This window comes from Bos indicus x Bos taurus, chromosome X, assembly GCF_003369695.1.
Source record: "Bos indicus x Bos taurus breed Angus x Brahman F1 hybrid chromosome X, Bos_hybrid_MaternalHap_v2.0, whole genome shotgun sequence".
Classification (NCBI taxonomy): Eukaryota; Metazoa; Chordata; class Mammalia; order Artiodactyla; family Bovidae; genus Bos; species Bos indicus x Bos taurus.
This window is the reverse complement of record NC_040105.1, coordinates 50,950,678-51,093,551: the sequence shown is the minus strand read 5'-3', so window position 1 is coordinate 51,093,551 and position 142,874 is coordinate 50,950,678. Positions and strand designations below refer to the sequence as shown.

Sequence of the window (142,874 nt, the reverse complement as noted above, 5' to 3'; positions counted from 1 at the left end):
CTAATGAAGAATCAATAGTCTGGTGGATCATTTTTCCTGCTACTCCTTGGAGAAGCTTAAATAGACTTTCAATCAATGGAGTGGATAGTGAATAAAATAAAATAAAATGTAATAGACAAGGTGGTACATAAATCTTGGCAAATTTCCTAAGGTGATTCTTCAGTGGCTGCTGTTTAGGAAACAATGATCTAATGAAATTAATATATAATGGGAGGTGGCCAGATGCCTACACAAATTAATCAGGGCTATGACCACATCTGAAGAAAGAATGGCTCCACTAACAAGTGTGCCCAGCCTTAAGAAGGAGAGATACAGAACTGGAAGAGCATGGCTAGTCCTGTCTAGGGGAGAGAGATTTGGAGATATTGCTTGTTGATTTATGGATGCCTAGACCCACTTCTTCTCTTTCCTTTGTTGTTTTTGGGGAATTCTCTCTGAACATTGTAACAGGCCTTGTCAATTGCCCCCTTCTTACAGGTTGTCAGGGCTCTTCCTTGGTTCCAGGGCCCACTTTTCCCCTATATGATTCAGGACTAAGTCCTGAGTGATTTAAGCCAGTGGTTCTCAAACATGATCTGAGATTCTTAGGGGATCCCCAAGACCCCTTTAGACTGCAAGGTCAAAACTCTTCTTGTGATGTTATTTTCCTTTTTCACCCTCATTATTTCACAGGTACATAATGGAGTTTTCCAGAGATTACGTGACATCATGATGTTATCACTCTGACAGTTAACAGAATGTTTGTGTATTTTTGTATTTTTTAGAATTTTCCAAGGTTTAACATATAAATATCTGTGTTTTTACAGATAAATTCAGGTTGACTTCAATACTTCTACTGTGCTGTTATTATTATCTGCAGTGGTTTCTGTGATAATCTCTTTAACTATATTATTATTAAATATATTATTACTTTCATTTTTTTCAACAGTAAGTATTTATTTGGCTACACAAGGTCTTAGTTGCAGCATGAGAACTCTTAGTTGCAGCGTGTGGGATCCAGTTCCTGACCAGGGATCAAACCCAGGCCCCCTGCATTAGGAGCATGGAGTCTTAGCCACTGGACCACCAAGGAAGTCCCATATTATTACTTTTAAATCACAAAGGTTTCCTTGCACCTATATGGAAATACACAAGAAGTTAGTGTAACACTAACTTTTCATTGTTTGGTCTTGCAATCATGTTTTTAAAATTTCTCAGTCTTAACTTCTGATATTATATGAACTGGTAGCTATCGCTCATATAAACAAAAGCTCTTTGAGATCTTCAATAATTTTTAAGAATATAAAGATGTCCTGAGGCTGAGAAGTTTGAGAACTATTGGCTGAAGCCAGTCACAAGAGGTCCCAATCCTCTTTCCAGAAATTGGTTAAAGGAAAATGTGTCACTGTCCCAACTCATGAAGCAGAAAGGGAGGTCTGCTATGGAGTGGAATTGTGAAAAAGATTTTTTTGACCTGAAAAGAAACACACAAAGAAGCAACCATTCCTTTTATTTATTTATTTATGGTTGCACTGGGTCTTTATTGCTGCCCATAGGCTTCTCTCATTGCTATGGCCTCTCTTGCAGAGCACAGGCTCTAGGTGCGTGGACGCAGTAGTTGCCACACACAGGCTTAGTTACTCCAAGGCAAGTGGAAGCTTCCTGGGCCAGGGACTGAACCTGTGCCCCCTGGATTGACAGGTGGACTACTATCCACTGTACCACAAGGGAAGTCAAGAGCAACCATTCCTTGATTTGTGGGGTTTTTTAAATTAAATTAATTAATTAATTAATTTTTGGCTGTGCTGGGTCTTTTTTGCTACGTTCAGGCTTCTCCTAGTTTCAGAGAGTGGGGGCTACTCTATAGTTGCAAGTTTGCAGGCTTCTGATTGTGGTGGCTTCTCTTGTTGTGGAGCGTGGGCTCTAGGCTAAAGGGCTCAGTAGTTGCAGTGCGGGCTTAGTTACTCCATGGCATGTGAGATCTTCCCAGAGCATGGATCAAACCCGTATCCCCTGCATTGGCAGGCAGGTTCTTAACCATTGGGCTACCAGGGAAGTCCCCTTGGTTTGTCTTTTGATACTGTCCTGTCTGGAAGTGATGCTGAGATCAGCAGCCAGCCAGGCAAGGTAGCCTGAGAACAAAGTCAATGCACTGAGTTTCACAGAATGGCAGGGTAGAATAAACTGAGTCCAGAGGTACTTCTGGGTCCCAAAAGTCCCCCTACCCGAGGGCTTCATTTTTTGTGAAATAATGCATTTTTTGTTGTTTTTTAAGCCAGTCGAGTAGGGTTTGAAGCTACTCACATCTTAATTAATTAATTGATATACCCATTGTATGTAGTCTTCATGAGACAGTAAAACTCATGAAGGGTGAAAACTTCAGTAGGCTAGATATTAATTCTTTGCTCCCTAGTGTGTTGAAGGGAGTTGATTTCTAACCTTAGTCAACTAGATGCTCTTTTTGAATTATAAGCAAAGAATACAAGAATAGGGGCAGGGGAAGAGGATAAAGTTTTTCACTTCTCAGAGCATTCCTATAGCTCTCTTTCTTATTCCTGCCCTGTTCTTAACCTGGTCCTCCAATCATGCATAGATTCTAGAAGCACAGAGTTGATTTTTGTTGTTCATAACCAACAACCTTAATGGAGATGCAGGATCAGAGATAGGAATATACTAATCACTAAGTTGTGCACTCTATTTCCTTTGTTTCATCAGACAAATATAACTCAAGGCTCTTCATCCCTGGGGGAATTTCCTGGCAGTCCAGTGGTTAGAACTCTGCACATCCACTGTAGGGGGTATGAGTTTGATCCCTGGTCAGGGAACTAAGATCTCACATGCCGTGTGGTGCAACCAAAAAAAAAAAAAAAAACCCTCTCCATCTCTGTTGGTACTGGTTCTCTGCTCAACCAAGCAGCCACTCCATAAGTGCCTGGCTGGGTTGCAAAGAGTCAGACACAACTGAGTGACTTTCACACATAACATAAAATTTACCACCTTAACCATTTTTAAGTATACAGTTCAGTAGTATTAAGTATATTCACATTGCTGTGCAACCATCACCACCATCTATTTCCAGAACTCTTTACCTCTTTCAAAACTGAAACCTTGTACCCATTAAACAATCACTCCCCATTATCCTATACCCCAGCCCCTGGCAACCATCATTCTACCTTCTGTCTCTATGGATTTTGCCTATTCTATGTATCTCATATATTTGGAATCTTACAGTATTTGTCTTTTTGTTACAGGCTTATTTCACCCAGCATAATTTCCTCAAGGTTCATGCATGTTGTAGCATGTGACAGTATTTTCTTGGATAAACCCTTCTTAAACCATAATTCTGCTGCTTCTTGGACCCACTTTGATTAGCAAGATAGTAGGCCATACTAAAAATCTCAGGATAAGGTCTTGAAATCTTAATCTTTGTGTTTTACTTTTTTGGCTTACCCTTTTTAACTCTTTCACTGGGAAACAAGAGCATCCATGTTTGTGTTAGTTTGTAATAATTAGTAATTATTGTATAATTAGGACTTCCCTGGTGGTTTAGATGGTTAAGTGTCTGTTTGTATTAGTCTGTAATAATTAGTAATTATTATATAATTACAATACAGTTATTTGTATTCGCTGTTGCAACAAAATACCACAAACTGGATGGCTTCAAACAGCAGGAATTTATCCTCTCACAGTTTTAGAGGCCAGAGATCCAAAATCAAAGCGTCAGCAGGGTTAGTTCTTTTAGAAGGCTCTAAGGGAGAATCTGATATATGACTCTCTCCTAGTTTCTGGTCACTGCTGGCAATCCTTGGTGTTCCTTGACTTATAGATCCATCACTCCAATCTTTGCCTCTGTCTTTATATAGTTTTCTCCCTATGTGTCTGTCTTCTGTGTTTCTGTGTCCTAAATTCCCTCTTCTTATAAGGACATTGGCCAGTGGATTTATGGCCCACCTCAGTCCAGTATGACTGCATCTTAACCTTGCTATATCTGCAAAGACCGTATTTCCAAAGAAGGTCGTATTCATAGATTCTCAGATCAGATGAGATCAATCGCTCAGTCGTGTCCGACTCTTTGTGACCCCATGAATTGCAGCACGCCAGGCCTCCCTGTCCATCACCAACTCCCGGAGTTCACTCAGACTCACATCCATCGAGTCAGTGATGCCATCCAGCCATCTCATCCTCTGTCATCCCCTTCTCCTCCTGCCCCCAATCCCTCCCATCATCAGAGTCTTTTCCAATGAGTCAACTCTTCACATTAGGTGGCCAAAGTACTAGAGTTTCAGCTTTAGCATCATTCCTTCCAAAGAAATCCCAGGGCTGATCTCCTTCAGAATGGACTGGTTGGATCTCCTTGCCATCCAAGGGACTCTCAAGAGTCTTCTCCAACACCACAGTTCAAAAGCATCAATTCTTCGGCGCTCAGCCTTCTTCACAGTCCAACTCTCACATCCATACATGACCACAGGAAAAACCATAGCCTTGACTAGACGAACCTTTGTTGGCAAAGTAATGTCTCTGCCTTTCAATATGCTATCTAGGTTGGTCATAACTTTCCTTCCAAGGAGTAAGCGTCTTTTAATTTCATGGCTGCAGTCACCATCTGTAGTGATTTTGGAGCCCCCCAAAATAAAGTCTGACACTGTTTCCCCATCTATTTCCCATGAAGTGGTGGGACCGGATGCCATGATCTTCATTTTCTGAATGTTGAGCTTTAAGCCAACTTTTTCACTCTCCACTTTCACTTTCATCAAGAGGCTTTTTAGTTCCTCTTCACTTTATGCCATAAGGGTGGTGTCATCTGCATATCTGAGGTTATTGATATTTCTCCCGGCAATCTTGATTCCAGTTTGTGTTTCTTCCAGTCCAGCGTTTCTCATGAGGTACTCTGCATATAAGTTGAATAAGCAGGGTGACAATATACAGCCTTGATGTACTCCTTTTTCTATTTGGAACCAGTCTGTTGTTCCATGTGCAGTTCTAACTGTTGCTTCCTGACCTGCATACAAATTTCTCAAGAGGCAGATCAGGTGGTCTGGTATTTCCATCTCTTTCAGAATTTTCCACAGGTGGTCTGGTATTTCCATCTCTTTCAGAATTTTCCACAGTTTATTGTGATCCACACAGTCAAAGGCTTTGGCATAGTCAATAAAGCAGAGGTAGTTGTTTTTCTGGAACTCTCTTGCTTTTTCTATGATCCAGCGGATGTTGGCAATTTGATCTCTGGTTCCTCTGCCTTTTCTAAAACCAGCTTGAACATCAGGAAGTTCACGGTTCACATACTGCTGAAGCCTGGCTTGGAGAATTTTGAGCATTACTTTACTAGCATGTAAGATGAGTGCAATTGTGTGGTAGTTTGAGCATTCTTTGGAATTGCCTTTCTTTGGAATTGGTATGAAAACTGACCTTTTCCAGTCCTGTGGCCACTGCTGAGTTTTCCAAATTTGCTGGCATATTGAGTGCAGCACTTTCATCATCTTTCAGGATTTGGAATAGTTCAACTGGAATTCCATCACCTCCACTAGCTTTGTTCGTAGTGATGCTTTCTAAGGCCCACTTGACTTCACATTCCAGGATGTCTGGCTCTAGGTCAGTGATCACACCATTGTGATTATCTGGGTCGTGAAGATCTTTTTAGTACAGTTCTTCTGTGTATTCTTGCCATCTCTTCTTAATATCTTCTGCTTCTGTTAGGTCCATACCATTTCTGTCCTTTATCGAGCTCATCTTTGCATGAAATGTTCCTTTGGTATCTCTGATTTTCTTGAAGAGATCCCTAGTCTTTCCCATTCTGTTGTTTTCCTCTATTTCTTTGCATTGATCACTGAAGAAGGCTTTCTTATCTCTTCTTGGTGGATGTAAATTTGGGGAGACAATGCTATTCAATGCAGTACATTGTTGCCTCTAAGGAAATTTGGAATTAAGATCATTAGAGAAGGAACATAAAGAGAAGGAAATAGATAACACTCAGCTTTTTGTTTTGTTTTGCTCCTAACTTAGACCATTGTACAAAGTTAATGCACTTTGTGCAAAAGAAAAAATCCTTGATTGGAACAGAACATAGTATAATAAAGATTAGAAAAAGAGGAGAGGAAAATAGAGACTGCCTTGTGGGGCTCTCCCCCTACCAAATGCTGCCTGAGAGTCTGGTAAGGGGGAGGAAAGAGTAGAGACAGTGGCCTTAGAGGAGGTTAAGGGGGCCTAAGAAGAAAGGATTGAATGGTGGGACCATGAAGAGGAGCAGGAACAGGGTGAAAATAGTGTCAAGCACTGTTGCTGGCAGCTCAGGGAAGCCCCCATCGAAAAGGGCAAGAGTGGCTATGCCACCTACTAGGGCAGTGCAAAGCAGAGGTAGAGCCCAGAATAAGTAGGCAATCTGACCAGAATAAATGAAATTTTGCCAAGAATTTTCAGCAGTTTTAAGGGAAATATTGGGTTTTTCAAGTGGCTAGGATTTGAGTCATTTTTTGAGAATGTTGAAGTAAGAGACCACATTGGGATGTACTTTTCAGATACATTTAGGCAGAAGGCATTTGGATAACTTTTGGATTTGTCCAATATCAATGCTTTTGTCTTGAGACCCCTACAACATTGACATCCCTACCACAGTCATTCATTCAACAAATATTTGTTGAGCATCTACCATGTGCTTGATACTGGAGGTCCAGGGATGAGAGAGTCAGACAATCTCCCTGTCCTTCTTGGTGTCTTCTGGTTGGAAAGAGAGGCAGTGAACTAACAATTTATATAAGAACACATGTAGACTATATGAATAGCTTTATGACTCTTGAAGAGCAAGAAGAGTCACATCTTTCTTATTTCTCCAAATTAGATGAAAACTGACTTGAGCTTTCAGGAGCCAGAAGAGCAAGAAGCTCAATACCATCCTCTTTGGCTCTTCTCTTCCTCTGGTTTATCTATTAGCTTATTTAGATTACAAAGGAGGTTGGTCTGTTTGTCCATGCCTCAGCAGAGAAAAGCCTCTACTGCCATGCCTTCCATTGTACCTCATTGCCACAATATATGACTAGTGAACACAGGTCTGCTTCCTTCCATCTGACACTGCTGGTCCACTCCTGAGCAAAGCTTCCGGTGCAGGTCAGCAAAGTCCTTCAAAGTCTTCCCAAGTGGCAACTCTAGTTTTGACCAGTGTTTCTGGGCATACTTTCAGCTCTTCTCAGAGACCTCACTGCCTCAGAGGCCTTGGATTTCAATTGAATCAGGCATTTGCCCATCACAGACACTTTTACTTTCCATTCTTTAGGGATTCATCCCAGGAGTTGAGAGACTTTCCTTTTTAGGCCTCTGAAATTCCCTTTATTGGGCAAAATAACCTCATTACCTCCAAGGAAGGCCCAGATCTAATCAATACACAATTTTGTTAACACTTCCTAGGAGAAAAACCTTACAAACCTCACTCTCCCAAAGAAGTACAAGAGTGAAATGGATATTTAATTGGTTCTCAACCACCCAGCATTCATTCCTCACTATTTTGATAACAGCACCCTGATTTGGGAGATTTGAATGATTATTCTCCTATTGGATATAGTCTGGTCGGACTGTCAACTATTGGATATAGTAAACTATTGAATATAGTCTGGATATATCCAACTATTGGATACAGTCTGGTAGGACTGGCAAAGCATGACTATCATGCTTTCCTCTAGTCAAGGGAGTGGCACATGACCCAAACCAAACCAGCTGGATCTTGAAGAGGTCAGCGCTTTACTGAACTCTAATGTGCATATGAATCACTTGAGGGTCTTGTTACAGTGCATATTCTGAGCCAGTGGGGCCTGAAATCCTGCATTTCTAAAAAACTCCCAGATGATGCCAGTGCTGCTGTCCCACAGATCACCTTTTGAGTAGAAAGGGAGTAGGGTAAGCAAACAGTACTTTCATCTAAAACTGGATGGAATACCTTCATTCAGATGGAATAGCCTTAAAAGCTCATCAGTCTACAATTGCTCTGGATCCTGTCCTCTCTGACCTGAATGTTCAGCCTTTTCTTCCATTTCTACAAGCTTTCTATATCCTTAGAGTAAATTATATTTCATATTCAAGATGACAGAATTTATTTCTGATATTTGCAACCAAAGTACAGAAGGAGAAGAAGGAATGAAGGAAGAAGGGAGAGAGAGAGCAATTTCCCTCCAGCTTGTAACTAGGTCAAAGTACCATTGTCTCTCTATACAGCTAGCAACTAGTTTTCAGCCTTTATGTGCTGCTGATTTCAACAAAGACATTCTGTTTTGTGAACCTCTTTGGGAGACTATTAAGGATCTTGGGCTTCTTCAAAACAGTAGAAAGCTTCTTCATCTAGCAACAACTGAAGGAAAACATTGGGGAACTATGTGCATAGATGCTTGAATATTTATCTTGTTTTGGTGTTTTGATAAAGGAAAAAATTCTGCACATCACTGTGATTTTTTGGATTGATGTCAAAGTCTCCATTAATAATTGTTCAGGTTCATCAAATTTCTGGAAGGCCATATTTGAAGGAATTGGCATTATAAATGCTATAGCTTATTAAAGGCTTCCTGGCAGGAAGGAGATATGGTTAAGGATGATCTGAGCTTGACGTCCCAAACTCACTGTTCTCACAACTCAGGTACAAAGCTGCGAGACAAAATATGAGTTTCTCAGTGTGTACCTGAGAGATTGTTACTAGTTGATAAGAACAGTTCAGAAAGCTCCTCTTTAAAAATAAAAATAAAACCAGACTTAACATCTCTGCCAGGGTTAATCTTTGAATAAAGCCCTCATATGAAGCCCTGGTTCCCAGAGATGGAATGAATGCCTGAGGACATTGGCATTATTGTGGATGAAGCCCAGCAGCTGGGAATTCCAGGAAATGTTCAGCTCTGGTTTCTCCTAGGCAAGTAATGTAACACTCTTATAGGGTTTCCATCTAGGACCATATTTGGAATGGAGCAGAATCTGTAATGGATAAAGCAAAAATATGGATGAGTTTTGCTTGTCCACACTGTTTTCATAATCAATGGTTCTTGCCTGCCCAACATTTTGCCAAGATGACTCTGTTTCCAAGGCTCCAGAAATTTTCTGACAGCAAATAATATGAGGTATTATGTTCATTTGAAATTTGGTTTGTAATAGGCTTGTTATTCCATATCACATAGTAATTTGAGTTCACTCATAAGTAGCAAAATTTGAATCTATAAGACATCATTCATTACTACTCAGAATGATATATTTAAGGGTCTCCTCTCAAAATCATTCTTGTAAGGTTGGCAGTTCAGCCCAACCTCATCTCCTCTCTTGTAACTGTGAGGGTTTAAAAAAAGTTTATTAATTTATTTGTATTTTTGGCTGTACTGGGCCTTAGTTTTAGCACACAGGATCCCTCGTTTCAGCACAGAGGCTTAGTTGCTCCCTGGCCTGTGGGATCTTAGTTCCCAACCAGGGATGGAACCTGCATCCCCGGCATTGCAAGGCAGATTCTTAACCACTGGACCACCAGGGAAGTCCACAACTGTGAGTTTTGATCATAAGTCTTTGCTTGCAAGTAACAGTAAGTGACCCTGGCTACCTTAAACAAAAAGGGAATTATTTCAAGGCTGGGGTCGAGAACTCACTGGATTGAAAGGAAGGCTAGGTAGACAGAAACCATTTAGCTACCAAGGGAACTTCAGAATAGCAAAAAATTTATTAACAGTTTTCCCTAGATACCGCTCCTAGAGTGAATGAACACCAATCATTTTTTCTATCTTTGCATCACTGTATACAAATCCCTGACATTCCAATAGAAGAATAAGCAAGGAAGATGGTCAAACCAAAATCAGATGGATTATATTCTTTGTAGCTGAGGATGGAGAAGCTCTATACAGTCAGCAAAAACAAGACCAGGATCTGACTGTGGCTCAGATTATGAACTCCTTATTGTAAAATTCAGGCTTAAATTGAATAAAGTAGGGAAAATCAATAGGCCATTTGGGTATGACTTAAATCAAATCCTTTACGATACAGTGGAAGAGACATAGAGATTCAAGGGATTAGATCTGATTGACTGCCTGAAGAACAATGGATGGAGGTTCATAATATTATACAGGAGGTAGTGATCAAAACTATCCCCAAGAAAAAGAAATGCAAAAATGCAAAATGGCTTTCTAAGGAGGCCTTACAAATAGCTGGGAAAAGAAGAGAAGTGAAAGGCAAAGGAGAAAAGGAAAGATATACCCATCTGAATGCAGAGTTCCAAAGAATAACAAGGAGAGATAAGAAAGCCTTCCTCAGTGATCGGTGCAAAGAAATAGAGGAAAACAATAGAATGGGAAAGACTAGAGATCTCTTCAAGAAAATTAGAGATATCAAGGGAACTTTTCATGCAAAGATGGGCACAATAAAGGACAGAAACGGTAAGGACCTAACAGAAGCAGAAGAGATTAAAAAGACGTGGCAAGAATACACAGAAGAACTATACAAAAGTATCTGAATGACCTGGATAACCATGATGTTGTGATCACTCACCTAGAGCCAGACACCCTGAAGCACAAAATCAAGTAGGCCTTAGGAAGCATTCCTACAAACAAAGCTACTATAGGTGATGGAATTCCAGCTGAGCTATTTCAAATCCTAAAACATGATGCTGTGAAAGTGCTGCATTCAATATGCCAGCAAATTTGGAAAACTCAGCAGTGGCCACAGGACTGGAAAAGGTCAGTTTTCATTCATTCCAATCCCAAAGAAGGGTAATACCAAAGAATGTTCACACTACCACACAGTTGCACTCATTTCACCTAACAAGGTAATGCTCAAAATCCTTCAAGCTAGGCTTCAACAGTTTATGAGCGGAGAACTTCCAGATGTACAAGCTGGATTTATAAAAGACAGAGGAACCAGAGACCAAATTGCCAACTTCACCTGGATCACAGAAAAAGCAAAAGAATTCCAGAAAACATCTACTTTTGCTTCATTGACTACACTAAAGTCTTTGACTGTGTGGATCACAACAAACTGGAAAATTCTTAAAGAGATGGGAATACAAGATCACCTTACCTGCCTTCTGAAAAACCTGTATGCAGATCAAGAAGCAACAGTTAGAACCGGATGTGGAACAACAGACTGGTTCCAAATCAGGAAAGGGGTACGTCAAGGCTGTATATTGTCACCCTGCTTATTTAACTTATATTTAGAGTACATCATGTGAAACTCTGGGCTGGATGAAGCAAAATCTGGAATCAGGTTTGCTGGGAGAAATATCAACAACCTCAGATATGCAGATGATATCACTTTTATGGCAGAAAGCAAATAGGAACTAAAGAGCCTCTTGATGAAGGTGAAAGAGGAGAGTGAAAAAGCTGGCTTAAAACTCAACATTTAAAAAATTAAGATCATGGCATCTGGTCCCATCACTTCATGGCAAATAGATGGGGAAACGGTGACAGACTTTATTTTCTTGGGCTCCAAAATCACTGCGGACAATGCCTGCAGCCTTGAAACTAAAAGACACTTGCTCCTTGGAAGAAAAGCAATGACAAACTGAGACAATGTATTGAAAAGCAGAGACATCACTTTGCTGACAAAGGTTCATCTAGTCAAAGCTATGGTTTTTCCAGTAGTCATGTATGGATGTGAGTTGGACCATCAAGAAGGCTGAGCACTGAAAAATTGATGATTTTGAATTGTGGTTCTGGAGAAGACTCTTGAGAGTCCCTTGGATGACAAGGAGATCAGATCAGTCAATCCTAAAGGAAATCAACCCTGAATATTCATTGGAAGGACTGATGCTGAAGCTGAAGCTCCAATACTTTGGCCACCTGATGCAAAGAGCTGAATCATTGGAAAAGACCCTGATGCTAGGAAAAATTGAAAGCAGGAGGAGAAGGGAACAACAGAGGACAAGATGGTTGGATGCATCACCGACTCAACTGACATGAGTTTGCACAAACTCTGAGAGATAGTGAAGGACAGAGAAGCCTGGCACGCTGCAGTCTATGGGATCTCAAAGAGTCGGACATGACTGAGCTACTGAACAACAATGAACAGACCATTTGCAGAAAGTACAGTGGAGGAATGACTATATGAATAGAGATAGTCCCTGCCCACAAAGGGTCACATACACTATCAAGCTGAGTGCTCCCTAGGGCAGGGCCCTGGGCCCAGGGCCCACAGCCTTCTCAAGGACTCCCCATCAGATGCTTTGTTTATATCAGCTCCTTTAATCCTCACAGCAACACTGTAGAATAAGTATGATTATGTCCCATTTGTCCAACAAAGGAACATGCTCAGACAATGAAAATGACTAGCCCTAGATTGTCTAGATATGAGGTGGCAGAGCTGAGGTTGACCTTACACTGATCATTTTTCCTACACATGCTGCCTTGGCTGCCATACATGGTTGTGCAGTTTATGCATTGTACAAAGTGCCCAGTCCAGAGGGCTTCTCAGGTGGTGTTAGTGGTAAGGAACCCGCCTGCTAATGCAGGAGACATAAGAGATGTGGGTCCCATCCCTGGGTTGGAAAGATCCCCTGGAGGAGGGAAATGGCAACCCACTGCTTGCCCGAGAATCCCACCAGGCTCCTCTCCTCTGTCCATGGGATTCTCAAGGCAAAGATAGTGGAGCAGATAGCCATTCCCTTCTCCAGGAGATCTTCCCAACCCAGGGATTGAACCCGAGTCTCTGCAGTCCATAGAGTCGCAAAATGTCAGACATGACTGACGCAATTTAGCATGCATACCCAGCCCAGAGGGCTTCCCCAATAGCTCAGTTGGTAAAGAATCTGCCTGCAATGCAGGAGACCTCAGTTCAATTCCTGGGTCAAGGAGATAGGCTACCCATTCCAGTATTCTTGGAGTTCCTTTGTGGCTCAGCTGGTAAAGAATCTGTCCACAATGTGGGAGACCTGGACTCGATCCCTGGGTTGGGAAGATCCCCTAGAGAAGGGAAAGGTTACCTACTCCAGTATTCTGGCCTGAAGAATTCCATGGACTGTATAGTTCCACGGGGTCGCAAAGAGTCAGATACAACTGAGCAACGTTCACTTTCACTTTCACTTTCCAAGTCCAGAGGACTGGGGCTAAGCTGAAATCTAACCTGTGATTCACTCAAGAAGCCTACTGCCCCTTTGTAAACCTGTGCCTATCTGGAAGAAGGGGCTCATTTTTCTAATTTGTCCATCCAAGGGAGTGTCTTTTTCACTCTATTCAGGGAACAGGGCTAGTAGAAGTTTTACCTGTTGCATCTCTTTGAAGAAGGTGTGCAGAGGGGGTCGTTAGAGGTGGCTGAATAAGGAAGAGATGGCATAGGATGAGTGGCTGTTAGCTTGACAGAGGTGGAGGAAAACATGAAACATTGCATGAGACCCAGGAGGTACTCAGAGCAGGAACTTCTACATAGGGAAAAGGACAAACAAGGGGCATTGCCTCTCCCTGGTAATTTATTCAGGCTTATGTGAGCTTCTCAGTACAATCTTGGGGCTTGATCTGAGGGGCATGCAATCTGTGGTGTTCTACTTTAGGATCTCAGTTTGAAGGCTCCACTTGAGGGGACAGGGCTCAGTTTATAAGGCATAGATGACCCATCCACCATCCTGGCCTCTCAATTTTCTGACCTCTTCAGCTTTACCTTATCCTTCAGCCATCTCAACCTCCTCCTTCCATGGTCACAGCCTAGCCCTTGTCCTCAGTGAAAAAAGGAGACTCCTCCCTGAACCTCAATTTCAAATGTACCACTCTAATCATCATTTCCTGGTCCTCTAGTTGATCTACTCTTGTACCTAGCGTGCATAAGAATTCTTCGATCACATCTCAACCTCTGATTCTTCCACTCCATCACCCTTTCACTGCCCCTCACTCATCTCTTGTCCTCCCTTACTTTCTTAACTAGTGTGACAGGAAGAATTTTGAGATGACCTCTGTGATCTGTACTCACCTGGTATTACTCCTATATAGTCCTCTTCCCTAGAATATAAGCAGGACTTGTGACTTGCTTCTAACTCAAACCTGGGTCTCCTGCATTGCAGGCAGATTCTTTATCATCTGAGCCACCAGGGAAGCCCTTCTAACCAACAGAATATGGCAAATATGATGGGAATTTATATATTATGGCTCCATTTTGTTACCATGTGAGGAATGTAGCTGCAGGCCTTGAAGAGATAAGCTGCTAGACTGTGAACTTCCTATTGATAGGGCCACATGGCAGGAAATTTCAAGAAGACCATAGGATCTGAAGGCCTCAGCTCTATAACCCCCCCCCCCCAAAAAAACGAAATTCTACCAATAATCATGTAAGCCTGGAAGAGAATATGGAATAATACATGGCTTCATATGAGACCACACCCCTGGCCAGTATCTTGATTTCAACTTGTGAGACCCTGAACAAAGAATTCTGATAAGTTGTGTCTGGACTTCCAACACATGGAAACTGTGAGTAATAAACATGTGTTGTTTTAAGTTGCTAAGTTTGTGGCAATATGTTCTGTAGCAATAGAAAACTAATATACCCAGCTTAGGTTTTCATTATCCATCATTGTAATCACTCCCTTGCAAACATCCTTACTATTCTAGCCCTTGTGGCTGACAGACCCTAAAGTAACCCCCAATAATCCCCACCACCTGGTGTTCATGCCCTGTGCAATCCCTTACCCTGAGCAGAACCTCTGAGCTGCTTCTAGCCAAAAGAATATGACAAGAATGATAAGATGTCACTCCCCTAAGACTCCATCTTATCAGACTAGAGTTTAAGAGACTCTTTTTTTCTAGCTTTCAGAAGTAAGCTGCCATATTGTGAGAGGGCCAATGGAAAGGACCACATGGTGAGGAATTTGGATTCTAGCAACTGAGAGCCATCTCTGCCTGAAAGCTAGCAAGAAAATTAGGACCTCAAAGACAAAAAAAAATGAACAAAAAATAATAAAATAGGACCAAAAAAACTTAAAAAAAAAAAGAAATTTAAAAAAAGAACCCCCCCAAAAAGAAAAAGAAAATGTGGACCTCAGTCCTGGAGCTTCGAGGAGATGAATTCTTCCAACAAGCTGAGGGAGCTTGGAATTGGATATTTTACCTAGTCAAGCCTCTGATGTGACTGCAGCCCCAGCTGATATTGGAGCCTGATGAGACCCTGAAAGAGAAGACCCAGCTATTTGTTCCCAGATTCCTGGTGCATAGAAAATGTGAGATGATAAATGCATATAGTTTTAAACCTCTAAGTTATGGTAATGTGATATGCAGTATAGAAAACTAATACAGTCTTCCTCTTCCATCTTTATACTGACTTGACCAAATATAACCCAGGTTGGCAAGAACCTAACAGAAGCAGAAGAGTTGAATAAGAGATGCAAAGAATATACAAAATAATTATACAAAATAAACCCAAAGATTTTAATGACTCAGATAAGAATGATGATGTGGTCACTCATCTAGAGACAGACATCCTGGAGTGTGAAGTCAAGTAGGCCTTAAGGAAGCATTCCTACAAACAAAGCTACTGGAGGTGATGGAATTCCAGCTGAGGCATTTCAAATCCTAAAACATGATGCTGTGAAAGTGCCACACTCAATATGCCAGCAAATCAGGAAAACTCAGCAGTGGCCACAGGACTGGCAAATGCCAGTTTTCATTCCAATCCCAAAGAAAGGCAGTACCAAATGATGTTCAAACTACCATACAATTGCACTCATTTCATATGCTAGCAAGATAATCCTCAAAATCCTTCAACTAGGCTTCAACAGTATGTGAACCAAGAACTTCTAGATATACAAGCTGGATTTAGAAAAGGCAGAGCAACAAGAGATCAAATTGCCAACATCCATTGGACCATAGAAAAAGCAAGGGAATTAAAAAAAAAGAACACCTACTTCTGCTTCATTTATTACATTAAAGCCTTTGACTGTGTGGACCACAAGAAACTGTGGAAAATTCATAAAGGTATGGGAATACCAAGCCACCTTACCTGCCTCCTGAGAAACCTGTTTGCAGGTCAAGTAGCAACAGTTAGAACCAGACATGGAACAGCAGCCTGGTTCCAAATTGGGAAAGGAGTACGTCAAGGCTGTACATTGTCACCTTGGTTATTTAACATATATGCAGAGTACATCACATGAAATTCTGGGCTGGATGAAGCATAAACTGGAATCAAGATGGCTGGGGGTGGGGAGATTGCCGGGAGAAGTATTAACAACCTCAGATATGCAGATGATACCACCCTAATAGCAGAAAACAAAAAGGGGCTAAAGAGCCTCTTGATGAAGATGAAAGAGGAGAGTGAAAAAGCTGGCTTAAAACTCAACATTCAAAAAACTAAGATCATGGCATCTGGTCCCATCGCTTCATGACAAATAGATGGAGAAAAATTAGAAACAGTGACAGACTTTATTTTGCTGGGCTCCACAATCACTATGGATGATGAATGCAGCCACAAAATTAAAAGATGTTTACTCTTTCAAAGAAAAGGTATAACAAATTTATGTTGTTGTTGTTCAGTTGCTTAGTTGTGTCCAACTCTTTATGACCCCATGGACTGCAGCATGCCAGGCTTCCCTTCCTTCACTATTTCTCAGAGTTTGTTCAAACTCACATCCATTGAGTTGATGATGCCATCCAACCATCTCATCCTCTGCCATCCGTTTTTCCATGCCCTCAATCTCTCCCAGCATTGGGGTCTTTTCCAATGAGTTGGCTTTTTGCATCAGGTGGCCAAAGTATTGAAGCCTCAGCTTCAGCATCAGTCCTTCCAATGAATATTCAGGGTTGATTTCCTTTAGGATTGACTGATCTGATCTCCTTGTCATCCAAGGGACTCTCAAGAGTCTTCTCCAGAACCACAATTCAAAATCATCAATTTTTCAGTGCTCAGCCTTCTTGATGGTCCAACTCACATCCATACATGACTACTGGAAAAACCATAGCTTTGACTAGATGAACCTTTGTCAGCAAAGTGATGTCTCTGCTTTTCAATACATTGTCTCAGTTTGTCATTGCTTTTCTTCCAAGGAGCAAGTGTCTTTTAGTTTCAAGGCTGCAGGCATTGTCCGCAGTGATTTTGGAGCCCAAGAAAATAAAGTCTGTCACCGTTTCCCCATCTATTTGCCATGAAGTGATGGGACCAGATGCCATGATCTTAATTTTTTAAATGTTGAGTTTTAAGCCAGCTTTTTCACTCTCCTCTTTCACCTTCATCAAGAGGCTCTTTAGTTCCTCTTTGCTATCTGTCATGAGGGGAGTGTCATCTGCATTTCTGAGGTTGTTGATATTTCTCCCTGCAATCTTGATTCCAGCCTGTGATTAATCCAGGCCAGAATTTCTCATGTACTCTTCATATAAGTTAAATAAGCAGGGTGACAATATACAGCTTTGATGTACTCCTTTCCCAATTTGGAACCAGTTTACTGTTCCATGTCCGGTTGTAACCATTGCTTCTTGTCCTACATATAGGTTTCTCAGGAAGCAGGTAAAGTGATACGGTATTCCCATATCTTTAAGAATTTTCCATAGTTTGTTGTGGTCCACACAGTCAAAGGCTTTAGTATAGTCAATGAAGCAGAAGTAGATTGTTTTTTTGGGAATTCCTTTGCTTTTTCTATGATTCAGTAGATGTTGGAAATTTGTTCTCTAGTTCTTCTGCCCTTTCTAAATCCAGCTTGTACATCTGGAAGTTCTCAGTTCATGTACTGTTGAAGCCTAGCTTGAAGGATTTTGAGCATTATCTTGCTAGCATGTGAAATGAGCATAATTGTCCAGTAGTTTGAACATTCTTTGAATTTGCCCTTCTTTGGGATTGGAATGAAAACTGAACTTTTCCAGTCCTGTGGCCACTGCTGAGTTTTCCAAATTTTTTGGCATACTGAGTGAAGCACCTTCACAGCATCATCTTTTAGGATTTGAATGCCTCAGCTGGAATTCCATCACCTCCACTAGCTTTGTTCTTAGTAATTCTTCCCTAAGGCCCACTTGACTTCACACTCCAGCATGTCTGACTCTAGGTGAGTGACCACACCATTGTGGTTTTCCAAGTCATTAAGACCTTTTTTGTACAGTTCTGTGTATTCTTGTTACCTCTTAATCTCTTCTGCTTCTGTTAGGTCCTTACCATTTCTGTCCTTTATTGTGCCCATTTTTGCATCAAATATTCCCTTGGTATCTCCAATTTTCTTGAAGACATCTCTAGTCTTTCCCATTCTATTGTTTTCCTCTATTTTTTTGCATTGTTCACTTAAGGCTTTCTTATCTCTCCTTGGTATTCTTTGGAACTCTGCGTTCAGTTGGGTATATATTTCCCTTTGAAACAGGACAGAAAGGTGCAGGGCACACCTTTTGAAAGAATGCCGTAGCCCAAGGGCACAACATAAACTGATTAAAATCAAATGGTCCAAGATGGCAGACAACACAACTTTGACTAGATCTTTCTCCTCAACCAGCAAGCTAAATGACACACCCAGAGGTGCCATGAAAGTTCCAAGGCACCATCATAAGACCAAAAAGTGGATGGTGGCCCAATTCCTGGAAATCTCCACCCCTTCCCCAAAATAGTTGGAAAAATCCTCCCACTCATTAGTTTATGAAATTACCCAGCCCATAAAAACTTAGCAGGCCACATTTCATGGCCGTACTCACTCTCTATGGTGACCCATAGTCTGTCTATGGAGTGTGTTTCTCTCTGAATAAATCCACTTCTTACCTATCACTTTGTCTCTCATTGAATTCTTTCTGCCCTGAGACATCAAGAACCTGAGCTTCATTACTGTGGGTTTTGGTTGGGTTCGAGTCCCAACTACATAGGTTCAAGTCCCAATAAGAGGTAAACGGTTTTACCTTTCTCCTTTGCCGTTTGCTTCTCTTCTTTTCTCAGCTGTTTGTAATAACAAACCTAGACAGTGTATTAAAAAGCAGAGAAATCACTTTGCTGACAAAGGTCCATATAGTCAAAGCTTTGAGAATAGTAGTCTTGTGAGAGTTGGACCATAAAGAAGACTGAGCAGCAAAGAAATGATGTTTTTGAAATTCGGTGCTGGAAAAGACTCTTGAGAGTCCTTTGGACAGCAAGGAGATCAAGCCAATCAATCCTAAAGAAATCAACCTTAAATATTGATTGAAAGGACTGGTGCTGAAGTTGAAGCTCCAATACTTTGGCCACCTGATACAATGAGCTAACTCATTGGAAAAGACTGTGATGCTGGGAAAGATTGAGGGCCAGAGGAGAAGGGGATGACAGAGGATGAGATGGTTGAGTGGTACATCCATGTGGTGGACATCCATGTCTACCAACTCAATGGACATGAGTTTGAGCAAACTCTAGGAGATAGCGAAGGACAGGGAAGCCTGGCATACTGCAATCTATGGGTCACAGAGTCAGCCATGACTTATCAACCGAACAACAACAACCCAGGTTAATTGTAATGCCCTACCCATTCTGCATCTGTATCAGACCAGCTGAATGTTATCGGAGGAAACCAAAACCACACAGGTCAATTGATTTCACTCTAAATTATTGGTTGCATACCTCAGATGGGCATTGGTAGCATTGCAATTCTGCTATGCTCACAGAGAGAACTATTTCATACTTTCTCTTCTTCTCCCAAATCTCCCACATCCCAGCTTCTGACCTCACCTTTAGCTGATGACCACACATCACCCTTCATTAAGAAGATAGATGTATTCAAACAGGAATTTCCTTATCTTACCACCAGATCTACTATCCTCTCTATACACAACTTCCTCTTCACAGGGAAAAACTCTCCCTCCTCATATAAGACCAGTCCCTCCACCTTTGCTTTGGACTCCTCCCACCTACTCAAGGACTGCATTCCTTCAGTCAGTCCCATCTCATGTCATCATGCATGCACCTGCTCTATCATCTACCATCTTTAAGAATCCCCCTTGAGACTTCCCTGGTGGTCCAGTGGTTAAGAATCTGCCTTCCAATGTAGGGGTCTCAGGTTTGATCCGTGGTATGATGCTAAAGCTGAAACTCCAGTACTTTGGCCACCTTATGTGAAGAGTTGACTCATTGGAAAAGACTCTGATGCTGGGAGGGATTGGGGGCAGGAGGAGAAGGGGACAACAGAGGATGAGATGGCTGGATGGCATCACTGACTCGATGGACGTGAGTCTGAGTGAACTCCGGGAGTTGGTGATGGACAGGGAGGCCTAGCGTGCTGTGATTCATGGGGTCGCAAAGAGTCAGACACGACTGAGCGACTGAACTGAACTGACTGACTGACTGGGTAACTAGATCCCACAGGTTTCAGGACAACTAAGCACCCACATGCTGCAACTAGAGAAGCCCAAGCAGCACCCCCCTCAAAAAAAAAGAGTTCCCCTTGAATTCCACAAGCTCTTCCTGCTATGCATTATTTCTGTTTCTTTCATGGCAAAACTTCTCAAGATTACACGTTGATTTCTCCACTTCACCTCCCAGTCACTTTTCAACCAACTCCTGTTTAGTTTTGCACCACTCAGTGGAAATTGCTCTTGTCAAAGTCAGGAAAGACTATGTTGTCAAATCCAACAGACAGATACTTTCCTTTTTTCACCTTACTTGTCTCCCAATAGCATCTGACACAGTTAACCAGCCCCTCCTTCTTGAAACATGTCCATTTCTTCTCATTCTCCTTTACACACTTCTAAATGTTGACATTCTCTGAGCTTATAAACCTAATTGCCCCCTTATCACCTGCATTTGAATATCTCACAGGCACCTCAAATTGACCATGTCTAAAACAAAAATCTTGATATTCCCCTGAAATCTGTTCTTCCTGCTTCCTTTCCCTACTTCAGTACAACTGAGACAGGAGATAAGGGGACAGGAAACAACCTTTAGAAGAATGACATAGCCATTGAGGATGTGATATAACCTGGTCAAAACCAACTAGGCTCAAGATGGTGGAAGATCTGACTTCAAATGGACTTTGAGCCTCACTCTACTCTGATACATTAGCATATGCTAAATGACACACCCACAGGTACCATGACAGTTTTGAGGCTGATTGTAAAAGGCAGCAAAGTGGATGATGCCCCAGGTCCTCAAAATCCCTGACTCTTCTCAAAGATAATTAGATTATTCCTCCCACTTGTTATCTTATGAAATTACCCAGCACATAAAAACTAACCACCCCCACACTTTGGGCTGCTCTCCCCTTCTGAAATGGCCCACAGTCTGTCTGTGGAGTGCGTATCTCTCTAATTAAACCTGTTTTCACTTTACTATGGCTTGCTCTTGAATTCTTTCCTGCTCGAAGCCAAGGACCCTCACTTGGCAGCCCATCCAAGGGATTCACCAGAGACCTGGGATATGACTATCCTCTTGTGCCCCATTTTTCCTACAACACAATCACCAGTTATGGAACTAGAAAGCTGAGAATCAGGAACTCCCTGGCGGTCCAGTGGTTAGGACTCTGTGCTTTCACCACTGAGGACATGGGTTCAAAATCCTGCAAGCCATGTGTTAGAGACAAAAAAAAAAAAAAAAGAAACTGAGAATCATCTGTTTCCCTCAACTCCTCCATACTCAGTTCTTATTATGGAGTACTATTGGGTTTATCTCTAAAATTTATCTTGAATTTGTCCACATCTCTCTGTCTCCACTATCACTAACCTATACCAAACCACCATTGTCTCTTGTCTGAACTATTATAATAGCTTCCCAATGGTCTTTCTGTGTCCACTTTTGCTTCTTTATAATTAATTCCTTCTCTGTATAAATAGGTAGAGTGGTCTTTCAAAAAAAGTAAATTACATCATTTTATCCCCCTGCATACAACAGTTTCCACTGCATTTCAAATAAAATTCAAACTTCTTACCATGACTAACAAAGCCATTGCTGGGTGATGAGCCACACCTCATCTCCTGTAGGTCTTTTTTTTTTTTTTTTTCTTTCCTGTAGCTCTTTTCATCTCATACTAAGTTCTGATTCCCTGGCTTTTGCTCTTGTCCCTTTTCTTGGAACCATCTTCCTTGTCCTCTGTCTTCTCCTTAAGGGCACAGCTTAAATGTTATATTCTCAGAGGTGCTTATTCCCAGGTAATGCTAGTGGTAAAGAACCTGCCTGCCAATGCAGGTAGACATAAGAGTTGTGGGTTTGATCCCTGGGCTGGGAAGATCCCTTGGAGGAGGGCATGGCAACCCACTCCAGTATTCTTGCCTGGAGAATGCCACGGACAGAGATCCTGGTGGGCTGCCATCCTTGGGGTCGCAAAGAGTTGGACATGACCTCTGCTTGCACGCAGAGGTGCTTTCCCTGACCACCCTATTAAAAACTGTTCCTCTCTCCACTGTTATCCTCACTCACATTGTAAATCCTGTGAAAGCAGAGCCTTTGTCTGTCTTGTTAGCTCCCCCGTGCTTAGTGCAGTGCCTGGCATTCATTCAGCACTCAATTAATATTTGGTTAATGAATGACTGGATGAATGACTGAGTGAGGCAGTTTCTCTGAGGATCTGGCTACCTCAATGTGGTAGCCATTGTTGTAGCCTACCTCAATGAGATTGGCATAAAAGACAAAATGCACTGGACAATTAAGGAGATGATTTTATTCATGTTGGTGCAATAGAGAAACTGTACAACAGGAGAAATGTTTGAAAGAATAGGGATACTGGGATACTATGGAGGCAAGTAGACAAGGGTAGATGATTTGGGAGCTTCATGAAGTGATGAGGAAGGAAAGAGACAGGTTTTATCTGAGTCATTAAAGAAAGGTGGTGTTGAGCCTTATCTTGGACAACACAGGAGCAGGGAAGTCCTTTGCTGTTAACCCTTTCTTAGAGCCCAAAAGAGAGGGAGAATTTGGGGACCATGTTGCTTTACAGAAACAAAGGGCTCAGATAAGTTTCAATATTGTTGCTGTTTATCTCAGCTTTCCAGATGACACCACCCTAATGGCAGAAAGCAGAGAGGAACTAAAAAGCCTCTTGATGAAGGTGAAAGAAGAGAGTGAAAAAGCTGGCCTAAAACTCAGTATTCTAAAAACTAAGATCATGGTATCCAGTCCCAACACTTCATGGCAAATAGAGAGAGAAAAAGTGGAAACAGTGACAGATTTTATTTTCTTGGGCTCCAAAGTCACTGTGGATGGTGATTGCAGCCATGAAATTAAAAGACACTTGCTCCTTGGAAAAAAAGCTATGACAAACCTAGACAGTGTATTAAAAAGCAAAGACATTACTTTGCCAACAAAGGTCCATCTAGTCAAAGCTATGGTTTTTCCAGTAGTCATGTATGGATGTGAGAGTTGGACTATAAAGCTGAGCACTGAAGCATTGATGTTTTGGAACTGTAGTGTTGGAGAAGACTGTTGAGAGTCCCTTGGACTGCAAGGAGATGAAATCAGTCAATCCTAAAGGAAATCAGTTCTAAATATTCATTGGAAGGACTGATGCTGAAGCTGAATCTCCAATACTTTGGCCAGCTGATGACTCATTGGAAAAGACCCTGATTCTGGGAAAGACTGAGGGCAGGAGAAGAAGAGAGCAACAGAGGATGAGATGGCTGAATGGCATCACTGACTTAATGGACAGGAGTTTTAGCAAAGTCTGGGAGATAGTGAAGGACAGGGAAGCCTGGCGTGCTGCAGTCCATGCAGTTGCAAAGAGTTGGACACGACTGAGTGACTGAACAACAACAACAATCTCGGGTTCAGTATAGGAGCTTAGCCTGAAGATTTCAATGTGAAAAAATAAGTTCAGGGGTCTAATCCATGCAGTCACTCTGTGGACCTTTATTTGGGTTCAATCTGAACAACCCAAGTGGACCACGTAGGGCTATCATCGCATGTAAATTAATATGGAGTCCTAACCCTAGAGACTCAAACTTGGGACCTCAGTTTGGCAGATCAATTTCAGGGAGCTCTATCTGGGAATTATACTCTGAAGAACTCAATTTGGAGGCATCAGCTGGTCTACCCTGTTTACTAGGCATAGTTAAAGGGGGCTTTCCTGGTGGCTCAGTTAGTAAAGAATCTGCCTGCAATCAGGAGACCTGGGTTCCATCCCTGGGATGGGAAGATCCCTTGGAGAAGAGAAAAGGTACCCACTCCAGTATTCTGGCCTGTAGAATCCCCATGGACTGAGCCTAGTGTGCTACAATCCACAGGGTTGCAAAGAGTCAGATACAACTGAGAGACTTTTACTTCACTCACTGGATGTGAGAGACTGGTACTCCATCTGGCAGTTTATTCTGATGTTACTCTGATGTACCCTGAGTTTTGTTTTGGTGGGGGTTCAGTGTGGTCTCAGTATGGGGGTCTGAAACTTTATTCTGAAACCTAAATCTCTAGTACACAGCCTGGGGAACTTCTTCAGGAAGGTTAGGCAAGATATTTGTTCTGGAGACATCATTTTGGTGGTTTGACGTAGAAACTGTTTGAGTCACCTACCTTATGGTTGCCTGTCTAGGGACTCAGGCATTGCTACCTTAGTACCAGGATCAATCTCACAATACTGATCAATCAGGAGTTCTATCTGAATCATTCATTGTTGGGTGCTCAGCATGAGAATTTGGGTTTAGAGTGCTGACTCACTGTGGCTCAGATATCAGCCCATTCTAGAGGGTTCGGCATCTCATCAGAGACGCTAAGGATGGTTTGAGCCATAAATGAATAGTTTGAACCATATGTGAATGGTTTGAACCATATGTGAATGGTTTGAATATGATGAAAGCCTTTATTTATTTCAAGTAAAAACAATCCCAAGGAACTGCCCCTCTCTTCTGTTCAGATCTCATTAGCCAAAGCCTATATATCACATATCAAATAGCTGTACCCAGTTGCAAGGAAGACTTGGAAATGTCTTTTAGTGGGGCTTGCTTATGCCCACTCAGCTAAAAATATGGATTCTGTTCCAAAGAAGGAAAGGGGCAATGTAAGTTGGAGTGTAAAGCTAGCAGTCTCGCTACACAGGTAGCAAGAATCCTGGGATTCCCAGTCTGAATCCCTGGTTCTGTGAATACAATTTTGTGTACTGATTCTGAGGGTATGAACTTAAGGACTAGATGATTGAAAGCTCATTCTGGGGAATCAGTTTCATGATCACAGCTGGGGGACGTTGGTCTACAAACCTACTCTAAAGGATTCAGTTCAATTTCTGAATCTTTGGACAGTATGATAGATTCAGCCCACATAATCCCATTCTTGACGTTCATTTTATAGGGGGTTTGGTCTGGGGGTGCTCGAGATCATAGTAGTATTTCAATATGAGAGTTCAGGGGCTTTCCGGCAGTCCAGTGGTTAAGAATCCACACTTCCACTGCAGGGGAGCTCAAGTTCAATCCCTGGTAAGGGAACTAAGATCCTGCATGCCACACTGCACAGCAAAAAAAGAAAAAAACCATTAGAGTTCAGAGCTCAGTTTAGGAGCTTGATTATTTGGATTCTACCTGAGGGCTCAGTCCAGGGTCTGTCTGATCTGTATCACCAGTCTGGTGCTTCATTCTGGGCTTTGGGTTTGTTTTATGGGCCCAGAGTTTGGAGGTTCAATCTAAGGAAAGTGGCTCAATTTGGAGGATTAACCTTCAGTCATCAATTTCAGGAGTCAGTGTAGGGTTCTCATTCTGGAGTGTTAGGACTCCCTCTCGGGATATTTGTCTAGGAATTCATTTTTGGATTATGTCATGACAGCTCAGACATTGGTAGCTGTCTGGGGGCTCACTGTGGGAGCTTCCTCAGTGGGGGTCTTAAGAGGAGCCCATTCAGTGGCAGTTAGACTGGGGGCTCAGTTTTGGCAGGTAGCCCTGTGAACCTAAGCTTAAAGTTTTCAGAGTGAGAATTTCATCCGGAAGCCTTTGGGGTCCACCAGGCTCACTCCTTCTTTCATACAAGCCTGTGAGAACTCACTCAGACTGGGCTGTTAGTCTGAGACTGAGACCTTGGAAGTTCATCTGGGAGCGTGCTGGCTCCTGATCTCAATCTATAGGCTCACTCTGAAAATGGGAGTTATGGTTCTTAAACATTGACAGCTCAGTCTGGAGCAATTAACTTCACTGTCTCATTCCTTGGAGCTTGTGTTAGTTCTGAGAAGCAGACACTAAGATGGGGTTAGTGTCACAAAAGTGAGGACACGTTTATCAGGGGGGATGCCCATGAGAGAAAAGTCACTGGAACATAATGCAGTCTGATCCAGACTAAGAAGAGGAGGAGGGAAGGTTGAGTGAAAGAGCTCTAGAGTGCTGTGCAATGTATGGGAGATTTGGCAAGACTGTCTGGGATTCCTTGAACCAGTCACCAAAGTATCCCTGCCACACTCAGTCATTGACTGAGAGTAGCTCATGGGAAGTATGGTCTCTGCACAAATGAGAGGATGGATTTAAGAACACATCAGCTGGGGCTCTTGATCAATTATGCTTCCTGAAGTTCAAAGTCTATAAGATGCATCCTCATAGCTTTCATGGGGTGCATACTGGTTGTTCTCTCTGAGGATTCCCTCTAGGGCTCATTCTGGGCATGTTATTTGGGACATTAAGTTTTCAGTCTGAGGGAATCTGTTTCAGAATATGGGATTAGTTTGTACTTTTGGTGGGGGGATATCTGTGGCCTCAGTGTGTGAGGGGTCCTTCTGGGAACTCAGTCTGGGCCCACTTCCAAGGTATCACCCCCATTCTCCTTCAAGGAGCTAAGTTTGAGGTCTTAGTTCTATGGCTCTGCCTAGAGGCTCATTATGGAGAACCTGACTTTGAGGGTTTAAATGTTGACAATTCACTCTTGAGACACCTAAGGATTCAATATGGGAGCCTGATTTGTGGTTTAAGATATGACTGAGCCTCTCACCAAGTGAGTGCCAGGCTCAGGGCTCAGTCTGGGTGGCTGAGTCTGGCTGGCTTTGGGAGGCTCAGATACTGGGGGCTCAGTCTGGGATATTTTAGCCTTAAGGAGTCATGCCTAAGGTATCTCAGTGTGATGACCTTACCTGGGAATTTCTGCCTGGTGGGCTGTCTTGGAATCCTAAGTAGGGTCCTTGACTGAAAATTTTCATCTGGAAATACACTCTGCATTTATACTCTAGCAGTTCAATTTGGCAGTTCAACCTGCATTTCAGTCTTGGAGCTCTGTCTGAGGTCTCATGCTGGGGACTGAATTTTGGTTTAGGTTTTGGGAGTTCAGGTTTTACCATATCAATATGGTCATCTTCATCTGAAGGCCTAAGGTAGCCTGAAATGTTCCCTCTAGAGGGGTCTAGGAGTATTAAACCTGGGATTCATGTATTTATAAAGCATCATGTATATAATTTGGAATGTCTATGTATATGGATGCTAAAAAATTTTATTTTCACCAACTTCCATTTGAAACTTGACATTTTTTCCATAATGAATGTAGGCAACTGAACACAGTAGTATTAGCAGTACATATGACTTGTCTGACAGAATGTGGTCCACTGGAGAAGGGAATGCAAACCACTTCAGTATTCTTGCCCTGAGAATCCCATGAACAGTATGAAAAGGCAAAATGATAGGATACTGAAAGAGGAACTCCCCAGGTCAGTAGGTGCCCAGTATGCTACTGGAGATCAGTGGAGAAATAACTCCAGAAAGAATGAAGGGATGGAGCCAAAGCAAAAAGAATACCCAGCTGTGGATGTGACTGGTGATAGAAGCAAGGTCCGATGCTGTAAACAGCAATATTGCATAGGAACCTGGAATGTCAAGTCCATGAATCAAGGCAAATTGGAAGTGGTCAAACAGGAGATGGCAAGAGTGAATGTCGACATTCTAGGAATCAGCAAACTGAAATGGACTGGAATGGGTGAATTTAACTCAGATGACCATTATATCTACTACTGCGGGCAGGAATCCCTTAGAAGAAATGGAGTAGCCATCATGGTCAACAAGAGTCCGAGATGCAGTACTTGGATGCAATCTCAAAAACAACAGAATGATCTCTGTTTGTTTCCAAGGCAAACCATTCAATATCACAGTAATCCAAGTCTATGCCCCAACCAGTAATGCTGAAGAAGCTGAAGTTGAACGATTCTATGAAGACCTACAAGACCTTTTAGAACTAACACCCAAAAAAGATGTCCTTTTCATTATAGGGGACTGTCATGGCACTGGTGGGTGAGTCATTTAGCATGCTAATGTGTTTCAATGAGCAAATAATGAAGCTCAGGGTCTACTGGATAGTCGACTATTCTGCTCTCTTGGACCTAGTTGGTTCCAACCAGCTTATGTTGTGTCCTCAATGGCTGTCATTCTTTTAAAGGTTGTGCTCTGCTCCTTCCCTCCTGTTTCATTAGTTGTTGTTGTTCAGTCACTAAGTTGTGTCCGACTCTTTTTGACCCCATGGATGGTAGCTCACCAGTCTCCTCTGTTCTCTACTATCTCCCAGAGTTTGCTCAAATGCATATTCATTGAGCTGGTGATGCTATCTAGCCATCTCATCCTCTGCTGCCCCCTTTTCCTTTTGCTTTCAATCTTTATTAGCATCGAGGTCTTTTCCAGTGAGTCAGCTGGTCACATCAGGTGGCCAAAGTATGGGAGCTTCAACTTCAGCTCCAATGAATATTACTTCCAATGAGTATTCAGAGTTGATTTCCTTTAGTATTGACTGATTTGATCTCCCTGGAGTCCAAGAGACTCTCAAGAGTCTTCTTCAGCACCACAATTTGAAAGCATCAATTCTTCAGCACTCAGCCTTCTTCACAGTCCAACTCTCATATCCATACATGACTACTGGAAAAACCATTAGTAGATCATGGTATTTAATGCATTAATAAGGAAATATATATACTGGGAATTCCCTGACGGTCCAGTGCTTAGGACTTGGTGCTTTCACTGCTAGGTCCTAGGTTGTATCCCTGGTTGGGGAACTAAGATACTACAAGGCATGCTCAAAAAGAAAAGTATGTTACAATAAATGCTTATAGTATTTTGGTAACTGTATTTTAATATAATTGGTTTCCTCTGTAACTCTATATTTTAGTTTATGCATTTAAAAACATTATTCTGAGAAAAAGTATACTGTCTACACCAGATTGTTAGATGCTAGATGGGTTCAAAGCACAGAAAAGGTGAAATTTGTCACTTTCAGTCTCACGGCAAAGTCTCAGGGTTCATTCAGAGGCCTTGGTTTGTTGGAGCCTAGAATTGGGCTCCCTATGTGGGAATTTCTAGTGGGTCTATCGTGATATTGTGATTTATAATAAAAATATATATTGGAGAGTCCCTTGGACAGCAAGAAGATTAAGCAAATCAATCCTAAAGGAAATCAACCCTGAATATTCATTGGAAGGACTGATGCTGAAGTTGAAGTTTGGCCACCTGGTGGGAAAAGCTGACTCATTGCAAAAGACTGTGATGCTGGAAAAGATTGAGGGCAGCAGGTGGAGGCGACAGAGGATGAAATGGTTGGATGGTGTCACTGACTCAACGGACAGGAGTTTGAACAAATTCCAGGAGATGGTGAAGGACAGAGAAGCCTGGTGTACTGCAGTCCATGGCATCCCAAAGAGTTGGACACGACTGAAGGACTAAGCAACAACATTGAGTCTTCAGTTCAGTTGCTCTTTGAGACCCCCTGACTGCAGCACACCAGGCTTCCTTGTCCATCACCAACTCCTGGAGATTGCTCAAACCATTCCTAACACAGAATTCCTAAAACCTTTGGAATTTCCTCTGAGAAGAGAGTGATGAAAGGTGTGTTTTGTTATGTTAATGAAGTGACTTTTTTGTGGAGCCAACCACACGATTAGGGTTGGCACTTTCAGTCCCTCCCCTCTACCTCTAGGAGGGGAGAGAGGCTGGAGTTTGAGTTCAGTTACCAATGACCAACCATCTAATCAATTGTACTCTGTGCTGGAACCTCCATAAAACTCCAAAGGAACAGGTTCTGAGAGCTTCTGGGTTGATGAACAAGTGAAGATTCCAGCAGAGTTTCATGCTCAGAGAGCTTGGAATCTCCTTGTTCTCTTCCATGTGGCTGTTCCTGAGTTATATCCTTTTATAATAAACCAATAATCTAGTAAGTAAAATGTTTCTTTGAGTTATGTGAGCCAGTCTAGTGAGGTGAGGGTCACTGGGACTCTGATCTGTGGGCCTGGGCCTGTGGGTCAGAAGCACAGGTGACAACCTTGAACTTGGGGATCAATGTCTGTAGTGCGTGGTGGGGGGGTGGTCGGTGGAGAGAGTGCAGAGAGAGGCAGTCTGGTGACTGAGCCCTTAACCTGTGGGATCTTCTATGATCTAGCACTATCTCCAGGCTTCCCTGGTGGCTCAGACAGTAAAGAATCTGCCTGCTGGGTTTGACCCCTGAGTCAGGAAGATACCCGGGAGAAGGGAATGGCTACCCACTCTAGTATTTTTGCCTGGGAAATCCCATGCACAGAGGAGCCTGGCTAGCTAAAGTCCATGGGATCACAAAGAATCGGACACAACTGAGGTATTTTCACTTTCTTTCTTTCCAGGTAGATAGTATTGTTGCAGAAACCAGTAATCAAGAAACCAAGCACCACATTTGGAGAGTTGGAGAACTCAGGTTTGTTATGCCAATGGGCCCAGAGGAGTTAACACTCTAAGCTCTGAGCCCCAAACAAAGGGGTTACAGAGTTTTATAGACCTACTATAGTGGGCAACACTAGCTGGTAATAGGCTGGTTTAAACTAAGGAGTTTCACACAAATAGGAACAGCAGTCAAGATGGGGAGGGGGATGCCTGACCTTTACACGGACAGGCATGATTAAGCAGGTTGGCAGGGGCTGGGCAATTGCAAAGAGCAGGACCAGGGTGAGTGAGATAAGCTCCAGTTCCTAGTACTGTAAGTCCCCACTTTCTGAGACTTTGTGACTTAAGTGATCCAGACTTTGCAAGGAGCAAGCTGAGTTACAGAGGCAGAATGAGCAGAAGGTTATGTAAAATTTTAACTTTTCCTCTTCAGTATCAGAATTGAGTTGAATTGTAGGACACCCAGCTGATGTTGAAGAATTGCTTGGTGATGTGGGAAAACCCAAGACACATACACTGCAACTGGTGACTAGAATCTTACCTACTCTCTCTATGTACGTTTGAGGCTTTGGGAAGTCACTCGAAAGTGGGAAGTCACTGGGAAGTGCTTAATCTCAGTTTTTCTGTTTGGGCCTCTTTGAACTCAATTTAAGTTGGTGAGTCTGCAGGAATGAGTCTCTAGAGCCCCGTAGGAGTTGACGCCTCCTGAGATGATCAGTCTGGGAGTGCTCATGATTATCATCATACACCACATTATTTTCTGCTTCTGTTTTTTGGTATAGTTTTCTCAGCATTAAAGGCTGTTTCTTTTAGAAACACACTCCTATCCTCATCTATACAAACTTTATCACCTGGCAAAATTCCACTCAAACTTTGAGGTATTATCTCTCATAGGCTTACCATAATCCCCAAAGCTGGATCAGGAACCCCCTCTGCCGGACTCACATAGGCCCCCGTGCTCCTTTCTCCTCTAGCACTGCACAGAGATGGACTTATCATAGAACTAGTAAAATTTAGCTTCCCTAGTGGCTTAGATGGTAAAGCGTCTGTCTGCAACGCAGGAGACCTGGGTTCGATCCCTGGGTTGGGAAGATCCCCTGGAGAAGGAAATGGCAGCTCACTCCAGTATTCTTGCCTGGAAAATCCCATGGATTGCAGAGCCTGGTAGGCTACCGTCCATGGGGTTGCAAAGAGTCGGACACTACTGAGCGACTTCACTTTCAGACTTTCAGTAAAATTTAAGCCTCATCTCCTCACACTTGCAAAGACCACATTCAAGTCTTTGGTGGTTGAGCATTGTAAATTTGAGAAGTACTTAAGACTTGTCACTGTACAACAACAATCAAAATATCATGGAATTTTACACCTCACATGTAAAAAAAAAACTATATAGAAGTTTTCCCAAATTTAACAACAGTCTCAAATTTTGTATTACTAATAATGAGCTGTGAAGTAGAAATTTTCCTAAACTACCAATAACAAAATATTTTGATCAGTTGAATGGAATTTAATTCAATTGAATTCTTTTTATTCTCTCTTGAAAATGTTATAAAATAATTGTTCTTTGCTTACAGAAGGATATCAAAGTGCACCCAAAAAGAAAAAAGGAAACATTAGTAGAGAGATGAGTTAGGAAATTAATAAAAATATTTTATTTTTCTAGTTTTGAGGATGTTTTGTGGCACTTCTCCATTTTTTAAATTGGAATTTGTAAATTTTAAAATTTGTTTGATAAATCTAAATCACTTTCACTCTAAATTTGTACTATTTTTCTTAAAGACAGCTTTCAAAATTCTGTCAACCTCAGGCCTTTCAAAATCTGCATTCACCATGAGCACTGATCATAGTCTATGGTCCTGACAATCTTGCATGCCAGGCTGTAAGCTCCTTGAGAATCTGACCAAACCCTGTGACCCAGCAGCACTCAGCATAGGACCAGACACAGAAGCATCAGTACTGTTTGTTAACCTAGTCTAGCCCAGAGTTTGCATCCTTTGCTGTGAGAGGGGATCACCTATAACTCTTTTATAAAAACAATTTTATTGAAATATTATATACTATAAACTTCATCCATTTAAAAAGTACAATTAAATGGTTTTTAGTATATTTTCAGAGTTGTGCAACTATATTTGTTTGCTAGGGCTGCCATAAGAAAATACTCCAGACTGGTGGTTTTAACAACAAAACTTTATTTTCTCAAAGTTCTAGAAGCTAGAGGTTCAAGATCAAGGTGTTGCTAGGTTTGCTTTCTTATGGGGCCATTTTCCTTGGCTTGCAGATGTGTGTTCACATGGTCATCTCTCTGTGCATGCATCTGGTGTCTGTCTCTGAATCGCCTCTTTTCTTTTTTTGGCCTCACCACACTTCTTGCAGAGTACATGAAAGAAATGCTGGGTTGGAAGAAGCACAAGCTGGAATCAAGATTGCCAGGAGAAATATCAATAACCTCAGATATGCAGATGACACCACCCGTATGGCAGAAAGTGAAGAGGAACTAAAAAGCCTCTTGATGAAAGTGAAAGAGGAGAGTGAAAAGGTTGGCTTAAAGCTCAACATTCAGAAAACGAAGATCATGGCATCTGGTCCCATCATTTCATGGGAAATAGATGGGGAAACAGTGGAAACAGTGTCAGACTTTATTTTGGGGGGCTCCAAAATCACTGCCAATGGTGACTGCAGCCATGAAATTAAAAGACGCTTACTCCTTGGAAGAAAAGTTATGACCAACCTAGGTAGCATATTCAAAAGCAGAGCCATTACTTTGCCAACAAAGGTCCGTCTAGTCAAGGCTATGGTTTTTCCTGTGGTCGTGTATGGATGTGAGAGTTGGACTGTGAAGAAAGCTGAGCGCCGAAGAATTGATGCTTTTGAACTGTGGTGTTGGAGAAGACTCTTGAGAGTCCCTTGGACTGCAAGGAGATCCAACCAGTCCATTCTAAAGGAGATCAGCCCTGGGATTTCTTTGGAAGGACTGATGCTAAAGCTGAAACTCCAGTATTTTGGCCATCTCATGCGACGAGTTGACTCATTGGAAAAGACTGATGCTGGGAGGGATTGGGGGCCAGAGGAAAAGGGGATGACAGAGGATGAGATGGTTGGATGGCATCACTGACTTGATAGACGTGAGTTTGAGTGGACTCCGGGAGTTGGTGATGGACAGGAAGGCCTGGCGTGCTGCAATTCATGGGGTCACAAAGAGTCGGACACGACTGAGCGACTGAACTGAGCTGAACTGAACTGACACTTCTTGTGGGGTCTTAGTTCCCCGACCACGGATCAAAACCCCCTGTGTCCCCTACAGTGGAAGCTTGGAATCCTAACTGCTGGGCCATAATCTTCTCTTCTTCTAAGGTCACCAATCATGTTGGACTAGGGTTCACTGTATGGCCTCATTTTACCTTAATCATCTCTTTAAAGACTCTGCCTCCAGATACAGTCACATTCTTGGGGGTAGGGCTTGAATATATGAATGGGAGAGGGGTGCAGGGAGGACAAAACTCAGGCCCTAACAGCAGGTGTCACCACATCTAATTTCAAAACATTTTCATTTTCACTAAAAGAAACCCTATACTCCTTAGCAATCAGGCCCCATTTCCTCCCTTCCCCTATTCCTGCTGCTGCTGCTGCCTAGTCACTTCAGTCGTGTCCGACTCTGTGCAACCCCATAGATAGCAGCCCACCAGGCTCCTCCGTCCCTGGGATTCTCCAGGCAAGAACACTGGAGTGGGTTGCCATTTCCTTCTCCAATGCATCAAAGTGAAAAGTGAAAGTGAAGTCACTCAGTCGTGTCCGACTCCTAGCGACCCCGTGGACTGCAGCCCACCAGGCTCCTCCATCCATGGGATTTTCCAGGCTAGAGTACTGGAGTAGGGTGCCATTGCCTTCTCTGTGCCCTATTCCTAGGCAACAATTAATCTATTTTCTGTCTCTATAGATTGGCTTATTCTGTACATTTCAGATAAATGATACCATATAATATATGGGCTTTTTTTGACTAGTTGGGAGTGATGTCACTTTTCATTCCTGATTTCAGTAATTTGAATCTTCTCTTTTTTCACTTAGTCTATCTAGCTAAAATTTTGTCAATTTTGTTGATCTTTCTTAAAAACACTACTTTTGGTTTTATTGATTTTCTCTATTGTTTTTCTACTTTCTGTTACATTTATTTCCTCTCCAATTTTATTTTCTTCCTTCCTTCTGCTTGCTTTGGGATTACTCTATTCTTTTTCTAGTTTCTGAAGGTGGCGTATCAGGTTATTCATTTAAGATTTTTCTTTTTTAATAGGGATGTTTATATCTATAAGATTCCATTTAAGCATTGCTTTAGCTGCACCTCATGAATTTTGGTGTGCTGTGCCTTAGTTTCAAGTTATTTCAAGATGTCTCGTTTTCCGTTGTGATTTTTTTTTTCTTTTACTCATTTGTTATTTAGAAGTGTGTTAAAATACACATATTTGTGAATTCCACAAACGCCTTTCTGTTATTGAATTCTAATTTCACCCCACTGTGGTTGAAAAACCATCTTTATATGGTTTTAATCCTTTTAAACTTATTGAGGGCTGCTTTAGGACATAACATATGGTCTGTCCTGGAACACGTTCCACTTGCACTTCAGAAAAATGTGTATTCTGCTGCCGTTGGGTGGAGTGTTCTGGATACATTATTAAATGCAGATTTGTAGGCATTGCTATCTGAGGTTGCTGTCCAAGGGCCTGAAATCTGCATCCTTAGTAAGTTCCCCACATCTTCTCTACGCAGTACCCTGTGTCCCGAATTCATGGACCTAGGGGTCCTCCACTCCTGGTTTCCTTAGATTTAATTATAGGTGAGCAACAGTGTTGGTGTCATCGATTCCTCGACAGACTTTTCTATTGCTCTTGTCTTGCTACCAGGTCAGCGGAAAGGCGAATCTGCATTCTCAGGCTCGGCTTTCGACTCCTTCTGTCTGGGCGGTACTGCGCAGGTATTGGCCCGCCTGGGCGTCACGTGGTCCGCGGCCGGATGATGGCGGACGCTGCTGAAGATTCGCGAGCGCTCTTCGGGGCGGCAGTCCGTGCGGCGCTGGAGGCCTGGCCCGCCTTGCAGGTGAGCGGAGTCGCGGCTGGGATAAAGGTTAGCGACCGGGAGAGAACAGGAGTTGGTTTAGCGAGCCGCCTGGGGCTTGGTTGGGCGGCATAAACAGCGGAATTCTGCGCCACTGCAGGCGGGCTCCCAGACTGACGTGATGGGCTTGGGTCTGTATTCGCAGATCGCTGTGGAGAACGGCTTCGGAGGTGTGTATAGCCAAGAGAAGGCTGAGTGGCTCGGGGGTGCAGTGGAGGAGTATTTCTTCCGCAATGGTGAGTGAATGTAAGGCTCTGGGACTTGTTTCTGTGGGGGCGTGAGGAGGAGGCGGCTGCCGATTCTAGTGAATCCACACTTCTTGAGCAATTGTCGGTTGGTACCTGAGGGCGAGGTGGAATGAACGCAGGCTTTGAAGTCAGAATCCTGAGTTCGAATGCCTCGTTGGCCGTGCCATTGACTCAGGGTATCATGCTGGACAACTATTGTCGCCCTGCCTCGATACTCAGTTTCCTAATTTGTAAAATGGATGTAAAAGTATCCACCAGCGTGATCCTATATATTAGTCGCATCATGTAATTTAAAATTTTTCAGCCGCCACATTAATAAAGTAAAAAGAAGCAGATGAAATGAACTGCTCACCTCAATAGATCCAAAATATTTCAACATGTAGTCAGTATAAAACGCTGTTAATGAGATGTTTTACATCCTTTTTTAGTATTAAATTTTCAAAATCTGGTGGGTATTTTGCAGTTTTAGCACGTCTCATTGTTTTTTTGCCTAGCCACATTTTAAGTGCTCAGTAACCACATTTGACTATTTGGACAGCAGAGATCTACATCTTTGATGCGTCTTGAGGGTCGTATAAGAACAAAGGGTCCTACAGGGAGTCTTTTACGAAATAAGGTTTTTTACAGTATTCTTCATTTAGTTTTTTAGTCTTGGAGGTGACATTAGGCAGAGTCCTTTCTCTCAAGGAAATTTACCATCTAGTGAGAGATCCAGATAAGTAAATAGGCATTTGCAGACAGGGTGATAGGTGTTCTAATAATGAGGAGCTCAGGATGCTTGGGTAATGTGAGCTGGGGGAGAAGCCGTCTTTCGGAGATCTTTAGGGAGTGGTGGGGATTGGGCTGAATCTTAAGGGATGAGAAGGAGTTAACAAGGAGGGGAGGCAGAGAGAGCAACACTCAGAAATAAGTCCTGTGGTATGAGGAGATTATGTGTTATATTTGGATAGTGGCAGGGAGCTCAGTGTTAGAATAGGGATGTGTGTGTGTGCTTGTGGGTATGTGGAAGGGAGGAATGGTGGAAAATGAAGATGGGAGATGGGGAAGCCCCTGGAAAAAGAGTGAGACATGGAAGGACTTATGTGCCTTTGATTTTTGTCCTTTAGGCCAGCGTTTGCCAGAATGCATGGTTTGGAAGACTAGTTCTATTAGATGTTCTGTGAAGAAAAAGCTTCTCCAGTCAAATTATATAAGGAAAGCTCTTTTCTTCAGCTCTTACTTAAGAGTCACAGTAATCATTAACATATTAAAGGCTTGGATAAGGACAAGAACCACCGAAAAGAAACCTGTTTACCTTTGTTTCCCTTTAGTTTTTTTTTTGAATAACTTCCCTTAAAATCCAGGAGGCCAGTTATTTTTCAAAAGCAGAATATGAAACACTGCAGTTAGGTGATTAAAAATTCATGAGCAGGATCTAATAGGATGGGGTTTTCTGGCTAGAAAGTTCAGAAAGTAGTCAGTATGGAGCATGGACTTTAGAGGGAAAGACTAAGGAGAGGGCTGTGTTTGTCTAGAGAACGACGAGGCCTGAATTAGGGCATTAGTTATGGGAAAGAAGGGATGGCTCTAAGGAAATTGTTTGACTGTAGAGGGGGAGGGAAAATGGGGCAGGTTTCTAGTTTCTAGTCACTGGGTGGCTTAGGTGCCTTTCATGGACTAGAAGAACACTGGAGAATGAAAATTAGGTTTGGAGGGTAAGATGATGAATCTGGCTTTGGATATGGAGGGTCTGAAGCACCTGTGGAACAGGTGGAGTGTAGCCTGGGTTGGAGACTGATTTGGGGGGTATTTGAATGGTAGGGAAAGCGAAGAGGGTGAATGAGCTCTCCCAGAGGGAAGAGAGAGCAAGGAGCTTTGTGGAAGACTTTCTTCTTTTCTAATTCAGAAAAAGCAGAGCATGGGCCCCTAAGGTAACTGAAGCTGAGAGAGGAAGTCTCAGCTAAAGTCATACAATAGGACATTGAGGTCAAGGCTGTGATGATTTCATCATGGCAAGTACTGAACATCTGTTTCTTCTTACCTATCCCATTGGTGTGTGGCCTCCTGTGTCAGTGGAACCACAGTTGTGAAGTCTTTACATTTCAAAAACTTCAGCCCTTGAGTAATGGAAATGAACATGGATTTCCATTGTTCCAAACAAACAATGCCTGTGCTAGGCATTGTTTGGGTGACTTCTCATAACAGACCTTCAAGGAGGTTACCATTAACCTCACTTTGCAGAAGAGAAAACAGTCTTGGAGATGAGTAACTCACATGCTCAAGGTCATGTGGGGAGGAGGCTGGTTAAAATAGGCCAGCTGAAAAGAGGGTGAGTGTGGATGGAATGCTCCAGGAATAGAGGACTTGGTAGAGTGCAGGTTGGAAATTAGGTATTTAATGTTTGTTTTTTTTTCTTTTTAAAAATCATGTTAAAACCTGGAATGTAGAACACTTTAGCAAATAAAAAGCTCATTCAATCTTAATCCACCAATCAAATGTGGATCCACCAAGTAGGTACTTAAGAGTAGTGGGCAAGGGTGATGAAGTTGGCTGGTCTTTGACCAGAGGACTTTATCCTTTCATACTCAGCTGACTTGGAGCTAGATGAGGTGGAGGACTTCCTCGGGGAGCTAATGATGAACGAGTTTGATACAGTTGTGGAGGATGGGAGTCTGCCCCAGGTGAGCATGTCATGGATACAACTACCATCTTCCTGCCTGCAGCCTTTCTTCTCCCTAGCTGTCTGTTTTAGATGAACACTTTTGGCTGTAACCATTCTTTTCTTGAGTCCTGTGCAAGAACTTGCTATGACCCCCGTTGCCTAAAGGAAAATTTAGTCTTCCCAGGCCTTTCAAATCCTGCTTGTGTTATTTCTCTCCATGTATCATTCTCAGTCAGGTCTGTTTGTCACCTCCATCTCAGGGGCACACCATGCAGGTACATTTCCAAATGTTCTGGTTAAATCACTACTCCTGCTAGGATTGCTTTCCCTTTTTACGTCTTCTGTCTTTCAAACCCAGTTCTAGTGCCTTCTGTGGTAGGAGGGCCTCCTTCAACACTTCAGGCCCTTAATGAGCCCTTCATATGTGGTTGCTTCAGTAGTGAACTCCTTGGGGAGGAAAGATCCCCATTCTCTTCTGGAAAATTCCAGACCCCTCCCCACTCTTGTTGCAAACACGAGCTGGTTGTATTGTAGGTTCTCTAGAAAATCGAAGTTGGTTGAATGTTTTCTTGGTAGGTGAGCCAGCAGCTGCAGACCATGTTCCACCACTTCCAGAAGGGTGATAGGGCTGCTCTGAAGGAGATGGCCTCTCTCATCACCCAAAGAAAGTGCAAGGTCAGAGCCACTGCACTGCCGACAGCTGGAGAGACCGATGAGGATGATGATGCAAACAGCGTGGAGGAGATGGAGGTGAAAGGGGTGCAACTCTTGGGTGTGGAGATGTAGATATTTTCAGTCTTATGGGAGATCAGCTAATTTCGCAGGGAAGTGATGGGGGGTGGTGGTTGTATTATCCATAAAGGGCAGGAAATTTTCCCAAGGTCTCATGGCCAGTCCTGGCAAAGCTAGGAGAGCCTGGGTCTCCATTGGCCATAGCTGGGGGTTTATTTAGCTCTCTCTTGTATTTCTCCCCTAGGTTGCAGCTACGAATGATGGGGCAGCTACAGATGGGGTCTGCCCCCAGCCTGAACCCTCTGGTCCAGACTCCCAGACTATTAAGGAAGAGGATATAGTGGAGGATGGCTGGACCATTGTCCGGAGAAAGAAGTGAATGGGGCTGGAAATGGTCTGGGTCCTTGTATGTTAGTTGTTTGGGATTTGTTTGTAGGGTTTTTGTTGGAGGGTTGCAGACCTGTGGACTGGTTATCCCATATCCACCCTCTCCCCATTCCCTTGTCCAGCTCCTTCCAGGGGAAGAAGAGCCCAAGGGTCCTTGGACTTGGGGTGGTCTGAGTGATGAGGCCTGATTTCCTAGCAAAGTGCCTCTTGGGTGCAACCAGTGTGAAGAGGGAGGGATGAGTGGGTGTGGGAATGACTGGAGGAGAAGCTAAATGCTGGTTGATAGTAGGCAGGTGAATGTGTGAAGGGGGAGAGCCAGCAGGAGAACCAATATTCCTGCTGGGTAAGGAGTGGTGAGATGAGCTTGCAAATAGAAGAGAGATCAGTTGAAGATATGAAAGTAGCTGTGGTACCTGCTCTCCCCCAACCCCCACACAGAACAGCTCTGTGCTCCTGAACCTCCCAGGGATATTTCCTTCCTGCAGCCCAGGGTCTGGCCCTAGGTTCCTTCAGGATGTCTAAGACCTTGTCTAGGCAGTGAGTTCAGGGGACCTGGGCTTTGTTTTCTGTCTCCTCCAACCTCTTTCCAAACACCTCATCCCATTGAAGTCACCTCAATAAATAATACCTTATTGTTTAATTTGTGGCTTGACCTGTGAGTAGTTTTGGAAGCATCGTTCTGGGAGCTGAGCTTCGGAGCTCAACAAGGGAGCAGTTTCTGGGCCTACCCCAACAACCTGTTACTTTGGACAAACAAACAGATGGACAAATGGAGCACAGCTGCGCTCTGAAAGTTTCTGTAAGCTTGAAATAAACTGTATTTTTCTTTAAAAAACAAAACAGAGTATTCTTTGTCCTCCCCCGTGTTCCCCTGTCCTGCCCAGTGGCCCTGCCATGGGTCTAGACGATAAAATACTGGGTAGCCCTGGGGGCCAGGTAGAAGCTGTAAGCCATGGGAGAGGCAGGAGGGGTCTGGTCACCACCCCACATAGCATCATACATATGAAGACACTAGTTGAAGGGGCAGGGGTGGGCCAGGGCCATGGGGTCTGTGGCAGAGCTGGCACTTGAATCCAGATCTCCTGCCTCTGGTGCTTTGGAGGGAATTGGGTGGAGGCAGGATCTGTAGGGTATTGAGGGGTTGGGGGAAAATGGCCTAATTCAGGAAGGTCTAGCAACAGCCCCCACCCTCCCTGGGGGGACAGGGTTTAAAAAAAATTAACCACACTGTACGAATATTTTTTTTAAAAGCCCAGGTTTTGTGAAAAGATGAATTAAAAAAACCCGAGACCCAGCATTCAGGATTGAAAGTGCCCATGATGGGAGTTCAAGTATTGACTGAGCTGGGAGGGTGGGGGCTGGGGCCCTTAATTGGACATGGGCAGCTAGAGTGTAGGGCAGGGGGTCCCAGTTACCCACAAACCCCCTAGGTCTTATCTCGGGTCTGGGGGGCTTCGGAGGGTTCAGCAGTGGCTCCTGAAGCTGCCACTGGCACCTCTTCCATCTCCCTGTCCTCAGACAGTGTGGGCCCTGGGCAGAACGTGTCCCCACGGCCTGCCCGGCCAAGCACAGCCATCCAGCGCCGCTGTAGCTCCTCTGTCTCAGGACTGAAGTACCAGCTCAGGTGGCTCTGGGTGATCTTGAAGACATGCCGTCTGTCAGGCCGCTCCCCAGCCTCAGGAGGCCCCACCTCAAAGCCAATGAGGGGCAGGCTGCGCTGCGCTTTCACATCCTGGGGGACAGGGACAGAGCTAGGGTCACCTTGGGGTTGGGCTTCTCACTGGTTTTACATCTTCTAAACCCCTCTTTTTCTTTCCCTGCTCAAGAACCTTAAATGGTTTAACTGAGCAATAGGAAAATGAACTGGGGCTAGAACTGCAGGCTGATTCAAATACCTCTTTCCTTCCACACCCCAAGCCAGCTAGGCTAGTTTAGAGCCTATAATGTTTTCAGGCCTTTGCCCTCTTCTCCATCTTGCTCACTCCAAATTGGATTAAGCAGTATCTCGTCTCCACTCCAGCTTCCTTCCCCCATAACTCACCCGACTTATCCTTACATACGTTGATCCATAATCACTCCTTGTCTCGAGCCTGTCTTTGTCTCATAAGGGTGGGGGCTTCTGATTTCCCCTTAGGTTCACACTATCCTCCAAGGCCAAGGAGAGGTGAAGGACTGAGAGGAAAGGAGAGTAGCCTGGCTTTGCCAGGTGGCTGAAAGGACCAGGAGTAGGATACATACCTGAGGGGCTCCGTAGATGTACAGCACCAAGGGTTCGTTCTCAGGGACCACAAACCATGCCTTGTGCCAGCCTTTTCCACCCTTCTCCATGTAGTGTAGGAAGCTGCAGATGACACTGTTCTCCGCAGCCACTGAGGCCTGTTTCTGTGACCAGAGACATGAGGGGCATCAATATTGATAGGAGGCCTACCTTGGCTCCAGCACCCCCTCAGCATAGGGATTGCTATTCACATGTCTCAGGAGAATATTGAAGCTCAGGTGGCAGGAGTGATTTGCCCACTGTCAACCCAGTGAGGGAGAAGGCAATGGCACCCCACTCCAGTACTCTTGCCTGGAAAATCCCATGGACGGAGGAGCCTGGTAGGCTGCAGTCCATGGGGTTGCTAAGAGTCGGACATGACTGAACGACTTCACTTTCACTTTTCCTTTCATGGAGAAGGAAATGGCAACCCACTCTAGTGTTCTTGCCTGGAGAATCCCTAGGACGGGGGAGCCTGGTGGGCTGCTGTCTATGGGGTCGCACAGAGTCAGACAGGACTGAAGCGACTTAGCAGCAGCAGCAGCAACCCAGTGAGAGTTGAAATTCAAAGCCAGGCTTATCTGCTGGATTCGGGCCATGGCTACTGCCTCTAAGGCTTGGTGGGAGGGGTGTGTAACTCTCAGTGGAAGCCCCTAAATGTCAGTCAGGCATTCTTCCATCAGTCCATTTATTCCTCAAGTCATTTATGCATTTACACTTCATCTTTTTTTCAGTCTTCCATCACATGCATTCCCTATACTCAGTGAGAAGCAACTTAGCACCGTGGTTAAGGGGTTGGGTGGGTGGGTGGGTAAGGTAGTCAGGCTCAGAATCCCAGCCCTAGATGGAAATGTTGACTTGGAAGGAGAGCATATAGGGCTGTTCTGAGGATTAAATTAGTTACTATATGTAAAGTGCTTAGAAGAGTGCCTGGCATGGAGTTAGCTTTCTTTAAGTGTTAAATAAATACCTCAATTTAGTTACAAAGCATAAGTTTATGTATGTGCATGTATCTAGAAAGATAGGAAGCATAAGCATTAATGGTGGTAATCTCTGGGTCGAAGGAATTTGTAGTAGTAGTTTAGTCACTAAGTGATGTCCAACTCTTTTGCGACCCCATGGACTGTAGCCCACCATGCTCCTCTGTCCGTGGGATTTCCCAGGTGAAAATACTGGAGTGGTTTGCCGTTTCCTTCTCCAGGGGATCTTTCCAACTCAGGGATTGAACCTGTGTCTCCTGCATTGGCAGGTAGATTCTTTACCACTGAGTTACCAGGGAAGCCCTGGGTTAAAGGAATATGGTATTTTTATTATTTTTGGTTATGATGTCTAACTTTCTTCAATGCACATATCCATTGTAATAAGAAAAGGTATTTTGTTAGTCAAAAGAAAATCCCAGCTCTGCCACTCACTGTGTAACTTGGGCAAATATACCTCCCTGGGCCTCAGTTTCCTCCTTTGTAAAACAAGAATAGGAAAAGCATTGATAGATAAGTTACTGTGAAGATTAAACATCTAAAGCACTTAAATAAAAATTACTCTTTGATTCACTTTTGTACTCATTTTATTCACTCGAAGCCTGGGGTCACTTGTTCAGCGCATGCACATGGTATTACAATTTCAGAGATGCCCAGGCCTTAGTCACCACTGCGTGAGTGGCTGGTGCCCCTGTGGTCAGTTGAGGGGCCTGGGTCTTACCTCCAGGATGGACCTCCGGCGCTGGGGTGTATGCTGGCTGCAGGCTGGGCTGCTCCCGGGTACCCCATGCAAGGCCACGTAGCAGTCAGTGCACACACGGTTGGAACGGTTGTTGTCATAGACAAGGCGAGCCCGAAACTCGGAGCACTTCCCACAAACCACCTGGGGTGGCAAGTGGGTAAGAACAGCCTGATTCCAGTGGGTCTTCCCCTTCAGTGTACCAACTCCCACAGTGAACTTCACAACCTCCCCCCACTTAGAGGGTGCCCTCTTAGAAGTGGGCCTTTGGGTTGCCAGCCTGTCTGTTCCATAGCTCTGCCCCTGCCTCTCAACACTTACATGTCCACAGGCCTTGCAGTGGTGCCTGCGTTTTGTGATGGAATTGAAGGGCTCCTGGCAGCGCATGCACATGGTGACTTCCTTTTCTCGGATGGGCGTAGGTGCCCGCTTTCCAAGATCCACATTCTGGAGAGAGGGCCAGGTCTCCAGTCAGAGAGTCAAACTCAGACTCCCCAGCCCAGTCCATCCAGCCCTCGCCCAGGCTTGGATCATCATTGGTAGGCAACCGACAGATTCTGAAGACCTGCCTTTGAGTCCTGGCTCTGCTCTACTTCACTGTGCTATTGAAAACCTGTCACTTGTACCAATACTTTTCGGGCATTAGTTTCCCCAATAATTTCTCTATGACCCTACCAACAGAAGCCTGTGCTTCTGCAGTCATCTACTGCCTCTCTGGGAAGAGGAGAGGAGTATCTCAAGGTAAGGTGGGCACCTGGAGGTCTGGAGGGGATCCTGGTGCAGAAGGAGGGGATGTGGACTCTTACCGGAGAGTTGGGGGGTGTGTCTTCATCTTCCCTGTTTGTGGAGTTTAACAGCTTGAAGGTCTCCAGCGTCTGTTCGTGCTTCAGGAGGGTAGAGTTGATGGCCTGGGAGAGGTATAAGAAATAAGAGGTCAAAACCCAACTATCTATTTCCACCCTTACCTCACTGTCCTATAAACTAGCTTGGAGTCAGAAAAGTTGGATTCTAGACCCAGCTCTATACCTTGCTAGATGTATGACCTTGGGTAAGTCCCTTCCCAAAATCCAGGTCTCAGTTCTTATATTTGTGAAATGGGGGAAGGGGATTGATCAGTGGCTGAAAAGCCACAGAAGGCCTTCCTGACAAATGTCTGGGGTTAAATGTTTTACAGGGCTTAACTCACTGAGGTTACACCTTCAGAGGAGCCAGCTTTCTAAAGAACTGGGTAGTTTCTCCTTAACCTCTGGACCTCAGTTTGCTTATCTGTAAAATGGGGATGGTAAAATTTATTGGAAGGCAGATGTCCAGGCCCATTATGGTCAGATGTGAATATTAGGGTTGAGCCCCCCACCCCCAGAAGACCTGTTAATACTCTTCCAGCCCCCTACCACAAAGCCTTCTTAGATGTTACCTGGACCCAGTCTTTCTTCTCTTCCTCAGTCCTTGGGTAGGGAAGGTGGTGGGGGCAGGGGGAAAGAAAGATGTTGGGTTAGGCAGGCCAACCAAAAGCAATTGGAGTGGTAAAGAGCAGATGTTTTGGAGTTGGAAAGATCTGAGTTTGACCTTCTTGCTCCTTCACTTACCACTTATGTGACCTTTAGGCAAGTCATATAACCTGAGTTTACTTATTGAACAGTTATTAATACTTTCCAGACCCTGTGTTAGGAGCCTGGGCCTCAGAGCAGACCCTACATCAAGGAAGGAGCTCACGGGGGCAGACATGGACAATACAGGGGAATCAGTGCTGTGACAAAGGGAAAATGGGGCTGAGGAGCCCAGGAAACCTGTCCCATCCTGGAGTTTGGGTGGGGGCTACTAAAGATGTTTTCCTCAAGGAGGTGCTAGCCCTCAAGTAGAGGGGGTTAGGTTGAAGTGTGTGAATTAGCATATAGAATGTACAGGAAACCATGAACAGTTCCCTGTTTGTGCTAGAATGTCAAGTTTGAGAAAGGAGGGCAGTTTATTTTTCTTCACTTGTAAGAATGGATGATAATTATCGGCCTGGGTTCTGAGCAGTAACTGGAAAGTGAAAGTTGTTCAGTCATGTCTGACTCTTTGTGACCCCATGGACTATACAGTCCATGGAATTCTCCAGGGCAGAATACTGGAGAATTTCCCTTCTCCAGGGGATCTTCCTGATCCAGGAATCGAACTGGGGTCTCCTGCATTGCAGGCAGATTCTTTACCAACTGAGCTATTAAAGCAGTAACTGAGGTGATGTGTAAAGTGCCCAGCACAATCCTTGATACACTAGGTGCTCAGTCAGTGTGTTGCTCCTTCCCTTTGCCTTCCTTCCTCAACTCTCCTGTCTGCCCTGGTGCAGGCCCATTAACAGCTCACTAGGAGTAGGAGCCAGCCTCTTGGCTGACTCCCACCTGGCCTCCTCTAATCTCCTTCCACAGTTACACTCCAGTGAAAGCCACTCAATCATGTCCGACTCTTTGTGACCCCATGGACTATACAGTCCATGGAGTTCTCCAGGCCAGAATACTAGAATGGGTAGCCTTTTCCTTCTCCAGTGGATCTTCCCAACCCAAGGATCGAACCCAGGTCTCCCGCATTGCAGGTGGATTCTTTACCTGCTGAGCCACAAAGGAAGCCTTTGTTGATAGACTCTAGACATCAAAAGTATTTTTCTAATATGAAAATATGACTGTATCCTTAGGATCATTTCATGAAAAATCAAGGATGTGAGTCAATATTTAGCTACAAGAATATCCACTGCAATGCTGTTTTATTGTCATGAAAAATTAGAAGCAGTCTATGTGTCCAACAACAGGGGCTCAGGTTTTAAAAAAAGAAATGATAGTATATATCACTACTTCCACACAACATAAGTGAAAAAGCTGTTTATAATATGTTAACTCAAAGCAACATATATAAAATAAACATAGCATTCCCTTTTTGTTTAAAAACACATGTGCCATGAGTGTTTACATTTGTCAGAACTCATCGGTGGTACACTTAAGACCTGTGCATTTCACTCTGAAAATTTGCCTCAAGAAAAAGGAGGAGACCTTAAACAAATATTGAATGCTAGTTAATGATATGCATGCCAAAGTCTTTAGGGGTGAGGTGTATGATATCTGCAATTTACTTGGTGAAATGCATTAAAAAAATTGGATTGGTAGGTGGATGAAATGATAGATTTATGATCAAGTAAATATACCACAATATTAACACTTGAATCTACATGGTGAGCTTGGGTGTTCACTGTATTTAAACTTTCCTTTATTTTGGAAAATACTCATAATAAAATATGGAAAGGAAACATTGTGTGTTTCTGTGTGTGTATACATATGCAAATAGAGGAGAAGTCAGAAAGACTTTCTGCCAACACATCAGCACTGACTGTCTCTGGGTGGTATGGTTCTAGGGGATTTTACTTTATTCTGATTGTACTCTTTTTTACAAATTCTTTTTTATTTATCTATATTTTCTAACTTCTTTGCACTAAACAATATTGCATTTGATGTTTAAGAGCCACAATAGTGTTTTTGGCAGTTCATACTTAAGTATATAGGGGTGAAGAGTCATGTCTGTAATTTACTTTAAAATGGTTCAGCAAAATATTTATATGGCAAAAATATATACTGATTCCTAAGTCAGTGGTTCTAAACCCTGGTGCCAAGTTGAATCATACGAGCAACATCACCTTCTTTGTTCCTGCTGGCAGAGCAAAGTGAAAGTAAAAGTCACTCAGTGGTATCTAACTCTTTGCAACCCCATGGACTGTAGTCCATGAATTCTCCAGGCCCTGGTGCACATAATATTAAAATCATTTGGGGAGCTTTTGAAACTCCCCATCTTCAGGCTATACCCCAGACAAATTAAACCAAAGTCTCCAGGGGTGGGTCCCAGACATCAGTATTTTTTAAAGCTCCTCAGTTGATTCCTATGTCACCAAAGTTGAGAATCAGTTAAGTGGTGGGCATATGAGTGTTTGTATTTCTACTTTTGTGGTTATTTGAAAATTTTCATTAAAAACAACTTTTTAAAGGGCAAAAAAGCAACTGCAAAGCAAACTCTCCATGCCTTCCCTCTGCTACTAGGAGAAAACCCTACACTGCTCGGTGCACCCTTCTGGGCCCAGTATCCCTCTTCAGCCCTCTCCTTCCCATCCTAGCTGATGACCTGTCCCAGTCACTTAGGCTCTGTTGAGCCCTGACTGGGCCCCACATCTGCCCTCCCCTGGCGGTGCCTGTTGTCACGTTTGTTCTCACTTTTCTGGCTTCAGGCCTCTGAGATGCTTAGTCTCTCAGAGCATCAAACCCAACTCCCTTCTCTCATCTTCCAGGACACCCTCTAGCCCACATTCATCTCCTTCTCCTGCCTCCATGCAGTCCCAGCAATGAGAGTTCTGACTCTGATTTCTTAATTCTTTGCTGCCTCTCAGAAGTAGATCATCTACCCACGTGCATTCACTCTCCAGCCCTGACCATGGCCTCGATACCCTATCACCAATTCCAGCTCTGCTTCTTTCTAGCTGTGGGATCTTGGGAAAGGTGTATAACTCTTCTGTGCCTCAGTTTCCTCATCTGTAAAATGGGGTTGATAGTAACAGAGGCTACTTCAAGGGTTTTGAGAGTTCAACTATTAAATTTAAACTTAAGTTAAAGTTAACTTAAAACTGTGCCTCTGGCACAAGAGCAAGTCTTCATTAAATGTGAACTATTATTATAATCATTCAAGTAGAGAATGGATATGAAGGCCCCTTTGTTAAATGGCTGGAAATTATTCTAAAATTTGTTCTTTAAAGATTTTTTATTATGCAAGATTTCAAGCATACAGAAAAGTAGATAGGATAACACAAATACATTAAATATATATTCACTAAATAGATGCAAATTTAAAAAATATTTTGCTATATCTTATACATATGTGTGTGTGTGTGTGTGTGTGTATATATATATATATATATATAGGCTGATATAAATCATTTAAAAATAAGTTACAGATATCATCATACTAAATCATCATACATCACCAAAAAAAAAAAAAAGGCCATTCCCCTATATCCTCGTATACCATTATCACACCTGAGAAAGTTAGCAATAATGCCCTGGTAGCTAATGCCCAGTTCATGTTTAGGATTTTCCCTACTGTCTTGAAAATGTCTCTTAGGGCTGTTTTTCTCAAACAAGACTCCTATCATGGACCAGGCATTGCATTTGGTTGTTATTTCTCTTAAATCTCTCAATCCACAATAAACTATTTGTGCTCCTGTTACTCATGTTTGGATTACTATCTCATTCTTCCCTCTCCTCTAACAAAACCCATCAGAAGAGCAAGCATCTTTGGGGAAAGGGACCCATCCTTTCTCTGGAATACTCTCTTCTCTAGGGAGGTAGCCAGTGCCCTGGCACTAGGTCTAGAATGCCTCAGCATATCTGAAGGCAACAGGAGGCTGGAGAGAAGATATAGGCAAGGGCAAGTACCTGGCCTGGAGCTCCAGGGAGCGCTGCTTTCCTGACACCAGGAAGGTCCGAGGCAGATTGAGGTTGGAACTTTCCTTCAGCTGGATGGAGAGAGAAAAGGGCTTGGTGAACTACTGAGCTCACCTACTGAGCTCCACAGGGCCCTTGCCCTCTGCACACATGCACACACTTGGGGTCAGAGTCAGAACATCTTTGTTTCTCCCAGCACCAAGGTCCCACGCCAGGTTCCCCTTCCCACCTCCCGGTGCTCACCTCCATGCCATCTACATCAATGCGTGCCCGCACGCTAAACTTCTGGCCAAGGAGCCGCAGCCTGGGCACACAGTAAAGGAGGCGGTCGTTGAACTAGGAAGGAAAAGGTTTTGGATGTATGTGTGGAGGCCCCACAAGGCCTATGGCTCAGCTCCTTTCCCTTATAGGACTCCTGAAGCTTTACTGCTGGGGACTCAAAGCAATAGATGGGGAAAACAGACCAGATTGGGCACAAAGGTTGCAAGGAAAGAGCCTAGGCATGGGAGTCACTTCCTAGTTGGTTGGCCTTGGGCAAGTCAGTTCTCTCTAAGTCTTAGTTACATAATCTGTAAAGTTGAGAAAAAAAATGCCCAGTATAGGTGGTAAAAATACAGTGCATTAGTAGAGGAAGGAATGGAGAGCAGGAAGTACAGCCTTGAGTGAGTACCGGGTCAATGTGGCATGGCAGGGTAGGGGTGGTGTAGCCCACTTGCACCCCTACCCCTGGCACTTACTAGTATGAGGTATCGGTCTTGAGTGGTCCCATTCTTTGCTGACAGCTTAAGGATGTGGCCTTCTTTTATGAGCTCTTTGGTGGGGCTGACAATGTCTTCCTCACCTCCTAGCAACTCGTATACCTTCAGCAGCTTGTGCATTCGCTCCTGGTAGTGAGTAAAGGGCAAGGTTTGAGGTTCCGGCCTCTCCTCAGATGTCCACAAGTTGCAAGCCTCCCACTCCCCAGGATGGAGATAGGTGGCTGGCCAAGGAAAGGCAGGGGCTAGAAGGGCCACTCACCATTTTGCGGATGGCAGCATTAGAGTGCTCTGCTGCTGTGGCTATCAGCTCCAGAGACTCTGCAGACAGAGTGGGAGGTCAGATAGGGGCTAGCAGAAAAAAGGCTTTGGGAGCTTTTCTGCTCCCTGAATACCTCCTCCTGGCCTGACCACACCCTCCCCATTCCAGAAAGTGCCAGCCTCAAAGATGTCCATAGCAACATCACTTAAAATCAGAAAACGACTCGATTAATGCCACAGTAGTAGCAGAACCACAGGACATGAAATAGCTGGCAGCCAATAAAATGCAAGCTTAAGATTATTATTACCACTAACAAAATAACTGTAATAGTTACATCTGTAACTGGAAGGACATATACCCATGTTTAACAAATTATCTCAGGAGCTTCCCTGGTGGCTCAGTGGTAAAGAATCTGCCTGCCAATGCAGGGTTTTATGGGTTTGATCCCTGTTCCGAGAAGATCCCATGTCAGAGGACAACTAGGCCCATGTGCCATAGCTATTGACTTGTGCTCTAGAGCGGTTAGCTGCAACTACTAAAGCCCACGCACCTAGAGCCCATGCTTTGCAACAAGAAAAACCACTGTAACTAGAAGCCTGAGCACTGCAGCTAGAGAGTAGCTCCTGTTCACCACTAGAGAAAGCCCACCTGCAGCAAGGAAGACCCAGTGCAGCAAAAAATAAATAAATAATTAAAAAAAAAAGTTGTCTCTGCAGCAAAAGAGACACAGATATATAGAACAGTCTTTTGGACTCTGTGGGATAAGGCGAGGGTGGGATGATTTGAGAGAATAACATTGAAATATGTATATTATCATATGTGAAACAGATTGCCAGTCCAGGTTCGATGCATGAGACAGGATGCTCAGGGCTGGTGCACTGGGATGACCCAGAGGGATGGGATGGGGAGGGAGGTGGGAGAGGGGTTCAGGATAGGGAACACATGTACACCCATGGCTGATTCATGTCAATGTATGGCACAAACCACTACAATATTGTAAAGTAACTAGCCTCCAATTAAATAAATTAAAAAAAAAGTTGTCTCTGGATGATGGGACTATGGGTGATTTCACTGTCTTCTTTTTCCAAATTTTTGACAAAGAATACGTATTAACTTTTATAATCAGAAAACAAGTCATATAAAGAAACAGAGACAGTTCTATTCTTTGTCTCAATAATTCTGATGATAGGAATCTATACTAAGAAAATACGTGTTCTGTGTACAAATACACTTTGTTGCAGTGGTGTTTACAGTAATGTCAAACCAGAAATAATGCAACTGTAGGGGTTCAGTTAAACAGAGTAATGTGCATTCATATAACACAATACTAAACAACCTTTGCAAATGATGCTTTTGTAGGATTTTTCGTGATCTGTGAAATGCTCAGGGTATTTTAGGAAAAGGAAAGGATACAAACTTGTGTATACCACATGATTTCAATGCCACAAATATATGTATAAAAAATACCAGTAAGGAATTATGTCAAAATGTTCCTCACTCTTATTCTCTTATTTGTATCATAGATGATTTTCTTCCTTGCCTCTTTCAGCTTTCCTGTATTTCCATACTTCCTATTGTGACTAGGTATCAGAAAAAAATACGAAATAAATCCCTATGCATCTCCACACACTAATGAATCTTGTCCATGCTTGAGGCCCAGCTGCACTGTACCCCACTCTTGTTTGCATGGTGCTGGATTTTCCCATTCAGAAAATATGCACAGGTGCTTCTGAAGAGAGTCCACATGGTTGACCAAGCAAGTGTTATTTTCCCAGGAGGCTGTCTCTCAATGACCAAGTCTTGGTGCTCAAGATCTGTGATCCCTAACCCAGTTCAGGCCTTTCAGGTGCCAGTCTCCAAGTTCCCAGCCCTTTTCCACCCTAGCTGTCAGAGGGCGCGTTTTTACACACAGCTTGCTGTCACTCCTCTGTTCAAATCTGTCAGTGGTTCTCCTATGCCTGCAGGGTAAAGACCCAGTCCTTTAGCCTGGCATTCTAAGCCCTTGGTCAACAGAGGCGTCTGTTGACCTCTCCAGCCTTCTCCACTTGCACCTCCCTAAACATGTCCTGTCTTGCTTCATCTGGCCAACTCAGTCTTCTGGATTCAGCTCACCTCCTCCAAAAAGCCTTCCCTCAGTACCCAGGCTGGGTTAGGACACTGTCTGGGTTCCCACCTTCCCCTTTGCTCCCTTCTGTCCTGCCAGTCACACTATGTATTCACCATGTATTTACCTATCTGTATCCCTCAGCAGACGAGGAGCTCCCTAGGATGGGGAAAAGGTTCTACCACCTTTTCCTGGGCTCCTGAATAGATGCTTTGCCTAGCATTCTTCAACCCTCATAACAACCTTATGTGCCTTGTTTGTCCAATGAGGAAACTGAGAATCAGAGAGAAGAGGTGCAACCCTAGGCTGTGTGCCCCAGGAGGCAGCAGAGCTGACATTAGTGCTGCCCTTTCTTCCACACATTCTGCATGGAGTATGCTGGGTCGTGGAGGTGGGCAGTGCCCAGGAAAGGGGGCAGGAAGAAGACTCTGGCAAGCTGTGGTCATATAAGCTCAGGCCTGTAGAGGCCACTGGGCTCAGACTAATTTGCTATCAGGAACTCTGTCTGGAGGTATCCTGTGTGAGGGTATAGATGGGCTTTTCCAGGGGTCCAGTGGGTACAGGCTCTGTCTGGTGATTCAGTGTGGGGATTTCAGTCCAGGATTTCTTTTGGGGGTTCAGGCTAGGGAGTGTGGTTTGGGGAGCTTTGTCTAGGAGCTTGGTAGTTTGATCTGGAAGCTCTGATGGGGCCTGGTCTGGGCTGGGCAGTCTAGGATCTTGGTTAGAGTTCAGTCTTGGGCTCGGGGGTTGCTGCTCAGGCCAGGAGTTCCAGCTGGCCTGGTTTGGGGAACTCAGTCTAGGGTCCAGGCTCCAGAGTTCAGTCTGGGAAATATAAAGTAGGAAAGTCACTGTGAAATCAGAGATACAATTCAGTGGGGCTCAGATCTGGAGGCACTTTCTGGGGCTCTACCTGGGGATTTTAGTTTGAGGGGTAAAAAAAAAATAGGGAGGTCAACTTAAGATCTTGGACTGGGGAGCCTAGTGAGCACATCTCAGGCTGGCTGTCCTTCAGAAATTCTCATTCTGAGCACCTCAGAAAACTGGACTGGGAAGTTTTCTGAGAGGCTCATCTTTGGGCTCAGTGTGGGGAGTTCAGCTGGCCAAACTCAAGCTCTGAAGTTTATTCTAGGAACTCATATAGGGCTGAGATTGGTATAAAACAGGAAACTAAGTTAGGTGAACTCAATCTGAGGGCTGATTTTAGGAACTCTGTACCTGCTATTGCTTCTGCCTGGGACATGCTCCTCCCTACTCAGCACATGGCTCTCCTCTTCTTATTATTCAGATTTGATTCAAATATCCTCTCTTCTAAGAGGTCACCCAGTCTAAGGTTGGCCCCCCCCAGTCATTTTCACATCACCCTCTCATTCTCTGAATCACACATAGCACCTATCTAATGTTCTCCTGTGTATTTATGACTTTTGTCTACTGTCTATCTCCCCGACTAGAATACACATTCCCTGAGTGAGATCAAGGACCTTGTCTGTCTTGTTCACCTTCCATATCCCCTGTGCCTAGGACAATGCACAGAGCACCAAGGTACTCAGTAAATAGATGAAGGAATGATCTATTATGTTAATGAAGGAATAAATGGAAATAACAGTCTGGGGAGAGAAAGCTGGGAAGACTCTGGGGAGCACTCTTGGGGTATAACCCTGAGGAGTGGGTCTCATATTGAAAGAATCAGAATGAAATCCTTGCTAGTGGTTCAATGTGTGAGTACTTGTCTAGGGAGGTGGTATTTTAGCCTAGAGATCCAAATCTGGGAGGCAGAAAATACGGAGTCCAGTCTGGGGTACTCAGTACTAGGGAGGTGATTTTATGGGGTTCTGATGAAAGACTTGGAGGTTCTTTTGGGAGGGTTATTCTGGGTAGTGACTGGTGGGTATGGAATGAAGCTCTAAATGTGGAGAATGGAAAGTCAGGGGCTTGATGAGACACGTCTCTTTCTGGGGAGCTCAGCAGTGGAGATTCAGTAAAGAAAACTTGGCGTGAGAGGGTCAGTCTGGGCTCTTAGCCTGTTGGCTCAGTCCCTGAGGGTTTAAGCTCAGCTTCATTTTGGATTGGGGACAACTTCATTTGAGAACCAGTCAAGGGGTCAGCCTTGGGGTCTTAACCTAGGGAAGAGATCCCTTTAGGGGATCTTTCTGAGTACACCCATCAAACTCTGGAGTTCCAGTTGGAAACTTCAGGCTGGGGGACTCATGAATGTCCTGTCTAGGTGCTCAGGCAGAGACCTCAACCTGGAGGTTCATCTTGGGGTCTCATTCCAGACACTCAAGGTGGGCTTTTCAGTTTGGAGGTCCTACTCTGAGATCTCAATTACATGGCAATGGAAGGCTGACCCTGTTAGTTGTCTTTGGCGGGGGTAGGGTGGGGAGGAGGGCCCAGTTGTATGTACTCACTTTGGGCGTCCTTGCTGTCCGGGGAGCCATGGGGCAGCTTTAACAGATAGTCCTTGAGAAGCAGCTCATAACGGGGGATGCGCTGCACGGGCTCCAGCATGTGGTGCTGCAATGTCAGGTTGCCACAGGCTTCCTCCTTCTGTGACAGGCAGAAGCAGGAGGGTTCAGGTCTGGCCAAAAACCCCTGACCAGGTCCCCACAGACTTGTCCATCTCAGCTGGTCCCATCCAGCTTCACTGCTTACCTGCACCTCATGGATGATCACTTTAAACTGGGTGGAGCGCTCTGTCCAGGTGTTGACCAGCTCCACAGCTCGGTCAAAGTTCTTCACATACTCGCCATACATTTTGAGGAAGGGTGCCAGCTTCTGCAGGATGTCTCCGATGCGTGGGTAGCGGTCCCTGGGGTGGAAACAGGGGCTGACCTGGTCCTGCTGATCCTTGTCCCACACAGTGCCCCCACTCTACAGGCTATTCTTATCCCAGTCCTGGAAATCTACTTCTCAGCCAGTCTGTTCCTTTGGAAATGCTGCTTATATTATAGAATAAGTAGGCTGAAAGGCTCAGCATGACCTAAGACCACAGCCTGGGCCCACCCACCCCAACTCTGCCCTGCCCTGAGCACAAGGGAAGACTCGTCCTGGGATACCTGAAAGGGCCACTTCATACACTGCCTATTGATTCTGTGCCCAGCCTTGTACTGGGTTATTCTGGTGACACAAATAAGCCACACTTAGCTGATCCCTGAGAAGGTCATGGTCTGGTAGGGGAGTCAAAGTAACCAGACCTGGTTGCACTCCTCAAGAGTCACAGTCTATTGGAGGACACACAGAACCAGACCTTCATTGGTCACAGTCTGCTGGGGGAGACAACAAGAAGTGGCCTTGGTTCAGCCCTCAGTGGTCATAGTAGTTGGGGAGATGTAGGAAGTGACTTCATGTAGCATGAAGATGCACTTTATCCTGTGGGTGTGGGGAGCATGGAGATGATTTAATCAGGAAGTAAAATGGTCTGGTCTGATTGTTGTTCAGAAAGACCATTATGGAAGGTGGTATAGACACTAAAGGATGAATTGGAAGAGGCGAGCCTGGAAGCCAGGAGACTGCCTATGAACCTTGCCTTTCTACCCCAGGACTCAGCTCAGATCTCACCTCTTCAATGAATCCTTTGTTAACCCCTAAGCTAGTTTTGGTCCCTTTGATTCCCACAGCCTCCCATTCTCAGCTCTATCATAGTACTGATGTGAAAGTGAAACACGGCTGCTCAGTCGTGTTTGTGACCCCATGAACTATAGCCCACCAGTCCTCTGTCCATGGAATTGTTCAGGCAAGAATACTGGAATGGGTAGCCATTCCCTTCTCCAGGGGATCTTCCTGACACAGGGATTGAACCCAGGTATCCTGAATTGCAGGCAGATTCTTTACCATCTAAGCCACCAGGGAATAACAACAACAACAATCATAGCACTGATTAAAAAATGGCTCACATTCACTTCAGTTCAATTCAGTCACTCAGTCGTGTCCGACTCTTTGCGACCCCACGGACCGCAGCACGCCAGGCCTCCCTGTCCATCACCAACTCCCGGAGTCTACCCAAACTCATGTCCATTGAGTTGGTGATGCCATCCAACCATGTCATCCTTTGTCGTCCCCTTCTCCTTCTGCCTTCAATCTTTCCCAGCATCAGGGTCTTTTCAAATGAGTCAGCTCTTCGCATCAGGTGGCCAAAGTATTGGAGTTTCAGCTTCAACATCAGTCCTTCCAATGAACACTCAGGACTGATCTCCTTCAGAATGGACTGGTTGGATCTCCTTGCAGTCCAAGGGACTCTCAAGAGTCTTCTCCAACACCACAGTTCAAAACTTAGCACTTAACTATATACTGGGTACTATTTTAAGCTCTCTACATGTATCAACTCATTCAGTCCTTAAAATAACCCTACAAGGTAGGCCATTATTATTACCCTCATTTCACAGCTGAGGAAACTAAAGCGCAGTAACTTAAGAAACTTGCTTAACATTACAAATTTAGCAAGTGGCAGAATTGGAATTTGACCCCAACCAATTTGGCTCCTAACCTTATACTTTTTAGGGCTTTGCTATTCTGTTGTAATTTTCTGAGTCCTGATCTTGTTTCATTCTAGATTGAGAGGGCCTGGAAAGCAGAGTTCAGGCCTGATTCTTTTTGTGAAAGGCGATGAGGGGAGAGGGCAGGTAGGAACAAACTCTAGTGCACACATTGGGCCTGGGCTCAGCAGGCAAGTGGACAGGAAGATGGGCAGCCTAGATCTGGGGCCCCTCACCATTCCTCCATGCGCTTCTCTAGCTCAGGCAGCAGGAACTGCTGGTGGAAGCAATAGATGGAGCAGATGTTAGAGAAGATGCCGTGGACGACGTCAGCTGGGAAGGAACTGCGGTTCCGAGCTTCTTCTAGCAGCCGAGCGCAGAACACCTGTGGGGCAGGGCATGTGTGCTCAGCCCAGTGGGGCCTGGGGCTTGGCTGGGAAAGGAGCAGCTTGCAGGTGAGGGCAGTGTTTGTGGGCAGCTCTATGGAGCTTTGGGATCAGCACTGATCTTGATACTGAGGAGTGAGGGAATGGAGTGAGGCTTGTGTGTGGGGTTGATTTCAGGTTGTCAAGGTTAGGATCTAGAGGTAGACATTGGAACAATTAAGTCAGGATCAAGGTCAAGGTAAGAATTTGACTCAGGGTCAGAGAGAAGGTTGGAATTAGATCCATTCATTTAACAAATATTTTTGAGTGTCTACTGTGTGCCAGGCAGTGAACAGACAAAAATTCCTACCCCTAGGGATTCTAGTGGATTTGGGGGTCAGGAATAGGGCCAGGTTTAGAATGAGGGTCAGAGTCTGGTTCACAGCCAGGTTAATTCAGGATCTGGATTAGAGTTGTAGTTAGGGCTTAGGAATGAGGGTTGATACAAAGATCAAGCTTAGGGTGATGAATCAGAGTTGGCTTTAGGGGGACAGGATGGGGGTCAAGGTCAGAGAGGAGCCTTACCACCTCTAGATTCTGGCCCCACTGATAGGGTTAGGCTCAGGCTCTCTCACTTCCTCTTTGGCACCCACCTACCAGATCCTGGTGCCCTGGTGCCCTTGCAGGACCATTCACCTGATCCAGGAGATGGAGCCTGGAAACATAAGCCTTCTCAGTTTGCAGGAGTTCATTGGCAATGTGGAACACCTTCTGCTGCACAGTCAACTGAAGAGAGAAGAGGCAACTGCTGGTCTATCATCCTGTACCCTAACCTTCACCCAAACCCCTAGAATTCTCAGAATACCATAAATGCTGCTCTATACCTAATGCCACTTAAAGATAACTGTACCTCCCATCCCTGAAGCCATAAGCCCCACAGCTTCACTCCAACTCCCCTGTGTGTCATAAAGGCCACCCCTCAATTCTGATACTGTGTACTTCTCATTCAGCCACTCATTCACCAGGCCACCTGCTCCCTCTATTCACTCTGCATAGTGTAGTGGGTAAGGTGTGGGCTAGAAAGTCAGACTTCCTAGCTAGGTTCAAATTGTAGCTCTGCCATTTACTAGCTTGAATAAGTTGTATAAATGTTCTGTATTTAAGTTTCTTCATCTACATATACAGATAATAATAGGACCTAAGTCCATTTTTAATTTAGTCAACTAAATGATTTAATGTAAGTGAAACATAGCACGCTATGGATTAAGTAGACTATAAATGTCAGTTATTCACCCACTCAGTTCATTGTCAGTAAAGGCTTGCTGAGTACCTGGGGTGCGAGGAAAACCCAAAAGAATAAAAGTGTATAAAACTCATTGCCTGTTGGCCTTCTTGCCTGTTTACTGGACACACATTTGCTGAGTCCCAGACCTTGGCTCCCACATCTGAGCTGGGTTCTGGTGACACAGGTATTCTGGCTACGACCTAATTAAGTGCAAGGATACCTCAGAAGCAGTGTTAGGCTGCTGGGGCACAGAAAGGGATTCCTGCTGCCAAGAGCTTTTGTCCCACAGCCTCAGGCTCCTAGGGGGCTCTAAGTTCTTGTGCCCTTCCAGAGGCCAGCTGTCTGGAAGTCTCTCTGGATGTGACTTTCCATTTTACAAATAAGGAAACTAACATTATGGTGGGGCAGCAGAGACTTGCCCAACCTCACATAGCTACTGAATCTGGGGATTGTCCAGCTGGAGCAGGACTCTAAAGATCCCCAACCAGAATGCCCATCTTTAAGATGGAAAAACTGAGGCCCAGCTGGTGGTTCTCAGATGAGGGTACAATTTTCCTCATGGGCACTTGGAACTGTGAATGGTCATTTTTGTAGTTACAGTGATGCAGGGACACGGTACAGGTCTGCTACTGATATTTAGTACCAGGGAACCAGGGAAGCCAAACATTCCAAGTGGAAACAATGCCCTATTTTGAGAAATACTGAGCTGGGGAAAGAATCAAGTGTAAAACCCAGGCTTCTGGTTTCTCCACACAGTCCTGCCTCTCAGTGAACGTGGGTCAATACCTCCACGGACTCCTGTCTCTCCACCAGGGGTGCTGGGACTTCTCTGTCCTTCTCATCCTCCTCCTCGTCGTCCTCCTCCTCCAGGTCACTATCAACCTCCTGGGAGCTGGGCCGGTGGGGGTCGGCCAAGGCAACAGGGACACTGGCCAGGGCAGGGGGCCCAGGGCAGAGGCCGTGGCTAGGGGGCCCGTCATCACTGATGAAGCAGGTCTCCTCGCTGTTGGATGGTGAGCTGATGCTGTCAATGCCGCTGTCCCGATTGGGTACCTTCTCGCCATCCCGGGGCCCAGGAGCCAGCAGGAACAGGCAGCGGGATGCCTCGCCCTCGGGGAGCTGGGGCACTGGTGGCTGTGGGGGTGGCTGTGGCAACATGGCTGGCTCTGTGGGACTTGGGCTGGGGCCAGGGGCTGGCCTATCCGAGGCAACAATCACAGGCTCTCTGAGGTGGGTGGTAGACACACATGGAGGCAGGGCATGAGCTTGACTGAGAGGCCTGTCTTACAACTGTCCTTTCTATTCCAGGCCCACCCTCCCCCCACAGGGTCCCCTGGGAGCTGGACTCACCTTTCAAATTTCTCAATCAGTGAGGATACTGCTGCAGAACTGGGGCTGGCCTCTGTCCTGGAGGCCAGGCCCTTGGCTACTCGGGGGTCTGCAGGCAGTGGGCGTGATGGTGGGGGTGGGATGGGCTCAGGTGGTGGGGGCATCCGGGGCATCTGCAGGTAGCTGGGCTTCGGGGGGACTAGAGAGATGGATGGGATAAAGAGGGGAGATCCCAATAGGCTGAGTTTGAAGTTGGCTGTTGCAGCCAGGCCACAAGCCCCTCCACAAACCCCCGGTCTGCACCTTTGCCTGAGACAGGCACAGAACTGGCCTGAGGTGAGATGCCAGTATGTGCTCATTAGCTTTAGGTCATAGCCCTCTGCTCCTAGACTGTGGTGCTTCCTGTCCTTCTAACAAGCCTTCTCCTTGGCCACTGGCAAACCTTTCCCTTCCTCTGTCCCCTCTCCTGGGACATTTCTTTATCCCCTCTCTGGAACCACTTACCCTGTGGCTTTGGGCCCGGTGCCCGCTTCAGTGGCGAAGGACGCTGGCTGGGGGTTTCAGTGGGGGGGCCTGGGTCTGAGCGAAGTCGCTGGGGACCTTCTGGATGAGGCTCAAGGCCCTGGCCAGGGTCAAGGGACAAACTTTTAACCAAGATCCGGTTTCCCTGGTGCATCCCTGCAGAAAGGGAGAAACTGTGTGTTAAGCAACTGATTATCCCAAAGGAGACTGGAAAGTTGTATGTCTTAGCAGGTACCTGTGGTATCGAGTTCCTCTGAACCCCTCTCCTGGCTACATTGTCTTTCTGGGAAACCTTTACTCCAGCAGTCAGATGGGGAGCCAGGCCCAGGGTTGTGGCTAGCTGTTTTCATTAATAGACAAGAGTTCTTTGTGGTTAGTACATTGATTTCTTGTATGTCAGCAGGCATCATTACTAGGGAGTTTAACCAGGCTGGGGGCAGGCACGAGAAGCCTACGGTTTGTGTACATGCTTGCACCGTTTTTTATATAGTCATAGTGAGATGCTGAGCCTAAACCGTTCTTCACATTTTCTCTTCAGTTCCTGAGGATATCTGGACTCCCTTTTCTACAATTTTATATAGCTGAAAATAATGAAATTATATTTCATGAATAAAAGTTTTGCTTCTTAAAATCCAAGCTTCTCACTAATCTGTACTATCCTCCTCTATTTCCACACCTACACACACCCACACACAGCCAGCACACAGAGTTCAGGTTACAGGAACATCTTTAGGACACCAGGCAAAAAAATTCAGTAAAGTGAGGCCTTTCTGCATTGTCCCTCTTCCTTCACTGTGGGGTCCCTAAACCCACCTCTGTCTTTGGTCCTGGGGGAGATGATGGTCACCCTGAGGTGAGAAGATTCAGTCTGGGAGGTGTGAGGGGACCTCTGCATCCAGAGATGACACATTATAAGGCAAAGAGTGTGGCAGGGATCTGTGTGTGGCAGGTCTCAGATGATAGAGAAGTCAGGGAGGAAGCAGAGTAGAGAGGGCAAGCCCCGGATGGCAGTTTGATGAGCTGGGTGACCAGCCTGTGGGCAGAAGAGAGCTATGAAAGACCATCGTGTAGGGAAGGATGCAGCAAATAGGTGTCAGGACAAGAGAGGGAGTGGCAGCCAAGAGCCCCCAGAACTCACACCCACACATGGTGCCAATTTTGCCATGCCACAGTCACATGACCTCTCATAGCCACCGAGAGTCTGTTACCCTGTGTCACAGTTTCATACGTGACCAGTCACAAATGGGTTCACTCAGTCACAGAGACACAGGTGTTATTCACACTGTTTCACTGAACTTTGGGGACACAAAATTCAAACATCCAATCGTGCCAAAACGCTTCTGAAAGCCTGGTCACACATAGTCACAAAGATCCACAGTCACAGCTTCACATATTATCATACACCCTCACAGTATTACATGCACTGTCAAACATGGCCATGCACAGTCACAAAGACATAAGTCACACAGTGGCAAATCTACAATTTCACACATAGGCTCATATAACAATCACCTAACCACTTACCATCGTATACCCACTTATATACTCCTCAAATATGGTTCCACTGAGTCACAAAGATATACAGTGCCATTTACACCGTATCTCACAATCTCAGGGCCACAGTGTCATACACACCAGGATATGGTGTTACAGGTTTACACCTGCAAATGGTTCACACAGTCACAAGACTATAGCCATCGGGGGTTATTATACCATGTCATACACAACCTTGCACAATGACTAAACAATACAAAGTCACCTGCCACCATGTACCCAAAATCACAGACACACAATCACACATGGCGTAACTTACTATGTCATACTCATGAAACAAACATGTCCGTGGAGCCCCTGGGTCTTAGGGGCTGAGGTATACACACGACATTTGCCTCCTGGTCTATATAGTCATGGTGTCACATGCAGCCTCTGTTGCAAAAACATACAGCTACAACACAGAAATACTCTACTGGGTCACAGGCAAAAAGAGGAGCAGGAAATTTCAGGTCTCCTAGTCCTGGAGGGAGGGAGTAGCCCAACCTACAGGGTTCCAACAGGTTCCCAGGGTCTCTGACTCCATCAGGCCACAATCCAGTCACAAAGACCCGGGGGTCTCAGGCCATGGTCCCCTCCCAGCCCTGAAGGAACAAGGTGCCCTAGGCCCTGGGCTGAGCCCCCCTCCCCCACTCAGTACCTGGCTTTGGGTGCAGTTTCCTCACTTCCTTTCCCATAGCAGGCAGGGCCCTGGCTGGGAGGGAGGAGGTGCTCCTCTCAGCTCAGCTGGGCTGCTTACCCTGCTCTGCTCAGCATATCCTGGCCTGGTCCTGCCCTGCCCTCCCCCTGGGCATGGGGTTGATGAGGATGAATCACCTTGAGGGCGGCACATACAGAGACATACTTTGAGAGACCACATGGCCAGAGAAAGTGAAAGACAGAGAGAGAACAGCTGAGAGGTCCAGAGATCCACAGAGCAAAGCCAGACACCCCACCATGCAGACCCCTCTCAGGGTAACACACACGGGTGCCAGGGTCCCAGCAGGTACCTTTTGTCTGCCTCCTTGGGCCTGGAGGCACTCACCTGGCCCTGTCTCCATACCTCAAAGAAGGCAGGCCTCCCTGGGTAAGCCCTCCCTACCCAGTCCATCCAGGGTGGTCAAGCCCCTCTCTAGTTAGGACCCCTCTCTCTCTCTCCACTGTTTGTCCTGGGGATAGGGTAACCATGCCACCCTCTGTGGCCCTGCTCTGGCTCACTCTCTGCTCCCTTCCCACCCACTTCACCTGGGAGCTCACAGGTGAGCTTGCCTCTCCTTTCTCTCTGTCTCCTTGCAGGCAGCCCTGCAGAATGGGACTGATATATTCAGGGACACCCTGGATTCCTAGGTGAGAGGGGCAGATTCTAGCAAAGAGACGAAGGCAGTGAGAGGAGCAGTGACTTGCCCAAGGTCACAAAGCAAGTCAGTGACAGACTTGCAGCAGACTGATCTGAGACCAGACTTCTTAACTCTGCTTTCCAAGAGGTAGCTGGGAAAGAGGGGAACCTACAGGGGCAGAGGTGTGCCCCAGTGCTTCAGAAAGTCAGGAGCCAGTGCAGCTGGTGAGAACAACACCCCCAAGCCTGCCCACAGATTATGACAACAGGGTTTCAATTCAGGAGCCTGAGCCTGGCCAAGAACCAGGCAGGGCTCCACTGAGGGAAGAAGATAGAAGATCCCTCTCTTTCCTATTGCAGTGTTCCCTCCATGTTCCTCTGCCTACATTTTCCTGTCTCCTCCTATGTTTCCCCTTAGTGTCCCCCATGGCTCCACGTGTTGCTCCCTGTAAGTGGCTAACGGACCTCCAGCTCAAGTCATACCACTTATCTGCATAAGAACCTGCCATGAACTCCCCATTGCCCATGGGGAAAATAGAAGCTTCCCAGCTAGTTCTCTATGGCCCCTCACGACCATGCTGAACTCTCTGGCTTCCCTTGGCTTAGTTTAGTCTCCCGAATACTTCTGAGCCCTGCTCTGATCCTAGTAGACTAGGTGCTGGAGAAGGTGAAAATTCTATCTCTGCCTTCAGGGAGCTCCCAGGGGAGGTCTTCCCCTGCCCTAGATACCAGAGCTCTTCCCACTGCCCCATCCCATCCCCACCCCCTTAAGTCCTGCATTGATTTTCTCCAGTCCATTTTTTAAATTAAATTAATTTTTTTGGGCCAAGCTGCTTGACATATGGGATCTTAGTTCCCTGACCAGGGTTGAGACCTGCACCCCTTTATTGAGAGAGTAGCATTGAAACATATTGAAAGCATTACCATATGTAAAATAGATAACCAGTGGGAATTTGCTGTATGATGCAGCAAATTCAACCCGGTGCTCTGTGACAACCAAGGGTGGGAGGTGGGAGGGAGGTTTAAGAGGAAAGGGACATTATATATACCTGTGGCTGATTCATGTTGATGTGTGGCAGAAACCAACACAATATTGTAAAGCAATTATCCTCCAATTAAAATTAATAATAAAAAAAAAACCCACCTGTGCACCTTGCAGTGGAAGTGGAGTTTTAACCACTGGACTGCCAGGGGAATCTTCCAGTCCATTTTTTATGGTTGATAATCCATAATATTCTCTCTCACACTTGCACCCACACCCACACACCTGACAAGGTCTTCTACCAGCACTGTCCCTTGACCACTGGGTTTACCAGAGCCCCCAGTACCCATTAGAACAGAGGCCACAAAGGGCACGCCCCCATAGAAAGTCACTTGACCAAAGGCTTTCACTGCAGGGGTCACAGGTTTGGTCCCTGGTCTGAGTGGGGGGACAGTGAGGAAAATTGCAAAGACCCATTGAGAACCACAGAGCTGCTCACAGGTCCACATGCAACGTGTGCAGCACAGGGTGTGCACACATACTTATGCTCAGACATCTCTGGTTGCTAATGGGAAACATGCCCTGGGCACCCTAGGATGCCTAGGTGCAGCCCCTGCTCTGCTGTGGGGTGGGGCAAACCCTCCAACAGGCCCTCAGCAGGCCGAAGGGCAATCTTGATCCTGACCCTCAGGGAGCTCCCAATCTCAAAGACAAGAGACTCTCATTCAGGAAAAGCTAAGTTCGGCTCAGGAAGTGCAAGGGGGTCAGCCTGTCGGGACTGGGGAAGCTCAAGGGAGGGAGAGGCCAGGGACAGGATGGCCAGATAAAATACAGGATGCTTGGTTACGTCTGACTTTCAGATAAGCAATGAATAATTTCTTAGTATAAGCATATGTCATGCATACTTAAAAATGTATTTGTTGCTGTTGTTTATTGTTTTAGTCGCTAAGTCGTTTCTGACTTTTTAGCGACCACCATGGACTGTAGTCCACCAGGGTCCTCTGTCCATGGGATTTTCCAGGCAAGAATACTGGAGTGGGTTCTCATTTCCTTCTCCAGGGGATCTTCCCAACCCAGGGATAGAACTTGCGTCTCCTGCATTGGCAGGTGGGTTCTTTACCACTGAGCCACCAGGGAAGCCCCAAAGTGTATTATGCTATACTAAAAAATTTTTGTTGTACATTTGAAATTCAAATCTACTTTTTTGGGGTGAGTTCCAAAAGCTCTAGTCAAGAAGGGATTCTAATAAATGAGGAGAAGCCAGGCCTCTGAGGTGGCATGAGGCAAGCTGTGGGTTCTACCCAATTTCCCTTCAGTGGGTGCCTGAATGCTCATGACAGTGACATTATTTCAGGTATAACCTTGAATCTGGTCTTATTTACTAAAAAAAAAAAAAAAGTCAACAATTTAAAAACCTGTGGTACTTGACTATTCCAAAGAAGGGTGGCTTGATCACACTTGCTGACCAAACTGCATGGATTAAGATGTTGTGAAGCCTTCACTAGGAATATCTGGCTCAAGAGTAACACAGACCTCAGTTAAATCCTAACACCCTCACTTACTAACTGTGTGACCCTGGGCAAGCCTCTCCATCTATCTGAGCCTCAGTTTCCTTGTGTGGAAAATAGGATAACAATCACAGCCCCCTGGTTTTGAAGAGTCCATGAGACAAAGAAGGGAAAGCACATAGTGCCCCCAGCCCCCCAGCAATGTGGCTTGAACTTGAAAGCCAATAGAACTGCACATCCACAAAGAAACAAAACTATGCACACAGATATATAAACCCAGGGGCCACAGGCTGCAACCCAACACAAAGCTATCAACATACTGAGAAACATGTGCAAACCCAGTCACAGATGAACACAGAATCCAGCCCCACTCTCTGACAGTTCCTCAGATCAGGGCAGGATTTCTACTAGAGACAGAGTGGCAGAGAAAAGACAATGGTACCCCATCCTCCATTCAAATTCAATTAAAATATAGAAACCAAATGCAATCGTAAGTTTCAAGAAGTATAACAGAGTTTGGAATTTTCTCATGACAACTTATTGGTACTGAAATAGCAAAATCACTCCAGAAATTGTTTCTGGTAGCTTCACGGCACTGATTGGCAGGTGCCCTGAGCATGTGCTTCTGGGCTTACTGGCAGAGCAGGTCTACCCCATAGCTGAGTTTGAGGACAAGGACTTTTCCACTGGAACTGGACCCTCACCTCTTTCTGGGAATTTCAGCTCCCAGTTCTCCCCTTCCCTGGCCAGCAGCACCCCCTCTCCCTTCTCCCAGATGTAGCCTTGGCTTAATCTCAAGACAGCTAATAGGGCTGCAGACTGGAACTCAGCCATTAACTCCCTGGTGACCTGGGGGATTGCTTCACAACTCTGGACCCCAATTTCCCCATCTGCAAAATGGGGAGAGTATGTGTGTGCTTCTCATTGTAGGAACTGGTGAGATGCTACTGTGGGCAGAAGCCAGCCCTGGCACTCAGGCCTCCTGACCCCCAGTGCATGTTTCTCTCAGCAACCTCCAGATCCCTGCCTCTCTAGGGTGTGAGATAGGCCCCTGAGACAGCTGAATTCCTGGGGGTGGGGTGGGGTGGGGAAAGAAGAGGGAGTGGAAAAGAACAGCAAATAAGAAAGTGTCCTTTGGGAAGCCAGCTCTGTTGGGGGTGGGGAAGGGGAGCCCCTCAGCTTGAGAAAAAAGCAGAGGATAAAGGTGGGGTAGCTGCCCCACCTCTTTCCACCAGCCCCTTGAATGTGAGGTCCAGCCCAGCTGCACTGCTCTGCTTTTGCAGCCAAACTTGTTTGGCCTGGCAGATGTTCTCTCTGAAAGTTTCAACACAAAGCTCTGTCAAGTATGAGAAGTGCAGGGGGAGCTGTCTATAGGAACCCTGTGGCTAGCTCAGAGTCCTTCCTTGAAGTAGACTGGTCTTGTGAACATAAGGACTCTGCAGAAAAATGGAGGCATCTTCTGCAGAGTGAAGGCATTTTAGGAAAGTAGGAGCCATTCTGGCAAGTAAGGAGCTTCCTAGAGTGTTCCCTTTTGAAAACTGGAGAAACATTCTGTAAAATGGAGGTCTCTTTGATAAAAAAGGAAAAAAATTTCTTCAATTTCTTTGCAATATCCCATTTCTGCAATGTGGAGAAGGTTTCCTCAAAGTGGAGTGACATTCTATAAAGTGAGGAGCGTTCTATAAAGACCCTTTTGTGAAATGCATGACATCTGTAAATGGAATCTGACGAAATACAAGACTGTTCTGTAAAATGGAGGAACTCTTTTGTAAAATGAGATTCCTTTTGTAAAGTGTGGATTCTTGTGTAAAGTGAGGATCCTTGTGTAAAGTGAGAACCTTTCTGTAAAATGGGACAACAATAGAGGATGGTGAGGGTGGTGGTAAACTAGAGAGCATATGCCTCACTTAAAGCAGGGACAGCAGCTTCTCCCCTTTATCTAATTGTCACCTTGCAGTAACAGGGCCCTTACATTTTCAGGTCTTCCAATATTTCAAGAAAATCAGAAATCCAGATTTTGTGTGAAATTTTCTAATTTTAAAAACACTGAGTAGGTCAAATGAAATTTGTGAGTTAGATTCAACTTGTGGGCCACCACTTTGCAATATCTGAGTTGGATGGTCCTTAAGGCCCCTTCCACATCTGCTGTTTACTTCCTGCCCTATCTGACATGCTATGGCCCTGGGGCAGCAGCTTTGGAGTCTCTCCTCCACCCTCTGGAAGGGCCCAGTCTCCTAGGGACCTGAGGAGTTTCAGAGAGCTGGCTCATGCAATACTTGTCAGCAGTTCCCTGAACTGGAATCTGCCTTTTGTTCTGTCTTGTCTTCTGCCCTGTTTAGGATGCCTGGTGAAAAAAGCAGGAGATTGCAAGAACTTTTAGAACTCTCTGGAACTCAAGGTGCTTACTTTTTTATGGAGGATATAAGGTATGAGGATTCAACTGTTTGTTGAGCTCCTACTCTGCTCCAGGCATTGTTTCCTATATGGCACTGTCCTAACAACTCTGTATGCTCAGTTCAGTTCAGTCGCTCAGTCATGTCTGACTCTTTGTGACCCCATGAATCGCAGCACACCAAGCCTCCCTGTCCATCACCAACTCCCGGAGTTCACTCAGACTCACGTCCATCGAGTCAGTGATGCCATCCAGCCATATCATCCTCTGTTGTCCCCTTCTCTTCCTGCCCCCAATCCCTCCCAGCATCAGAGTCTTTTCCAATGAGTCAACTCTTCACATGAGGTGACCAAAGTATTGGAGTTTCAGCTTTAGCATCATTCCTTCCAAAGAAATCCCAGGGCTGATCTCCTTCAGAATGGACTGGTTGGATCTCCTTGCAGTCCAAGGGACTCTCAAGAGTCTTCTCCAACTCCACAGTTCAAAAGCATCAATTCTTTGGTGCTCAGCCTTCTTCACAGTCCAACTCTCACATCCATACATGACCACAGGAAAAACCATAGCCTTGACTAGACGGACCTTTGTTGGCAAATTAATGTCTCTGCTTTTGAATATGCTACCTAGGTTGGTCATAACTTTCCTTCCAAGGAGTAAGCGTCTTTTAATTTCATGGCTGCAGTCATCATCTGCAGTGATTTTGGAGCCCAAAATAAAGTCTGACACTGTTTCCACTGTTTCCCCATCTATTTCCCATGAAGTGATGGGACCAGATGCCATGATCTTCGTTTTCTGAATGTTGAGCTTTAAGCCAACTTTTTCACTCTCCTCTTTCACTTTCATCAAGATGCTTTTTAGTTCTGTATTCTCTGTATGCTTTTAGCTCCATTTTACAGATGAGGAAACTGAGGCACAGAGAAACAAAATAACTTGCTTGAGGAAGTGGTTGAACTGAGATTGGATCCCAAGTGTGTTTGTGTCCAGAGTCACAGAGCACATCCTCACTCAATGTCTGCTGAATTGGGGAAGAAATCACATTGAGGAGAGGGGGAGGGAAGAGAACTTTCTAAAGGAAACGGGTTTTGAGTTCAGTCGTCCAGGAAGTGTTTTTTCATGTATAGATGGACTGGGCACAGTCCTGCAGGCAAGGGAAGAAAACTGAGCAAAAGTTTGGATACTAGGGGTGGGGCGGTAAAGCATGTGTTTGAAGGGCACAGTGAATAGAATCCTGGGTTTGTAAGAATAGGAAAGAATAGAAGGAAGGGGCCGAAAAGGCCACAAGACAGGCAGGCGCTCTCCTCCTCTACCAACCACTGCTACCAAGATCCAGACCCATAGGGGCCACGCAGAGATAGGCACTAGTACAGAAACACATACACACAGTCTACATACAGAGAGACCCACATACAGAAACAACTGGAAAAGGCTCAAGGGTTCAGACAGAGCCAAGGTGACACAAAACAAGAATAAAGGAACACTTAACATATACAGACCTAGAGACACACACAGACACACATGGGTATATAATATACACATGGAAATACATAATAACAAGAATATTAAGATATACACAAAACAGACCCATGGAGACAAAAACAGTTAGGCAGCCAGGCACATGTGCCCTCATGTGCATACATACACACACACACACACAACAGCCATAAGGGAGCACAGACAGCCTATCTCTCTTCTAGTTTCTTGATTACTGTGAGGGCCTAACCAACTCCTCCCAGCGTCTCTGGACCTGAGGCCAGAGAAGGCTGGGAGTGGTAGCTCCACCCCCAGGGAGGGGCTGGGGACTTAAGAGGACAGGAAGGGAAGGGAGTGGAGCTGCAGCTGGGAGCACTGGGGGCAGTAATTACCCGGTGCTGGGGCTGCCACGCTGGCTGGGATTTCCCTCCCCTTGAGGACAAAGCCACTGGGGAATGGCCCCTCTGACCCCTGCTGTGTGTGACCCCAGAGCCCCCAACACTTACCCATCCCTCCTCCCCACTTCCCCGAGACCCAGTCAAAATTGAGATTTCGTGACACAGAGAAATCATGAGGGGAAAAAGACAGAGAGAGACCGGGACAAAGACAGGAAAACTACAGAGACCCAGAAATTCGGACAGCTAGAGAGGGAGTCAGGAAAAAAGGGGTGGGGCGAGTCAGAAGAGAGACAGTGACACTGAGAGATGCAGGCCCAGAGAGGCAAAGGGGACAAAAAGGGCAGACCAGGGCCACTTGTTGAACATGGCTACAATGTGCTCTACTTGTGGCATTTAATCCTAACCACCCTAGGAGGTGAGGATGCTAACTCCATTTTGTATATGAGAAAACTGACGTTCAGAGGGGTGAGGTGATTTGCTCAGGATCACATGAAAGTAGAAAGTGGCAGAGCTGGGGAGGGGGCTCTCACCACTGCCTGCCCCTGCCAGGGACATGGGAGAAAGGGGTTCTCCGGAGACAGAAGCTGTCTGGAGACTCAAAGTCCTGAACTCCCAAAGAGATGCAGTGTGAAAGAGCCCAGCACCTTCCCTGCCCCCCTCCCCTGTGTCCCCGGTGGGGGAGGGGGCCGTGGCTACACCTGGAACGCATTAGGCAGGGAGGCCCAGTCTAGGCCAGCAGGGAAACTGCAGAAGGGGGAGCAGGGAAGGTGAAGGTGAAGTTGAAGGCAGCAGCGTGGGAGGTGGCAAGGGCCTAGAAGGCCCAGGCAGAAGAGCTTCTGTGCCAGCTTGAGCTTCTTGGGGCTGTGCTGCCAGTCCCGCCCTTCCCGCTTTCTTCAGGAGCCCTCCCTCCCTGACTTAACCCCTTCTCAGTGGAAGTGCCTCTGAGGGCTGAAAGCTGCCAGCAACAGCAATGGGAAAAGCCTTCAGTTCCCTCTTTGGGCCTCAGCCACACACCTGTGCCCCTCACCCTCCCGTCCTTAGTCTGGGGCCCAGATGGACACAGTTGACACTGACTGGGCACTGCCACACAGATGCCCCTTTTCCAGGCTCCTCACACTCAGTGCATTCTAAACCCCAGCTCTACCCCAGCTCCTAGTGGCTCCTCCTCCTGCTTCCCCACCCCAGGAACTGCACCTCCAGCCACCCAGTTCCCAAAGCCAGAGATTTGGCTTTCTTGGAGACTCCTCCTGCTCCTTCAACTCACTTGAGTCCAGCCAGACCCCAAGTCCTGTAGACTCAACTTCTTTGGAGGGCAGGAATCCATAGGCTATTTTTCCCAGTCCAGCCTCCTAATCGGTTTCCCTCCCATCCTCAGGGTCCTCCTGAGGTATTCTCCACACCACAACCAGCTTATGAAAACACAATCCCCTTCAATTTTTGCAGCCTGGTGGTGGGCTCCCATTGCCTCTGGAGTGAACTCCAAAACTGAGTGCAGGGACAAGTAAGGCCCAGCTAGAGAATACTTCCCCACCCCCACCCTCCAGGCACAAAGGCCTCTTGTCTGTTCCTCGAAAGTGCTCTCCTCTGCCTGGGGCTTTGGCACATGTCATTCTCGTGGGCCTGAACAGCTTTTCTGCTTCTCCTTACCTCTGGACTCCTATTTATCCTTCAGATCTCAGCTCAAGTGTCCTCTCTTTTACCTGCCTGCCCCCTCCTCATCTGTTCCTGCAGCATCTGTGCTTGGAATTACCTGTCATGTCTTCCCTGCTAGAAAGGAGCTCCACGAGGACAGGGACTGAGCCTGCCTTGTTGTCCAGCCAGCAACTCAGAGGGCCAAGCAAAAAGTAGGTACTCAATAAACATTTGTTAAATAAAGAAATGTCCTCCTCCCTCCTCTCTTTCACTCTGCTTTATCTGCTTACCAAGAACTTATTGATGCCCTATTATATACCAGACAAATGTGATGAACAGGTCCTCCTTGTTACATATGGGGAAATGAAGGCGTTGTGGTGGGAAGGGAAGCCTGAGGGCACAGTGAATTAGGAGTGCTGAGTTCCTTCTGCTGCTAGCCTCATCCCTGTCTCCAGTCCTCTGTGTTGTGGTATCTTTTGGAGACGTCATGCCTTCCAGGTCCAAGGAACTGGGTATTGGACCCTGGAGAGGCTGGACTCACTATTCCAGGGAAGACTGCTCTCTACAGTTGAGGGCAGTTAACTCTTCCAGGCTGGGCATCAGGAGACTACACTTCCTGTCCTCTTTCCAGACAGGTCCTAGCCACACCCAGACAGTGTCTGGCCAGCTCCACATCTGCCTAAGGCATTTAGCTAACTGGCCTCCAGAAAGCCATGGCTGGCATCTGTCTGGGGCACTGTTAGCTACCACTCACCCTTGAAGGACCAAGTAGCCCCAGCCAGGCCGTCCCCTAGAGGCAGAGGAACCTGAAAGGGTGGAGGAATGGGGGCGCCAACCATCTGCAACTGGAGACTTCAATTCTTTTAGTCCTTTTTGTAGCTACCTTTGTTGTATTTGTTTGGGAGGTCCCAGGTGACTAGGAACTAAATCTGGGTCCTTTCTCAGACACTCCTCTGGAATCTCAAACTGCTGATCTCCAAAAACCACCAGCAGAGCCCACTGCCCCCTCCTTTCAGGAGTCCTCTCTTCTTTCCATGAGCAACCTTCCTCTAAGGCCTCTCAGGATGCCCTCAGCAGGGAAAACATGGAGGGAGTCACAGGAATTTACTAATGTTTGGTTTGCTTTTCAGGAATACTCCCTTCATTCTGTGCAACAGCCAATACCCTGGGTATATGTGAAATGGATCTCAGCTTTATGCAAATATACTTTAAAAACTGCTCCTCCCCCTATCCCAAATGGCATTTCTAAGGCAAATTTTGGGCAAGTAATGAATGATTCACCAGAAGGTGACTCTGCTGACCTCACTATCTATGTCTTCAAGGATGGGACTGGCCCCCAGAACCATGTACACTCTCCCCATGAGCTGCTGTGTGGCTGGTGGTACTCATTGGTGGTGGAAAAATGCCCAAACATCTCTGGCCTAGAACTCTCTTCAGAGCTTTCCAACCCTACATCCAAATGCCTGTTGGCCACATCCACCCAGGTGTCCCTCCAGGACTCTCAAATGCAACAGGTTTCAAATGTACCTCAGTATCTTCCCTCAAACCTGCCCCTTCTCTTGCAAGTAGGTGGCCCCACCACTATCTACCAGGTCACTGTAGTTGATTTCAGAAAACAACTCAGAAACATCCTGGACTTTTCTCTCTTCCTCAGCCTCTACATCCAAGATCTGTCCATGTTAGCACCAAAATACCTCTCAGATCTTACCTTCTGCACCTGCCATTTCTCTAATCCAAACTATCATCACCTCTTGCTTGGATGACTGCAATCTCTACCTGCCTGTCTCCGACCCCACTCTTGTGGGGTCCTACCATCCACTCTTCCACATACAGCCATGGAGAATTCTTAAACACCCATATCTGAGCACATCAAAATTCCCCTTTGCCATCAGGATAAAGTTCCTTCACCAGCCTTATCTTTCTGCTTCTCCCAATGTCAGCCCCTGTGCCAGGATGCCTCATGTCTCAGTGCCTTTGCTCATACTGAACTTCCTACCTGAACTGCCTCCATGTTCCTCCTAGCTCTGAAAACCTTGCTGACACCCTTCTAGAGCCCTTCCTTTGGGCCAGGCCTTGTGCTGGATGCTGCTGATACCAAGGTTTCCTCTGTCCCAGAGTCCCAGAACTGTAACTGCCTTCCAACTTGAATGGCCAAATGGCAGCCATTCACAAGAGCTGGGCATAAAGGGTAAACTGAGGCTCCCAGTGTCTGTGCTTATATGGGTGAGAGGTTGACTCACTCCCTTTAGCTTAGATCCCATGCCTCCCTTCAGGGTTGGAAGTTATGGTGAGGTGGCCAAAAAAGGGCCCTGGGAAAACAACGTCAGAGTAGAGGCTGATGTGGTATCCTAATGATACTGACTCACTGTAGGATCACAGCTAAACTGCCTCTCAGAGTCTCCATGGTCCCAGCTCAAGAATGGTGCCCATTCTAGGCTATATATCAGAATCACCTGGGGAGTTTTCATAATTGATTCCTGGGTTGCAACCCCAAGATTCTGGAGCTCTGAGGTAGAGTCTGGAAATCACATTTACTTTTTCAAAGTCAACAAGGGATTCTGATTTTCATCTAGTTTAGGAAATCCAGGACCAGATTGTGACAAGGGACCTTTCCAGCTCCAATTCTAACTCTTAGTGTGTCAGATGATGCCCTAGGCTCCAAATCAGGAGAAGCCAGCCCCTCTTGCTGCCTCCCTCAACTCAGTCCTTCCACTACCCAGTTTAACACCAGGCTTTAATGCTTTGCAACCCTTTCAACTGAGCTAAGGTCAAGTCCCAAGCTATCTCCCAACCAGCATCTAGAAAGATATTCCCAAAGCTGAGGAAGAGGGTAGGGTTCTTCCCAAATCTCTATGAACAAACCTATACCTGGGAACTCCTTTCTGACTCTCTCAAAGCACTCTCTTGTATCTCAGAGAGGTTATCTCAGTAACCCAATAAGGCCTCACATTTTATTAACCTGGGAAATGGGCATAAAAACAATCATCCAACCCCTGGATAGGAATCAGGGTAACTAAAAGACAAAGCACTTTGAAGCAATTCAAAGCTTTCCCATGGATAAGATATTAATATATTATTTTAAAAAGCACCCCCCCGCACACATATACCACCAGGATGGACCGCTGGCTCCTAAGGATGGTGATTCTATAAAGGCTTCAGCAGTCTGAGGGAGGAAGCCAGGAGGCACACAGAAATGTTAACATATGGACTAAAAATGTTTCAACCCTTTAATTGAAACTTAAGACTCTCTCTCTCTCTCTCTCTCTCTCACACACACACACACACACACACACACACACACACCCTACAATCACCAACCCTGCCCTCTTTGGGCCAATTATAGGCGAGTCCTGTAGAGAAAGAAGCAAGTCACTTGTGCCTACTCCTGGGTTGGCCAGGCAGTGGGGGAGGAGGGCTCTCACGCCCCATGCTGCTGTGAATCACATGGCTCAGTGCTTGTCTTGCCAGGGCCTGAGTAATTCCTCCGCCTCCACTTCAGAAGGTTTTTCTTTTTTTAAATTTTATTTCATTCTGCACGCTTTGCAACCACTATCTCATAGACTCCTCATGGCATTCTATAAATGAGGAAATTTGAGGCTCAAAGAAGGAAAGTCACTCACCCAGGGTCCTACAGTGAGTTAGTGAGGAATGGTTGAATGAGAGGTCAGGTCCTTCCCTGACACCTTTCTTATTCCCACTTCTCATCTTGAAGTGAAAAAATAGAAAAAGACACCCACCAATGACTAAGGCCTTTTAATACTGTTTGTCAGTCCTAAAAGAAATCAGCCCTGAATATTCATTGGAAGGACTGATGCTGAAGCTCCAATACTTTGGCCACCTAATGCAAACAACTGACTCATTAGAAAAGACCCTGATGCTGGGAAAGATTGAAGGCAGGAGGAGAAGGGGATGAGAGGATGAGATGGTTGGATGGCATCACAGACTCGATGGACAGGAGTTTGCACAAGCTCCAGGAGTTGGTGATGAACAGGGAAGCCTGACATGCTGCAGTCCATGGGGTTGCAAAGAGTTGGACACGACTGAGCAACTGAACTAAACTACTAAGGCAGGGACTTCATTGGGAAAAAAGAGTGTAGGAAATTTGTGCTGCTTTTTGTGGGGAGGAGGGGAGTGATTCATGATGGGTATTGTGATTGTAATTTGGAAGGACTGGTGGAGTGGGAAGAATCACTGCTGTGTATTGATCAGAGGCCAGAGACCAGGGGCCCAGATGCTGCCCAGCTACTGACTCCCATACCAAGAGTATCTGGAGGGCAAGAGTTCAGTTGTCCTTCTCTTAGACAAATAGTTACTGAGCTCCTACTATGTGGCCCCTTTGTATCTGTTTAGGCATTTGTTCAACAAGGATTTATTAAGCATCTATTGTATGCTAGCCACTATGCCAGTTGCTGGGGATCCAATGATGAACAGAACAGATACAATCCCCTTGCCCTCATGGAGCTCACATTCTAGTTGAGGAAGACAGGCAATAAATAAATAGACACATAGAATAAGATAACTGCATATGTACCAAGTGCAAGGATGGAAGTGCACTGGCAACTTCGATGGACACCCACAAGGGCCCCTACCTAAAGTGATCAGGGAAGGTCTCTCAGAGGAGTTGACATTTGAGCTGAGACCTGAAGGGTAAGAAACAAGCCAGGTGGAGAGCTGGGGGAAGAGCTGCCAGGCAGAGGGAAAAGCAGATGCAAAAGCCCTGAGGTGGGAGTGCTTGTGGCATGTTTTGGAATCTGAAAGAAGGTGCTGCAATAAAGTGGGTGAGTAACCTGCTCCACACAGTGTCTGTCAAGGGGAGTTTGGAAAGTCAGCAGGAGCAACATGCAGGCAGGGTGTTAAAGGCCTATTGTTAGCTGATTTATCTCCAGCCCATTTGGAGGGAGCCCCTGAGGTTCCACGACTAGCTCAAGGTCACAAGAGCAGCAAGGGACACAAGTTGCTCATACTTATATGCTTTGCTAATGCTACTTGGTGCTGGTCCACAGTCCCCTAAATCTGAGGAGCCTGGGATGTGGGCCCTGGGAGGTCCCAGAGGCTCAACAGCTCCTTCATTGTTGCCTAGTGGAAGGCACTGTTCTTCCTCCATGGCTCCTGGGCTCAGGTCCACATGGTATGTTCCCAGATAGAGGAGGCCCCGCTGGACTCCTCAGACACTCAGGTCTTTGCAGCATGAAGGCCTCTCCAGGCAGTGGTCAGTGGTCCCAGCTTGACCTAGAGCCACTCCAATCTGCAAATCCAAGTTCAAGCATCCTGACTTCTCACAACCAATCTTGTAGTCCTGCACCTCTCCAGCTCTGCTACAACTGGCTTTTGCACCGCCCCCTCCAACCATCACCACCTTTCTGCTATCTCCCTACCTATCACCACCTCCAGCCCTTCCCTCCAACTTGATCTCCAAGGTCCACCTCTTAAGACCACCTTTCTCTCTCATCAGCACCTTTCACTCCCTCCTTCCCTTGTCCTCCTGCCATACACACTGGCAAAACCCCAACCTTGGATCAATCCACCATCCCTCTTTTTTTTTTCCACTCATACTCCAGAGCTGCTGAATAGTACAGGAGAAAATCACATAAGCAGAAGGCTTGGCATTACTTTCATGGTCTCCAAGCTCAGTTTGGGGAAGCAGAAAGACCATAGACTTTGGACTCAAACAGATCTGTTTTGGAATCCTGTCTCCATACTAGCTGTGTGACCTTGGACAGGTTACTAAACTTCTCTGAGCCTCAGTTTCCTCACCTACAAAATGGGGCTAATGATATCCACTTCACAGGAGGCTCCTGAAGATGAAATAAAAACCCATGTAAAGCATCCAGCCCGGTGCCTGGCACAACGTAGGTGCTTGGCAAATGGGAGACTCCTTTTCTCCCATTCCCCCAAACAAGCCCCGGTTCCTCCAACCAAATCCCCCTTCCTGCCTTTCAATCCTACCCTTTTTTCTTAGAGTGCTCCCTCTCCCATTAGCCTCAGCAGATAGAAGAGAAGGGGGTCGCAATGGTTGAAAGGGCACAGCGGACAGAGAGGAGGCGGGAGTTGAGGGTGGGGGTGGGACTGGGGTTGAAAGAATTAGAAGGCCGAGGAGCGAGGGAAGGGGTTGGAGGTTGAGAAGAGTCGAAGGGCTGTGGTGAGCGAGCCGGCCCTGAGAACAAGAACCCGCTCCCAGGCCCACGGCTGGGGCTCCCTTTCTCTCTCAATCACTCACCAGGCCGGGGCTGCGAGCCCTCCAGGTGGTAGGAGAAGCGTAGGGCCCGGTGGTGCTGTGGACTGGGGCCGCAGGGCAAGACCCGGGGGCCTGGAGCGACGCCCAGGCTGGTGTCCGAGGGTCCGGCAAACTGGGGATCCAAGAGGCTGCCGAGAGCCGAGCCTGAGCCCCTGGGCACCGGCAGTCCGGGTTCCGAGGCTCCAGGGTCCGAGTCAGCATAGGCCGGTGACGCGGCGCCGGGGGAGTTCGCGGTTGGGTGTTCGGGCTCTGAAGGCCCGGCGCCCCCCGGGGCTCGGTGGCCGTGCATGGTCCGGGCCTGGGCGCGGGGCCCGGGCTCCCCGCTTGGCTCCAGCTCCTGGGGCGGAGGCACGGGCGGAGGAGGCCCGGCGCCCGGCGGAGCAGCGGCCTCAGGCTCGGGGGGCGGGGCTGCGGGCTCAGCCCCACTGCGGAGACTCTAGCCCCCAGCCCGGGCCCGGGCCAGCAGCCGTGGCAGCGGTGGCAGTACCAGCAGTAGCCGCGGCCACCGCCGCGGCGGTGCCAGGCATCGCCGGCCCCGGCCCCGCGCAGGGAGTGGGTTCGGCGGGGCCGGGGGCCCTCTGGGGAGCGCTGTCTATGCGGCAGCGGCTGAGTGAGGGTCGGGGGGTAGCGCTCGGCGTGGGCTCTCTCGCGAGCAGTGAGCCACTTCCGTGGCCCAGGGGCGAGTGGCCGGTCTGTTCCGAGTTCAGGGTCTCTTCTCTCTCCCCAAATGGGAATCGATCTAGGCTCTCTTGGCTGGTCGGAAAGGGTTCTTCCTCCCGCCGCAGCGGAGGCTAGGGGGCGGAGGGGAGGAAAGGAGAGGGAAGGGGAGGGAGGGAGGAGAGGATGGCGGTGGCGGGGGGGCGCGCCTGTGTGCCGCGCGCTCGGGCTGCGGGGCTCTCCCTCAGCCAATGTCTCCAGACGATGCTCCAGCAGCGGGGGCAGGGAAACAGTCTAGGCCCGGCTCCACCGTCCTCCCCAGCCTCGGCCTGGGTCTCTGCGGTGGCGGGCGGGAAGGAGCCTGGAGAAGGGGGGTGGAGAGGCGGGAGTCGTCGCTGAAGCAGCCACAGCCACAGCGGCGCTGGGACCCAGTTGCCTCGGTCCCGCCCCCTTGCTCATGATTTGAGCATGGCCACGCCCCCTAACTAGGGCCGGCCTCTATTCTCGCTACGACCGCCCTCTAGGCCCTCCTCCTTAAAAATTCCGGCTCAGCCTGCCGTTCGCATCACCCCCTGGTACAGCATAGGCAATTCAATGGGCTCAACCGTCCCAAATCTGCCTTTCTGTCCCATCTTGGGTCTGTCTCTCTCTGCTCATCCTCAGTCTCTTTTCTATCAACCTTTCCAAATGTTCCAGTTTCTCTAGAGCTTGGCTCATAGGGGACTTGCCTTTCATACTCTTCACTCAGCTCAGATCAGACCTCGTGGTCATTTTGCCACCTTTGACCAATAGCCTCAATTCCCAGGATTGTCGCATCTGCCTGGCAACGTCCCAACCTCGAATCTGCCCAACTGTCCATCTTTTCTATGCCTGTGCCCAGGCAACTAAACACTGCGGGAGAAAACTGTTCAACCTCACAGATTTGTGCCACTATAAACTCATGGTTCCCAGCTTCTACCAGGTCTTCCGTTCTGATCCACAACCCTTCTGTGCCTTCCCGACAGCCCCCTCTCCCATGCTCCACAACAGCCATTTCTAACGTCCCTTCTCCTCAATCCCCCTTCTTCATCTAATCCTTGACCCTCAGCAGATGACCCCACCTCCTACTTCATAAAGTAAACAGAAGTCACCAAAAAAGGAAGTTCTGGACTTTTTGCTACCAAACCTACAGAGTCTGTCCTTTGCTCCTTCCTATTAGCATTTAAACATACTGAGGTCTCTTCCTTCTAAAAATAATTACCAAAACATCTTCCTCTCCAATCACCTCCCTCTCTTCTCTCTATAAATGTCTCAAAAGAGTCACCTGCACTTAACTGTCTTAATTTTCCCACTTCCCACTTATTTTAAAACCCACTCCAATCTGCCTCTATTTGCCTGATACTGCTCTCTTATGAAGGTCTACCATGGCCCATGTCACTAAATCCAATAGAATCTTTTCAGAGGTTATCCTTTTTTTTTTCTACTTGACTTCTTGGCAGCATTTGGCACTAGTGAACATTCCCTCCTTAAACCACTTCCGTGGCACCATACTCTTGTTTTCTCCTACTTCCTTGGTAACTCCTTTTTACTTACCAGTCTCCTTGTCCGACTGTTAAAGCTGGTGCTCTTTAGAGTGTTCCCTGAGCTCTCTTCTCTCTCTCTGCTCTTTTCTACAATTATTAGTCATTCCCATAGTTTCAACTATCATTTATTTGCTGATGACCCCCAAATTAATACCTCAAGTTCAGATATTTCTTCTGACCTATGAATTCAATAGGTTAATAAACAGCTCTACCTGAATACCCTGGAGACACCTAAAGCTTCAGCTTCTCTCCAACTCATGGCATCCTCCCTGCAGCCTTTTTGTCCATCTTTGACCTTACCTTAGTGAATGACTCTAGTTAAGACAGAAACCTGAGCTATACCCTGACTCTTTTCTCTCCTCCACCCCCAATGCAATCACCAAGTCCTGTCATTGTTATCTCCTGAATATCTCCCCAATTTATGTAGTCTCTTCATTTCTGCTGCCACTACTCTAATTTAAGCCAGCACTATTTCTAACCTGAATACTGTCATAGCTTGTTTCATTCTTGTTCCCTGGCATCTAGTCTCTTCACTGTAGGCAATGTGACTTTTGAAAAGGTAAACCAAATCATATTACTCTCATGTTTAGAACCCTTTAGTGAGTCCCTCCCAGCTCAAAAGGAAAGCTGCCTTCCTCAACAGGCAAAATTAAACTGGGCCCTTCATGATCTGACTCCCATTAGCCTTTCCAGACTCCATGCTTGAGTCAAAGCTGAAATTCTTAGACTGCTCCTTAGTCTGACTAGCTTTGAAGGCTTTGCATATGCTAAATCTGCAAGAAATTTTCTCCACATCTCCCCAATTCCATCTGTTCTTCAGATCTCTGCTCATTTGATGAATGCCTTTTGGGCACACACTTAGGGCCAGGCACACTGTGAGGCACTATTTATGTAGTGGTGAATTAGACAGATATAAACAAGATCATGGTGAACAAACTTGGCCCTCAGAATTTCAGTCTGGTGCTGGAGAGGACTTGAAGTAAACAAATACATAATTACAACTTACAAACACACAAAATTACGAATTTTGATAAGGCTATAAAGAGCCAGGACAGGGTGATAGGAAAGAGAATATGGGGGCAATTTAGCCTCAGAGTCAGGCAGATTGTGATATTTAAGCTGAGTGAAGTGGGAGTTAGCTTATGAAGAGTGGAGGCAAAAGTGTCCTAGGCAGAGGCCATGGCAAGTAAGAAGGCCCTGGGAAGAAAGGGAAATGATATACTCAGGGAATGTAGGAAGACCAGTGTGGCTGGAGCATAGAGAGCTGAGGGCAAGAGGATGGGATGTGAGGTTGAAGAAGTAGGCTGGCAGAAACCAGCTTATGTTGAGCTTTATAGGCCATGGTAAGAAGAACAGATCTTATTCTGTGAGCAATAAAAAGGTACTGAAGCAGTGCTTTTAAATGTGGGTCAAACTGAAGAAGGTATTGAAATCAATTTGATAAAAGAAAATATCAAAATGTATTATAGGATCATGTAGGAAGGGTAAGCATGTCTCATGAAACTTTTGTTTCAATTTGTATCATTTATAATCGTGGTGAAATAATATCTCTTTTGTAGATACTTCACACACCGCAAATGCTGAAATACACTACATTGAAGGTTTTTAAGCTTGGGGTTTACATGGTATAGTTAATATTTAAAAAGATTACTTTGGCTGCTGTGAATTGAATTGGAGATAGACAAGATTAGGAGTCTACTGCAATCAGAGATGATGGTGAGTGCGACTAAGGTGGTAGACTGTGAGATGAAGAGAGGTAGATAGATTTGAAAGATACTTAGAATTGAAAGGGCTTGGTGTGGTGGCTTGGGGGTGGGAGGGAGAGGTAGGAATCAAGGATGCCTCCCAGGGATCTAGTGATGTGAAGCCAGGTCATTCATTGAGATGAGGAAGATGGAAAGAGGAACAGGTTTTCAGGGGACGATCAAGAGTTCAGTTTTACCTGCCCTTGAGATAGCCAAATGAAGAAGTCAGGCAGATAGTGGTATATAGTGTATAGAGGAGAAGTATGGTTTCAGATATAAATGAGAGTTGGCAGTATAGAGATAGTATTAAGAACCATGAGAGAAGTCAGTCTGGGACAGAACAAAGAGAAAGGAAGAGGACTCATGACCAAGCTCTGAGGAATTTCAACTTTAGAGGTCTGATGAAGTAGGAGGTGGCAAAGAGACTGAAAACAGGTAAACAGGGACATAACTAGGGCTAGGAAAACCAGAATGGATAAAGAATGGATACACCATTGGTGGGAGTGTAAACTGATACAATCTCTCTAGAAAATGTTGGGCATTTTCTAGTAAAGCTGAATGATGCACAAACTCTAGGACCAGCACTTTTAGGTGTCTATCCCAGAGCAGTAGTTCCCATAGTGTGGTCTGGGGATCCTGAGGGCAGGGATGGGGAGTGGGGGTGCCAAAACCATAACTCTAGAAAGGTGTTATTTGCTTCTTTACTGTCATTCTCTCAAGCATGGAGTTTTCCAGAGGCAAACATGTGAATGTGATATATCATAACAGATTGAATGCAGAAGCAGATATGAGAATCCAGCTGTCTTCTACTAAGCCATACAGTAAAGAGATTTGCAAAAATGTAAAACAATGCCACTCTTCTCACTACATTCTTTCTGGTTTGGAAAATATAGTTATTTTTCATAAAAATGTTACTTTTGTTAAACGTAATGGGCTTATTTAAAATTAATATATTTACATTTTCTCAGTTTTAATTTCTAATACAGCAAGTATCAATTGGTATAAGCCAATACATCAAAGCTCTTTGGGGTATGCAATAATTTTTAAGAATGTAAAGGAAGTCTTGAGACCAGAAAGTTTGAGAATTTCTCCCCTAGAGAAGTCCTTGCACGTGTGTACTGGGAGACACTACAAGTGTTCACCAAAGCCTGTTTGACAACATGAAGCAGAAACAAGAGCATAATAAGATTAATAAATTGAGACACGTTTATACAATGGAATACCACAATGAAATAAATGAATGAACTCCAGTTACATGTATCAACATGGATGAAACTCAGGAAACCTAATACTCATTCCAAAAAGTTATGGAAGAATATGTTTCTATAAATTTGAACAACATGCAAAATTATACAATATATGGATGCAGTCATATGTTGTAAAACCATACGGAAAAGCAAGGCATGAAAAATGACAGTGGTTGTCTCAGGGAGGGGAAGGAGATGTGATTGGGGAGGGCTACACGGTGGGTTTTGTCATTCAGAAATGATTTTTTAAAATAAGTTTATGTATTTATTTTTGGCTATGCTGGGTCTTTGTTGCTGTTCGGGATTTTCTCTAGTTGTGGTGAGTGGGGACTACTCTTTATTGCAGTGTGCAGGCTTCTCATTGTGGTGGCTTCTCATTGCAGAGCACAGGCTCTAGGGCATGAGGGCTTCAGTAGTAACGGCACGTGGGCTCAGTAGTTGTGGTTCCTGGGCTCTAGAGCACAGGCTCAATAGCTGTGATGCACAGGCTTAGTTGCTCAACGGCATGTGGGATCTTCCTGGACCAGGAATTGAACCTGTGACTCCTTCTTTTGCAGGCAGATTCTTTACTGCTGAGCTACCAGGGAAGTCCAGAAATGATCTGTTTTTGAAACTGGGTGATGTATACAGGTACATAGGTATTTCTTCTGTAATTTATTCAAACTGTACAGACATGTATATTCTAAAATTTATAATGTATTATCATGAAAAATAAAGTTAAAAAATAGGAATAATTGGATAGAATGCTGGTGGGAGGGTATATTGTTTTAGGACCTTTCCTGAGGTCAGAGGAAATAAAACACTGCCCTCCACTCTGCTGAAGTGGAGCTAGGTGTGTAGGCAATTCCCTTTAGAAACATGGCTATGAATGGGAACAGAGCCCAGAGAGTTCAGGTGATGGTAGGAGGGGCAAAAAATGACTTTTTTTTAAAGACGGGAGATACTAGACTATGCTTGTTTGCTGCTGGGAATGACCCAGAGACCATAGAAAGGGATAGGATGGGAACACAGAAGAGAAAGCAAAGAATGGAAAGGAAAGGGGGGGCTGGGATCTGGGGTACTGGGCCTCAGAGAGGAGGAGAGGTCCTCAGGCCCTTCACTGTAATAGAAAGGAATGAGACAAAAGATGAACACAGATACTGGGAGGTTTAGAGAGTCAGTGGTGGGAAGAGGAGGGTCTTGGAACAATGTCTGATGGCTTTTATCACTGAAGCACGAGATAAGATCAATTTTCTGTAGAGAGACTAGAAATATTAGTCAGTCTTTCTTAATAGCATGGTTGATAGAAATCTGTTTTTCACTATTGATAGTTCAGAAAAGTTTCAGCTTTACAATAATGTACATTTTTAGGACTATGATCAAATGTGGGAAAACCTCTGTTTAATTTCTTTCAAATATGAACTGTAAGATGTCAGGGCATTTCAGTTTTTTTGTAGAGTGAAGAGTACATATCTTCAGTACACTTTGATTTTTCCCTGATTGTTAAGCAGGGCCTTGGAAAAGACCTGTGCAAATAAGGGACCCTGAAGCTTTGTTGACTACCATGTAAACCTCTCTTTGGCCTCTTTGAGGCATTCTCCTCCAGGAAGCATTCTCTGCTTTTCCCTGGCTGCTGTTCTCCCACAGGGCTTTATTCCTTCCACTCACAGGACTTTTCTCAGTCTCTCTGAAGTAGCCAGGTCATCCTTTTTGATAGAGGGAACTCCAGAGGGTAAGGAGTCAGGATACACTTACCTTGGCTCAGCAGTCTTCCATTAGTCTGTGAGTGAGTCTGCACTGGAGTAGTGTGGCATGGTGGACAAACATGCAGACCTTGGAGTCAGGCAGACTGGAATTTGATTTTTTGCACTTTGGGTGCACAGATAGAACAGGGTTCATTCTAGTCCTTTGTTCATGACATACTCTCACCATTGGTTCACATAGGGGACCAATTGGTCCTAGCTCCTCTGTGTGATCCTGGGTAAGTTACTCATCACTCAAAGTCTCAGATTCCCCATCTGTAAACTGGGGATGATAATACTATCTACCACATCAGAGTTGTGAGGATTCGATAACATAATCCATGTAATGCATGCACAGTCCCCAGTACTTAATGTTTAATAAGCACATGATTGGGAGAATATTGTGGGTGGAGAATACATTATTGCATAACAAAGGCCCAGGCCCTGACTTCCTGAGTTCACAGCCTATTGGGCACCACACAGTCTGGTGCCAGCCCTGATATATCCGAGACTTGTGAATGGTAGTTGAATCAAAATTACTTCATCTTGTGTCTCTATTTCCCTTTTATTTTTTACTGTCACCCCAGTTCACCATCACTGTCACCACTTCTCAGAGGTCTCCCATCTGTCTTATGCTGCTTGCTTGCCTTTCCATTTACATCTCTCTGGTGGTTTCTCTTTCCTGTCTCCTATTCTCTTTCCATCTCTCCTCTTCTTGCTCCTGCTCTCACTTTCTCTCTGTTGCCTCTGTTGGGGGTTGACTTGTCTCCATTTTATTCTTATTTAACTTACGGCTCTCCTCTTGGTCTGTCTCTGTCCTCACATACATAATACCACATTACCCTTCCTCATGTATTTCTGAATTTGTGTTCCAAGATTTCAGTCTTTTCTGTTTTTTTTTTTTTTCAAATTTCCTTTGGCTCCTTGGCCTCTTTTCTGTCTGCCCCTGTCTCAATCACACTCTACCTATTTATCTTACCTCTGGCTGTCTCCCAGTTCTCATCTTTCTATTTGTATTGCTGCATCCATCTGTCTCTGTTCCCCACCTATCTTTCTCTATTTCTGTTCTCACCTTTCTGTTCCAATCTCTGTCTTCACCCCTGTCCCCCCAACTCCCCCCAGAACTAACATTTACATTCTCTGTTTCTGTCTCACACACATACCTCTCTGTTGGTCTTATCCTTTTCCCCTCTTTGATACTCTCAGCTATCACCCCTTTTCTACCTCTGTTACCATCTCTCTTGTTGGGTGGCTCTCCTCATGTGCCTGTCTCTTGCCTCCATCTTTCTGTTCCTATGTGTGTTTATCTGTGTGCTATCTTGTCTCCAGTTCCCTGTCTGTCTCTATCTGTCACTGACAAAGTTGAGAGCATGGTCACTGATGTTAGATTGTTTGGACTCCAATCCTAGTTGTGTCCTCACCTGTAAAACAGCAGTACCTACTTCAGTGTTACCAAGAGCATTAAATGAGATAACACATGTAAAGTTTGTAGAACTATGCCTCAGACAAGTGCTCAAAAATATTAGCTCCTAAAATTAAACAAACAAGGACCTATGGTATAGCATAGGGAACTATATTCAATATCCTGTAATAACCTATAATGGAAAAGAGTCTGAAAACACACACATACACACACATATATGTACATATAACTGAATCACTTTGTTGTACACCTGAAACACTGTAAATCAACTTTACTTTCATCAACTTCTTCCTCCTCTTCCTCAATACCATCTCCATTTCTGTCTTTATCTAATCTCAGTCACTCTCCCAGTCACTACCTGGCTGTTATCATCTTTCTGTCCTCATGTTTTATGTAACTGCCTTTCTAACCCCATTCTGTCTGTCTCTGTCCCCCTCTCTCCCACTCCATACATTCCAGTCTCATTTCTGTCAGTCCCTCTTTTTCTACCCTGCCCATTCCATCTGTCTATACACCTCTCTGTCCCCAATCTTGTTTCTTTATCATCATTTATTAGTATCTGTTGCTACCATTCAGGCCCTATTTCTTGGTCTCTGTCTCTTAGCCTCCTGTTCTCATTTCTCTACCTCTTGTTCCCACATCTATTTTTATTTATGTATTTGTTTTAAAAACCTTATTCTGTTTCTTTCTCCTCATTTCCATGTGTCTTCTTCTGGCCTCTCTGGACAATTTAGATCAGAATTGGTCTGGTAGATAACGTGGAGCTATAAAAGGGTTTAGGAGGAAGATGTAGGCCTGGCAAGAGGCGAGTGGCAGGGTGTGGAATTTCATGGCTCTGCCAGATCCTCCTGAAAGACACTGCCTCTGAGGTCAAGGTTAGCATAAACCTCCTTAACTCAGTCTCTTCAGGAAAGACAAAGAATGCTGCAGTTATTGGGAGGACCAGGAAGGGGTATTTTTCTGAGTGAAATTCCATCCGGAAGCTGGAATCCAGAGCATTTCCTGTTGTAATGTTTCTTCCAGACTTGGAGAGTCTGAACTTGCCACGTAGCATGTGCACTGCATGCATATATTTCTACAGTAAAATACAGAGATGCATACATAATCCCCCACCCGCAGGCATGTACAGAGACATAAAGATACACATAGAATGACGAACCCTCACAGTTGCAGATACTCAAACACATGGAAAAACACACAGAATGAATTACCAGCTGGCAGAGATGCAGATGTACACAGGGACATTAGAGACCCATGGAAATACCGCCATCACAGTTCATGGACCCATGCAAACAGATACAGAAAAATAATTACCCAGAAAAAATTTTTTTAAATTACTCATTTTCAGCCTGACATTTTAATATAAACAGAAACAAACCAGAGCATCATGTATAAAAACACACCTTTATAAAAGTGTACATATTCATTATATAATCACAAATATCCAAAGCAACAGAAAATCACATATAGCCATTGCTCTGCTGAAAATGCAGAGGTAGTCAAACTTCCTATGCCCCCAAAAGACAGACATACTTCTCCTCTTGTGCCCCTCTCTTTGTGAAGGCACCGCCAGGTACTAGACAAATAACTGGAAAGATCTAGGTAAAGTTTTTTCCTAGAAAATGTAAAATGATAAAAATGGCATAGAAGGTAGAAAACTTGAAAAGGCCACTAGGCATTAGTGAAATTGAAAGGGTAGGTAAGGATCTCCTCTTCCTCCAAATCCAGGCCCAGATGGATTTACAGGTATAGTGTGCTGGATTCTCAAGAGTTATTTCTCTTCTTACACAAGTTATTCGAGAAAATAGAAAGGAGAGAAAGTTGCCCAACTCATTTTATTTGTCTAGTAAAATCTTGAAATCTTGATTTTAAAACCAGATAAAGACAATAAAAAAACTCCATAGACTCATTTCACTTATGAATATAGATGTACAAGTCTTAAACAAAATATTAGCTTATCTAATTAAACAGAATGTTAAAAAATACATCACAATTCAAGTGGAGTTTAAGAATCCACGAAGAATGCATTCAACCTCAGAAAATCTATCAATGTAATTTACCATGTGAATAGACTAAAGGAGAATAATCATATGATTATCTCAATTAACACATAAAAAGTATGTTACATGCCTACTTATGGTGAAAACTCTTTAAAAGAATACGAATAGAATGTAAATTTCTTAACTTGTGAAGGTTACATACCAAAACCCTACATCATATTGCAAAATATGATGTAAATGGAGAAACTTAAGATGCTTTACCTTGAAGATTAAGAATAATACTAGATACTTACTTTCACCAAGTACTGTTTAACATAGAACTGGAAGTCTTGCTTAATACTATTAAGGGAGAAAAAGAAATGAGAATTGTAAGGATTAGAAGAGATAAAATCAACAGATTCAACTGACATACTATTAGAATTAAAAAGAGTTCAGCAAAATCAACTTACAGGACTTCCCTGGTGGTCCAGTGGTTAAGAAACTGCCTGCCAATGCAGGGGACATGGGTTTGATCCCTGATGTGGGAAGATTCCACATGCCATGGGCAACTAAGCCAGTGCACTATAGCTACTGAGCCTGTGCTCTAGAGCTGGTGCTCCACAAGAGAAGCCACTGCATTGAGAAGACTGCGCCCCACAACTAGAGAATAGCCCCCACTTGCCACAACTACAAAAAAGTCCGCACACAGCAACTTAGCCAAAAATTAAAATAAATCACTTTTTAAAGGTCTTGCTATTTAGACTAAATCAACTTATACAACTCAATAACATTTCTTTACACTAGCAATAGATAATTAGAAGAAAGTAACAAAAGATACCTAAAATTAATCACTAGACTAAAATTAATCACGGTGGACAGTGACTGCAGCCATGAAATGAAAAGATACTTGCTCCTTGGAAGAAAAGCTATGACAAACCTAGACAGCATATTAAAACGCAGAAACATCACTTTGCCGACAAAGGTGCATATAGTCAAAATCTTTCCAGTAGTCATGTATGGATGTGAGAGTTGAACCATCAAGAGGGCTGAGTGCTGAAGAATTGATGCTTTCAAACTCTGGTGCTGGAGAAGACTCTTAAGAGTCCCTTGGACTGCAAGGAAATCAAACCACTTAATCCAAAAGGAAATCAACCCTGAATATTCATTCACTGGAAGGACTGATGCTGAAACTGAAGCTCTAATACTTCGGCCACCTGATGCAAAGAAATGACTCATTGGAAGAGACCCTGATGCTGGGAAAGATTGAGGGCAGGAGGAGAAGGGGGCGACAGAGGATGAAATGGTTGGACAGCATCACCAACTCAATGGACGTGACTTGGAGCAAACTCTGGGAGATAGTGAAGGACAGGGAAGCTTGGTGTGTTGCAGTCCATGGGGTCACAAAGAGTGGGCCATGACTTAGTGACTGAACAACAACAATCACGAGACCAAAATATAAACTTCTCTAAATGTCAGGACAATTGAAAAAAAAATCAAAACAGACTACATAAGTAATATGCTTTTTTAAAATTTGTAATATTTGCAAAAAGTTTGTCAAACAAAAAATAACCTAAATGTCTATTCAGATGAATGGATAAAACAAATGTGCTATGTCCATATGATGGAACACTGCTGCTGCTGTTGCTGCTAAGTCACTTCAGGCGTGTCCGACTCTGTGCGACCCCATAGACGGTAGCCCACCAGGCTCCCCCATCCCTGGGATTCTCCAGGCAAGAATACTGGAGTGGGTTGCCATTTCCTTCTCCAATGCATTAAAGTGAAAAGTGAAAGTGAAGTCACTCAGTCATGTCCGACTCTTAGCAACCCCATGGACTGCAGCCTACCAGGCTCCTCCATCCATGGGATTTTCTAGGCAAGAGTACTGGAGTGGGGTGCCATTGCCTTCTCTGTGATGGAACACTACTCAACGATAAAAAGGAATTAACTATTTATACAGAAATAATATAGATGAATTAAAAATAATTACACTGAGTAAAAGGAGCCAGACAATAAAGAGTACATAGATCATGATTCCATTTATATAAAATTCTAGAAAGCACAAATTAGTCTATAATGAACAGAAGTAAACCTGTGACTGCCTAGAACATGCTTTTAATATACAAAAATATAACTAAAAAGAAAATAAAATAATGTGACAATATTAAAATCAAACATCTTTTGTATCAATATAAATGAATGATCTTACCAGCTGAGCCACAAGGGAAGTCCAAATGATCTTAGCTTACATATTTAAAGGAAAACATTTTTCTATTGGATCACTGAGCAAAATCCAAGTACTATATTCAGGAGAGTCGACTAGAACAAATTGATTCAGAAAGGTTAAAAATACAAGAAGGGCAAAAGTATACCAGTCAAATGCAAATAAAGGAAGCAGAGGTTGCAATATTAATTATCAGACAATTTAGAAACTCAAAATGAAAGGCATTAATTGACTGTCAAGGTCATGAAAAGACAGGAACTGTCCACAGTTTGGAGGAGATATGATGACTAAATGCAATGTGGGATTTTGGTTTGGACCTTGGAACAGAAAAAGGACATGAGTGGACAAACTGGTGAAATCTGAATAAAGTCAGGAGTTTAGTTAATAGCAGTATACAAATGCCAATTTCTTAGTTTTGACAAATGTAGTCATATAAGATATTAACACGAGGGGCAACTAGATGAAGGGTTCTATAAAACTAAAATTATTCTAAAATAAAAAGCTTATTACAAAAACATTAATTGAGACAACAATAAAAATATAAAGTTATGACTATTTTTGTATCAAATAACACAGCAACTTTCACAAAGCTGAAATGTTAAGAAAGACAAGGAGAAATAGATAATAGATTGAAACACTCTAAAAATAGGAGAAATTTAACTCACCCTTTCCATTCTAAGACAGATCAATGAAATAAAATAACATCAACAAAAGCCCAGTAAGAATATAGAAAACATAAACAAAATCAGTATTAGGCCAAGAAGAAAATCTCAGTAAATTCCAAAAGGTAGAACTAATATTGATAAATTTCTTTGGTCACAACTGGATAAAATAAGAAATCAATGTAAAATCTTCCATCTAAATATATAAAACTTCTCTGTCAAACAATTCTTGAGTCAAAGGGCAAACTCAAACCGAAACTGCTGAATTTCTGGACAATAATGATAATGAAAACATTACATACCAGAATCTACGGATGCAGATAAAGCAGCAGTCACAGAAAAGTACACTGCCTCAAGATATATGTATTAAAAACAGGGAAAAAATTAAATGAATAAGCACTCAACTCAGAAAGTCAGTGAAAGAGAAAGAAAATAAGGGGAACAGAAGGAAAGAATTAACAAATAAAAGTTCAAATAAAGGAGTTAGAAAACAGATAACAGTAGAACTCTCCTTCATGGATCACTGCCTTGTTGTGGCAAAGGGGCTTGTGTTAACACAATGAAGCTACGAGCCATGCTATGCATGGCCACCCAAGACAGATGAGTCATAGTGGAGAGTTATGACAAAACGTGGTCCACTGGAGGAGGGAATGGCAAACCACTCTGGTATTCTTGCCACTAGAATCCCATGAACAGTATGAAAAGGCAAAAAGATATGACACTGGAAGATGAGCTCCCCAGGTTGGCATGTGTCCGATATGCTACTGAGGATGAACAGAGGGCAATTACTAATAGCTCCAGAAAGAATGAAGTGGCACTCAGTTGTGGATGTGTCTGGTGGTGAAAGTAAAGTCTGATGCTGTAAAGAATAATACTGAATAGGAACCTGGAATGTTAGGTCCATGAATCAAGGTAAATTGGAAGTGGTCAGACAAAGACAAAGACGGCAAGAGTGAACACTGACATCTTAGGAATCAGTGAACTAAAGTGGATGGGAACGGGTGAATTTAATTCAGATGACCATTATATCTACTACTATGGGTAAGAATCCCTTAGAAGAAATGGAGTAGCCGTCATAGTCAACAAGAGTCCAAAATGCAGTACTTGGGGGCAATCTCAAAAATGACAGAATGATCTTGGTTTGTTTCCAAGGCAAACCATTAAGCATCACAGTAATCCAAGCCTATGCCCCAACCACTAAAGCCAAAAAGGCTGAAGTTGACCACTTTTATGAAGCCCTACAGCACCTACAACTAACACCAAAAAAGATGCCCTTTTCATCACAGGGGATTGGAATGCAAAAGGAGGAAGTCAAGAGATACCCAGAGTAACAGGCAAGTTTGGCCTTGGAGTACAAAATGAAGCAGGGCAAAGGCTAACAGAGTTTTGTCAAGAAAACACGCTGGTCATAGCAAACACCCTTTTCCAAAAACACAAGAGACATCCAACCAACTGTGGAAAATTCTTAGAGACGGGAGTACCAGACCACCTTACCTGTCCCCTGAGAAACCTGTACATGGGTCAAGAAGCAATATTTAGAACCTTATGTAAAACAATGGACTGGTTCAAAATTGGGAAAGGAGTATGACCAGGCTATATATTCTCATGCTATTTATTTAACTTCTGTGCAGAGTACATCGTGTGAAATACTGGGCTGGATGAATCACAAGCTGCAAGATAGCTGGGAAAAATGTCAACAACCTCAGATATTCAGATGATACCACTCTAATGCAGAGAGTGAAGAGGAACTAAAGAGCCTCATGATTAGGATGGAAGAGGGGAATGAAAAAAGCTGGATTAAAACTCAACACTCAAAAATCTGTTGGCATCTGGTGATGCCATCAGGTCCCATCACTTCTTGGCAAATAGAAGGGGAAAAAATGGAAGCAGTGACAGATTTTATTTTCTTGGGCTCCAAAATCACTGCAGACGGTGATTATAGCCATGAAATTAAAAGACACCTGTTCCTTGAAGGAAAGCTATGAGAAACTTAGATGGCATATTAAAAAGCAAAGACTTTGGGACTTCCCTGTTGGTCCCATGGCTAAGACTCCATGCTCCCAGTGCTGGGTTCGATCCCTGGTCAGGGAACTAGATCCCGCATGCCATAAGTAAAGATCCTATGTGACACAACTAAGACCCGGTGCAGCCAAATAAATAAATAAATATATAAAGTAAAGACATCACTTTACCGACAAAGGTCCACATAGTCAAAGCTATGGTTTTTCCAGTAGTCATGTAGTCACGTATGGATGTGGGAGTTTGACCACTGAATGCTGAAGAATTGATGCTTTTGAATTTTGGTGCTGGAGAAGACTCTTGAGAGTTCTGTGGACTGCAAGGAGAACAAACCAGTCAATCCTAAAGGAAATCAATCCTGAATATTCATTGGAAGGACTGATGCTGAAGCTGAAACTCCAATACTTTGGCCACCTGATGCAAAGAACTGACTCACTGGAAAAGACCCTGATGCTGGGAAAGAATGAAGGCAAAAGGAGAAGAGGGCAGCACAGGATGAGATGATTAGATAGCATTACTGACTCAATAGACATGAATTTGAGCAAACTCCGGGACGTAATGAAAGACAGGGAAGCCTGGTGTGCTGCAGTCTATGGGGTTGCAAAGAGCTGAACATGACTTAGCAACTGAACAACAACAGTAGAAGTAATACATAAACAGATGAACTAATTCTGTGAAAAAGAAATATATAAGCCATAAATAATAATCAAGAAAAGAAGAAAGCACAAATACAAACCAGGAAATGAAAAGTTGGACATAACCACAGTACAAAGACATTTTACACATTTTTTAAAGGATTACTCATACAACTCTATTCAAATCATTTTAAAGACTTTGAAGGAATGGAAAACATCCTAGGAAAACATAATTTACCAAAACTCTAAAAAAGCAAAGTTCATATAGACCAATTTCCATTGAAGAAACAGAAAAAGTTATGAAAAGCTACTTTGCTCCAAAAGCACTGGGCCATTATGATTTCACAGGGGAAGTCTACTAACACTGAAAAGCAGATGATTTGATGCTGTTCTTATTTTTCTGAGCCTAGACAAAAGTGGAACACTTTCAAATTCCTTTTATGAAGTGAGTATAATATTGATACCAAGATCTAACAAAGACTCCACAAGAAAAAGAAAATGATAAAGAGCAATTTTTACTTATGTATATTAATACAAAATCCTAAATAAAATATTAGCAAACAGAATCCATGATTATGTAGAGTTTATTCCAATCATATGTAGAGTTAATTCAATATCATTCAAATCATTAATATAATCTAACATTGTGAATCTAAGGAGAAAAATTATATCATCATTTTCAGAGATCCCAGAGAACCATGTGACACAATTCAATACCCATTCTTTATTAAAGGAATTCAGCAGAAGAGAAATATATGGTTTCTCCCTTAACATAATTATGTGTATGTGTATGTATTTATATTTGTATATGTATGTATATGTATTTATATATGTATTTATATACATCTCCCCAAATCCAGCACTTAACTGGGGAAACACTAGCAGTGTTTATATGCTAAAATCACAAGGGTATCTACTCTCTCCACTACAAATTAACATTATAGTTAAGGTAGCAGAAGCATTGTGAGTAGAAAAGAGAAAGAAATTACAATTGGAATGGAGGAAGTAAAGCTGTCATTACTTATAGATAAGACTGTATAGTCAGAAAACCCAAGTAAATCAATAGAAAACAATTACAAACAGAGAACTCAGCAAGGTAGCAGGATATAAAATTAATTATAGAAATCATTCAGTTTAGACGATGTACAGAAGAGAAGTCCATTTATCATAACAGCAAAAAGACAAAATACTGTCTTGGTCTGTTGGGGTTGCTATAACAAAACACCATAGACTCAGACTATAAGCCAACCAAAACTTATTATTCACAGTTCTGGAGGCTGGGAAGTCCAAGATGAAGGCCCTCATAGATTTTTATGTCTGGTGAGGGCCTGCTTCCTGGTACATAGACAGCCATCTTCTCACTGTGTCCTCACATGGCAAGAGTGGCAAGGGAGTTCTCTTGGGTCTCTTTTATAAGGGCACTAATCTCATTCACGAGAGCTCCAATCTCATGATCTAATCACCTGCTAAAGGTCCTACCTCCAAACAGTATCACCTTAGGTTTCAACATATAAATTCGGAGGATGGGGGCAAACACAAACATTCAGTCTACCTAGAAACAAACTTATCAAGAAATGTTTAAAAGCTTCAAGAGAAAACATTTATAACACTCTGAACAAACAGAACAGGCAGGGACAAATAGAAAGGCCCCCATTTTCTTAAGAAGACTAAAAATTATAAAGATATAAAGTTAATTTCTAAATTTAGTATAAGCTAACTAAAAATACCATTTTTTCTTTCTCTGAAACTAGACAAGCTGATTTAGAGTTCAAATGGAAAAATAACAAACAAGCACAACCAGGATATCTCTGAAAAGGAAGAATAATGATGGGGGACTATTGCCACAATAATTCTCTGTAAAAAACCAAAATGAATATTTAGATACCCAAACTTAGACATAGTTTATGGTCAAGCTGAGAGATTCTGTGCTCTGAATCAGGCTCTGTTGATGTCACTGCTAGTTCATGGGTTTGCACTAAGTTGGTGGCTTGGCTAGAGGTTGGTTGTTATAGGATGCCTTGGCTCAGAGGCCTAGGCTCATTTCTAAATGTCCCTCGCTGTAGTAGGCTAGCCTGGGTATGTTCTCGTAGCAGTGGTCGGGGGTCCAAGAGAGGAAGCAGCATATGCAAGAGCTTTCTCAAATCTCTGCTTATATCAAGTTTACTACTATTCTGTTGGTTGAAGTAAACTGTAGCCAAACTCAGTCAGTATGGGAGGGTACTACCAAAGGGTATGGAGACACATGAAAAATTGGAGTCATTAATCCAATCTATCTCAGAAGTACAAATCAAAATCTAGAATCCATAAAATAAAACGTGGATGAATTTGTTTACATAAAAATAAAGTAAAATTTGCTTGGAAAAAATACAATGGAAAAATCAAAAGAACAACAAACAGGGAAATAATATTGACAACTGATATCATTCACAAAAGTCTAAGCTCTTTAATTTAATAAGCTTGTAGAAATTGAGGAAAGGTAAATAACTCAACAGAAAAAAACCGAGCATATAAACAGACAACTCACAGACAAAAATGACCCATGTTTATATGAAAAGATGCTCAATGTCACTCATTATAAGAGAAATATAAATTAAAACTACAGTGAGATAACATTTCTAACCTATCACATTTTCAAAAACTTGAAAATTTTTAATAATATACACTTCTGCGTGAGGTTGTGGTGAAACATAAACTCATATATGAATGGTAAGTGCAAAATGGTACACCTATGGAGGGAAATTTTGGCAAAGTTACAAATGTGATTCTTACAGCTAATTCTATAGATGTATATCTGTATACATATAAAATGTCTATTCATCATGGCACCATTTGTAATACCAAAGGACTGAAAATACCCTGAACATCTATAAGTAGGGTACTGCAGTCATTAAATTAACTATTATCAATTCAGTTCAGTTCAGTCGTGTCCGACTCTTTGTGACCCCATGAATCGCAGCACGCCAGGCCTCCCTGTCCATCACCATCTCCCGGAGTTCACCCAAACTCACGTCCATCGAGTCGGTGATGCCATCCAGCCATCTCATCCTCTGTCGTCCCCTTCTCCTCCTGCCCCCAATCCCTCCCAGCATCAGTCTTTTCCAATGAGTCAACTCTTCGCATGAGGTGGCCAAAGTACTGGAGTTTCAACTTCAGCATCATTCCTTCCAAAGAACACCCAGGGCTGATCTCCTTTAGAATGGACTGGTTGGATCTCCTTGCAGTCCAAGGGACTCTCAAGAGTCTTCTCCAACACCACAGTTCAAAAGCATCAATTCTTCGGTGCTCAGCTTTCTTCACAGTCTAAATCTCGCATCCATACATGACCACAGGAAAAACCATAGCCTTGACTAGACAGACCTTTGTTGGCAAAGTAATGTCTCTGCTTTTGAATATGCTATCTAGGTTGGTCATAACTTTCCTTCCAAGGATTAAGTGTCTTTTAATTTCATGGCTGCAGTCACCATCTGCAGTGATTTTGGAGCTCCCAAAAATAAAGTCAGCCACTGTTTCCACTGTTTCCCCATCTATTTCCCATGAAGTGATGGGACCAGATGCCATGAATGTTTTCTGGTCCCATCACTTCGTTTTCTGAAGTACTGGAGTACTTCAGTACTTCAGCTCTGTTGAGCTTTAATCCAACTTTTTCACTCTTCTCTTTCACTCTCATCAAGAGGCTTTTTAGTTCCTCTTCACTTTCTGCCATAAGGGTGGTGTCATCTGCATATCTGAGGTTATTGATATTTCTCCCGGCAATCTTGATTCCAGCTTGTGCTTCATCTAGCCCAGCGTTTCTCATGATGTACTCTGCATAGAAGTTAAATAAGCAGGGTGACAATATACAGTCTTGATGTACTCCTTTTCCTATTTGGAACCAGTCTATTATACATCCACATAATGTAACAGTTTGAGGAAGTACTCTATCTTTGCATTTCCATATAGTGTCTATGTACTGGAAACTTTCTAATGCTCTGATATGTAAGGACCTGCAGGATGTATCAAGTGAAAAAAGCAATATATATAACTATATAACTATATATATATATATATATATATATATACAGTATGTTAACTTTTGTGTAAGAAAGAGGGAGATGGAACAGGATATACATTTATACTTGTTTGTAAGTGCATAAAGAAACACCGGAAGAATTTTAAAACACTGGTAACTATGGGCAATGTGTATGGTAGCAACTGGGAAGAATGGAGAAAGGTTAAGTGACAATCCTCAAATTATAATTTTTATATAAGTTTGCTTTCAAAATGCATGTGCATTATCTATTCAAAAAGAAATTAAAATATTCACAATAGTAACAAATAGCGATAAAGCTACTAGAAATTAAATTAGTAAAATACATAACAATTCTAAAGAAAAAACTTTAAACTCTTAATAAACAGCCCAGCTAAAAGGTGAACTGAACAAATGAGAACATTCCATACTCTTGGATGGGATGAATAAATATTTTGATGGTGTCAACTCCCCTAAATTAATCTATAAATTTAGTGCAATCCTAATAAAAATTACAGTTGATTTTTTGAAGAGCTCAATAAACTCTTTTTAAAATTTATGTGGATAGTTAAGACAACCCAAAAGAAGACTAAAGAGGAGGGACTTGCCCTATCAGATTTCAGATACATTATAAAATATTAAAAACAAGGTGGCATTAGTACAAAAACAGAAACCATCTATTTGTGTACGTTTCATAATATATGAAAAAGGTGGTATGGCAAATCAGTGAAAAAGGAAGGACTGCTTAGTATTTGGTGGTGGGAAATGTTGCTATGTGGAAAAATTAAAATTGCATACCTACCTATCACCACATATGAGATGGATTCTAAATGGATTAAAACCATGAAAGGTAAAACTATAAAGTTAATAGAAAAAAAACAGCAGAATATCTTTGTAACTTAGGAGGAGGGAACTACTTTTTAAGTACCCCTCCAAACCCAAAACCATAAAGCAAAAGTGTGATGAATTTGATTACAGTAAAATTAACAGTTTCTGTTCAAAGATGGCTATTATGGGCAAAGTTAAAACAAGGAAAGAATATTAGTCCCCTGAACTGAAAGGGGACTAATAGCTAGACTATATATGGAACTCTAGCAGATCAATAGGAAAGAAAGGAACCCTAATAGAAAAATGGGCCAACAATACAAGCAGGCAATTTACAGAAGAGGTATTTAACATACATCTAAAGAAATGCTCAAAAACTAATTAGTGGGAATTCCCCAGTGGTATAGTGGTGAGGATTCTCTACTTTCACTGCTGAGGGTGCAGGTTCAATCCCTGGCCAGAAACTAAGATCCCACAAGGTGCTCAACAGTAGCCACCCCCAAATTAATTATTAATCAGAGAAATGTAAACTAAAACAAGGTAAGATATTACTTTACACCTATTAGACCAGCAAAAACTAGAAAGCTGGAAAATGTCAAGTGTCAGCGAGGATGGAGGGGTCCAGGAATCTGTACACTGAGGGTAAAACTGGACTGGTGCAGCCATCCCAGAGAACCATTTAGTAGTATTGGTATTCTTAGTTAAACTAAGTATATGCACACTATGATGCCATCATTCTGTGCCTGAGTATATATTTCAAAAGAAATTCTTATACAGGCCAATAAGGAGACATGTACAAGGATGTGCATCACAGTATTATTTGTGGTGTCATGGAGCTGGAAGCAATCTTGCTGTCCATCACTGGGGTAATATTCAAGAAAAATGTGGTGAAGGCACACTGTGGTTAGCATGGTGGTGTGGAGAAGGCAGTGGCACCCCACTCCAGTACTCTTGCCTGGAAAATCCCATGGATGGAGCGGCCTGGTAGGCTGCAGTCCATGGGGTCGCGAAGAGTCGGACACGACTGAGCCACTTCACTTTCACTTTTCACTTTCATGCACTGGAGAAGGAAATGGCAACCCACTCCAGTGTTCTTGCCTGGAGAATCCCAGGGACGGGGGAGCCTGTTGGGCTGCGTCTGTGGGGTTGCAAAGAGTCGGACACGACTGAAGTGACTTACCAGCAGTGGTTTAGTTTCAAAGTCAAGTCCAACTCTTTCAACCCCATGGACTGTAGTCTGCCAGGCTCCTCTGTTCATGAGATTCTCCAAGAAAGTATACTGGAGTGGGTTGCCATTTCCTTCTCCAGGGGATCTTCTCGATCCAGGGATTGAACCGGAGTCTCCTGAATTACAGGCAGATTCTTTACCAACTGAGCTATGAGGGAAGCATGCTGCTGCTGCTGCTAAGTCGCTTCAGTCGTGTCGGACTCTGTGTGATCCCACAGACGGCAGCCCACCGGGCTCCCCCATCCCTGGGATTCTCCAGGCAAGAACACTGGAGTGGGTTGCCATTTCCTTCTCCAATGCATGAAAGTGAAAAGTGAAAGTGAAGTCGCCCAGTCGTGTCCAACTCTTTGTGACCCCATGGATTGCAGTCCACCAGGCTCCTCCATCCATGGGATTTTCCAGGCAAGGGTACTGGAGTGGGGTGCCATTGCCTTCTCCGGAGGGAAGCATGAGCAGTTTCAGTTTCTAATTGTATTAGCATGAGCAGTGGTTAGCATGAACAGTTTCTAATTGCCTTAATGTACATACAGCAATATGGATACTTTCAAAACAAAAGGATGAATGGAAAAAAGTAAAAAACAGAATGAAATGCCATTTATATAAAACAAAAATACACAGACAGAAACCATTCTCCACAGTGGGACAACCTGATGTTATGTGCTCCTGAGAAGATACAATATAAAGTAAATGACACCCTGTATGTACTGTTGTTGGAGAAGGCAATGGCACCCCACTCTAGTACTCTTGCCTGGAAAATCCCATGGAAGGAGAAGCCTGGAAGGCTGCAGTCCATGGGGTCGCTGAGGGTCGGACACGACCAAGCGACTTCACTTTCACTTTCATGCATTGGAGAAGGAAATGGCAACCCACTCCAGTGTTCTTGCCTTGAGAATCCCAGGGATGGGGGAGCCCGGTGGGCTGCTGTCTATGGGGTCGCACAGAGTCGGACACGACTGAAATGACTTAGCAGCAGCAGCAGCATGTACTGTTATTGCTGAAATTATTTAACCTGAATCTAATCATGTGGAAAGAGGTGAATCCAGATATTCTGTGGGACACTATAAGAAACTGGCCTGAACTTTTGAAAAGTTATCAGTGTAATATCACATGCACACAAAATATAGGGGTACTATTCCAGATTAAAAGAGGCTAAAGTGTTACAATAACGAAATGTAATGCACAAACCTTGATTAGATACTGGGATCAAAAAAATCAGAGATGGAGAAGCTCTATACAGTCAGCAAAAACAAGACCAGGAGCTGACTGTGGCTGAGATCAAGAACTCCTTATTGGTAGGAGGAAGGAGACGCCATTAGAGGGAGGCGGAGCGGGCGCTGCTCGCCTCTCCCCAGGTTCCTGACGTGGTGCCCGGGGCCCTGCACTCTCGGACTTTCCCCTCGGCGCTTCCAGGCCTCTCCCGGAGGCGCAGTGGGGTCGGCGTCCGGGGCGGGGGGGGCGCCGGTGCGTGGGGGCTGCGCGGGCCGCGGCTGTGAAGGTGCCGCGGTGGCTGTGGGGAGCTTGGCGCGGCGGGGACGCGACGGGATGGCTGCGGCCGGCGGCGGCGGGCCGAACCTACTCGTTCAAGGTGGTGTTGCTGGGGGAAGGCTGCGTGGGGAAGACATCGCTGGTGCTGTGCTACTGCGAGAACAAGTTCAACGACAAGCACATCACCACCCTGCAGGCATCATTCTTAACAAAGAAGTTAAATATTGGTGGGAAGAGAGTAAATCTTGCTATATGGGATACAGCAGGTCAAGAGAGATTCCACGCATTGGGTCCCATTTACTACAGAGATTCAAATGGAGCTATTTTAGTTTATGATATAACAGATGAAGATTCTTTTCAGAAGGTTAAAAACTGGGTGAAAGAATTACGGAAAATGTTGGGAAACGAAATCTGTTTATGTATAGTAGGTAATAAAGTAGACTTGGAGAAGGAGAGACATGTTTCCATTCAAGAAGCAGAATCGTATGCAGAATCTGTGGGAGCAAAACATTATCACACTTCAGCCAAACAGAACAAAGGAATTGAGGAACTCTTTCTTGACCTTTGTAAAAGAATGATAGAAACTGCACAAGTGGATGAGAGGGCAAAAGGCAATGGCTCCAGTCAGCCAGGAGCTGCAAGGCGAGGTGTACAGATTATTGATGATGAACCTCAAGCCCAGAGCGTTGGCGGAGGGTGCTGTTCTTCTGGATAACTGTTCACCCCTAAGAAAGTAAAAAAAACAAACTGTGGATCATTGCCCTCAACATGAAGACTGCCATATTCCAAGTCACATTATTTTACCGATGGAGTTACGGAATTAACAGTATTTTAAATTACGTTTATAACTGCAGAGACCTTAAGTGCTAAACTTAGTGGAGTTTGTGACCAGAGAATTGGCATTTTCTACAAATGTTAACAAAGCAATTACCAATGGCCTTTTTACATATTTTTTTCTTTAATAAGAAATAATATGCATGTAGAAAAGACCTACTTAAAGGCTTCATTTATATTCTTTTAAATCAAATCTTTATTTAATAACATATATGTTGTTGGAATGGTATACATTTTTGCAGTCCTTTGTATTTTGTGGTAGTTGAATTGTATCCCTTCTAAACAGCAAAATGTCTTTTGTTTTCTTTTTTTTTTTTTTAATTAGCAGATACCTGAAGTACTATTTTTGCAGGGTTTGCACAGGCCCCTAACTGTCTACTACACTTTGATATAATTTATATACATCCTGTATGCTGAGGTGGTAAAATACAATGTAAATTACATATTAAATATTTTATCTGCTTTTACAAGTGCAAGGTGCAAAAATACATACAATAGTCTCATTGATGACTGTAAAGTGAATTAACATTTGGTGATAATGCCTAAGCTTTTTGACTCTGATATAAAGATCATAGCTCCCCTTCACTTCTGTCTTAACTTAAAAGCGGTGCGTTTAAATTTTCTCGTATACTTTACTTGAATTATTGCTGTTGTCATGTTTTTTGCCTCTAAATCCATCTGATGATTAATTGAGCAACAGCATTTGCCTTTGGGTTTTGGGTTGTTTTGTTCTCTCTGGGGTTTGTTTTTTGGGGGACAGGGATAAAAGAGATGACTTCTGCCGTTTTTGCTGTAGAGTGGTTACCTTAGAAGTATTTGAGTGGAGCATGCTGAGTTTCACTTATGCAAAGCTTTAGTTTTCTCTTACGCTTTATATGAAATGGATTCACTGGTATGAGAAGAGAGGAAGAACTTCCAGATAGTAGCCACTCACCAAGACTTACACAGCAGCATGTTAGTGGTAGTTTCTGCTCCAGAGGCAGCACTTCTGGATCCTTCCTAAGCAAATTGTATTTGTTCATTGCTTGCCAGAGATGAACAGAGAAAGTTTTGTTTCATTTTGTAAGCGCTATCCTTCTGAGTTTCTTTGAAGGGAAACATTTCATGTAATGTAGTTATAGCGAACACTGGAAAGATTTATTATAAAATTATATTCTTGTATACTTTGTAAAAAAAAAAAAAAAAGAACTCCTTATTGCCAAATTCAGACTTAAATTGAATAAAGTAGGGAAAACCACTAAACCATTCATGTATGACCTAAATCAAATCCCTTATGATTATACAGTGGAAGGGACAAATAGATCTAATCAAGGGATTAGATCTAACAGATGGAGTGCCTGAAGAACTATGGACAGAGGTTTGGGACACTGTACAGGAGGCAGCAATCAAGACCATTCCCAAGAAAAACAAATGCAAAAAGGCAAAATGGTTGTTTGATGAGGCCTTACAAATAGCTGAGAAAAGAAGAGAAGCGAAAGGCAAAGGACAAAAGGAAAGATACACCATTTGAATGCAGAGTTCCAAAGAATAGCAAGGAGAGATGTCCATTGGCAGATGAATGGATAAGAAAGCTGTGGTACATATACACAATGGAATATTACTCAGCTATTAAAAAGAATGCATTTGAATCAGTTCTAATGAGGTGGATGAAACTGGAGCCTATTATACAGGGTGAAGTAAGTCAGACAGAAAAACAACAATACAGTATATTAATGCATATATATGGAATTTAGAAAGATGGTAACGATGACCCTATATGCAAGACAGCAAAAGAGACACAGATGTAAAGAACAGACTTCTGGACTCTATGGGAGAAGGCGAGGGTGGGATGATTTGAGAGAACAGCATTGAAACATGTATATTATTATCATATGTGAAATAGATCACCAATCCAGGTTCGATGCATGAGACAGAATGTTCAGGGCTGGTGCACTGGGATGACCCTGAGGGATCAGATGGGGAGGGAAGTGGGAGAGGGGTGCAGAATGGGGAACACATGTACACTCATGGCTGATTCATGTCAATGTATGGCAAAAACCACTACAATAATGTAAAGTAATTAACCTCCAATTAAAATAAATTAATTAAAAAAAAGAAGAGGTGGCAAGAATACACAGAAGAACTATACAAAAAAGATCTTCATGTCCCAGATAACCATGATGGTGTGATCGCTCACCTAGAGCCAGACATACTGGAATGCAAAGTCAAGTGGGCCTTAGGAAGCATCACTACGAACAAAGATAGTGGAGGTGATAAAATTCCAGATAAGCTATTTCAAATCCTAAAAGATGACGCTGTGGAAGTGCTGCACTCAATATGCCATGAATCTGGAAAACTCAGCAGTGGCCACAGGACTGGAAAAGGTCAGTTTTCATTCCAATCTCAAAGAAAGGCAATGCCAAAGAATGTTCAAACTACTGCACAATTGCATTCATCTCACACACTAGCAAAGTAATGCTCAAAATTCTCCAAGCCAGACTTCAACAGTATGTGAACCAAGAACTTTCAGATGTTCAAGCTGGATGTAGAAAAGGCAGAGGAACCAGAGATCAAATTGCCAACATCCACTGGATGATCAAAGAAGCAAGAGAGTTCCAGAAAAACAACTACCTCTGCTTTATTGACTATGCCAAAGCCTTTGACTGTGTGGACCACAACAAACTCTGGAGAATTCTTAAAGAGATGGGAATTCCAGACCACTTGACTTGCCTCCTGAGAAATCTGTATGCAGATGAGGAAGCAACAGTTAGAACTGGACATGGAAAAAGAGACTAGTTCCAAACCTGGAAAGGAGTACATCAAGGCTGTATATCGTCACCTTGCTTATTTAACTTATATGCAGAGTTCATCATGGGAAATGCTGGGCTGGATGAAGCACAAGCTGGGATCAAGATTGCCAGGAAAAATATCAATAACCTCAGATACGCAAATGACACCACCCTTATGGCAGAAAGCAAAGAACTAAAGAGCCTCTTGATGAAAGAGAAAGAGGAGAGTGAAAAGTTGGCTTAAAGCTCAACATTCAGAAAACTAAGATCATGGCATCTGGTCCCATCACTTTATGGCAAATAGATGGGGAAACAATGGAAACAGTGAGAGACTTTATTTTTTGGGGTTTCAAAATCACTGCAGATGGTGACTGCAGCCATAAAATTAAAAGATGCTTGCTCCTTGGAAGAAAAGCTATGACGATCCTAGACAGCATATGAAAAAGCAAAGACATTACTTTACCAACAAAGGTCTGTTTACTCATGTATGGATGTGAGAGTTGGACTATGAATGCTGAGCGTAGAAGAATTGATGCTTTTGAACTGTGGTGTTGGAGAAGATTCTTGAGAGTCCCTTGAACTGCAAGGAGATCCAACCAGTCCATCCTGGGGGAGATCAGTCCTTGGTGTTCATTGGAAGGACTGATGCTGAAGCTGAAACTCCAATATTTTGGCCACGTGATGTGAAGAACCGACTTATTTGAAAAGACCCTGATGCTGGGAAAAATTGAAGGTGGGAGGAGAAGGGTACGACAGAGGATGAGATGGTTGGATGGCATCACTGACGTGATGGACATGAGTTTGAGTAGGCTCCAGGAGTTGGTGATGGACAGCGAGGCCTGGCGTGCTGCAGTCCATGGGGTCACAAAGAGTTGGACACGACTGAGTGACTGAACTGAACTGAAGAACATTTTGGGCTTAACTGGAAAATCTGAATATAGGGTATCATTTATGATATTATGGAATTAGTAAGTTTTCTTAGGTGTGATAATGGTACTGCAATTATGTAGGAAAATGTCCTTATTCTACAAGATATGTGCTGAAGTTTTTAGGGGTGAGGAGGTGTTATACTGCCTGCAGGAAAATGTACACATACACATATAAAGAAAAGTAGAGCAAATCTGGCAAAATATTAAGAGTATACTCTTTCATTGTACTACTTTTTCAACAGTTCTGAATTTTGAAAAATGAAAAAATGAAAATTAGGGGGAAATATATGCATGTAAAACAATATGCATTTTGCAAGAACACATATAAAGAAAAATATAGGCATAAAAGACTTTAAAATGGTTGTCTACATGAGGGAAATAAGAGTGGGAAGTAGAGATGAAAAAGAATGTAAAAAAACAACAAAACCTCTCCCTAAAGTAACATATACTCATTGAATACATGGAAAACACAGAAAAGTACAATGAAGAAAACTGAATTCATTGATAACTTCATTTTCCCTGTCAGTTCTCAAAATGTGGTACCTGGGTTTGCAGTAGCAGCTTCATCATCATCATCATCATTGAGAACTTGTTAGAAATGTAAATTCCTGGGCTCTACTACAGACTTAACTAAAACACAATTCTGGGTGTGGGGCCCACCAGTTGGTATTTTAATAAGCTTTCCCAAGTGATTCTGCTGGTGGTCAAATTTGAGAACCATTTAGACATCATTAATTTTGTTACAGATACAGTCTTTCTTAAAAAATATGAACTACTTCAGGCATACAAATAAGTATGAAGAATAACACAACACATACCCACGTACCTAGTACTCAGATAAAATATTAGAGAAACAGTTGCTAAGTCCCTGTCAATTTCTCTCTCATGTTGTTCCCTCGTTTTCTTCCCCAGAGGTAATCTCAGGGCTACTGAGATGCTGCCTCCTGGGTTTTCTAGCTTAAAAAATCCATATAAATGGTCTCACACTTCATGTATCCTTTCACAACTTGCATTTTATCACAGCATTATGTTTTTGAGATTTATGTGGATTGATATACCCAATTCTGCTTCGATTTTTTTCACTGCTGTATATAGTACTCTGTTGTACGGCTGTACAACTACTTACTTATTCTCCTCTTGGTGAACTTTTAGATTGTTCAGTTATTTTCCCTATTACTAACAGTTCTGCAATGAATACTCTTTTTTTTACTGCTTTAAAAATTTTTATTTTGCAATGAATATTCTTGCACATGCCTCCTTGTGTATATGTGTAAGAATTTCTCTAGGACTTAATGTATATATGTGCACATCTCTAACAGAATTGCTGGGTTCCAGGGCCATCTTCAACTATTTGGATTAATTCTTTTATTTTTTTCTGATTACTTATTTTCTAAAGTAGTAGTACCAATTTTCATTCCTATCAAAGACTTCATACAGTTTTTCCCCCTGGTTTGTGCATTTAGGACTTAGTTTTAAAAGTCCTTCCACCATCCTAGGTCACAAAGATATTCTTTACCATCTCATGTGGAAATAAATAGGGATCCAGTTAACTTTTTCTTGTTATGGTAAGCCAAATTTTCCAGTACTATCTACTAAAATGTCCATTTCCCATTGATCTGTGGTGTAGGCCTGTAAACTTACCCATTTAACAAATATTTGCTTTAGACTGCCTTGTCTTGTGCTGGGTCTTGCAGAGGGCTCAAAGACACAGGCCGCTAGTCTCAGGGAATTTGCTCTCCTGTGGAGATACAGCAACATCAATGATTACCGTACTGAGATAAATCCAACAAGGTGCTCTGAGTTTTTAACCAAGCTGGGAAAGTTCAAAGAAGCGACAAGAGTTAAGTCTTAAAGAATTTGCTAATGAAAAGGGGAAAGTGAAGGTGGCCAGGGCTGGTTTGGGGTCCAGAGTTGTGTTTCTCTGGGGAAAAACACATGGATGTAGTGGCAGTGAGTCCTGTGTATGTAAGGGGTAGGAATAGGCAGAGGGTGTCCAGGAACATATCCTTGGGATAGAGAAGCTTGGCCTCACCCCAAAGTTTAGGCTAGAGGAAGAGCCGTCACTGTAACTAAATTATCAGGAAGAAGACATTTTCAGACATAATTATTTTTTTTATGGGGAGACTTGATTCTCCAGCCAGGTCAGGAGTTCCCTGAGATGGTTTCTTAAGAAACCCTCACTTGCCCCTACTCCAAAGATGAATCCATTCCCTCCAGCAGATGCCGCTCCAGAACCTGAGGGAAGGAGGGAGGAGGAGAAGAAAGCAAATGGGTGGGAGAGACTTCCAGTTGTCCGGGTTCCTGGGCCTGGCCATGGATCTTTGCTAATGCAGAAAGAGCTCCGAGTGGGTCCCTCAGGGTTTGTCTGGGACCCTGCACGCCGGGATGGTTGCTGGGAGTAGTTAGTCATTTCAGGTGGGTATACGCTGCAAAACATGTGACCCTGGCAGCCATTTTCTCACACTCTGCCCGTCGCCATCTTCCATTGTAGACAAAGACACCGACCCCCCCCCCCCCCCCCCCCCCGCCAACCCTTGTCTGATGCGGCCCTGGAGAAAGCTTGGTCACTAAGGTTCGAGAACACACATATTTAGGCCCAGGCAGAGGCCCGCAGACAAGAACTTGACTTACAAGTAGGTTATATGGCCACACCAGCCGATGAACCCCTGCCCCTCCCTCTTCCCCACCTCCTCCTCAGCTATAACCTTACCTTACTGCGCAGCCGGGAGGCGGGGCCAGCGGGGCCAGCGGGGCCGCGGGGAAGGGACGGGCAGGCGCGAACGGTCAATCCGAAGCTCCACCTCCGGGGACGCTCAAAGTACTGAACCGGCTCGGCGAGACCGGGATCCGGAAGTAGAAGACTAGCGGCGCGAGCGCAGCCCCTGGGCCAACAGTGTTGTGCTGTCTTCTCAGAGCTCCGCCGGAAGTGGAGGTAAGAAACTACTCTCTTTTTTTGTGACGAGAGCTCACCTAGCCGGCCGCGTGGAAAGGATCAACTGTTTGCGGTGAAACCAGAGGCACCCTCAGCACCGGAGCACAGAGGTAAAGAGTCAGGTTCCTTTCAGGGTAGAAGGGCCTGGATGAGAGACAGGGATTGCTCGGCACGTGGACATACGCCCAAACTCATTCTTGCGAGTAGAGGGGCGCGGACCACCTAATCTAGATAGGCGTAGACCCCTGTGTGTGTGTTAGTCGCTCAGTCGTGTCCGACTCTTTGCAATCCCATGGACTGTAGCCCGCCAGGTTCCTCTGTCCATGGAATTTTCCTGGCAAGAATACTGGAGTGGGTTGCTATTCCCTTCTCCAGTAGACCCCTGGATACCCTTTATGGAGAGTTACAGACCCCGCTTGTGTGGAGAAGCGTGGATTGCCCTCCTCCTTTAGGGTAGTTAGGCTCCATTCCGCACTTTCCCAGTGTAGATGGGCGTGGACACCCCAAAGGTGTGGCGACATCGACACTCCCCCGTAAAGAGATATATCTTCCCTTCTCACGAGGCTGAACCGCGCAGATTTCTACTGGCAGGTCCACTTCGGCGCACCTTTTCCCTTATGACAGAGGCTTTGATGTATTTACCCCCACCCCCGCCCGACCACTAGAACAGAAGAGCTAATAAAACAGTTGAGTGAACCTCTTTCCCTTAGCGTCAAGACCTAGAGACCTCCCTAACTTGTCCCTGTGTAACTAATTCCTGCAGAAGTGCTAGACCACCCCTCCCTAAGTGTTTCGAGGCACAAGCCTCAGCCCACAGAGAACCACGCAGATATACCCCTTCTAGGCTAGAGTGAGTCCCCATTGAGGAAAGTCAGGCCTGATCACCTTCTTCCCGGGTGCTGGCTTACTGAATTTGTTAAGGCTTGGCCCATCAAAAATGCCCTGCAGCAAACAGCAGCAGGCCTTAACCAATGAAGAGAGAGAACTGCCTCTTCGGGGTCCCCCGGGGAAGAGGGACTCAGATTTATTCTTCTTTTCAGGTAGACCCAGATCATTCCTTCTCCCCTGCCCTTCCAAGGATTTAGAATCACCAACTGTAGGAAAGGAGAGACCCCAAAGGAGCAGAGAGGTGCCTTGCAATATTGAGAGGCAGTGACATCACTGATCACCCCATAGTGTAGTGCATATGGGCTCCCCCTTATCCAAGGTAGAGGAGCTCAGACCTTTTTCTCTCCATCCAGGGGGGAAAAAAAAACAAAACCATAGGAAACCATCTCCCCCTCCCCGTGTAGAGAACCAGAGGTCCTTTTCCTTCAGTGTTAACCACACTGCTGACTTCAATAGGTATGCAAGATAAGCAGATGATGCCCCTCCCAACCTCCCTGGAAAGGTCTAGAATAGCCCACTGCAGGCAGGGTGCAGGCCCTGTTCATGGAAAGCTGAATAATTTCCCCCTTTGTTAGCATGGGACTAATGAACTAATGTCATCTTGTAGTGGAGGTAGGCATATCAGTCCCATCCCATGGCCCTCCCTAGGGTAAAGAGACTCAAGATACCCCGCCCCCCCCACACACACACACAAATGTACAGACCTGTGCTCCTTTTCCATGCAGCAGAGATGCACACAGCCACTGTGCCAATTTTTTCAGTTCCTCTGTATCCTGGAGTAGAGTGACAAAAGGCATCCTGCTCTCCCTGCAATCAAGGAATCTGCCAAGGAACAGACCCCAGCCATATATACAGGCACAGATTTTTTCCTCCTCTCCCCAAGATTTTGCACTGATCTAAGTCCACATAGAGATACATAAAAAAAGCTCTATTCAGAGGTCCCTTGTCCCCTAGAATATGTCTCCTCCCTCACCTCACTTCCAGAATAGATGAGACATAGAACTCCCTATTTGGGGAAAAGAGATGCAGTAAATACTGTATGTAGAAACAGATTGTCCTTGCATACTCCTCTCCCCTTAGAGTAGAGAAGTTTAGAGCTAGTCCCTTACCTAAGGTATATAACACTACAGGGTGGAGGATTGAGGACCCAGGATCCCATCTGAGGCACTGACTCCACCCAGGAAGAGAGGTTTACACCTATCTTCCCTATAATATTATTAATAATAATATTCAGCCATACCAGACACCAGCTCCAGTATAACCCCTTCACTCAAATTCCTCTAATTGTTAGGGCTTCCTTGTCATGTTCTTTAACATTTTATTTTGCCTTCAGGGGGCTTAGAAGGGAGCTTGTGGCATTGTGGTTCCCCTCTCTGTCTTCAAATTGGTTCTTCTCCCATTCCGACAGGAAACAAACGCCTGCAGATTTGAATCTACCTGCTTTCAAGTTAATCATCATGATGAAACTTAGACACAGTGAGTTTCTTTTACTGCTCCTTCCCAGTCCTAAGCTTTAATAAATACAGTATTTCAAGGCAGCTTTAAAAAATTGCCCAGTATAAGCCAGATCATTCAGTCTGTCTTTTATGTATGGTATTATTGTTGTTTTCCCTCATGTTATCCCCCATACCCATTTTACAGATAAGGAAACCAAGGCTCAGCAAGGTTAAGTGACTTGATCAAGAGACTGTGGGTGAATAGTGGTAAATACCATATTACAAAAAAAAAAAAAAATACCATATTACACTGCCTGTAACCCTAACACAGCTTAGCATTTTTCTTTATTATAAGTTGTACCTATAAGTTGGTATCATAGATTGTGCCAGTGGTTAAGAGCATGGACTCTGGAGCCAGACTGAGTTTGAATCTCAGTTCTTCCACTTACATGTGTGTGGCCTTGGGCAAGTTACTTAACTTCATTCTCCTTATCTACAAAATGGGTGGGAGTGGGATGGGGGAAGAGGAGAATAATAATAGTTTCTACTTAATAAAGAAATAAAAAGAAATAGTATTTGCCAAATAGTGTTGTGAGGATTTCAATTCAGTTCATTTGCTCGTTCATGTCCGACTCTTTGTGACCCCCATGGACTGCAGCACGCCAGGCCTCCCTGTCTATCACCAACTCCCAGAGTTTACTCAAACTCATGTCCATTGATTCAGTGATGCCATCCAACCATCTCATCCTCTGTCGTTCCCTTCTCCTCTGGCCTTCAGTCTTTCCCAGCATCAGTCTTTTCAAATGAGTCACTTCTTCATATCAGGTGGCCAAAGTATTGGAGTTTCAGCTTCAGCATCAGTCCTTCCAATGAACACCAAGGACTGATCTCCCCCAGGATGGACTGGTTGGATCTCCTTGCAGTCCAAGGGACTCTCAAGAGTCTTTTCCAACACCACAATTCAAAAGCATCAGTTCTTCAGTGCTCAGCTTTCTTTATAGTCCAACTCTCACATCCATACATGACTGCTGGAAAAACCATAGCTTTGACTAGACGGACCTTTGTTGGCAAAGTAATGTCTCTGCTTTTTAATATGCTGTCTAGGTTGGTCATAACTTTTCTTCCAAGGAGCAAGCATCTTTTAATTTCATGGCTGCAGTCACCATCTGCAGTGATTTGGGAACCCCCAAAAATAAAGTCTGTCATTGTTTTTGCTGTTTCCCCATCTATTTGCCATGAAGCAATGGGACCAGATGCCATGATCTTAGTTTTCTGAATGTTGAGCTTTAAGCCAACTTTTTCAGTCTCCTCTTTCACTTTTATCAAGAGGCTCTTTAGTTCTTCTTCACTTTCTGCCATAAGGGTGGTGTCATCTGTCTATCTGAGGTTATTGATATTTCTCCTGGAAATCTTGATTCTAGCCTGTGCTTCCTCCAGCCCAGCGTTTCCCATGATGTACTCTGCATACAAGTTCAATAAGCAGGGTGACAATATACAGCCTTGACATACTCCTTTTCCTATTTGGAACCAGTCTGTTGTTCCCTGTCCAGTTCTAACTGTTGCCTCTTGACCTGCATACATGTTTCTCAAGAGGCAGGTCAGGTGGTCTGGTATTCCATCTCTTTAAGAATTTTCCAGAGTTTGTTGTGGTCCACACAGTCAAAGGCTTTGGCATAGTCAATAAAGCAGAGGTAGTTGTTTTTCTGGAACTCTCTTGCTTTTTCGATGATCCAGTGGATGTTGGCAATTTGATCTCTGGTTCCTCTGCCTTTTCTAAACCAGCTTGAACATCTGGAAGTTCTTGGTTCATATACTGTTGAAGCCTGGCTTGGAGAATTTTGAGCATTACTTTATTAGCATGTGAGATGAGTGCAATTGTGCAGTAGTTTGAGCATTTTTTGGCATTGCCTTTCTTTGATATTGGAATGAAAACTGACCTTTTTCAGTCCTATGGCCACTGCTGAGTTTTCCAGATTTGCTGGCATATTGAGTGCAGCACTTGCACAGCATCATCTTTTAGGATTTGAAATAGCTCAACTGCAATTCCATCACCTCCACTATCTTTGTTCGTAGTGATGCTTCCTAAGGCCCACTTGACTTTGCATTCCAGTATGTCTGGCTCTAGGTGAGTGACCATACCATCGTGATTATCTGAGTTGTTATCTGGGTTGTGAAGATCTTTTTTGTGAGGATTTAATGCATTAAAATAGGAAGAACACTTAGAAGAGTGCCTGGCACATAATAAGCACTCTATTAAGTATTGGCTTAAAAGATTCAGCCTTCATTTCTCTTTGGAATTTAACCCTTCAGAACATGCATACAGTGTTCTGCCACTGAATTGTTGTCTGACATCTCTTGAGCTATGGATTTTTCTTACTGTGAAACAGACAGTGTGGATAAATTGCTGTTGTTTCTGCCTTCAGGACTCCTTTTCCTTCTCATCCTTTAATGGAATAACTCTTGCCTGTTTTTCAGATTTTAACTTATACATCACTTCCTCTGGAAATTTGTCCTATATATCACTTCCTCTGGAAATTGCTGCTGTTAACCTCCTCCCTTGGTTTCCACTTGTCTGTGCACCCATAGGAACCAGGGCTATTAACTCTGTAGATTAGGTCTGTCTCTTCTGCTGCTGCTAAGTCATTTCAGTCATGTCCAACCCTTTGCGATCCCATGGACTATAGCCCACCAGGCTCCTCTGTCCATGGGATTCTCCAGGCAAGAATATTGGAGTGAGTTGCTAGGCCCTCCTCCAGGGCATCTTCCGGACTCAGGGATCGAACCCTTGTCTCCTGTGGCTCCTGTATTGCAGGCAGATTCTTTACCACTGAGCCACCAGGGAAGCCCCTGTCTCTTCTACCATGCTGTTAACTTCTCACTGACACCTGGTTTATGTTTTTGTCCCAAGGGTGCAGCATGACCAGGCATAGCTATTGGACACTTACTGTGTGTCAGGCACTAGAATGTCTCAGTAATGCTAACTCAATTCCCTCTCCTTCCACCATGATGTTTATAGTCTAGAAGGAGAAGACAAATGTGATACATGGACTCTTCCTTATAAGACATAAGGCAAGGGTGGTAGGACAGATTTTGTGCTCCCCTGCCTTTATCCTGCCATAGCCCGAGGAGAAAACAGCATGTGGATAGCACACTGGATAGACTGGATGAAAACTGTGCAACCCAGTGACCTTGTACTCTGTGTGAATGGTGGCCCTGCCTATGTAGGGCTTGGTTAAAAAAAAATTCACTTACTTTATATAATGATAAAAATTTCATCAAGAGTCAGGCTTTGGTTATGTCAGTACCAAAAACAAATAATCATTTCTTCAAGCAACACAAGAAAAGTGAACAAAATTAGTTTATACTGTAAGAACATCAAATACAAGATAATAATAGAATTTCTATTTTTTAAATTAATTTTTATTAGTAACAATTATTGGTAGTGATGAAAAAGACAATAATTAGCTGGTTAAATAGAGTATATGCATAGAAAGGAACCCTGGCAATTGAAAGAAGTGAAGTAGTATGGAAAAACAGTTAGATGGAAAGATCTCCAGGATTTGTTAAGTGAAAAAAGCAAGTTACCGACAGGAGTACATAGTATATTACCTTCCTTGGGAGAAAATGGGAAAATAAGAATATATATTTATATTTGCTCAAAGAAACTGAATGATGTGTGACAAACTAATAAAGTGGTTTCTTGTGGTGAGAGGACTGCAGGGACTAGGGACAGGTGTGGGAGGGAGACCTCTGAGAATACATGTTTTTATTTATTTTTAATAATTTTTATTGGAGTATAGTTGACTTACGATGTGTTAGTTTCAGGTGTATAGCAAAGTGAATTAGTTATACATATATCCACTCTTTTTTAGATTCATTTCTGATATAGGTCATTACAGAGTATTGAGTACAGTTTCTTGTGCTATACTGTTATTACTGTTGTTGAGTAGCTGAGTCATGTCCAACTCTTGCTCCCCATAGACTGTAGCCCGCCAGGCTCCTCTGTCCATGGGATTTCCCAGGCAAAAATACTTCAGTGAGTTGCCATTTCTTTTTCCAGGGGATCTTCCCGACTTGGGGATCAAACCTGGGTCTCCTGCATTGCAGCTAGATTCTTTACTGTCTGAGCCACCAGAGAAACCCCATTTTTTATAGTAGTGTGTATATGTCAGTCCCAATCTCCCAGTTTATCTGCCTACTTTCCTGCACTGGTGACTGTAAGTTTGTTTTCTACATCTGACATGGTTTTATTTTGGAACTGTATGACTGTATTACCTGTTAAAGACATTTAAAAGATTTACAGCCATCAGTGATTGGTTGCACAGCTATGTAATCCATCATAATGGCAGACTGTGCAAGCTGCACAGGGAGGGAAATGGGGTGCCCACTGAATGAAGAACCAAGTGGCATCAGTGTTTTGGAAGTCTCTGGGAGGTTGAACAAATGTGCTTGAAGATAGTTGAGAGGAATGTCTGAGACTATTTTTCTTTCAAATAATAAAACACACTCTCCTTTTTAATAGCCATTCAAAAATGTACAACAGTTGAAATTGTATTTGAACACTCTTTCTAGGGCTTCTGAGTAACCTTCCTAGATTTAATCATTATCATTACCATTTGGGTCCAGGGTATCTCTAGCCCAGGATATGGAGAGCTGTACCATGAAGCATCTCCCCTACCTTCTGCTGCTGAATATCAGTGAGAGTTGATAGATGGTGATATTGGTGCTCAGATTTAAGAAAATTCTTCAAGGTCATATAGGTAGGTAGTTATTGAACCAGAACAGAAACCTAGCTCTGGCTGGCTAAAAAATGGTAGCTGTTTTCTCTCTGAAGCTATTAAAGAACAATAACAGGGGCTCCTGCGTGTTGCAGTGTTGTGAGTGGTGAATGCACCCCTACCTTCTTCCCTGTTTCTCCTCCCCCTCCTCTCTGAAGCAGATGTTTTTTCCTCTAAGTGATGTATTTTCTTTCATCGTGGTGCTCATTTTCCAGGGAAGTTAGGTTGATGAAAATTGTTGAGTAAAATGGCCAGACCTGGTTAATTCCAAGCCTCACATTCTTTTCATTGCAACGTGAATGTTGTGGAAGAAAAGACTTGGGATCTGATTTTTTTGTTACAGGGAAATTCAGTCCATTTACTTTCATTATGATAACTAATATGTTTGGTCTGATTTCTACCATCTTATTTTATATTTTTTGTTTGTTTCTTCTTATTCCCTTATTACTTCTAAAAAGTTTAACAAGTTAAATCTTCCACCAGTACTTAAAATTATGTTGGTAATTGCATTCATATTTAAATCAAGTGTAACTAAATTTCTGTATCACTTTATCATGTAACTAAATTTCTGTATCACTTTATCAAAGTTAAATAATAACTATTTTATCCTAGTCTTCCAAAGTGAGACCTTTAGCATGGTTTTATGCTTATTTTTGCTGATATACTTCCTCAAGTCATTTTACCAGAAGGTGAATGCAGGTGGTAATCTTTCCACATCTGAAAATTTCCTTTACCTTCACATAAGAGTGATTTTATTGGTCAGTTGTAGAAGTTTAACTTGGAATACTGTCCCTTGTCTAATTACTTTGTAATGATTATTCTTCTGTCTTAAGTGTTCAGAATTGTGGCTTTGAGAAGGCTGTCTATTTCTCTCCTTTGCTGGGAATGCCTTCTATTTGGAAGTTTACAAGATTTTCTCTTTGTCTTTGGGGCTCAAAAATTTCATCAGTATATGTCCAGGGCATCATCTCGTGACTCACGAAGTTGCTCAGTCGTGTCTGACTCTTTGAGACCCCATGGACTGTAGCCCACCAGGCTCTTCCATCCATGGGATTCTCCAGGAAAGAATACTGGAGTGGGTTGCCATTTCCTTCTCCAGGGGATCGTCCCGACCCAGGGATCAAACCCAGGTCTCCCACATTACAGGCAGATGCTTTAACCTCTAAGCCATATGTCTTTTTTGTTAATCTTGACGCGCCTGAATCCTGTTTTCAATTTGGAAAATGTTTATCTAGTATTTTAAAAAATAATTGCTTCTCCATTTGTATCTTTTCTCTTCTGAAACTCTTCTTAATTTAGATACTAGCTCTCTTGAGTCCATTCTCCATTTTCTATTTTATACTTTTCTTTGTATTTTTGTTCTGTTTTAAAGAAGTTTTTCCCTTGACCTTCTAGCTTATTAATTTGGTTGTTAGTGATATTCCTTCCGTTTTTCACAACATTGAATTTTTATTCAATATCAAGTTTTGGGAATCTTTTTCTTATACAGTTCCTTTGAAGTATCTTCTTGAATCTCCTTAAGAATAAGTAGTATTTAAATCCTCTGTTTCCTACAGTAACACTGCTTTGATGTGAACCACCTGATGTGATTGGGGAGCCTGTCCTCTGTCTGATAATCTCAAGCTGCTCCTATATTTGTTTGTATATCCTGACCTTCTAGAACCTCTTCCTGTAGGAATTCCTTTAGCCTCTTTGTAGATGGTGAGAATTATGAGACGCCATTCTGAGAGGCCAAGTTGTGAAGGAGGTGACAGAAGGGACTTCTCATTGAAGTGGGGAGAGGACTTTTACTTTCCTAGGCTTTGTTAAGGTATGATTGTAGAAGGTGAGCTCTCTGCTTCTTAAATCAAAGGGAGGCTGCAGTTTGGCTGAGTAGTGTAATTCCCTTGTGAGGCAATGGCATGAACAGGGTCAGCAGGAAAGGACAGTTCTCTCTTCAAGGAAGGGCTGAGGGCATCTACTCTGGTTTAGCTGAGTGGGACTCCTCAGATCACCTTCTCATGCTGCCAGCCCCCCACTTCAGTCTGGTGCCAAAATTGTTGAGCTGCCTCAGCTAGAAGTTGTAAGAGAGAAGTTATAAGTGCATGTTCCTATTGGTCTCTTCACAGGATTCCCTTAAGAATTGTTTCAGTTTGCACTGGATATAATGTTTGGTATTCACTGAAACATTGTATCCAGTACCTCTTCTGACACTGTAGCTGCCAGCTCTATGTTTGTCTTGTGTGCCTAGAGAGACATGGAGTCTGAGGCTTCCTTAGATTCCCAGTGTTGCCTGACCTCCATTAAGGTTCAAAGAATGTTGGGTAGGTGGATGATGGCTTTTTTTTTTTTTTTTTCTTTTTTAGAAAATAAAAAGCCAGGTAAAGGTTCCAAAGGCTGCAAGAAGGTAAGTTGGTACCACTCTCAGGTAAGGTATACCCATTGTTGGGGACAAGATTAGGAACAGGTTGCCCACCCCAGAAGAGGCCCACAAAACCAAGTAGATATTGGGTGACTCCAAATAGAGCACCACATTGGAATCAGCAGATTTGGCTTTCCCAAAAGCCATTTGGGTGGCTTCAGCAGAGAAGCGGAAACATTTATTAAGTTCCCACCACAAGCCATATACTGCTTTGTGCTTAGTTTACCTTGATAGGGATTGTCATAATCTCATTTTTCTTAGATGAAGAAACTGACCCTCAATGAGAAAGTTCCTAGGTTCAAGGTAGCTCAGCTGGGACTTGAGTCTTAATTCCCAAGTCTGTATTGCTCATGAAGAGGCAGGACTCAAACAGTCTTTGGCCCAGCTCCTGAATCTCCTGGTCCCGCTGGGAAAGTTGTGGACAAATAGGACTTGCATCAGAGCAGCAGTTCTTAAATTTTAGCATGGTTAAAGTTCTCAAACTTTAGCCCTCCAGAATCACCTGGAGTGTTGGTTAAAACACAGATTTCTTGAGTTTCTGATTTAGTGTGTCTTTCTCAGCGTCTGAGAAGTGCCCAGATGATGCTACTGCTGTTCCAAGGGCTTCACTTGGAGAGCTATTTAGTATTCCCTTGGCCTCTACTTGGGAAACTTTTCTACTTACTCCCCACCCCCCACCTTTCCTGGTATTCTTTACTTAGTCTCTGCCTAGCTAGGGGAAGAAGGGTCTCTCTGGTCATATGGACAGACTTCTGGGGACAGAGCCCTTTTTGTTTGCTTCTCTCCTCTTTCCTCCCACAGATCTACTTATGAGCAGCTTTAAACCGCCTCCCCCCTCCGAAGGGTGATTTCTATGGGTTCATTAACTCTTCATTTTTTTCTCTCTTGTTTGGTAACCAGCCTGCAAAGCAGAATGGGAAGAAAGCAGCCACCAAAGTGGCCTACTCTCCCCAGTTTTTCCACTCCAATGATCACGCCAGTCGGGAGGCTGAGTTAAAGAAGAAGAGGGTAAGCCCTTTCCCTTGGGGGAGAGAGAGGGCCTGACTTGACTGCCAGGTCCATGGAAATGTTGAAAGGCAAAGGCCAGAATTGTTAGGGTTGTTGAGGCTGTTTGTGGAAAGGAAAGAAGGGGCAGTTGCTTTGACACTTGATTTAGTGTCTCTATTTGCTCACCTCCCAGTTCATGGCTGTCTGGTTTTTGTTCTCACTGCTCCACTGGAATGACCCTGCCAGTCTCACCAGCATGTTCTCTGACATCAGACTCATGGATTGCTTTCTTCCCTCATGTTTTTCAATTCTTAGCATTTGAGACCATGCTTTTTTAAAAAAATTATTTGTAATTGAAGGATAATTGCTTTACAGTATTGTGTTGGTTTCTGCCACACATCAGCATGAATTAGCCATAGGTATACATATGTCCCCTCTCTCTTGAACTTCCCTCCCATCTTCCTCCCCATCCCACCCCTCTAGAGCCCTGGTTTGAGTTCCTGAGACATACAGCAAATTCCCATTGGCTATCTATTTTACATATGCAGGCTTTTTTATTTTTTGAAACACTGTCACTTTGGTTTTCCTGTCATTTCTCCTGGATGTCCTTCTTCCTTTTCTCTAGTTTCTTTTGCTGTTCTTTATAGGACGGAATATCCCAGTCAGTTCAGTTCGGTTCAGTTCAGTCACTCAATCATGTCTGACTCTTTGCGACCCCATGGACTGCAGTATGCAAGGCTTCCCTGTCCATCACCAACTCCTGGAGCTTGCTCAAGCTCATGTCCATCGAGTCGGTGACGCCATCCAACCATCTCATCCTCTGTTGTCCCAGGGCCTATTTTTTTTCCCCCCTCTCTGGTCTTAAGTGGTTCCCACTGCCTGGGACATGATCTCTCTCAGCTTTATATACTTTCCTTGTATTAGTGTCTGCCATGCTTTCCCCTCCTTCATCTCTTTGTCTTTCTTTCCCTCAAACCCCTTAACTCTTTATCTCTTGCTGTCACGTCTCTTCCCTCCCTGTATCCGTGCTCCTACCACTTGTGCCAAGTCACACTGTTTTCTCTGTCTGTCACCTGCTCCCTATTACTCTTGATCTTCCATCCCTCCCTTAGATTGCAGACCTCATCAGCTTCAGCCCTTTTGTATGGTCACTTGTTAGGTTGGGGAAATGAGGGAGAAGCAGCAGGCTGCCCGGGAGCAAGAGCGACACCGACGTAGGACCATTGAAAGCTACTGCCAGGATGTCCTGAGACGCCAAGAGGAGTTTGAGCACAAGGTGAGAGAGCAGTCTTTGCTCCTCAGTAGGGCTGGTGTGGGCTTGCTCAAAAGCATCTTTTGCCATTGCTCTGTGAAAAGGAAAGAGGAAGTGTGTGAGATTTTTGGAGGGGGAGTAGGGAACCAGTTCAGAGAGGATGGGAAACGGTAGGGACATGGAGGGAGGGTAAGAAGGAGGTGAAGAGCTGTATCTGTGATTGGAGAGCCCTGGTTAGGTCCTTTCTCCCAAGCTGAAACACAGACTGGGGATTGGGAGTGGAGAGGACTGGGGGACAGGGGGAGAGAAAGATTGAGAGTATGAAGTGAAAGTTAAGAGAGGAGTCGACTTCTTTCTATGACTTCTTACTGCATTTCTGGCATATAATTTCATCTCACAGGATATACACTTCCCAGTTAAAGTTTCTTTTCTAGTATAAAGTACACATTTTGCTTTCTCCATCACATGTTCCCCATAGATTGTTTTTCTCACTTACACCTCCCTCTTTCTTAAATTCCTCCCTCATACACTCAGGTGCATACCTGGTCCTCTAGCTGGTACTCAGACACAAACTTACAAATAGGCACACACATGGACCATGTAGGTCTGTCCTTTCCTCTTCTTGATTTTGTTGCTCATGGTGGGCTGGGACTCACATGACTCTCCCAGCCTCACATGACTCTCCCAGCCTCCCATGGTTGCCAAAGACGGCTCTCACTCTCCTCCCCTGGACCATCCTCTTTTTTTCTTTTAGGAGGAAGTTTTGCAAGAATTAAATATGTTTCCTCAACTGGATGATGAGGCTACAAGGAAGGCTTATTACAAGGAGTTCCATAAGGTATGGGGGCCCATTTCTTAAGGCCCTTTAGGGAGGGCACCAATCCAGTCATGTCTCCTCTCTGTTTCTGTTTTTCCTAAGAGGAAGACCTCTTCTTTCATGGGCCTTTTGATTCCTGCCCAGTTCTTTCCTTGCCTTCTTACCGTCTTCCGTGCCCTGCAGGTGGTGGAATACTCTGATGTGATTCTGGAAGTCCTGGATTCCAGGGACCCATTGGGCTGCCGCTGCTTCCAAATGGAGGAGACTGTCCTACGGGCAGAAGGGAACAAGAAGCTGGTCCTGGTCTTGAACAAGATTGGTAGGTGTTGGACAGGATTGGGTAAGGCAGGGCAAGGGCCAAGCCTTCTTAAAAGACAAGCTTGGACTAGGCCCAGAGACACAACAACTCAGTGGTATTCATAATAGTTGTGCAAGGTAGGAATTCTTGTTTGAGTTTTTAAAGCTAGGGATTTGAGAGGTAAAGTCACTTGTTGAAACATACACACACACACCACACAGTATAACAGAAGTTGAGAATGGAGTTAAAGCCTCTCTGCCTTTCAGTTCCCTGTTTTTTGGCATTTTGAGCTTTATTTGTGCCTGGCCAGTGCTAGAGAGTTCCTCTTCTCCCTCATGCTGGATCCCAGATGGTGGGGCATAAGAGCACATGGATGCGCTCAGGAGTCACTCTGGTCTGGGTTTCATCTCAGTTTTGATGTCTATTTTCTCTGGAATCTTGAACAAGTCATATCACCGGAGAGCTTCCATTTTTCTAGGTGTAAAATGGGCTGTGATTGTCCCAATCTCATAGGATCATTGTGAGAATTAATGATAAAGTGCTTGGTACATACATGGTCAGTACTTCATAAATGATAGCCATTCTTTTCAAGGTTATTTTTGACATTTGGCCCAACCTAGAATAATCCAGGGAGGGAATGGAAAATAGTCTTTGGGAGGCCTCTGGTACCAGGCCCCAGGTCTGGAAGGAAGGCATCTAGGAATATAGTTGGTTACCCATTGTCCTTGAGGAAACAGGTCTACTTAGAGAGGGCCAACTTGTCCCCTAGACTAGACTGTCCTTTCTGACTAACCTGGGGACTGGACAGGAACTGGCAGGGTAGGGAGATATCTGTTGGCAGAAAGTGGGCCAAGCCTGGGTTGTGGGTGGCTGCATCTTTGGAGTGAGCCATCAGGTGATGTTCTTACCAGTCCTATCTGTTCCTATTTTTCCTAGACCTGGTCCCTAAGGAGGTTGTGGAGAAGTGGCTAGAATACCTTCGGAATGAGCTGCCAACTGTGGCTTTCAAGGCCAGTACCCAGCATCAGGTCAAAAACCTGGTAAGCTGGGGCCAGAAACATCTAGCGTCTTACACAGTAGCCTGGGGCTACACTCTTTTCTAATTATATTATTAACATAGAAATATGTTTACAATGTCAGACTAAATTAAAGTGTACAGAAACATTTGTTGCTTCTAGGGAGAGAAAGTGGGTCCTGGGGGACATTTTTTTCCATTTTGTACGAAGTGTAAAACTTACTTATTAAAAAACAAAGTAGAAAAAGTAAAAACAATTACAGTTGACCCTTGAACTAAACAGGGGTTAGGGACATCCACCTTCTGCACAGTGGAAAATTCATGTATAACTTATAGTTGAACTTCAGTATCTGCGGTTCTGCATTTACAGATTTACCCAACTGCAAATCATGTAGTACCATAGTATTTATTAATGAGAAAAATTTGCATGTAAGTGGACCTGTACCATTCAAACCTATGTTGTTCAAAGGTCAACTGTATAGATGAGACTTGAATATCCTTTCACTGTTACCCTAATCCCAATCTCCTTTATCCATATACCAGATTAACCACCATTGTTAGTTTAGTGTATCCTTCCAGATGTTTTTCTGTGCTTTATATTATATGTGGATTTGTATATAGAGAAAATAGTGCTTGGGTGTATCATATATGTTATCCTACGATGTACTTTTTTTCCCTTGAAGATCTTTCTATAGAGTTCTACTTTTTTTACACTAAATAAAAATAGTTTTCAATTTTTTAAATCATTATAAGCAGTACTATAATACATACCCTTACACTTCTTCTTGGCTAGTCAGCAAGTGTTTGTGTAGGTTGGGTACTGAGAGGTAGAGTGGCTGGGTCATAGGTATTTTGCATTTTAGATTTTCCTAGATACTGAAAAATTGCTCCCCAGCCCCACTTCCCTCCTCTACCCCCCACCCAAGTGGCTGTACCAATTTATCTTCCCACTCCTGGGACAGATGAATGTGTGAGAGGGCCTAATTCCCTCTACCCTTGCCAATATTTGATATCATTAAACATTTAAATCTCTGTTCATCTGGGAGAAGCATGTAGTTCCTTTATAATTTTTTGCCTTTTAGATATCAAAAATGTGATAAGCATCCTTTTATAATAGGTTTTTCTTTGATCTGTATTGCACTTTAAGGATATAGCTTCTTAACCTATTTCTTATTAACGGATATTTAAGTCAGTTTCTATTTTGCAGTACTATGGTAGGTAAGTAAGGACAGAGGAAGAGATGAAAGGGCATTCTGGGCAGAGGAGGTGGCATCAGGAATAAAGAGATGGAGGCTGAAATGGCCTTGTCCTGTGAGAGGAATCAAGGGAAGGTAGGCTCTATGTGGGCCGAACAGTATCTCTTCTTTCTCTGGACAGGGAGGCAAATGTTCTCATTGTGTAGACAGGGTTCACTGAAGCCCAGAGAATGGAATCAGAATTTGCTGGCCACATACCTGTGAGAAGCAGAGTTGGAACTCAAACCTGGCCTGCTTAGAGGCGAGGAGGCTGTCCTGCTCCTGCTGAGGGAGGCAAGCGATGTGTATCTAGGCAGAGACTGAGACAGAAGCCTGGAGATGGAAAGACTGGAAAAAATAGGCCTTGTAGAAGCAGAGAAATGGCACTTGTTCATTCAGGGCCTGTGTAAGAAGCCCTTTGCTTCATGCTGGGGATTTCAGTGATAACAGGGAGGCAGTCCTAAAATTTGGAAATCTGCACTCAAACCACATCTCTCATCTGATGCCTTTTTCTGTAATACCCCTCATTTTCCAGAATCGCTGCAGTGTGCCAGTGGATCAAGCCTCCGAGTCACTGCTGAAGAGCAAAGCCTGCTTTGGAGCTGAAAACCTCATGAGGGTTCTGGGGAACTATTGCCGCCTTGGTGAAGTGCGCACCCATATCCGAGTGGGCGTTGTGGGTAAGGCCTCAGGGGAGGTTATGGGGCCCAGGCTTCTTCCTTGTGCAGGGGCTTCATTGGGGGAAAGGATTCTGGGAACTTCATGTTACTTTTGGCTAGGGAGGAGGAGCTGTTCAGGAAGGGTCCTTCTTTTTTTTTTAAGGTATTTATTTATTTTGGCAGCACTGGGTTTTTGTTGCTGCATGGGCTTTCTTTCATTGTGGCAAGTGGGGGCTACTCACTAGTTGAAGTGCTTGGGTTTCTCATTATGGTGGGTTCTCTTATTGTGGAGCATGGGCTCTAGGGTGCGCAGGCTTCAGTAGTTGCAGCTCGCATGGGCTGAGTTGCCCTGAGGCATGTGGAATCTTCCTGGATCAGGGATTGAACCCCTGTCCCCTGCATTGGCTGGCAGATTCTTACCCACTGTGCCACCAAGGAAGTCCCAGGAAGGCTCTTGTGATTTGTAATTTGGATTGGTGGACATGGGGAGGCATACTCAGAATCACCACTGTAGTTGGAGTATTAAAACCATGGACTAAATGTGTGGGGCTGGGCTTAGAGTTGACCCATGTCATCCTACCACTCTGGGGAAGGGGATGGTTGCCTCATCCAGCATTTTTTCCTGGGAGACCCCATGGACAGAGGAGCCTGGTGGGCTGCATTCCATGGGGTTGCAAAGAGTTAGACATGACTGAGCACATATGCATGCATCCCACCAGAGCTGTGGGAGAGAGGGGTGAACATCTCCCTTTCATAAATAAGAACACTAGGGCTCAGAGAAAGGAAAGGGACTTGTAGTGTTCACTCCTGTGTGAGACAGAGCTGAGGCTCAAACCTGGAGCCCAGGGCATTGAAGCAAAGCTGTTGGGAAAGGAACTGGGAAGTTGAGGGAGGCAGAGATAGACCAGCAGGGAAAAGAAATGAAGCCAAGAGAAGAAACCATTGGAGAAAGAGCTGGAAACAGAAAAAGGTAAAATACCTGAATAGATACAGAAAAATATCTGGAAAACCAAATGGTGGGATTGGTGGGGAGTGGAGAAGGAAGACAGAGTTGAATGACAGAGGCATGCAGACAGAGGGAGATATGATCACAAAAATAGGTGCAGAGACCTGCAGAGAGAGACATGAGAGGGCTGGAGACCCTCTCATGTGAGTAGGGAGGGAGAAATGTATACCCAAGGAAAGAATGAGTGAGTCAAACTCAGGGATAAAGAGATTCAGAGGGAGATGCACATAGAAAGAAGCAGGAACAAAGATGCAGACAGACACTGAAGAATGTACACCCAGACCTATACACACATGTGGATCCACAGACACATGTACAGATCCACATATATGAAGACACATACAGATCCAGAGCCAAAATACATGCAGACCAAGCCCTTCCCACACACTTAGCCAACTCCCCTCCAAGCAAACAGAGCCATAGAGAGACACGTGTGCCCAGATGCATTTGACCCTCAGACACAATCATGTCAGAGACACAGACACATATCTATGATGAGACAGATACATATGTATATATAGAGAAATAGAGGCAGAGAGAGGACTAGGGAGACACAGAGAAAAAGAGACACGGTGCTTCATGTAGAGAGACGAGCCCACTGAGAGAAGGACCAGGTACAGAAAGAGCTGAGAGGAGTTGGCATAGAGGGAATTAACAAAGAGGCAGAATTGATGGGGTGGGGAGAATTTGAGAGAAAGGACAATGGCCATAATGAGAGAAAGTGAGACAAACTGGCAGAGAAAGAGTTGCTTAGATACGCAGAGAGAAAGACAGAAATGGGAAAAGCAATGGTATTTAGAATGAGAACAGCCAAGAGAAGATACACAGAGACTTCTACACACAAGAGATACATACACAGGCACATCTATCAGGGAATAAATAGTACACATGTAAGTTCTAGCACACAGAGAAAGAGAATGGTGGGAATGAGAGACCCAATGAGTAAGAAATAGACAAGGACATCCATAGACTGAGAGGTGCTTACAGATGCCCAAACAGAAAAACACACCACAGACAGAAAGCTCCTCAGACTGACATCTCAGAGAGGAGCCCCACCTCCCATTCCCTACCCGCTGCCAGGTGAATTATACACCAGGATGGATGGTTTTGTTTTATGACACTTCCCAGTGCCCACCATCCATTGGATTGTGTCACAGAGGCCTTGCATCCAGCACCTTTCCCAAGCTGGTTGTAAGTGGGAGGTGAGTGTCACATCTAGTGAGAGGAACACATCTAGCCAGGGTGCTCACATGTAGAGGAAAGGGATAGAAAGGCCATGGAGGGGCTTGGACAGGAAGGCAGACGCCCAGGCTCTGTTTTTGGCTTCCAATGGCCTGGTCACACTGCCCCTGCCTGGGCCTCCCACACACAGGCTCTCCCAAATAGTTCTGAGGACCCTTCCTGCCATGAGCTATCTGCTGCTCCTTTGTAGGCCTTCCCAATGTTGGGAAGAGCAGCCTGATCAATAGTCTGAAGCGCAGCCGTGCGTGTAGTGTGGGAGCCGTTCCTGGGGTCACCAAGTAAGTACCTGCTTGCTCCCCTACTTCACAGGTCCTTCACCCTACCATTTCCCAACTCCCATGCCTTCAACCCCTGTCCCTTATGTTGGACCAGCTTCTGATTCTGCCATAGGCATGGGAGTTTCATTAATAGCCCTCATTTACCTGGCACACCCTGGGTTTGGGCCAGGCACCCAGCTGGGTGTCCCCCCCCCCGCCCCGCCACAGCTCCTTGAAGCCTCCTGACAATCATGCAAGATTGGGCTCTGAGTAAGCAGCTCTGCTTCCTCGATGAAGCAACAGTCTCAGAGTCAGAGGCTTGCTTGTGGTCCTGCAGCTCAGTCCCTGGTGGTGGAAGTGAATCAGACTAGAATCAGACCCTGCATCTCTCCACCTTCATCTGTGTGCCATTTGTCACACTCCTTCTCTCCAGTGGGTGCTTGGCTTAGAGGATGCCAGACACATCTGGGCTCATCACTGTCCTACGTCCTCTCTCATCTCCCCTCTCCTGACCCAGGTTCATGCAGGAGGTCTACCTGGACAAGTTCATCAGGCTGCTGGATGCTCCGGGCATCGTCCCAGGACCCAACTCAGAGGTGGGCACTATCCTGCGCAATTGCATTCACGTGCAGAAGCTGGCGGACCCTGTGACCCCGGTGGAGACCATCCTGCAACGCTGCAACCTGGAGGAGGTATGCAGGGCTCTCACTTATGCCCTGCCTTACTCCAAGGGCCCTTCTTTCTTACTCATGATTTCTTCCTCTCTTTACCAGATCTCCAGCTATTATGGTGTCTCTGGGTTTCAGACCACTGAGCACTTTCTGACTGCAGTGGCCCACCGCTTGGGGAAGAAGAAAAAGGGGGGCATTTATAGTCAGGAGCAGGCAGCCAAAGCTGTGCTGGCTGACTGGGTGAGGTGAGTAGGAGTAAGGGTGAGGCCTTCTGGGAGTCAGGCTCCACAAGGGGGCTCATCTGTTTTCACTGCAGCAGCGGGGCAGCCTGACTTCCTGGGTAGGGAAGGCCAAGGCATCAAGTCATATCCTGCTTGGCAACTCATGCCCAGTGATTATCCAGCAATTCAACCTCTTGTTCAGAAGTTACTGTCTGGGCTTTCTAGTTGACCCTCACTGTTTCTGACTTGAAAACTCATCCTTTCTTTGACTGGTCATTAGCTTTTTTAACATACAATTAAAATTTTTATTTATTCATTTATTTATGTTTGGCCATGCTGGGTCTTTGTTGCTATGTGTGGGCTTTCTCTAGTTGTGGTGAGTGGGGGCTACTCTCTAGTTGCAGTGTGTGGGCTTCTCATTTCAGTATTTTATTGTGGAGCACAGGTTCTAGAGTATATGGGCTTCAGTAGTTACAGCGTGTGGGGCTCAGCAGGTGTGGCGATGGGCTTAGTTGCCCTGTGGCATGTGGAATCTTCCTGGACCAGGGATCAAACCTGTGTCCACTGAATTAGCAGGTGAATTCTTAACCACTGGACCACCAGCAAAGTTCTCATTTGTCATTTGTTGTCTTAATAACGTCAGTTTCTTCCCACCTCCCAATGCAGTGGGAAGATCAGCTTCTATACACTTCCACCCTCTACCCACACTCTGCCTACCCATCTCAGTGCTGAGATCGTTAAGGAGATGACTGAGGTCTTTGACATTGAGGATACCGAGCAAGCCAATGAAGACACCATGGAATGTAAGTAGGGTTAAGTGGGTTGGCCTGCCCAGCAACTGGTCCTGTCCTAGTGGAGCCACATACACCTGACAACAGGTCCCATATTTGACCTTCCCATGCTCTGGCCCTAGTCTGGTTTGGGGAGAACTATTTTAAACATCTTTAAGTTTAATGTCTTTTCCCACAAAGTGAAGAATTATAATTTGGGTCACAGGAAGATAAGGGTGGTGGTGGAGTGGAGTGGGGGGTTGGCTGGTTGTGGGCTCTTAGTAGATACGAAAAAGTCAACAAAGTACCTGGAACATGGTAAGGTGTTTAGGAAGCGTGAGTTTCCTTTCCCCATCTCTTGAGGCCTGGAGTGGACTGAGATATTTCTCTCAAAAACCCTTTCTCTCCACAGACATAGAGAACAGACTGGTGGACATAATGGAGGGAAGGAGAGGGTGGGACGAATAGAGAGAGTAACATTGAAACATATACATTACCATATGTAAAATAGATAGCCAGTGGGAATTTGCTGTATGACACAGGGAGCTGAATCTGATGCTCTGTGACAATCTAGAGGGGTGGGATGGGATGGGAAGTGGGAGGGAGGTCCAAGAGGGAGGGGCATATGTATATACCTATGACTGATTCACGTTAATGTATGGCAGAAACCATCACAACATTGTAAAGCAATTATCTTCCAGTTAAGAAAGGAAACAAAAAAGAAAACCCTTCTCATTGCCCCAGATTTTGTCACAGCCATTGACATGGATATTGCATGTCCATTCCTGCATTTTTACCCTTGTCCCCATTGGTGGGTGAGGCATCTGAAACACAGAAAGGTGATACTTGCTAAATGGTACATGGTTAGTGACAGGCAGATGTGGCATTCAAACTAGCTCTCTTGTCCTCTTGTTGAAGACTCTTCTAGCTCAGTGTATCTGAGTGGTTAGAAGAATGAACTGCCTGGATTAAAATCTGAGTTTTGTTAGCTGTGTAGTGCTGCACAAGTTTCTTAACCTCTCTATGACCAATGACATCATCTCTACAATGGGATGATAGCACATACCTGATAGTTGTGAAGACTATTTAATATGTAAAACCTAGTGCCTGGCATATAGCACATGCTTGGTAAATATTAGCTGTTATTAAGATGGTTATTTTTTGGAGTACAAAGGTATGACTTTCAGAAACTCCTGTGGGAAGTTTATTCTCTTCAGCTATTCTACCATCTGCAGCTCCTTCCTTTTCTACCCCACCCAAGAAAGGTGCCTGGTGCTCTCTGGGCCTGTCTGTGGACACTCTGGGGTAGTGGAGAAAGTCTTGGCTGGCCTGGCTTCTAGTTACTCTGTTTCTCTTGAGGGCCACTAGCGTTCCTTCTCTGGGCCTTATAGTGTGCTTGGATTACAAATGAGGACAAGAGGCTTGCCTGCTTCAGAATATATTCCCCATGTGGCTTCGGGCAAGTCAGCCCTCTTTCTGAACTTTACTTTTCTGTCAAGTGGGCATTTGGGAGGAATTAGAGCTCACATTTTTAGGGCTGTATGTGAGGGCAAGTGGGGCTCTGGCAGTGAGAATGCACTTTAGCAAATGATTGAGTTCCCAGAAGTTGAGAAGAAGGAGTGGTTAATAGTTAGAGTTTCCTAGTTGCCCTAGTGTTGAATCTTGAAGAGTGATTAGCAATTAGAGGCCCAGGGAAGGAGATGGGGCAAAGTTTAGAAGAGGTGCGAGGGTAGTATGGGCCCAGGGCAATGTGCACATTTGTGGTCTGCAGTAGAGGCGAGCTCCAGACAAGGCACCAGTGAAATAGGGAGAGAGGCTTGGTCCTGGGGAGGGAATCCCAGTAGCTACCATTTATAGAGCAGTGTCTCAGGCCAGTGCGTTTCAGGCACCCATTGCTGTGATTCACAGCAGCCCTGTGTTACAGGGCTTGTGGCATTCTGCTTTTCAGATGAGGAAACTGAGGCTTCATGACTGGCAGGCAAGTATCCTAGTGGAAAACCCACACCTTTAATCCTTTGTTATATGGCCTCCCAGCAGGAATAAAAGAGCCTTTCTTCTTTACTCCCCTGGGCAGTGTCCACATATTCTTTCCACTGAGGCCTGACTGGGGGGCTGGTAGCAGAAAGGAGCCAGGGCCCTGACAGTGGTATTGATTGTGTTAAAGGCTTGGCCACTGGAGAATCGGATGAGCTGTTGGGTGACATGGACCCGCTCGAAATGGAGATCAAGTGGCTCCATTCTCCGATGGTGAAAATAGCAGATGCCATGGAAAATAAAACCACCGTGTATAAGGTACCTGTCTCTTTCTTCATGGCAACCCTCTCCTCTACCCAAGGGCTCTGGGAAATGGTCAGTCCCTTCCACCTGGCTCCCACGAGGTCCACCTATAATAGTGGGGAGGTACAGGTCATTCATTCACTCCCTGTGGGCACCCTGGCTGTAGGCAGGGTATATCCTTTGCAAACCAATGGTAGATCCAAGGAGGAGATATGCTCTCAGGCAGCTTTCCCAGCCCAGCTTTAGCCCTAGAGAACAGGATCCCCATCTATCTACCCAGCTGTTCAAGTTACAAACCTGGACATCCCTGACTTGTCCTTCCCACTAACTGGTATCTTGGATCCTATACACAGTCACCAAGTGTGTCTTCTCTCTCCTAAATCTTAATAGATGCTCTCGGTGTCTTTCTGGCCTACCATTTCTGTAACCCTAGCCTAATCTTTCAGTTGTCTTTGACCTGGACATATGTCTCATATGGCAGCTCCCAAAGGTCACTTGCCCTTTCATGGGTCCCCAGCACCTACTGGATCAAGTTGATATGCTGTGCTGTGATCTCTGAAGGCTTTTTCAGCCTCTTCATCTGCCAGTCCCCCCTGTCTCTGCCCTTCGAGAGGTCACAGTTTAGTGGTTTAAGCCATAGATATCTACAGTTATGAGAAACACACAGGGATTCAGGGCAGAGGATGGGAAAGCATGGATCTAAGGGCCCTAACCTATACTACTTGTGAGCCAGGGAAGTCTTCCCTCGGGGCTCTGATACTTCTGCCACATCTTGAAGTTTGAGGAGTTCTCTGGGCAGGAGGGGCAGCAGCCCTTGGGCAGGGGCTCAGCCTGTGCATGTGCCAAGACCTGAAAGGGTAAGAGCATGGTATTTTGCAGAAATCACTAGTGGTCTGAGGTGGCTGGAGTCAGGGTAGAGGCAGGGAAGGTGAATTGGTGTCAGATCCCTGAAGGCCTCGAGTTTGACTTTAAACCATGCTGCTAAGTCACTTCAGTCGTGTCCGACTCTGTGTGACCCCATAGATGGCAGCCCACCAGGCTTCCCCGTCCCTGGGATTCTCCAGGCAAGAACACTGGAGTGGGTTGCCATTTCCTTCTCCAATGCATGAAAGTGAAAAGTGAAAGTGAAGTCGTTCAGTCAGGTCTGACTCTTAGCGACCCCATGGACTGCAGCCTACCAGGCTCCTCCATCCATGGGATTTTCCAGGCAAGAGTACTGGAGTGGGGTGCCATTGCCTTCTCCATTTAAACCATGGGTAATAGGTAAACACTGAAAGTTGGCTATTTTACGTGGGAGGAGGAAAGGCAAAGGGTTTAAATTTTTTCCCATTTTGTTTATTTAAGATATTTTGACTAGGTACATGGTAAAAAACTGAAAAGGTAGGAAATTCCCTGGCAGTCCAGTGGTTAAGACTCTGCTTTCACTGCCAAGGTCTGGATTCAATCCCTGGGGAACTAAGATCCCACAAGCCGTGCAGGGTGCCCTACTGCCAAAAAAAGGTAAAGGGTATACAATAAAAGTAAATCTCTCCTGCTTCTCTATTCCAGCCACCCTGCCCTCTCCTTGGAGGCAATCACTATTAGACTTGAGTGTCCTTTCAGAGCTATTGCATCTTCACACACACACACGTAAAAGCAGATAATGGATCTATTTTAATCCAAATAGTCATATGCTGTTTGTATTGTTCTGCACATTCTTTATTTCACTTACAAATTCATAGTGTAGATTGTTCCATATGATTACTTAACTGCCCTTCATTTTTGATGGCTACATAATATCTGGAAGGGTTCCTTAAGCAGGGAAGTGACATGGCCAAGTTTATATAATAGAACTATCACTCCAGTGACTGCAGTAAGAATCAAGTTGGAAAGAAAGGAGCCAAAGTAGAGGTAGGGAGTCTTTGAAGGAAATTCTTGCCTGTGCTCTGTAAGAGATAAGACCTGCCTTAGGGCAGTGGTAGGAATTATGCCCATTCCCGTTTTCATATAGTTTCAAAACTCCCCCTAGTGCTTATAGGAAAATCAGTTTAAAGTTGTAAGTTTAAGGCCATCTCCTAGTATTTCTTACTGAGCCCACAGGCACCCAGAACATAGCATTTTTCCTCATAGACCAGCAGTAGTTCCCTACTCTGTATTACAAGTTCCAGGCTCAGGTTCAGGGCCATGAGTAGGGCCACTCCATTGTCCAACTCTGGGAGATACCATTAGGTATGCTGTGTTATGAATGGTGCCCACCCCCTGCAACCCCAGAGTTGTAGGGTTTATAGCATTGCTTTTCCCCCGCTGTAGTGTAGTAGGTAGTCATACATACAGAATTCTGATTGCTTGGGTTCTGATTTATTCCACTGCTTACTAGCTGTGTGACCGTAATTACCTTGTTTGTCAAAGACATTGTTGCCAGCATTAAATGAGTTAATACGTACGTGTGTGTGAGTACATGTATACATATTCATATGTATGTATATGACACACATACATGTATGTGCTTAGAAAGGTACCTGGCACATAGTGAGCTTTGTCAATATTATGTTTTACTGACCCTGTGTACCTTCTACTCCAGCCCAGTAGATACCCTTTCGGGTGCCCAGGTATGCTCTGTGCTTTCCAGTGTTCAGTCAGGAATGACCCTTCCATCAGCAGTGTGTTGACCACCACCATGCCCTCAGCTTCTGTCACCTAGGCTGCATATCTTTGGTGGGCACTTACTGTATTCTAACTTGTGGTATGGTTGAGTTTTTTCCACTTTAGCCTGGTTGCTTCCCAAAGATGGGTGTTCATGCAAATCATTTCTCCAGTATTTCCCCATACAGAACTGGGCACAAGATACACGTTGCAACATATTTGTTAAATTGAGTAAGACCTTAAAAGGTCATTTGAACAAAGAATCATTGTAATATCAGTTGTCATTGACAAGTAGTTCTACTTTTTCATTTTATTCTTGTAAAAACCAGGCAGCTACCCACTGCCCACCCTTATTTGACAGATGAGCAAATTGTGGCTGAAAGAATAACTAAGCACCTGCCAACCTGTGGTAGAGCCAGACTTGAAGCTTAGTTCTGTGTAACTCCAGACTCCTGTTCTTAATGCAAGCCTGTCCCTGCCTCCTTTGCAGAAGTCTTTGGAGTTATTTTGGGGGCTCAGACCTCACTGTTGTCCTCACTTTCCCCAGATTGGAGATCTTACTGGGTATTGCACCAATCCAAACCGTCATCAGATGGGATGGGCTAAGCGCAATGTGGACCTTCACCCTAGGAACAATAGCATGGTGGATGTTTGCCCAGTGGACCGCCGCCCAGTGCTACAGAGGATCATGGAGACAGACCCCCTGCAGCAGGGCCAGGCTCTGGCATCTGCCCTGAAGAAGAAGAAGAAGATCCAGAAGCGTGCAGGTGGGAGGACCTGACCACCCTCCTGTGTTCCACCTGAGGCCTTAATTAAGGGCTCCTAAATGAGCATCTCCATGTGTCCAACCCTCTGCCAGGGTTAGGGGGCAGGGATGGGTTAGGAGGATCACCTGCTAGCAGAGTGGTCCTCAAACTTCAGTAGCTTATTTTAGAATTGCCTTGGAGGTTTATTAAAACACAGGATTCTGTTTAACACCCCCAGAGTTTCTAGTTGAGTAGATTGGCTGTTGGCAGGGGCTGAGAATTTGTGTTTCTAACTGGTTCCTAGTCAGTGCTGATGTTGCTTCTCTGGGGGCCACACTTGGAGAACCACTGGCCTAGTCTTATGTATCAAATGCCACCATTTATTTATCATTTCTTTCTATGTGTTAAGAAGCTTTCAGGCTACATACATATGTTTACTTTATCTATAGATAAAACACTCAAAATCCAAAGCATACAAAAGGATATACATTAAAGTCTCCTCCAGTCCCCTAGTTCCAGGCTTCCCCCCAGAGGCAACCAGTTAATTTCTTGTATCTCATTCCTGGGGTAGGTATACAGGCAAATATCTATATATTCCTTGTTCTCTTTTTTAGACAAATGTTAGTCTCCTGAACATATAATTTGCCACATCATTTTTCCACTCAACATATATTACAGATATTTCCCCATCAATTCACCAAAGAAGTCCTTTTATTTTAATGGTGGTCCATTGTGTGGCCGGTCCACTTAGGTCTTCATGCTATACTAATTTTCACTAACTCATTGCAAAAGTCTTATTCTCATTCGGTAAGTGAGGAAACTGGGTCCCAGATACTCCAGGTATTTGGGCCAAAACGTGAACCTAGGATTGATTGATCCCATAAGCCCTGTTCTTTGAACTAGACTATGTTCATAACCATTTGCTCTTGGCCTGATTCTACACTGAGTCCTGGGAATACAGAGATTAATTGCTCTTTAACTGCTGGTCTTATTGGAGTGAGGAGGAAATAAGAAAACAGACATTGGGAACACAAAGTGATCACTATGAAGACATAGAAAACAAAATGAGGGAACTTAACCCAGCCTGAAGGTTGTGGTGGGATAGAGGTGATCAGAGAAGGCTTCCTGAAGGAGGTTATGTCTGAGGAAAATCCTAGGAATAATAGGGTGTGGCTGAAGGCTGGAGGTGAGCATTCAGGTTCAAAGCCCTTACTGCCATCCTGCCAGTTTGCTGTAAGAGCTTTGGGGGTCTTACAAAGCACTGCTGATGGCAGAGTGCTAAGTTCAACACAGTAAAAGAAAAGAGCTCTTTTGATACTAGGAAGAGATAAATATACTTGAAGCTCAGTAGTGTGACTCTGAGATATAAGCTATTTTGGGGTGATCATTTCACAGGTAGACAAATGGGTCTTTGTGTGAGATTCAGTAGTGGTCTGCCAGTAGCCCACCAGTTAGTTTTGTTTAGTGTTGACGGTGGACGGTTAGGGAGCCAGTTTGGGAGTTTGGTGTGGACAAAGATAAATGTGGCCTAGTTCCTGCAAACCTCCTGTTGGCAAGCCAACCACCAAATGACTTCCTGTTTTTCTCCATCTGCAGACAAACTTGCCAGCAAGCTGTCTGATTCCATGATGTCCGCTCTTGACCTCTCTGGCAATGCTGATGACAGTGCTGGTGACTGATCCACTGATCTCACCTCCCTCTCCAACTCCAGTTCCAATGGAAATAACAGATGAAATGGTTTGCTTCTCCCTGAAGCACCTGCATATTAAAAGAACCCCTCACCTACTTCCCTTCATTCTCCAGGAAAAAAAAAAAAAAAGGTCCCAAGTGTCTCAAGCTGACAAACCTAATACCTTTATTTAATCCCTACTCTGTTTACAAGAGAAATAAAAAAAAAAAATCAGAAGATCCCTTATGCCAACAATTTATCCCCCACCTTATAGGCTGGACTGGTTGGAGGGCCTACCCCTCACAAAACCCTCTTGGAGACTGCAACTAGAGGCTAGGCTGCTGTATATCTGGGGATTCCTTGTGTGTGTGTGTGTGTGTGTGTGTGTGTGTGTGTGTGTGTGTGTGTGATGATTTCTCTACCAGTCCACAACAGAGCTTAGCAGTAAGACATCCCTGCTATGGGCTGCAGGCCACACATCTTCCTCCCACCCAAGTCCACAGATCCTTGCTGTGGCAGTGGGAGTAAAGGGAACAGTAATGAGCCTTCTGATACTCTGGAAGGATCTAGGGATACGATAGAGGAAAGAAGACAACACACAAGCCTGGCTGGTTTGAGGTGTGGTAAGCACTGTTTGTTCACACAGGGAAAATAAGGCACCTGTTGGTAGGTGCTTGTTATGGGGCATTTCTGGGCAGACTGAGTTGGAATCCCTTGAACTGATTGATGTACTCTGGCTGGGCCCCATCCTTGTGTCACCATGTCTCACCCAGTACCAGCATTTGATTCAAAAGAGTTTTGGTGTCATTTATTCATAGGCTGCATCCTCAAGAGCCACCAACTCCTTTCCCAGTGTTTTCTAAACATTATACCCCTTAAAACTGTCAGCTGCCTCTTCTGGAGGAGTCTGCCCTATCAGACAAAGGCCCAGGCAGTGTCAACATTCCTCATTAAGGAACTTGGGTAAATGATGGCAACAGAAACACAAATTTTACTTTACCAGAGCTTGTTTGAGTCATGCTTAGGACCTCAGTTCCCAGCAGTCTACCAGAGACTGGACACATTTGAAGGGAATGGGTCTTAGACTGCAGTCTGCCCCAAACTTCCACATCCTCATCTTTGGAACCACATTCACAGCTTAGCCTTGCTTCTTGCTGTCACCCTCTAATTTACCTATTCAAATCCTAAGACTAGAACCATGTAATGGACTGATGAGCTCTTGGCTGCAGGATTGGCAGGGAAGTGCAGACCACTCCTGCATTCTGGGACAGCCAGAGGAGAGAATTACATACTGCTTGAGCACTATACCCTGATACCTCCCTTAACATTCAATGCAATTCTTCCGGTAAGAGGTTAGTCTCTCCACATGAAAGATAGTAGGCTCAAAGTTGTCAGGAAGTAGGCAAGACAACATACATGTATATTGGAACCTAGGTGTTATCAAAACTATGCCAGGCCCTTTACTCTGCACTGTACTGCCTCCTTAACATTGATTAAGTACCTATGGTGTGCCAGCCTCTGTTAATCAAAATTTTAAATGCATTCTCTTTTTTGGCTTTAAAAATAGAGTCTTGCTAAAATTCTGCTCCATATATCCTTTAATGGGGGCCAACTTCACACTACCTTAGCAAACTCCTGAAAGATAATAGTGCCTCAGTGAAAAATTGGGTACTAGGACAGCTAAGGCCATTTAATAACCATATGACAATTCATAATTTAACTTCATAAATCTTTTCTAGTGCTCCTGAGAGATAAAGTACTAGGTATCTTGATAAGGAAGAAACAGCAAGGAAACAAAATTTGGTCCAAGTCAAAGAGAAGAACTAAGGTACTCATGTCAGGATAAGAATTTGGGATTCCAGATTTTCTACAGCATATCACAATTGATCCCTGGTTAAGATTCCACATGTCACAAGAGCAACTAAGCCTGTGTACCACAACCACTGAGACTGTGCTCTGCAACTACTGAAGCCCACATGCCTAGAGCCTGAGAACCACTGCAATGAAGAATACACCTCACTGGCCACAACTAGAGAAAGCATGAGCAAAGCAATGAAGACCCAGTGCAGCCAATGATCCCTGGTTAAGGTTCTGCGTGTCACAAGAGCAACTAAGCCTGTGTACCACAACCACTGAGACTGTGTTCTGCAACTACTGAAGCCCACATGCCTAGAGCCTGATGTGGGCTTCAGTAGTTGCAGAACACAGTCTCAGTGGTTGTGGTACACAGGCTTAGTTGCTCTTGTGACATGTGGAATCTTAACCAGGGATCAAACGCATGTTCCTTGAATTGCTAGGCAGATTTCTAGCCACTGTACTACCAGGGAGATCCCCACAGCTTTTTAAAAATGTTTCTCGAGTCTTTTCCCTCTTGCCTTAATAGTATAATTTATATACGATAAAGTTTACCCTTTATAGTGTAAGTTCTGTGAGTTTGCACAAATATATACAGTAGTGAACTACCATCACTATCAAGATATGTGATAGTTTGCATCACCTCCAAACTCTCGGAGCCCTTTGTAGTCAACCCCTACCCCCACCCTCAGATCCACTGATCTTTTTTTTCTGCTCCTATGGTTTTACCTTAATATGAATGTCATGTAAAAAGAATCATACAGCATGCAGGCTTATTTTATGCCATTGCCACAGTGTTTGTGTGCTCAGTCGTGTTCAATTGTTTTTTACTCTATGGACTGTAGCTTGCCAGACTCCTCTCTTCATGGGATTATTCAGGCAAGAATACTGGAGTGGGTGGCCATTTCCTTCTCCAGGGGATATTCCCGACCCAGGGATTAAACCCATGTCTTCTGCATCTCCTGCATTGGTAGGCAGAATCTTTACCTTTAAGTCACCTGGGAAGCTCTTTTATGCTTTATGTTTTAAACTTTTTGTTAAAAATTTTACATAGAATAACTAATGTCTGGTGTACAGTTCAATAAGCGTTGACAAATGCATAGAGTTGTGTAACCAACACAGTTAAGGTACAGAACTGTTCCATTACCCTTTGCCCTCCCCTGTCAAATTCATACTGGCTACTTTATAGTAAAAACTTCCCTACTTCTGACTCATGGCAACCCTGATTTGTTCTTTCTCCTTATAGTTTTATCTTTTGGAGAATGTCATATAAATGAAATTATACAATATGGAGCCTTTGGATACAGGATTCTTTCACTAAGCATAATACATTCGAGATTCATCTACATTGTTGGGTTTAATAGTCCCTTACCTGAGTTATACTCCATTGCATGAATGTACCATCATTAGCTTATCCATTCCCCAGTTGAAGGGACATTGGGTTGATCCCAGGTTTGATCAGTTACAAATAAAACTGGAGAACAATTATACCAAAGAAGTTCTTACACTGTTGTGAAAGTTCTAGGCCCCACAACAGACTTTCCAACCTAGGGATCCCAGCAAAGGGACTAAGAATTCCCAAGGAATCTAACTTTGAAGGTCAGCAGGATTTGATTACAGAACTTCCACAGGCCTAGGGAAACAGAGATTCTTGGAGGGCACAAACAAACCTTTGCACACACCAGGACCCATGGGAAAGGAGCAGTGATGCTACAAGAGACTGAGTAAGACTTGTCTGTGAGTGTTTGGGAGTCTCCAGCAGAGGCATGGGTCAACAGTGGCCTGCTGCTGGTCAGGAGCACTGACAGCAGCAGTCCTGGGAGGCACAGAGTGCTAGCATAAGTCCCTTTGGAGGAGGTTACCATTACCCCTACCATGGTTTGCCATCAAGGCCAAACTACAGGGAGGGAACACAGTCCCACCCATCAGCATAAAGTTGGATTAAAGATTTAATGAACATGGCCTTGCCCACCAAAGCAAGACCCAGTTTTCTCCACAGCCAGTCTCTCCCATCAGGAAGCTTGCACAAGCCTCTTATCCTAATCTATCAGACAGAATGAAAACCACAATCACAGAAAACTAACAAAAATGACCATATGGATAACAGCTTTGTTTAACTTAATAAATTATGAGCAAATGCTATGTAGGGCCACCCAAGACAGATGGGTCATGGTGGAAAGTTCTGACAAGACATTGTCTATTGAAGAAGGGAATGGCAAACCACTTTAGTATTCTTGCCTTGAGAACCCTATGAACAGGATGAAAAGGCAAAAAGATATGACACTGAAAGATGAATCCCCTCCAGGTTGGTAGGTGTCCAATATGCTACGAGAGAAGAGCAGAGAAATAGCTCCAGAAGGAAGGAAGAGGCTGAGCCAATCAGAAATGACGCCCAGTTGTGGATGTGTCTGGTGGTGAAAGTAAAGTCTGATGCTATAAAGAACAATATTGCATAGGAACCTGGAATGTTAGGTCCATTACTCAAGGTAAATTCAAAGTGGTCAAACGGGAGATGGCAAGAGTGAACATCGACATTTTAGGAATCAGTGAACTAAAATGGACTGGAATGGGTGAATTTAATTCAGATGACCATATACCTACTACTGTGGGCAAGAATTCTTTAGAAGAAATGGAGTAACCCTCATAGTCAACAAGAGTCTGAACTGCAGTACTTAGATGCAATCTCAAAAACAACAGAATTACTTCGATTCGTTACCAAGGCAAACTATTCAAAATCACAGCAGTCCAAGTCTATGCCCCAACCATTAACGCTGAAGAAACCAAACGGTTCTATGCAGACCTCTGACCTTCTAGAACTAACACCAAAAAAAGATGTCTTTCTCATCAGTGTTGTTTTTCAGTCGCTCAGTCATGTCCAACTCTTTGTGACCCAATGGACTGCAGCACGCCAGACCTCCCTGTCCTTCACCATCTCCTAGAGTTTGCTCAAACTCATGTCCGCTGAGTTGATGATGCCATCCAACCATCTCGTCCTCTGCCGTCCCCTTCTCCTCTGCCTTCAACCTTTCCCAGCATCAGGGTGTTTTCTAATGAGTCAACTCTGCATCAGGTGGCCAAATTATTGGAGCTTCAGCTTCAGCATCAGTTCTTCCAATGAATATTCAGAATTCCTTTCCTTTAGGATTGATTGGTTTGATCTCCTTGCTGTCAAAGGAACTCTCAAGAGTCTTCTCCAGCATCACAGATTGAAAGCATCAACTCATTGGCCCTCAGCCTTCCTTATGGTCCAACTCTCACATCCATATATGACTACTTGAAGAACCATAGCTTTGACTTTATGGACCTTTGTCAGCAAAGTAATGCCTGCTTATTTATTTATTTATTTACCAACTTTTTGGCTGTACCGGATCTTAGTTGGGGCATGCGAACTCTTAGTTGTGGCGTGTGAGATCTAGTTCCTTGACCAGGGATCAAACCCAGGCCCCCTGCATTGGGAGCTTGGAGTCTCAGCCACTGGACCACCAGGGAAGTCCCCTCTCCCAGCAATCTTGATTCAAGCTTGTGCTTCATCCAACCCAGCCTTTTATGTGATGTACTCTGCATATAAGTTAAATAAACAAGGTGACAATATACAACTTGGTCATACTCCTTTCCCAATTTTGATCCAGTCAGTTGTTCCATGTCCAGTTCTAACTGTTGCTTCTTGACCTGCACACACATTTTTCAGGAGGCATGTAAGGGGGTCTGGTATCCCTATCTCTTTAAGAATTTTCCACAGTTTGTTGTGATCCACACAGTCAAAGGCTTTAGCATAGTCAATGAAGCAGAAGTAGATGTTTTTTGGAATTCCCTTGCTTTTTCCAGGATCTGACAAATGTTGGCAATTTGATTTCTGGTTCCCTGCCTTTTCTAAATCCAGCTTGTACATCTGGAAGATCTTGGTTCACATAATATTGAAGCCCAGCTTCAAAGATTTTGAGCATTGCCTTGCTAGCATGTGAAATGAGTGTGACTGTGCAGTAATTGGAGCAACCTTTGGCATTGTCTTTATTTGGGTTTGGAATGAAAATTGACCATTGCCAGTCCTGTGGCTACTGCTGATTTTTCCAAATTTGCTGGCATATTAAGTGCAGCACTTTAACAGCATCATATTTTAGGATTTGAAATAGCTCAGCTGGAATCCTATAACTTCCAGTAGTTTTGTTTGTAGTGGTGCTTCCTAAGGCCCACTTGACTTCGCATTCCAGGATGTCTGGCTCTAGGTGAGTGATCACACCATCATGGTTATCTAGGTCATTAAGACCTTTTTTCTATAGTTCTTCTGTGTATTCTTACTATCTCTTCTTAATATCTTCTGCTTCTGTTAGGTTCTTACCATTTCTGTCCTTTATTGTGCCCATCTTTGCACTAAATGTTCCCTTGGTATCTCTAGTTTTCTTGAAGAGATCTCTAGTCTTTCCCATTCTATTATTTTGATCTATTTCTTTGCCTTATTCACTTAGAAAGGCTTTCTTATCTCTCTCTCCTTGTTATTCTTTGAAACTCTAAATTCAGATGTGAATATCTTGGAATGTTCTATGTAGATTACTTTGCCTTCTGCAAATTTTAACAGTTTAATTTCTACATTTTCAATACATATGATTTTTATTTTGTTTTCCCATTGTACTGGTGAGAATTTCTAGTATAGTATTTAATTGAAGTGATGAAAGTGGAATTCTTGCCGTGTTCCATATCTCAGGAGAAAACATTGTCTTTCACCATTTTGTGTAATATTAGGTGTAGTTTCTTTTTTAGATGCTGTTGGTCAAATCAAAAAAATTTCTATCATTATTATCCTGAGTATTTTTTTAAATTTATTTTTTTAATTTGGCCCATGCTGGATCTTCATTGCGGTGTGGGCTTTTCTCTAGTTGTGGTGAGTGGTGGCTACTCTCTAGTTGAGGTCTAGGGCTTCTCATTGCAGAAGCTTCTCTTGTTACAGAGCACAGGCTCTAGGATGTGTGGGCTTCAGTAGTTGTGGCACATGGGCTCAATAGTTAAAATTCCTGGGCTCTAGAGCACAGGCTCAATAGTTTTGGTATACAGGTTTAGTTACTTCCTGGCATCTTCCCAGATGAGGGATTGAACCTGTGGTTCTTGCATTGACAGGCGGATTCTTTAACTCTGAGCCACCAAGGAAGCCTGAGCATTATTATTATTATTATTTTTTATATATCATCAATGGATGTTGAAATTTTGTCAAATGCTTTTCTGTATCAGTTGATATAATTATATGTTATTTCTTTTTCAGTCTGTTGATGTGATGAATTACATTGGTTGATTACAAATGTGGAACCATTCATGTTAACACTGCTTTAGCTTTGTCCCTCAAATTTTCATATGATTTATTTTCATTTCCATCCAATTGAATCCAATTCAATGTATTAAATTTTTTTTAAATTATTGAGATACAGTATCATATCTTCTTTATTCA

The 142,874-nt window shown here is 44.2% G+C and overlaps 3 protein-coding genes, 2 long non-coding RNA genes and 1 pseudogene across 12 annotated transcripts; 3 read left to right on the top strand and 3 right to left on the bottom strand.

The window, feature by feature from the left end:
- Positions 1 to 35,329: 35,329 nt before the first annotated feature.
- Positions 35,330 to 40,307, top strand: TSR2 (TSR2, ribosome maturation factor). Its single transcript, XM_027533158.1, has 5 exons — positions 35,330 to 35,441; positions 35,605 to 35,695; positions 38,276 to 38,367; positions 38,925 to 39,098; positions 39,325 to 40,307. Exons 1-5 carry the CDS (start codon positions 35,358 to 35,360, stop codon positions 39,457 to 39,459), a joined length of 576 nt encoding a protein of 191 aa, XP_027388959.1. The 5' UTR covers positions 35,330 to 35,357; the 3' UTR covers positions 39,460 to 40,307.
- FGD1 (FYVE, RhoGEF and PH domain containing 1) lies at positions 40,268 to 78,557 on the bottom strand. Of its 3 annotated transcripts, none has more exons than XM_027533155.1 (18): positions 77,444 to 78,557; positions 59,964 to 60,137; positions 59,481 to 59,658; positions 58,917 to 59,133; positions 57,542 to 57,631; positions 56,717 to 56,865; positions 54,661 to 54,817; positions 54,417 to 54,555; positions 49,908 to 49,966; positions 49,628 to 49,774; positions 49,134 to 49,226; positions 48,882 to 48,961; positions 44,855 to 44,885; positions 44,247 to 44,348; positions 43,762 to 43,887; positions 43,423 to 43,584; positions 41,706 to 41,849; positions 40,268 to 41,199 (listed from the first exon to the last, which is right to left on the bottom strand). In XM_027533155.1, exons 1-18 carry the CDS (start codon positions 77,748 to 77,750, stop codon positions 40,894 to 40,896), a joined length of 2,661 nt encoding a protein of 886 aa, XP_027388956.1. In that variant the 5' UTR covers positions 77,751 to 78,557; the 3' UTR covers positions 40,268 to 40,893. The 3 variants fall into 3 exon arrangements, with proteins under 3 accessions (XP_027388956.1, XP_027388957.1, XP_027388955.1); XM_027533156.1 differs by having other exon boundaries at positions 58,917 to 59,355; positions 77,444 to 77,874; XM_027533154.1 differs by lacking the exon at positions 77,444 to 78,557 and adding an exon at positions 60,217 to 60,403 and having other exon boundaries at positions 58,917 to 59,355.
- An 8,600-nt stretch (positions 78,558 to 87,157) lies between these two features.
- LOC113887435 lies at positions 87,158 to 92,905 on the bottom strand. The gene is made up of 2 exons (XR_003509740.1): positions 92,871 to 92,905; positions 87,158 to 88,155 (listed from the first exon to the last, which is right to left on the bottom strand). It is a non-coding gene; the product is annotated as an uncharacterized LOC113887435 (long non-coding RNA).
- A 7,846-nt stretch (positions 92,906 to 100,751) lies between these two features.
- LOC113887779 lies at positions 100,752 to 101,619 on the top strand (annotated as a pseudogene).
- A 386-nt stretch (positions 101,620 to 102,005) lies between these two features.
- LOC113887780 lies at positions 102,006 to 108,206 on the bottom strand. Of its 3 annotated transcripts, none has more exons than XR_003509824.1 (3): positions 108,039 to 108,117; positions 107,049 to 107,145; positions 102,006 to 102,837 (listed from the first exon to the last, which is right to left on the bottom strand). It is a non-coding gene; the product is annotated as an uncharacterized LOC113887780 (long non-coding RNA). The 3 variants fall into 3 exon arrangements; XR_003509825.1 differs by lacking the exon at positions 108,039 to 108,117 and adding an exon at positions 108,118 to 108,206 and having other exon boundaries at positions 102,008 to 102,837; XR_003509823.1 differs by lacking the exon at positions 108,039 to 108,117 and having other exon boundaries at positions 107,049 to 107,926.
- On the top strand, positions 108,143 to 135,825 carry GNL3L (G protein nucleolar 3 like). Of its 4 annotated transcripts, XM_027534995.1 has the most exons (17): positions 108,334 to 108,449; positions 110,636 to 110,703; positions 115,290 to 115,423; positions 117,787 to 117,827; positions 118,743 to 118,850; positions 119,989 to 120,105; positions 120,836 to 120,919; positions 121,082 to 121,217; positions 122,133 to 122,236; positions 123,982 to 124,126; positions 126,544 to 126,631; positions 127,128 to 127,302; positions 127,384 to 127,526; positions 128,169 to 128,305; positions 130,437 to 130,564; positions 133,719 to 133,938; positions 135,514 to 135,754. In XM_027534995.1, exons 3-17 carry the CDS (start codon positions 115,375 to 115,377, stop codon positions 135,594 to 135,596), a joined length of 1,758 nt encoding a protein of 585 aa, XP_027390796.1. In that variant the 5' UTR covers positions 108,334 to 108,449; positions 110,636 to 110,703; positions 115,290 to 115,374; the 3' UTR covers positions 135,597 to 135,754. The 4 variants fall into 4 exon arrangements, with proteins under 4 accessions (XP_027390797.1, XP_027390798.1, XP_027390796.1 ...); XM_027534996.1 differs by lacking the exon at positions 115,290 to 115,423 and having other exon boundaries at positions 108,143 to 108,339; XM_027534997.1 differs by lacking the exon at positions 115,290 to 115,423 and having other exon boundaries at positions 108,205 to 108,449; positions 135,514 to 135,749.
- The last annotated feature ends 7,049 nt before the right edge of the window (positions 135,826 to 142,874 follow it).

Excerpts from the sequence above, each read along its gene's own strand:
- TSR2 (XM_027533158.1), top strand. The coding sequence starts at position 35,358 with ATGATGGCGGACGCTGCTGAAGATTCGCGAGCGCTCTTCGGGGCGGCA. Across the intron at positions 35,442-35,604 it reads AGGCCTGGCCCGCCTTGCAG|ATCGCTGTGGAGAACGGCTT; the intron begins GTGAGCGGAGTC and ends CTGTATTCGCAG. Across the intron at positions 39,099-39,324 it reads ACAGCGTGGAGGAGATGGAG|GTTGCAGCTACGAATGATGG; the intron begins GTGAAAGGGGTG and ends TTTCTCCCCTAG.
- GNL3L (XM_027534995.1), top strand. The coding sequence starts at position 115,375 with ATGGTGATATTGGTGCTCAGATTTAAGAAAATTCTTCAAGGTCATATA. Across the intron at positions 117,828-118,742 it reads GTTCCAAAGGCTGCAAGAAG|CCTGCAAAGCAGAATGGGAA; the intron begins GTAAGTTGGTAC and ends TTTGGTAACCAG. Across the intron at positions 120,106-120,835 it reads AAGAGGAGTTTGAGCACAAG|GAGGAAGTTTTGCAAGAATT; the intron begins GTGAGAGAGCAG and ends TTTTTCTTTTAG.
- FGD1 (XM_027533156.1), bottom strand. The coding sequence starts at position 77,750 with ATGCACGGCCACCGAGCCCCGGGGGGCGCCGGGCCTTCAGAGCCCGAA. Across the intron at positions 54,818-56,716 it reads GAGAAGCGCATGGAGGAATG|GGACCGCTACCCACGCATCG; the intron begins GTGAGGGGCCCC and ends TTTCCACCCCAG. Across the intron at positions 49,227-49,627 it reads AAGACCGATACCTCATACTA|TTCAACGACCGCCTCCTTTA; the intron begins GTAAGTGCCAGG and ends TTTCCTTCCTAG.